The sequence below is a fragment of the Mesoplodon mirus genome (assembly GCF_964341445.2).
Source record: "Mesoplodon mirus genome assembly, contig: HAP1_SCAFFOLD_709, whole genome shotgun sequence".
In the NCBI taxonomy this organism is placed as follows: domain Eukaryota; kingdom Metazoa; phylum Chordata; class Mammalia; order Artiodactyla; family Ziphiidae; genus Mesoplodon; species Mesoplodon mirus.
Window position 1 is genome coordinate 19656 of NW_028295324.1, and position 144179 is coordinate 163834.

A 144179-nucleotide genomic window follows, 5' to 3' on the forward strand; every position below is an offset into this window, starting at 1 on the left:
GAAGTATCACAAGAGTACAAAAGACCGCTTTGTCTCACTTTAATCGACTTGAAAAAGGCCTTTGACTCCTTTGAGACAGAAGCGGTGACAGAAGCTCTGGAAAAGCAGGGCGTCGCTACTCAGTACATCAAGATCCTTCGTGAGCTGTATAAGGATTTCACAACTATCATATCAACATTCTACAACGAAATTAAAATTAACGTAACGAGAGGGGTTCGACAAGGCGACACAATATCGCCAAGACTTTTTACAACAACCCTAGAAGACATTATGCGAAAATTGGAATGGGACAATGAAGGAGTAAAATTGATGGTCGGGAACTACACCATCTTCGCTCTGCTGATAATATCGTCTTTATAACATCAAGCATCAGTCAGGCGGAACGAATGCTTGCCGCCTTTGACAGAGTATGTGGAAGTATTGGTCTTCGGCTAAACCTGACGAAAACGATGTTCGTGAGGAACGGATTGGTGTCGAATGCCCCATTTACGCTCAACGGAACGAATATCTCCGAATGCTGTAGTTATGTGTATCTAGGTCGAGAAGTCAACGTGATGAATTACCTAGTCCCAGAGCTGAGCAGGAGGAAAAGAGCGGCATGGGGAGCTTTTAAGAGCATCGATGATGTAGTGAAGAGGATGAAGAACACGCGACTCCGTGCCCACCTTTCTGACTCGACGATTCTTCTTGCGTTAACGTACACATCAGAAACCTGGCCACTACGTAAGCAGGATGAAAGAACACTCAGCGTTACTGAACGCGCAGTCGAAAGGGCGATAGTAGGAGTGTCCCGTCTAACGCAAAGTGAGAGAGGGAATATGGAACTCGGACTACGTCAGCGATCGAAGATTAGAGACGCCGTTCTTTAAGCCAGAATGTCAAAAACAAGGTGGACCGGGCACATGATGCGACTCAATGACAACCGATGAACAAGAGCCATCACCGATTGGATTCCTCGGGATGTCAAGCGCACAACAGGAAAACCACCGACCCGATGGTGAGAGTTCTTCACAAAAACTCTTAAGGAATGGTATGATACTCAATGCGTCCCTAGAGCGAGCAGAACACATTGGGCCACTCTTGCATGCGACACTGACGGATGGAGACAATACTGGCGCCCGCTCGATACACGCGAAGATCAACGGGAATCGAGGTAATCTACGTAATGTGCACTGTTAACCTTATCTTTTCTGTTCTCCACATCGCAAAACGTTGACGTTGGTGCAACTAGGTAATTATATTGCTTCTCTCTGTTGAACATATTACTGAGTGTCTCATTCTATGTACATTCATGATCTCATTCTTTCGTGATTATTTTTTGTGTACCATGTATATAAAGGTTTAATTACCCATGTTTGAGGCAGGGCCGTAAAGACAACAAAATCAAAAAACTTCCATGGCGACTGACGAGCAAATCAGTAATTCAAGAGCTATCCTATCATCAAATGGAGCAGAAAGGCACCAAAAACTAAAAAAATAAACTAGTCGGTGTGTCACTTAACACTACCACTCAATCACCAATTCAATTTGCTGCAATTTGCTTCGGATGAAGAGACGGTTACGATACTGACCTCGCGTGGAATCCAACCATGTTGACAGCTGTTGTTAGGCTTAGAGGAGGATATGGGGTAAGGTCGACGTTGTCTATTGGCATTCCTTGCAGATATTAGTCGACTTGTCAACAAAATCGTTGTTAGCTTTACAGTAATATTGTGGATGTAGTGTGCGCGAAAAGTGCAACTTCCTATTCAACCAGCTGTCACAAAATTTTATCAAAATCATCAGCTGATTTAGGACATAAAAAGTATTTATCAAAGTTTGGCCTCACCCGCACGCTATGTAATATTTTTTGCTGCTTAACTCACAAGCATATTTGAAACTCGCTCTGCGCCAATACGAAAATTATATATTCATCACTGAGAACTGATAGGACACAACATTTCTTCGAATAGAATTATATTTTATCAAATGAGCAGATAGCAAAACATCTCGGCTCAGACTATACTTGAGGTAATTCTTTTGCCTCTGAAGGCTTGAAGATCATTTCATATAAATGTTTTTGAAGAAATATCCCTTATGACCACTGAGAGCTTTCCTTAGGAGCTTCGAAAGGAGACTCATTCATGAATTCGGAAACAAGCTACATAAATGTTTGGAACGAAAAGAAACACTAGTAAGAATTAGCAAAAACTAGACTACAACTACAATCATAATACCTTTAAAAAAGGACGAAACTAAGAATCCTTAAATTAATGTGAATAACAAATCCTGCCTTTTTGAAGACAAGCGTGACATGAATCAATGCAATAGATGCAAAAGTAAATGTGACCTTGATTTGTCCACTTTTGTGATTTTTGTGATGAGAATGATTTTATTATACAACACTAAAAAGTCAGTGCACAAAGCACTTCATTGCAAAGGCACATGAATCAATAAACTGGAGTTTCATCCTAATAAGATCAGTTAACATCGTTATTTTACGTTTACAGTTTCAATGTGCATCCCTTAAAAATCATATCGTCACTGGGAAACATATTTATATCGAATATAGCTACCCATAAGAAATAAGGAACTCGTAAGTAAAAATATCACCTCGTCAACTAAGCGAATAACTACCGTCCTTCTCTGTTAGCTTGAACGAATCTAACTTTCATAAAAGCAAAGCAGTCTTAAAACATTTTACATTTAGATTACATATTGCGTTACTCACAGATAAAAATAAAAGCGGATCTTCTTGTCAGCTGCCTGTACGACCTGATGACCGTAAACAAGAAAGGTCTTTTTCTTCTTCTCATTAGGACCTAAATTTTCACTTATGAAGAGCATTTGAAGACGTAATGTACTATACAATAACATAATTTTAAAATATAAATAAATAGATACATATATGTACATATATATTGTAGAAATAAAAGAAAAGCGCAAAATATGGTGGAAAATTAATTTTTGGGAAAAAATGGATACTAGGCAGACCATTCCTCTACCTAAAAAAATATGATCTTTAAAATTTTTGGCATTAACAGAAATACAATGTTCTTTTCATAAGAACATATATTAGGATCTTTTAAAATTGTGAAAACACAAATGCCAAGCTTCGTTTTCTCAACGGCAAACTTCATACAGCTTGATCATCCTTGTAGCAGGAAAAAAATGATAAAGCTATCAGCCTAAAATTATAAAAGACCATCTAAATTTAGAAAATCTAGAACATCTCTGCAAAAATCTCCAATCACAAACAAAATCGCTAAGAGATTGATGACGATATTTCTCCTTAGCTTACGCATGGTATCCTCGATGACGTGAGAGGCATTCTTTATTATACAAATTTCTTAAGGAATGATAAAAACAACTTTCAACCAGACTATTCAGTTAGATCTCGGTCTACATAAGGAAGGTTTGTGTACGATTCCATACAACTTTTTTACCCAACATTTAAAACAAAACAGTACATAATTCGAAATGTTAATAAAGTTGAACTTAAAGAGAGAATACATTATCAATTTTTACATACCTTCATGGCCCAAATAACTATTTCATACAATCGGTAAGGCAATACGGTTCGCTTGTGAGCCTTGGAATGCCTGCAGTACTTTTCTTTGAAAGTTGTTATAAGCTCATTCTGATGTTCATCAATCGCAGTAATAACATATTAGGTAAGTTAAGAGCAGAGAACGCTAAATTTAAAAGAAAGGCAAAAGTAATGAGACAACGAATGAATGAAAATTTCAAATCAATGAAAATTTCATAATGAAATGAAATATCCATTAGTTATTCTAAAGAACAAGAAAGAAGTGACTAAACATGCGGTTATTACATTGACGACGACACCTAATTCCAGGTCTATTAGCAATTTTCTATTTCTCAAAACAGAGCATTATTTTATTGTCAATGGAAAACTTTAGAAATAGCTAACATGAGTGGATTATAGAAAAACCCTTTCTCTACTGCAGGATTTTTAAAGAATAAACAAAAGAATAAACAAAAACAATGATGACTATAAATCTGACATGTTCACAGGAGGAAAGAATGCTCTATTTTACAATTCTGCAGTTAAAATGCTCTATTCAATAAAATATAAGCAATTATTAAAGGATTCTTGAATTGTTCACCTATTGCAGTTCACTATTAGCTGCCGACCATTGAAACAGGAGGGAGAGTTCTAGGGACTTCTTTGTCCCTGGAGGGATTCGACCGAAGCGCAGTGATGGTCAACCGTCATCACCCACCACTGCTGTTCTCTCTTGTGCCCAAGATCAAAGCGTAAGTTATTTTAAACAGTTATAAAAAATAAATCAAAATGAACCATAAAATATTTTGTAAGTGACAGCTATTTGGTTTAATTTCAGAACTCGCCCGAGACAAATGACCTGTGGGAGGACCGCCCAGATAGATGAACGAAGGTTTGTTTTAAACTTTTACAATTATTCTGCAAAGTTTCCAGGAAAAAATTAATTGAAATTAAATTAACTAATTAAAACCATCGTTTATCTCTCAACTAAAAACCGATCTGCCAACATGTCCCGTGCTATACTTGCTTATTAAAACTCATAAGCTGGTATCCACTGATGAATTGTGGTCAACAAATCCATTAACGTTTAAGGTTAGACCAATTATCAGTTGTGTAAACGGGCCAACGGACAGAATAACATGGTTTATAAACCTGATAGTCGTCCAGTTACTGAAACATTTGCTAACTCATCTCACGAACACCCGAATGTTTCTGGACCATCTACGTTACGAGCGTCCTAACAGCGCCTACGTCATAGAGTCATTCGATGTTCGATTATACGAACGTATCGAATGACTCCGCAATGCAAGCCGTTTTCGAACCTCTTTCTAAACACCAAAAAGAAATTAACATGTATGGCTTGTCGATTGAGCAGATCATGACCCTCTTAAAATAGTGTTTGAACTGGTCAATCTTTAGATGATCCGGTAAATATTGCCCACAAAAGAGAGGGTTGGCAATGGGACAGCGACTGGCACCTAGTCTCGCTATTGCGTCTATGTCTAAAATAGAAGCCCCGGTAATTAATCTTGGGCCGATACTCTACTGTAGATATATTGATGATTGTTTTGTCATCTTCTCCACACAAGAGGAGATGAACAAATCTTTTGAATTGTTAAATGAACAGTCAGAGTACATTAAGTTCACCCGAGAGACACCTAAAGAGGGCTGGCTTCCATTTTTAAACGTTCAGGTTAGCTTACATCATAACAGCTATGCTACGAAGTGGTACCGTAAGCCAAGTAATAAAAACATACTAGTTCATTATCTCTCATCTCATCCTTCACACACAAAAAGAGCACTTACAAGAGACATGTTTCGTACGGCCTCCGGTGTGTGTACGGGAGGAGAACAGAGAGAAGATTCACTCGACTTGGCACGGAAAATAGCCATTTCCAACGGTTACAATATCGTAGCTTCTCGGTATAAGTTTAGAGGAAAGGCGATGAGCTCTAACGATGGGTCTAGCGATAATAAAATTCCGTTGCAAATACCCTTCATTTCGAACGAATTAAGCATAGCTATAAAAAGATGCTTAAGAAGGGTGGGCTTAGAGAAATCAGTGGTAGTTATAGAAATAACACCGAATAATCTACGTCGCCAATTGATTCGAAACCGCTTGTACGACCGTCTATGTACAACGCATAAATGTACGATTTGCCCTCAGGTCAGAGACGGTGATTGCATGATCTCGGGTACAGTGTACCTGATTTCTTGCAAAATTTGCGGGGACGAATATATTGGCGAAACGGGAATACCTCTTTGTGTCCGCATAAAAGAACACCTAGATGGTTAATTTAAAAGCAAGGCGAACACTCCACTAGGCACGCATAGGACACAAGGACACAACGGACAGGATTTTGATGTTAAGGTTAATATTCTCGCGCAGAAAGCTAGCATGTCGGCGCGCAGGGTTCATGAGGCGTTTTGGATTAATTTCAAGAACCCAAACATGAACCGCAAGGAAGAGTGCCTCCTAATCACACGTGATCTCGCACAGTATATAAGACTGATCTTCTAGTCTGATAAAGGGGCACTCCGGAAGGAAGTATACCTCACTCCTCTTCCGCAGACACAACCAAACGGTTGGTCGGAGGCAGAGAAGTGGTGAGTATTTGACGTTGTTTATGTGGTTGGAACTTGGTTTTTGAGTTTCTCTGTTTAAGTTGTTGGCGTGTTTGGCTTGGTAGATCGTTGTCAATCGACCTTTCCAGGCTCTGAAGAAGGCGATACGGCCGAAACGTCAGCCCAATAATAAAATTGCTTACAAACCTCGTGTTTGTTCAAAGAAGAAAAATTAAGAAGTATTCTGCAAAGCTTCTTATATTCGTCTTTTTGTAACTAAGCACTATCGCATTTGAAATACCTTATGGTAACCGTTTTTCATGTATACATATGTTAACTTTTATTACATTCAATGCTGGTAAAAACGTTAGCAACTTCGCCGTCACTGAAGAGTTTTACGCAGCCTGAAAATTGAACCGGATTTCAGGCAGGAACGTTTTGCGAAATCGAGAAGGAAACAAAAACAAAAGAGGTTGCGTTTATAGTTTGGTTTTTATAGTTTTTTAGAAGAATGGTGCTGTGCAGGTCCACATGATGATGTTTTCTCTAAATTTATCTTTCTGATATTGTTTTTCCTTTATTTTGAATAAATTCTGGTTTACTATGTTCGTAAAGCATTATTGTAGATTATTGGGTGACAAAGAAAATAGAAGACAGCGATAATCATGGGCGCGGTATGGCCTCTGAAAGAGCAAATTGATCAAAATTATGATGCCGATCTATGTTCTCACTTATTTAACACAACAAGAGTTCTTCCACCTCTATGCTGTGCAGGTGAAACATGGGCTAGCACTTCAGCCGTATTGAAGAAACCACGCATAACAAAGACTGCACTCGTGCGACGTCTTCGGAAGCTGAGCTGGGACACAGATGAGTAAGCGGGTTACGTTCTCAGGTTACCACCCAATTCGATATTTATGTGATTGATTTTAGGTTTTTTTTAGTTTATTTCGCAATGAATCTCCTTTATAAATTCGTGTGAGTTTTATTCCTCAACTATTGGTTTTTATAGGTATAGGTGGTTCAGTGTTGGAATGATCAGCGAACGATTAGTCCACTTCTTCTACAAACGCACTCATGATTTTAGTCAACGAATTCACGACACACGTATTATTTTTCCGTTGATTTTTCTTTGTGTTGTTGTTTGTTTATGAAAATGCAATGTGCTGTCAAGGAGTTCTTGATTGTACGTAGGAATAAAACCGTGAACATTTCTGGTATAGGTTGCACATTTGACAGAGTAGGCTGGTGCGTTAAAAAAATTGTGCGTTGTGAAATAAATGTTTTCACAGCCCTCGGATGGTCTTGAACTTTGAATTGTTCGCTTTTCAAGTTCTGGCATATTACCAGCTTTTACCAACTTTCCTTTTCTTTTTGCACATGTCAACTAGAGCCCTCTCCAGTAGGGCCACCTATACTGATTATTTGTGGACAGCTGTTTCTCTCTGTCGAAAAAATCGCCTGTCAGTCGTATCACTATCGTTTCAGTGACACTATCTCTCTCCATGTCCCTACTAGGTCAAATTCAGGCGAACAAATGCAATTAGGTTAATTTGGTGCGGCAACATATCTTTATTCTCTAATTTTTTAGTACCGTAGTGTCATTTTTCACGTGATGGCTTTGTTTTCCACCACGCAAAATGGCAAATGTATAATATTCACGCCTTCACAGAATCGGATTTCTTGCTTCTTGTAATTATTTTATGTCCTTTATGTTTTTTCTCTAATTCTGGTGAAATAATTGATGTCTAGTTAGAGTGCATAATTTGAGAAACTATTAGGAGTTAAATTTCATTTTTAACTGCCTATTTTTCTTAGTCTGCAGTGCTATTATAAATCGAAATATAACCGCTAAGACGCTAATTTGCAAAACTTGGGGGCGATGCAAACTTCCAACCAGATGATTGCCCTTTCCAGGGGTTCACCAGTTGTCAATTACACCATCCGTGCCCCTCGCTTTGCCTTTCTCTCAGCGCGTTTTATTTTGCTTCTATCAACGCTATCAGCACTCATCCGTTATCGGGATGATCTTGGATGCCCAAATCGGCATTGAACCCAAGCTAAGCTGACGCTGGTCAATTTATAATGATGTTAAATTTCATTTTTAACTGTTCTCATCTTTAACTGCTTATTAGGAGTGGCGATAAGTCCGCAATAATTTTTTCCTTCGCTTGCATGGCCCGACATCACAGATGTATCACATTTGTGTGGTTTCCAGCAATTCTTGCATTTTCTTCCTTTTCTCGTATCCATCATCCACGAAGGTCTTTGGATTTTCGCATATGGGTTCGGCAGCTGTTTGAAGAGTTTCAGTCTCATATATGAACGTCGTTTAAGGCTAGTCGAGACGATTCATTCTCCATTCCTGAGACAAGCATGCTACGGAGTTTCGACTTCTCCACCAAAGACAGTTGCCAGTTTTTGTAGACTGGAGGGAACTAGCGGGTCTATGACAAGTCTAGTACCAATTTCCTGACTTCAGACGGATGGGAGGCTTGGTTAGCCCAGGATAGGATCGAACCATTGCCTTTTGTTTTTAACCGCTCTAATGAACGGCCCTACTGCCACTATGCTAGCTCTGAATCTGTTTTCTACTTTACATTCACATATGCCAACAATTGGGATCATCGATGCATCCGTGTTTATGTTGTATATTCTTTGTAAGGATAAAATAGCAAGCCCATTATTCTTAGCAAAGGGCGTTGAGAATCATATGGTTAATCGTACGAAAAAATTCAATTTTCTTTATAGTCAATAGTGTGAAAATAAATTTAGTATTACGTGAGATGCTGAAACAGAATATCCAAATTTGAACGAGAATTACGAATAGCGTATTCCTCTATGCGTCATGGATTATTTCATGTTCAAATGTTTCAGCTCTTTTCTGGCATTAATCGTCATGGAGTTAAATTCACCCTAGTACTTTTATCTCTTTCAAATGAATTCGAAAAAAAATTGTCTTCGAAATATTACGGCTGGCTCTGAAACGTTTATCGAGTATGTGATTTTATTGATTCCGTTTATGAAGAATGATATGTCCACAGTTTATTTACACAAAAAATTTCGAGTTACTTTTAATTTGGTTATATTTTGTGTTTCATCACTATGTTTTCATGCGTTTTCTAAGGCAATGAATAGTAATATTGCGGAAATTATTTGACTATCGCTTCGAATTGTAGCACACTCTATGTCTCAATATGATATTTCGATAGAAATATCTCGCAAAACATTTTTCATATATGAGTGAATGTTTGGTGGAACGGTCTGATATGATGAATAGTAATTTCATCCAGGGATGGAAAGCGATCGTCCATGTGCAGTGGTGTTCCGTTGAATATTTGTTCCAGCAAAAATACGTGTCACAATCAAACATGTTGAAAGATCGGACGTAAATTTAATAGAATGAAAAAAGTAGTCTGTATTTTGCTTTAAAATTTAAACACTTAAAAATCGTCGAAACTATTTTTTATGCCATCTAGTGCATATTTTTGTCAATCATAACTATCTATCTTTTATCTGAGAAATCAAATGAAACCTACGAGGGCATTACAAACTATTTTTAAACAGCGTTATTCCTTTAATCTCTGTTGATAACAGCGATCTTAGTTTATTGGTAAGATTACGCCAGATTCTTATGATTTTTCTTTGTGGCGAACATTTCGGCACTGTCGCCTGTTTTAGAATTTAATTGACCAGGTTGAACATGCATAGCACTTGTTTCCTACGATGTGATACGATACGATCATAACGATTTTTTGATAGAAATTCTACGTCTTCAAAGTGCTTAGAAGTGTCGTCTCATTCAGTTCTACGTGCTGAACGTCGTGTGTTATCGTATAGAGTCTGCTTTTCATCTACATCACAATATCATTAGAAATTAGATCGGTTTTGTTGCGTAAAACAAATGCTTAACAGACATCTTGACGATTATCTCACAGATATCCGTTGAATTCACGAGGCACTCACTTAGAATGCATTTTTACTTTTTACTGTCTCGAAAATAACGAATGATTATTCAATTATAACGTTAAGTCTCTGTACAACTCATCAAATAGTTTTTAGATGGCAGCACCAATTATTTTCGTTGTTATCAACTTCTGATACTCGACCTTCTTCGACGTGAAGACTCATATCTCCGGGACGAAAACCTTTACAACCAACTTCGTGCAGAGTGTAAGTAAAGTCTTCCTTGTCCATATCTTGTGGCCATTTCCAGTTCTAAGCGTTGCTTTATGTTTATGTTTTTACTCAAAAATAACGATGTGATTTAACACATTGACGACTATCGGCATTGTATCAATGCTCATTTTTTTCGTGGTTTTTTTTTCCGCATTCCGTTTTGATCCCCAGACATTTTGCAAGCAGTCATTAAATAGCTTTTTGAAAACAGATTTAAGAATGGTTTTGACCTTGAAAATCTCTGTTGTGTACTTAGAAATATTCAAAGGACAGGCCATATTTTAAAAAGCCGAATAGGCGTCCTTTGAAAATAAATTAACATAGTTGATTTTCAGAAGGTGTAATGGATCATATTTATCGCATGGAACGCTAGGATATGAGAAATACAGCTATGAACTGCATAAGCTGGAAAAAAGATTTTCAGAGGAAATACGACTTCTTTGATCTTAATTGCATAATATTTTTTCATTTTTAAAACCCATGAAATCCATCCAATAAAGAAATTTTTTTCTATACGCGGGACATGTTATCAAATTCTGAAGCCCTCTATTTATTCTCGCTAACGTCATGGAGTCGTTCGATGTTACCGACCTTTATACGAACGTAACAAATGACTCCGCAATGCAAGCCATTTTCGAATTCCTTTCTAAACACCAAGAAGAAATTAACATGTATGGCTTGTCGATTCCAAAAATCATGACCCTACTAAAGGAGTGCTTAAACTGCTCAATCTTTAGATGGTCTGACAAATATTACGCACAGAAGAGAGGGTTGGCAATGGGGCAGCGACTGGCACATAGTTTTGCTACTACTTTCATGTCTAAAACAGAAGCCACGGTAATTAATCTTAGGCCGATACCCTACTGTAGATATGTTGATAATTGTTTTGTCATCTTCTCCACACAAGAGGAGATGAACAAATCTTTTGAATTATTGAATGGACAAACAGAGTACATAAAGTTCACCCCAGAGAGACCAAAAGAGGATTGGCTTCCATTTTTAAACGTTCAGGTTAACCTATATCATAACAGCTATGCTACGAGGCGGTACCGTAAACCAAGTAACAAAAACATATTGGTTAATTATCTCGCTTCTCATCCTTCACACACCAAAAGAGCACTGATAAGAAACAGGTTTCGTACAGCCTCCGGTGTATGTACAGGGGGAGAACAGAGAGAGGAATCACACAACTTGGCACGGAAATAGCCATTTCCAACGGTTACCATATTGTAACTTCTCGAGATATGTTTAGAGGAAAGGCGATGAACCGTAATAAAAAGTCTAGCGAAAACAAAATCCCGTTCCTCCTACCCTTTAATAAGAACGAAATAAGCACAGCTATAAAACGATACTTGAAAGGGGCAGGCTTAAAAAATCGGTAGCAGTATAGAAATACCACCAAACCCTCTACGGCGCCAATTAATTGAAAGTCGCTTATATGACCGTCTATGTACAATGCAAAAATGTACGATTTACCCTCAGGGGCGAGACGGTGATTCCATGAGTTCGGGTATAGTGTACTTGATTTCTTGCAAAATATGCGGGGACGAATATATTGGCGAGAGGGAAGGCCTCTTTGTGTCCGCATAAAAGAACACCTAGATAGAAAATCCAAAAACAAACCAAATACTCCACTAGGTACGTACAAAGCAGAAAAACATAACAAAGAAGATTTTGATATAAAAGTTAAAATCCTCGCACAAGAATCTAACATATCAGCGCGAAAATTCTTGAGGCTTTTTGGATTAATTTCAAAAACCCAAACATGAACCGCAGGCGGAACCGCCGAAACGTCAGCCAACGTGTAATTAATAAATATTATTTTAACAACCTCGTGTTTTCTTAAAGAAGAAGTTTGCAATTATCGAACAATGCCGAGGTTAAGATATAGTCGGTTCTGGGAATTTTTTCTTATAATTCATCGAACAAAAAAGTTGGCATAAGGATACTGATATTAAGTCGTACATTATCGTAGCACCTTCATCTTGTATTTTTAGTAAAGTATTTTCATCTAAAAATTCTCAGTTAAATGTTCTCTTGCAACAGCCACAATTGACTGTTTAACTATTGTCAGTCGCTGTTGTCGTCCGGCAATTTTATTGTCATTCTCCTTCTTCTAATGTTTATATGGTTGAAATGGACGTTCTTCGCTTTCCAATAAAGTCGAGCATCATTCTGTCATCCCACTAGTTGCATTTCGCTAGGATTTATCGTCATAACATTTGTACACGTAAATGTTAATGTCTCTTTATTGTGATGTGCTGTTACCCAATCGTATATTAAAATGAGAAGATTATTCTCTACTTTCATAGATTGCAATCTGACAGATTTTTTTCCAATACCTATTATCTAGATATTTCGGAAACGTATTAATATCTTATCTTATAGCATAAATAGTTGCTGCAGTCTAGTCAGACTTGAAGTTACGACCTTCATTTTGATGTTGCTTATTTATCAAAATCCTGTTTTTATTTTTCGTATGATATAGTTCTAGACATATTCTTGTCTTGGTCTTGACACCAAACAAGGTTTTCTTTTTTGAAGAAACACTTCCAGAGTTGGTAACATAAGTAGAGGTTAGAGATTTTATCATTGCACAGCCGAAGTTCATGCAAGAGGAACTGTTGGAATGTAGACGGCAAATCCATAATTTATTTTTTTTAATTATAATTATTATATTAATATAAAAATTATAATTTTTTTTAATCCATTATTTTCGAAAGCTTTCCTTCTTTTTTGTTCTAGCAACATGTTGAAAAAGGTTATAATTGCGCGTTTTAACAATGTTAATTAACAATCTTGTTAGCCTCATCCTTGTTACGGTATTTTTGAGTGCCTCCTATTCCAATATTGTTGTCCATGGCAGACAAAAAGTTGTATCATGTTAACCAATTCTCTGTTAGTCAGTCGTCCAAACATCAACTGATTCAGTTTCATTTCTATTTTGACGTTTTAAATCATCTAACATTTTCTTTTCTATTGAATCTGCTGTGTGTTAGTTACGCACTTAGATATCTAAGTATACCGTCCTCCCTTATTCCTAGATCTGCTGAACACATGGCTTTAGAAACTGCTTTATTCTACCTTTATTAATACCGTTTGTCGTGTATCAAAGTATGCAACCTTACGTCTAGCATTTCCGCTTCACTTATGCTGTATAAAAGTCCGAAGAGCTATGCTCGTAGAAATATCAATTTCCTTGGCGGAGTCTTGCAAACGATCCAATGGTAGCTGTCGCCAAAAATAGCGAAAATAAATTGTCTTATTTTCATCACCTCAAAAGAACTTATAATAAGGCAACTTTGGGTGGGATGAGCCAAACAAGGTCACTAAATCTCAGCATCATTCTAGCCATCTAGGGTCTGGTGATGGTATAAAGGCGTAATGTACATACGTCGCTACAACGCATACACACTTGCGTCTGAATCTTTGACTAACGATGTGATATTAGCTAAGAAGGTTAAGAACGGTATCACTAGATAGGCCGAGATTGGAATACCTCAGTGATTTATGATGCCGAAGAAAAAAGGTTTCTCGAAACCTCAAGCAGTTGAAGAGACTCTTTAAATCAACGTCTCCATGTCAGTGCTAATAAAGCCGATAATTTAAAAGCACAAGGCCGTCGGCAGAAGCACTCCGGTAGATACCCAAACGCGGAGATGCGCGAGCAACATGCCGATCTTGCAAAGTCCTTCAGAGAAGGGATAAAAGGAAGGACGAGAGAAGAGCATCATTAGTGCGTTAAGATGCAAAAGTCAGAAAAACGTAACCAAATCCCGCCCAGTTATAACCGATTTAAAATGGAAATTGCGCTTAAGAAATTTACATATAAACATAGAACGTTAGTATAAATTGTCTTTTTCAAGTCTGTCATATTCGGAACTCTTCAGCTCTGATTATCGAAATCTTATCCGCAGCTATCGAACAGCCGTGACTTTGAGCATGTATGTGTTCGGACAGCATAGTATTTAAGCAGTTCAGCTTGCTATTTAGCAGTTCTCTTCCTTGCTGGGAAGATAGATGTGAATATAGCCCGTTCCTTAGATTTATTACGTTCCGAATTCTTATAATTTTGTCGGCGAGTGTAGCGCAGCGATTAGATGTGTCCTGAAATTCACACTGGATCGATCGATGGTTCGATTCAGCGCATCGTGCTCACCAATCCTTCCGTACCTCCGAGATCGGAAAATTGATAATGAGAGGGTAAAGGCATCGACTTGATACATAGGAAGACACCGCAGATCAGTGTATGGAGCAAATATGCATTCAATTACCTCTACGATGCTTGATGAAGTCGATTGTATGGCGCATTCTTCAGGGATTGATCGAGGCATACCACTTTATCTTCGCTTTAATAACTTATTATTGCAAGAAATTTTTTTATCAGGAATTATCGCGAGTACTATTGATCAGGAACTGTTCAATAGAAAACAATTCATAGTGGTTTTACATGATTTTGAAATGAATTCATCTGATATTATGATGCTACCGCTTGTAAGTTGCCGTTTAACCCAGCGGCTAGACTGACTTGGTGTGTTACATTATCATAAATCTTCAGCCTCTTATAATTATCGTATTTTTGGCGTCGACATCACTAATAATTCTTCTTACAATTTCCTCTTAATTTTGGATTAAAAAGTTTTTGTTAAACCTACCTAGTTAAGAAAAATGTAGTGTAAAGTATTTCCTGTTTACAAGCATCACTTTCTTTATCTGGAATGTGCTTCAAGCTTTCCTTTAGTGTGACGAAAGTTCTATTCCTCACTAGCTATGCTTGGAATCGATTTCGTCGATTTTATCCCTCATCTGAATCATCGTGGATAAGATTTGATGATGGAGTTCGTTGATCCGTTTTCATGTGAGGTTATCAATCTCGTTCTTTATGGGCGTCAGTTAGACACTCTTCGGCAAAACGACACCGTCCACTCTTTCTGGAGTCTCAGTAAGGGAGCTGCTTGAAAAAGACGTGCGGTTCTTATTTTTAGACGGAATTTCTCATTTCATGAATGGTTACATAATAAACAGACGAATGCACAAAAAACGTACATGGCTAAGTTTCATGATTAGATCTTCTCTGTAAAAATGAGGTAGAAACCACTTTTTATAACTCGGTCACTGAAGCCGTGCCCATGGTTTCTTAGATTGTCTGTATTCAAAATGGTAAACATTCTTGCACTTCTAGGATCTACACTTTATGCCCTTTTTCAAGAATAGGTTCAAGGTAAGTATTTGTGTTCTCTTACCTACAGCAGTTCTTCTGTTATGTTTTCAAAGCCAAAATCAATCTTTTTCTTGACTTGATGAATCTATGGCTTCTGTTCATAATCATTAATATCACTCTGGGGTTTCCACACGACACGCGTTTCATTCAAAAGTTTAATAATTACCACTAATTAACAACACAATAAGAAAATACAACAATGTTTGAAGTGTAGCTTTTAAAACAAGTTTTTGAAATGGAGAACATATATACAATTGAACTTATATGAGAGCTTGCAAAGTATTTTGAAGAAGGTTCAGGAAGCATTTAGTAAAATGAAAGAACAATATATAGAATTTAATGACTAACTATGGCAAGGCATACTGATTTTCATGCCACTTCAGGTGTTATCTTTTACTACTGCTTGAGAGGACGATTCCTATGGCAAAAAGCGTCTATCATGTGTAAGGAGTACTGGGAATGGGAGCAATGGTTGAAGCATAAAAATCCGACACTACCAAAACGATGGACGTTGTTTAGTGAAAAAGCATTTAAACTTATGAAAAGGTAAGTTTGACTAAAAATGTCGACTTCCGGACTTCTATTTTTCTTTACTTTTTATCCAACTCTTGCGAACGAGTAGCATGAGCTACATAGTAATCGTGAAATATTACTAAGATCTAATTTAAGCGGCTAAAATCTGAGATAGTTGTAATTGCTCGTGCATTTGGTTTCCTGAGGACAAGTTCGGCACTTCCATGCTGCAACACATTCAAGAGTAAGCCTATTGTCTCATATTGCCGTTACACATAAAGAGTATGTTGCTGGTTTAGTGAGATCTCTTTCTTTTCCCGTTATAACATTATTAGGAATTTCTCAAGGTTTACAACTTAACGACTATGCTTCACAGGAAAATAGCTATTATTCTCAATAATTTATAACAGCTTGGTTTTTGGATGGAAATCTCAAACTCGTTTTCAATTTGGGCGATCATCTGTCGGAAGAAACTCTGTTGTACATCACAGTTTGACAATCAGGAGCGCTTTCATCCCGGTCGACAAGTAAATCATTGAGGACAAAACAAAAATGTTACATTTCTAGTGCTTAAAACTTGTATAGGAGTCTATTTTTATTATTCAGTAATTGAGCAGAAAAATTACTTGTTTAAATAATTTTCGAAGTCTTAAGATAGTCGTGGAAGAAGAGCATATTTCTTTTAGAACGTTGACGGCACGAGGAAAAGACCGTTGGTCGGCTAAAGATATGAGGAAATTCATTTCAAAGGAGAAGCTTTTGAAGCCAGTCAAGGTAGAAGAATCTGCATGAAGACATTATCATTTCAATGGTTTAATTTTCACATTTCATAAACAGTTCTTAAATGCAATTTTTGATCACCCAACATTCATCGTGTTCTTTGTTTACTTCCTTTTTTTTCGTTAAGATTTCTGTAGCATTTCGTGCTATCACTATCACTTTCCTCCAACATTTCTTGTCTTGTGATGCTTATATGTACATAATTTGATTTTTTTTCGTAGACTTCTGAAGTTTTGACGAGCATTTTTTTAAAATCTTCCATCATAGCCTTTTCTATGTGAATAGATGAATTTTATTCAAATAAATCTCGTAATTACTCGTGTCAATGGTGGCAAATGATGTAACGACTTTCATACTCAATCACAAGGTCACAATCTTTCTTTTTATCTATGCAGCTAACAAAAATTTGCACATAGTCACTAATTCCATTAATCTCTAACTCAAGACAGCTATGCTTCAGTTTAACATGCACGTTTTATCAAATCACTCTGCTTTCAAATTATTCTAGTTCATTTTAGAATGAAGCGGACGATGTGTTCGCATATAGACCGAGTGAGATCGTTAAGGTGAGCTCTTAAATGCAGATGGCGACATAATCTTAGAAAGTCAGCAAGCATTACGGTATACTATCGATTTTTTATCTCTACCGTTCTTGACTAAGCAACTACAATCACTTTAGCAAAAAAAATACACCCTTACCTCTTGAGGGGTTAAGGATATAAGTGCAATACATCCATTTTCTAGTTCTTTGATTCAGTTTTACTTCCCTTGTTCAATATTTATCAATTTACAGAATCAAGATCAAAGAAAAGATAATGGGAAAAAGAAGAGAACACTGAACATTGGATCAGCGCCACATTGTCAGCAATAGCGGAAATTAGCGAGCAAGTGGTGTCAGCTGTGACGACTAATTCCGTCATATCGCTTGCATGTTTTTGCATGAAACCAACCAGAAATGTAATTAATAAAGTAATTTGAAACTGTGAGAAGTTATTCACTACAATCTTTGGCTTCATTATACTACAATAATATAAAGTATTGAAAAACAGCATATCGATAGAATGTTCCATCGATATAAAGTGTATTAATATTGAAACAAAACTCCTCAGGCTCTAAGTCTACGTGAATAGAAGCGTCTTCGACGGGGATAAATAGTAAATTATTAGTTTGTGTTTGTTTGTTGCTTTTGCGCAGTTGTTTCAATCAAATAAATTGTTCAATTATAGACTAAACAGTAGATGTAAAGCTTGCTTCGTTGGGTATCGTGCTATGATTTCGAACTCGTTTGAGGTAAATTCATGATTTAAAAAGTATTCACTCCAAGTTTTTGGAAGAACGTTTTCTCTTTCAAATTTTAGCATTATTATACATCATTATCTATATGATTAAATTTTAAAAATATTTTTGTTACATTTCTCCTCGTTATTTCACAGATGAGCTTCCACAAAACTGCAAGCCAGAGCTGAGTTATAAGAGGCGATACTGATCTCTTGGTGCCTGTAAAAATCAGATTTCACCCATTCTGTAAAAAAGGTGATATATACAAAACACTATGAAAAGAGTATAACATATGTAGTGTTTTCTCAACTGAGTTTCTCAAATATTTGTTAGCAATAACATTACTCATCTGCCGAAAGTTCGAAGACCACATACTCGTTAGCGAGGAAAATCCGTAAAAAGCTTATGCTCATTGCTTGTGAGCTTACTTCCGAAACACACCAAATGAACGTAATGCCTGCTTGGACGAATATCATGGTAGTATTCTTTATTAGAATTTTGTTCTATCATTCCTATAAGTTTCAGCCTGTGTCACACATTACATCATTATCAATGAGGAAGACTGAGTCAACTAATATGCATTTCTAAGAGCATCATCCTTATTGTTACTAGCCAAAAATTTGTGCAAGAAGCTTGATATCACTTAAAGTTATAAAGCTTAGGTAAGAAAGTTATAATTCCACAATTTCCAAGACCGACTGTCTTTTAACCTCGGCATTGTTTAATACTTCTTGATTCTTCTTCTTTGAACGAGCGCGAGGTTGTTAAGTTTATTATGAGGCTGACGTTTCGGCCGTGTCGCCTTCTTCAGAGCCTGGAAAGGTCGACTGACAGCGATCTACCAAGCCAAACACGTCAATAACTCAAACAGAGAAACTCAAAAACCAAGTCCTAACAGCGTGAATAACATCGAATACTCACCACTTCTCTGCCTTCGACCAACCGCTAGGTTGTGTCTGCGGAAGAGGAATGAGGTATACTTCCTTCTAGAGTGCCCCTTTATCAGACTAGAAGATCAATCTGATATATTGTGCGAAATCACGTGTGATTAGGAGGCACTCTTCCTTGCGGTTCATATTTGGGTTTTTGAAGTTAATCCAAAATGCCTCAAGAACCCTGCGCGTCGATATGCTAGTTTCTTGCGCAAGAATATTAACCTTAACATCAAAATCCTCTCCGTTGTGTCTTTGTGTCCTATGCGTGCCTAGTGGAGTACTCGTTTTGCTTTTAAATTTTCCATCTAGGTGTTCTTCTATGCGGACACAAAGAGGTCTTCCCGTTTCGCCAATATATTCGTCTCCGCAAGTTTTGCAAGAAATCAGGTACACTGTACCTGAGATCATGCAATCACCGTCTCTGCCCTGAGGGCAAATGCAAAATAATATAATAAATAAATATAAATAAATAAAATAATGTAATACAAATACAAAATATTATACATTACATGTTTTACACATACATTACATGGACGATGCAAAATTTTTAATAACACCAGTTATTTATCTGTAAAAAGTGATCTACCAAAGTAGGAAAGTACTAGTAAGTTTTCTAAGGTGTGTGTACTTTTCATTTTAAGCTTATTTAACTTTAAAACATTCATCATGCCATCTCATTGTGTCATTGGCCTTTTATGTCAAGAAAGTGATTTGGATGTCCGATGGCAAATCTCCATTTTGCTGACGTATGACAATGTGACAATTCATTGTGACAGCTTTCTACCAGTACATCTCACATAAGAGATCCAAGAACAAAACCAAGTTCTTCAGAATTCACAAGTTATTCAAGATGTACTGAATTTTAGTGCAGATGTAGTGCATTCCATAATGATGTACTTTATGTACGAATTTCTAAATAAGAGAAGGCATTTGTACACCGATAGTGTTGGTATACAAGTATTCCTTTGGCTGAGGACTTACTGCATAGAAGGACCTATCTTATGGGCTGTACTATAATATCGCATATATGTATGTTCTCGAACAGTAAGGGTCTAAACCAGCAATAAAAATTGGTGGTAATAAGAATTAATGATTGTTTCCAAACAGAAAATCTTCTCACCCCTAATGTCTGAACAGTCTGAAGAAGAATTCTCAAAGAACTGCAATGATGCTGTTATGTATCCAAATTATTTCCAATAATTTCACTGTCGTGAAAAGAAACACAGTAAGTTAGAACATTTATCATTACTGATTTATTATTACATCATAGTGAAAAGCTGTCCTAAGGTAATGAACCTCAATGTCTAAACAAGGGAATATCTGCGTTTTCTCATTGGCCATAATCTGTAGTGTATATTCTCTTAAAAAGCAATACACTCTTGTCCCAAATTGAGCTGCTCTAAATGGAGGTTTTTTATAAATTATTAGGAGAGAGAACAGTTTTCGAAGAGCTATTCCGGACATACGATTTACGTCGAATTTTCTTTTCTAGTGATTTCAAGAAGTGCGGTAAGAAAACCTCTGGGAATCTTTCAAGGGGTGTATACCGATTTTGGTACACATGGCGTTTTTGTGTTAAGGAAGCGAACCGAAAAGCTATATTCTAGGCAGCAGAATCCATTCAATTTATTCATTAAATTTCATAGAGTACTATTAAAATTAGGAATTGATAACACATTAGAAGTGATACTGTTCAGCAAAAGAAAGGTATTGGTTCGATCATACACGAGGACCATTAAGCCTATCATCCCTCCGGAGACGGGTCGGAGAATTGGTACCAGACTTGTTCAGGACCAATTGGCTTCTTCAAATCCGCATAACTGGCGACTACTTAAGGGTTGAACAACAATTGTTTAATTTTCAATTATGAAGTAGTATAAGTATCAATATCCTTCATATTTTTACCCAGATGTCTCTTTAGTAAATTCCAGAAGATTACACTTTCCTAACCATTTAACAACATAATAACCTTACTGGTTCAATGCGGCACCAGACCAACGAAGCCCTTAAACCTTGAATTTGGTTTGTAACATTGTTGTCGAGCAGTTCGTCTGTTAACAAATCGGAAGATTCAAATCGCTGCTCTCATGAAAACAATCTCAGGTGATAAAATAACGATGGATTGTAGACGATTTATTTATAAAGGTCATAATTTACTTTTAAAATGATATAATCCTGATCAAACACAACATGGCTACTCTGAAAAAAGGAACAGTTGGAATCTACTAATTCTACCAACGAGACACTTTTCTTTTGTTCGCATAGCATTTTGACGTCTGGAAATCGACGATTTTCCTGAAAACGTTTTCAGCAGCGGTCTAGTTGTTAAAGACTTCTTAGTAGTAGTAGCTTTCGAGATTCCTGCGAAAAAATGGTAATCGGTTAGCCAGAGATCCGATGTGAAATGATTCGTATGTGAGGGTTACGTAAATCTATTAGTCGAGAATCTACAGCGTTACAGGTACCAGATTTTGTCGAGGATTTTTGTACAAAATATTTGACTGTTTCTGGTTGCCCTTTTTAAAATGTGTGGCAAATTTGATCTAATTGTCCAAAGCCATATAACATGGATCTAAAAAGCGACAATGTTGCTAATTTCAAAACAATTTCCACGTAAATTAGTTCTTTTATTAAGGCTAGCAAACGGATAAAAAGAATCGCGAAGAAATACCTTTCTAATATGTATCCACCCTACACACATAAATTAGTTGGGCATTTTAGATTCTTTCGAGTTTTTTCTTCGTTTCATTAAACCACAATATTATTTGACATCGGTCTCATCCTATGCACACTTTGGTTTTTTTATGTTTTTTTTTTCATCGATATTTCCGTATTCTTGCCAAGTACGATAGATTGTTGTGGTTTTTGTTATTATTTGAAAAATAAAGGACAATCAATCAGTGCTGATCAGTCTCGCGCTATGCATTCGACTTCATCAAGCATTGTAGAGATTAATAAATGCATATATTTGCCAATAAAATGACTTTCGGTGGCCTACCGATCTATCACGTCAGTGTGCTTATCCTCTCAACCAAGTCTGGTACCAATATACCGATTCCAGCGGAATGGAAGGTTTAGTGTGCCTGGGTACGGGATCGAACCAAGGATTGTTGGAAAGCGTATTGCAGGCCACCTCTAACTACTACGCTACACGCGCACCATTAGTATTTAATTCAGGTGTATTGCAAATGCCATTTGAACTCTTTCAACTATAGCAACACTCCACGAAAGTAGTGTATTGTAACCATTCAGGATTCTTTTTAAGATCAATTGAGAATTGTAGAACTATTTTATAATTTTCTGCGTTATTCGTTTCCATCTACACATGAGACTCAACCTATCTTTATTCATTTATTCACAGATAGGTCAGTGACTCCGTCATTGATTGCCAAATAAAATCATTACAAAATTCTTTCTGTTGAAAGCCACAAGCCATATGACGTCTTACTTTCAAAGGAAAGGATCCTAGATAGTCGATCTCGCGCACGCTCCTCCTCCTTAGGTTACAAAAGAATTCTTCATCAGTACTGTCCGATACGCTTGTTGAGTGTTCTCTACAATTTTTACACGAAGATTACCCTCTTCTGCATATCGTGAACTTTGAGTCACAACAACAGCAATCAGGATTCCGTCATGAAACCTGTTGTATGGACCACATCCAGGCCGTATTCAGGACCATAAGAGTATGTCGCCAGCATCATTTGCCTCTTGAATTCACTTTTTTCAAATATGACATTACATTAAACGCATTTCCAGCGTTGGAACGAAATGTATCACAAAAACACAGCTTTTATATCACCCTCTAACCATACATCGTGAAAGAGATCCAGAGATCGAAATAAGAAATTAGAAAATCTCTAGTTAAATATAAGATTTGATCCCATCTATTGCAGCGTTTGGTCAGGAACAGCTACTTTGTAAGTAGATTCCTCGCGAAAAGTGTCTTCTGGTTGAAGGCTCCTCTCAAACGATGTTGAATAGCTCGAGGCCAATGATTGCCTTAGGCGAACTAGCTGGGAGCAAACCTACAAATAATACAGCTATGAAAACCAGACATTGCGAAAAATTACCGACTCACATATATAGTAGACATCCTCAGCTTCTGATCGAAAAGTCGCACGTCCTCTTTGGTAATGGGATGGTCTTCAGGAGGGCAGAATGATAACTCTTCACCAAGAAAAGCATCCGTAAAACGAATCCCTTCACACAGATGTGAAATGTCTTTCAATTTCTCGAAACTAAAACTTCGTGAGCTATAAAAAATACAAGTAAGAAATATGTACAAAACTATTCTGAAATGACAGAGATACCTTTAAGAAAGTAAAAAATAGTGAAACGTAAGGATATGAAAACACCATATTCATGTCTCAAAAAAGAAGAATGAGGAGAAAGTAAATCAACCATCTTAGTCGTTGACGAGTGCGTTCTTCTCCCCAATATACCATCACTTGAAGCTCACTAGCTGTTCGCTGTTGCTACAACAAAACTACTTTAAATGGATCTAATAAGTTTCGAAACCAAAAGGGAGTACAGAAATACAGGTATGCAAAAAAGCTTACTGCTGTTGACGCAGTAGAGACAATTGAGTTCATTGAAGATATGGGAGAATGGAGACGTATGGAAACCAGCTTAAAAAGGCTAAAATAACTGTAGGCGATATTAAGCGCGTCAAAATTTTTTGAAAAGTTAGATGAGCGTTACGATAAATTTTTCTTCAGGATAAAATCATAATTATAAGTTTTAAGTGAATTTTGTTTACGACCACATATCTAAATGTGTTACTACAGAGGACATTTAAATGAAAATAAAAACAAGACGTAAGCAAAATAAATAACAGTGAATATCCTTTCCTTAGAGTCACCACGATCTATCACAATTCCAGGAGCTGGACGAATATCAGCAGGAATGTGTTCCAGAGCGCCAGATTCTGTAGTGCATAAAACGACTACACGGGAAAACGCTCGTCTAAAAGTTCAAGTTTTATAATGAATCATATAAGATATAATCACATACAATGCTCTTCCAATAGCTTCTGAATCAACAACGGTTGTTAGTAACAAACCGGTTTCCTGAGTTTGTCAACGAAAATGAGAAAGTTGATTCATGACAAGACTGTAAGATATAAGTTCCATTTCGTAAAATACGTAGGTCATCTCTGGCCTTCACTCTAACAACTGCAGCTCCACCCAGTCCTCGAACCGGCATCTTAAAAGAAATAATACTTTATGTAGAAGTGTATTAAAAAAGTAGAAAGAAAAATTAAGAGTTTATTTCAGCTGAAAGTAACCATAAAAATGAAATTAACACCATTGAAGTTACACAACAAAGATTTAAGAAAAGAAAAGAAACAATGAAACATTATCTATAAATAAAAGCTTATAAGAAAAAAAAGAATACCCTATAGTTCACTTGAGGTCCATCTCCTCCCTCCACCGCAATCAGAAGATTTGTATAGAATCGAGCAATCTGAGACGGGGAAAATTCAATTCGAAGCGGAACAGTACGACGTGCATCCAGAAGTAAGATTTGGCTGTCCAAGAGCTGCAACCAATATAGTCATTCTTCATTAGAGCATTGAATAGTGATAGGAAAGATTTTAGAAAATAACTAGTGTACAGTAAAAGGTGGTCCAGAATGACTGAGCTTCGCCCTTATTCGAAGAGAGGTATCTGTACGATTGGTAACATCAACGTTCGAAACAGCTGTATCTCCAATAGCTACGAAACCGAACGCTACTTCGAGTTGAGGGATATAAAGCACAGACCTAAATCTCAATTTTCAGAAAATAAAGCTGTCATAAAATTCTTATTGGTAAGTGAAAAAAAAACCTCCGCGTCGGATTAGAAGTCAGTTGTGAAAAGCATGGAACCATAGCGTTTGTAGATAAAGAGCTAGATGATCTTGCAGAGGAATGCGGTCGAGAGCTCAACTAAAGATATATTCGTCAACTTCATTCACTCGCACGTCATTAGGTTGTATGGGGCATACGAAAGAAGTGAATAACGACCAAAAACAGCTACGAGCCGCTCTCTGGGGAACTTAGCAAACCTATTAGTTGCCTTAACGACCTTTGAAGAGTATACGTGGACTTACTTCTTCAAGCTCTGAAGTGTCTCACCACTTCTTCCCAATCATAGAATCAACCAGTATACACAGAATCAAGAATGATTATGACTAATGTATGTTGTGTGCAAACCATCCCAGCACAACAGATATAGGAATTATATCTTTGATCATAAAAAATACATAGTTGGTTTTGGCTTACATTTACTCACAAACAGCAATAGGACGCAACATATAGTACTATGCAGCTAACGGAGTGAAGTGTCATCATAGAGATATGCGTACAATTACCAAAATATGTATGAAAAACAGCTTGAATAGCTAATAAACAAGCAAACAACAGCACGGAAGTTGATGAGAGCGAACACAAAAATTTATACACAAATACTAATTGTTTACTTATTATACATAGAGTGCTTGCTAATTAGATCCTACTTGCCTAGCTTTCCCTTTATTGCTTTCGTTGCCTTATAACCCTAATCCAAGGATGGAAAATGGATTGTATACGGGGCTTGAATGCAACTTTACAATCATTCTTCTATTCATTATAAATGGCCCAGAAAGATATCAGAGAGACAGAATAAGATGCAAGAGAGCTTTAAGGTGAACATTGGGATGGCTGACAATAATGATTGTGGCTTAAGCCACCCAGTTGTAGTTGCAACTTTAAAAGATTTGTACGTTTGTATTTTATAGAATACACACGCAAACGTCGCGATGCTCGAAAAGGATCACCACCAGGAACGAATATTGTAAGAGAAAGAGGAACTATTAAAATCATAAAAGCAAAAAAACCGCCTCACAACGCACCTCTCCCTCGCATGTAACCTTCCCTTGATTACAAGCAGCACCATGATCCATTTTCTAAAATGTATACATTAGGAAATAAAAAAAAAGAAAATCAAAAAGAAACCGAGAAGGAAATAATATTCAAATGAATGTTGGCGGTACCATTCGCTTCGGAGTAGAGTCTTCACCATGTAAAGCATTTTGAGAGGTGAATTTTTAGCCAGATATATTTCCAGTTCGTCTTGATCTAATCTCTTTTTTAACCCACCTAAGACAACGTGTACAACGTCTAAATTTTTGTGTCAAGCCCATGGAACAACGTATAATTTCTCATCTCTCACGCAACGAATAATATGTGACTCATGATTTTCACTGTAGTTTCGCAATAGCCCGCCCCTTATTTGTGTATTCGGCTCTACAATTTGGCTTATCTATTTAGTTTTCCATGTTTCTATTGAAATACGTTGCTGTCGCCTTTGGAGGTCGATTTTGCAACACATGTAGTATATTTCTCCAATTTTATACAACATTTACAACTATCCACTTTAAAGAAAAGTATTTATCGCCTAGGAACCCTATAATAAACGAGGCATGGCTCGATCTCGCGCTCCAAACAAACCGAACTCTCCATCCTTTGAGATCAGGAAAGTGGTTCCAAAAAAAAGCATTACCTGGAAACATCGGTAGGCCACGCAAGATCGTATAGGGCAAATATTTTACCTGTTCGAGGCTCAGCTTAATAGATTGTAAATCCCAAAGTTATTGACCAACGCCAAAAACTCTACCCTCTTATAAATTCAGTACTACAACTATGATTCTTAAAAGAGATTTCAAATGAAAAACAACCAATTGCTGGTAATAACTGGATGTTCCACGGATTTCCACTCACTGAGGTTTTTCCTCACTGATGGATCTCGAGCCGGTTAGTCGTGAGGCTACGTGGCGCGTCCCCAGGTGGCGGATAGGGGGTCAAACGCGAACCAAAAGCGACCTTGTGCTTCCCAGAGCAGCAGGTGGATCAAAGGGATGAACACTCTTTTTCTGCTGCGCATATCTGGCAGTGCAAATTGTATTCTACAAGTCAATTCGGCCAAAAGCCTGCAAGCAAGTGACTAGGAAGTACATGGGAGGCGGTTAGGAGTCCTGTCCACTCAACTGCAATGAACTCTGGGAAAGACTGGCAAGCTACTTATTAGTATATTCAGCCCCCATGGTTAGAGCCCGGCAAGCTACCCCATGGGTACAAAAGATGCCAAACAGAGTAAAATAAATGAGAGTCATTCCCCTGACCACGAAAGAGCCCCCGATAAGGCAGCGTTGGGTAGGACGAGTACGGAGAGGCTGCTACAATCTCAGGGCTATCTGGGCTACCTAAATGTGATAGGACTAAGGTGACGATCTGTACCTACAACGCAAGATCGCTTGCATCTGAGTCCGCTGTTGAGGACTTGCTGATGCAGGCCAGAAAGATCAGATACGACGACATCGGACTGGCTGAGACGAGGAGACATCATTCCTTTAACGCCGTTTATGATTCTGGAAAAGAACTCTTCCTTGGAACATGCGACAATAGAGGAGTTGGAGGCGTTGGTGTCCTCGTCAACACGAGTTTGGCCATGAACATCGAATCGTTTAAACAACTAACAACCCGAATCGGACGGTTAAGGTTGAAGAGATGTGGGCCTATGCCGGCTCTAATTATCTACGTCGTCTACGCAGCTACCTCAAGCTACGACGAAGATGAGGTCGAAGCGTTTTATATGGACTTGGAGAAGTTCTACAGAGAAGATCATACCTCCTTCAAAGTCATAATTGGCGACTTCAACGCTAAGATTGGACCGAACAGGGAGAGAGGCTATCCGAGTTTATCATGACGACCAAGACAATCCATGGTAACTCAGAGTTCCAAAAGCCCCTCTCTCAACGCTGGACGTGGGAATCCCCCAATGGAGAGTACCATAGTGAAATAGACCACATCATAGTAAACCGAAGATTTTGCATAACCGATTTGGGTGTGCAAATGCACTGGCTCGTCTCTTCACAGGCTACCTGTTAGAATGCAAGGTTCCAAACAATGGAAGACCAGCAAAACCGTGTTGTTGTACAAAAAGGGAGACCTCCACGACATTGGCAACTATCGCCCAATCTGCCTGCTGTCCGTCGTAAATAAACTCTTTACTAGAGTCATTCTCAACAGGATGGACAGAACATTGGACGAGGTACAGCCATGCGAGGAAGCAGGGTTCCGAAAAGGATTCAGTACGATAGACCACATACACACAATAACGAGGCTCATCGAACTATCACGAGAGTATAAAAGACCGCTCTGTCTCACTTTCATCGACTTGAGGAAAGCCTTTGACTCCGTTGAGACAGAAGCGGTTATAGAAGCTCTGGGAAACCAGGGCGTCGCTACCCAAACACCACTCCTTCGTGAGCTATAGAAGAATTTCACGAATAGAATACCGTATCGCCATTTTACAACGCAATTAAAATGAACGTAAAGAGGGGTGTTCGACAAGGCGACACAATGTCGCCAAAACTTTTCACATCGAGCCTCGAAGACGTTATGCGAAAATTGGAATGGGACAATGAAAGAGTGAAAAATGATGGTCGGCAACTACACCATCTTCGCTTTGCTGATGATATCGTCCTTATAACATCAAACATCAGTCAGGCGGAACGAATGCTTGCGACATTGACCGAGTATGTGGAAGTATTGGTCTTCGACTATACATGACGAAAACGGTATTCATGAAAACGGATCGGTCTCAAAGGCCCCATTTAAGCTCAACGGAACAAATATCTCCGAATGCAACAGTTATGTGTACCTAGAAGAACTCGAGAACTCAAATGATGAATGACGTAGCTCCATAGCTGAGCAGGAGGAAGAGAGCAGCTTAGGGAGCTTTTAAGAGCATCGAGGATGTAGTGAAGAGGATGAAGAACACTCGACTCCGTGCCCACATTTTTGAATCAACGATGCTTCCTGCATTAACATACGCATCAGAGACCTGATCGCTACGTAGGCAGGATGAAAGAACACTCAGCGAAAGGGCGATGCTAGGAGTGTCGCGTGTCACGCAAGTGAGAGAGGGAATACGAAGCTCGGACCTACGTCAACGATCGAAAATTAGAGACGCCGTCCTTTACGCCAAAATGTCAAAAATAAGGTGGGCCGGGCACGTGATGCGACGAAATGGCAACCGATGGACAAGAGCCGCCACGGATTGGATTCCTCGGGATGTCAAGCGCACAACAGGAAGACCACCGACCCGATTCTTCAGAGTTCTTTACAAACACGCTGAAAGAATGGTATGATGCTCAACGTGTCCCTAGAGCGAGCAGAACCCTTTGGACCACTCTTGCACGCGACAGGGACAGATGGAGGAATTACTGGCGCCCGCTTGATTCAATGGAAGATCAAAGGGAATACAGGTGATACAGTTGAACTGGATGTTAAATTGTATGTTCAAATAAACGCTTGTGTTATGTCGGCCGAAGAGAACTGAACTTTTTCGAATTGTTCAACGAGTGTAAAAAATACAATTCATAAGCCACAGAAACATCCAGTGTTTCTCATATGCGAAGAAAGTAAAGAGAGGTACATAGAAGGACAAAGATGACTTCAGTGGTGGAGCAATATGATGCATCACGACACTTGGATTATCGAGAACAGATTTTGCAATGGACTGCAGCTTCTGGGAGAATGAACAGAACTTTAAGAATTTTTGAAGTACTTCTAATATCTCGTTGTGAAAGTAAAGTGGCTTGGGCAGGCGACGAATCAGAATCGAGGGTACCAACATCTTTTGAAGAGATGAACATATTTATTAGACTGTGCCTTCACATAACAACTGTTAACACTATTAAGAGGAATTCCAAACTTCGCTTATGTATTCCATCCTCTTGAATCCCAAATCCCATCAAGAGATAAATTTGAAAATCTGTCTTACTTAGCTTACAATGAAAGTAGAACTGGAGACTTTTAAAATGTCTTCTAAACAATATGCGAATTGCTAACTTTGCTTCAGTAGAGAAAATTTCCTGTTTGAAAACCTCTCTAGGACGCTGGAAAGATTGCACAAGCTCAAAGAGTTTTCAAATTGGTGAGTAGAAGCTCCTTAGGTAAAGGATTAACTATTCGGCTTTGATTAGACCATGAAGGAAGTGGCATGTGGTCGATTCCATCAACCATCATAGGAATGATTGAATGCGTATTTGGCCTATACACTAGCCAAAGGTGGCCCAATGATGTTTCAAGTTAGTGCTTTTATCCTTCCAAACAAGTTTTAACCAACTCGTCATCCACGGAGAGATGAAGGCATGGTGACCTTAGATGAAGGGATCGAACCTTTGTTCGATACAGTGCATATTGCAAATTCACCTCTAATCACTGCTCTACACCAGCCCCTCCTGAGGTTATATATATGTATATATATTATAAATATATAAATGTTATATGTATATATGTTTGTATATATGTTTGTTTGTATATATATACATATATACAAACTCCACAAGTATATATATAAATGGTATACCAAAAGGTTCAAAAGTTGATGGCAAAACGTTTAGGTTGTACGAGTTATTACGATAGAGTCGAGTATCTCTAATGTCTTCAATGATAAAACATATGGAATCATAATAATAAGCTGGTACTCTTAGTTTCCTTCTTCTTAGAACAGTTCCGTCGCGAAAAGAACTAACCCGTTTGCAAAAAAATTTTGCAAACTTTAATTTGTACAAAATAAGCTTCTCAGGCGACGCGTGATATAACGTCTGCATCGGGAAGCTGTATAGATTAAATATATGGAGAAGAGCAATAAAAAAGTAGTGGGTGGGCGAGCAAAATAAAGAGCTGAAAGGAAAATGAATCATGCTAAATAGAACGATAGCAAAATAAAGTCAAAGAACAACCGTCAATGTGGCAGAAACCTCTGAAACCATTTCATTGTCAGGAACAATTGTCTTATTCATATCTGTAGTTTTATCCTGAACAGAATATGTTAGCCTTGAAAATAAATCAGGAAGACAGCCTTTACAGAAACACTTGAAACTTAACCTACCAAAGCATTTTCTGCCACAGCGAATCCAGCCTAAACTACAAATATATTGCGCAATGTTATTGCGGCAACTATAAAAGACAGCTCCTACCATGATTCCACCACTGCTACATGATTTAGTGGAAGAGAGATTACGCGAGGTACACGGCAATGATGGTTTACTTAAATAGAGCAGTGTGAATGCACCTTTTTTTACTAATTAAGATATATGCACTGACATATATGAAACCGGAGGCGCAAAAAGGTGATTATGAGCTTTTCGTGCCTTCACTCGACTTTTTCTATGCTCTTCCAACACCTTCATTAACGATTCTGTGGAAGCACCAGAGGGTTGTTTCTGAAAAATTTTTCGTTTTAATTCTGGAAAGGTGTCCGACTAATAAGAAACATTTTCATAAACGGGTTAAAAGATTCGACATTAGAGATAATTCCACCGTTCTTACAAGAACTCAAACACCGCGATCTCTTTTTTAACGAATAAATAACTGAGAAAAACTATGCTGTTTTTCATGCCAGGGTTATCTGTGTTTCGCAAGAATTTACTAACCTAACTTATGTGTAATAGTCACTTTTAAATATACTTCTTGCTTAAGTTAAGACAATAAATACTCGTTTCAGAATTTTTGATTATCGAAGATACACTCTTCGTTAGGATCAAAGGTATTCCTTTAAAACCTCTTGAATTGTCCTTATACTTAAATGAAGCGATCCCGTGGTTTCCGCAACAGAGTGCTCATCAAGTGTAGATGAAGCTAAAAAGAAAAAACAACTCTATACACATAAAAGGAACCCGAACTAAAGCCAATTTTTCCATGTAAATTACCTTCAGGCAGGATCAGAGATATACCATGGAATTCTTTAGCAAGATCATGATGTCGAGATGTAGCTTTGGCTATTAAGGCTAAAAAACATATATGTATATATACACATATATGTATATATATGCATATATATATGTATATACACATGTATGTACGTGTGCATACGTATATATATATATATATGTAAAAGAGTGAATATGCAGTGGATGGCTATAGAATTAATATGAAAATGCAGTAACACACAAATAGGAGTGCTCGTTTGTACGACTCCTGAAGATGAAACAGAAGGGTTTGTCGGTTCGTTGGTAACATACGATGAATCCAGAATCCGCTTGGGAGTACTCCAACTATGACTCAAATTAAGCTGAAATTTGAACGCCTCAGGAAGCTTAAAACATACAGTAACAGTTCCAAGAAAGTTCTTAATCACTTTTTGCATGTCTAATAGCATGTGATCGTAGTCTTTATTGGTAACATCACTCGTTATGTTTTCCTTGTTTACGATGTTCTGACAAAACATTTTAGTACTAACGGAAACCTGGAACAAGATATTCAATCGTTTAATAATGATAGAACGAAATACTTGTGATTATACCAACCGCGCCGTTGTTGCTTTCTGAAGGTGCTTCATTAGCAGCATTCAAGCATGTTCCGTCAGATTTCAGGCAACAATCACCATTATCCTGCAGTAATATAGTTGATGAAACGAATAACTGAGAAAGTTTTAAAAGACATACCGGCACTGGAAGGCCTTGGGAAAATCTAGCCTTATTTGTTTTTTCGCACGAAGAATGATTAATAATGGACTGGTGACTGCCTATGTTTAAGACATGAGAACGCTCCTCAGAGCTGTCCCAGGATAACGAAGAGATATTTGATCCGTATTTTACCACTTTCATAAAGAATACTAAAACCCTCAAGGATCAGCTGAATCTACCCCCAAATTCAAAGACTAGTGGTTGGAGGCGATTCCGATGGAGCAAGTATTGGTATTAGCAAATATGAGATATCGGGTGATGTAACATGTATAATAAAAAGTATAGTTCGATTAACATGTCTAAGCCTAAGAAAGAGTCGCTATAGTTACTAGTCTTTAGCAAATTTTATTTATCGAAAGCACAAATTTAAGTACTAATAATAAAACCACTACTTTATTCTTCTATTATAAATACACCTGTTCTTCGTCATATTTCACTTGCAGTGTTCAAATGTGTAGTTCGTTTGCGAATTTCTCTTATTTTGAATGAATTCTTTTCTCAACGATGTTATATTCTAAAATTTTACATTGTTCTTAAACGTGTTCCTTTCTTTTTGTTATGTAGATTTTTACAGGCTGTCTTCCATGGCGGTTCATAGTAGAATAATAATATAAAAAAGACAAACCACGTGCATCAAGAGGTTTTGAGCCCAAATAGAGCGATTATCTGTTGATAGCGAAATTGAGAGCCTCTCTGTCGATCGTTTCAATGATTTTGCTTGCGGCTCATCATCGACATTCTGCATTCTGCATAGACTTTTCGCTTTCGGTACATCGTAGAAGGACTTATCGTTCCGTGTTTTTAACATCGATGCATTCTCGTTGTTGCTAACTTCACTACGCCTTTGTGCTCTATCGGCACTGCGAGACTTTCGTTCTTGTTTCAGTTTTTTTCTTCTCTCTTTTTCAACCACGATTCCTCTACGTTCCTGAGATTTGTCAATGTCAACTGCTACTTCACCACATTCCTTTCTGTTTTCGCCCTAAAAATTGCTTCCATCATTATTCACACATGTGAGCAGCAATAAGCCTACAATTTTATTTGGACGGTTCATTTTCGGGCATTGGAAGGGTAGTGGTTGAAGATGTTGTAAAACACATGCATAATAAGTGTAGTTTTCCACGCCTAGGGCCAGCCAACCCTCACAACCATCCGAAATCGGCAGATTGGTGCCAGATTTATTGGGACAAGCCTCCTTCGATCTACAAAGAATAGCGACTCCATTTGAATGAATATGTGAGAGAACTCTAGCACAGCTATCAAAATTTTCCAGCAATATGTGTAGATCTGTAAATGGATACAAGGTAAAAGCAGTGCACATGGCCAATTCAATTACCCATTTCTATTCCAGAAGAAAACAAACGCACACGTTCCATAAGCTTGAAACGTTTGTCGTTGAACAATCCTTAGAGATACGCCACGCATTCGAAATTCATTAATTTTTTACTTTTTTTTTCATTTACTAAAATTGACCCAATACATATTTGGTCCAGAAAATAATTCGTTATGACCTTTTAATATACGAGGTATAGTATTGATTGCCTAACAAATAAATCTTGTACGAATTCGCCTCCACTGAATGAATGGCGGCTTGGTCACGTCGAATTGCTGGGTCGACTCGTGACCACATGTATTGCATGGCACTTTTATCCACTGCGCTTTTCCGCGCACTCTAACTTACCTCAACTTTCCTTCCCACCGTTTCTCCACACGATTTGGTAAGTTTTTCCACTTTGTACGGTTTGTTATCTGAATTTTTGGCGTTGATATGCACACATCGCTGCTCAAGAAAACGAAAAATCTCACACTCTGCTAACCTTCATATTACGACGATCTGTTATTCCAACGTATTTAGTATATTTTAAGCTTTGTTAAAATTAAAAAAGAGCTAATGAAGAAGTTTGCGATTATTCGGCACACATAGAAGAAAAAACATAACTAGCCTCGAAGAACAATTCTACTACCCTCTCTTGAACTTTTTTTCGCTTTTTCTTTTTCGTAGTCTTCCTTAAAATATCATCGTTATTTGATTTATTTTTTCTAGTTATTCGTCGTAAAGTCGAAAAGAAAAGATGTGATTTACAAATATGATGAGATAAACTCCATAATCGTTGTTTTGTCTCCGACACGAAGAATTAATGTGTGACAAAGCAGAGAAGCTGTTATACCACTAAGGTTAAGTATTGTTAACCATTTATTTTTTGCATAGGTAGGTTATATGTTATTGCCTTCGCATTCGTATTCTCGTCCGATCGATACCTATCGTTTGTGCGCGCATCCGCAATGCTGTTACGGCTCGCTCAACCTATCACAGGTGTATTTTTGCTCTGCCTACTTTCAGTCTATGTTAATTTTGTAGCCTTTTTTCTAACTCACAAAACTTTATGCACTTTTTGGCATAGCAAAATGTTTGAAATACAGACTTGGTAAGTTAGAGAATAGTTCTACGTAGTGGTTTTCTATTGTGGTTGTTAAAAATTGTAATTATGCATCAGAAAGAGAGACTTGTAAATTATGTAGTTAGGTACATAGAAAAGTACACATGCGATGTACACATGCGCACACACATTACATTTATGCACAATTGAAAAAAGCTTCAAAAATTTTTACTCACTCACCGACATCATATGATTCTACCTTCTACACCGCAACACCGCAAATAAACTAAACCTCACTCAGTGCTGTTGTATTATCATCGTCGTACTGAACAAACACCAACCAATTCATTCAAAAGTATGACATTATCAGGGCATTATCAAAGAATGTTTTGTAACAATTTTTTCCTCATTGGTATTACCAGCCCTTAATCAAAAGTATTTCCTAAGCAGAAGTGCTCGCATCTTACCTCTGGTGGTACGTTCTTCAACGAAAATGCGAATGCTGACAGAACCTAAATCTTTAAACTGTGGTCCGATATATATACATATAAACGTTTGTTCATGTGTACGTATTAAGGTATACCTACGTATTTTCATGTGAATATTTGGGCGTGTATATTTGCTTGTGTGTGTTTGTATTCTTCGTTCGTGTAAAGATACTCTAAAAATTTGAATTCATTTTTTAAATTAGCGACTCTTCAAAACATTCTCATCGAGAATGGCGTGTCATTGGTTTACTTGATATGATTTCAGTATATCGTTAATAGCGAATTAAATAAAGATTCAACACCAGCTGTTGAGGAGACTGGTCCGGCAGCATCGGATGAGCCAAGTGGATCAATCACCGAGGTTCGTTCATATTTTAATCGTATGGTTTCGTAATGCTAGCGGAATAGCTGTGTAATATAAAATGATTCTATATACTGTACATCTAACTAGGTAAGCATTTACAAGTATTATACTGTATACATGTGTACCACTGCTGCTAGTATAAGTCGCAGCTCGTTATTTCCGTGCGTCGAACACAGAATTCAGATTGCGTCTACTTCGAACGTCGACAATAAAGAAAATAAGACAAAAGAGTCGGATGATAAAAGGAGCGAAGCTGTCGAAGATGCTGACGGTGAAATTAATTCACAATCAAAATCCTAATATTTCATATGCTCTTATTTAGAGACTATTAGCAAGCTCCAATCACTCCAGGTTAATATTGATCACATCACGCATCATTTGTTCTGGTTTTACTCTTGTCTTCAGTACTTTGATGACAATTTTAATCTGTCGTTTTGTCTTGTCGAAGATCTTATTCTTGTCTAAGTTGGATTCTGTAGTCCGTGAATGCACTGGAAATGTTGAAGTAGGTACTTTTTCTGACACTACCAATTCAGGGCGACAGATTGCTGATGGTGAAGTGAGAATCATCTTAGAAGAAATCATTGAAGCTACGACTATAAATACTGTATTTTCTAAGCTCTGAAGCTCAACATTTGCAATAATATCTTGTTTAATTGTTTGTTAAAAAAAAAGAATAAATCATTGAGAAGACTTGTACGAATGAAATTGTAATGTAGTTGAACACTCGGCTTCGTCAAAACGATTGTCTGAAAAAATGCTAGGTGTTCACATAACTTGCACCCTTTAAACGATTTTTCTTCACAAAATATTCAATAAAATGTTTCTCTAAAATGTGACGTTTACATTTTACATCATTTAAACATGATTGAAATCCGTATCGTTTACAATATACACTATATATATATATATATATATACATATTACAATTATTGCAGTGTACAACCTCTACATTGACTACATCTAGTATTGACCTGTTTGGTACACATTAAAGTAGATTTTTTCGAACCTGTTATAACAGGCAACACAGCGTCTCTGTCATTCCGTTGTCTCGAAATTCTATCAGCCTTTTCAAGTACATGGCTAAGTGATAGCGTTAGGACACTAATAATTTCATAAATATTCAAGTACACTCGTATCTTGTGATGTCTGAGAAGTCCCTGGTAAATTCTGTTGGGAAGTTCGAAATGTAATCTAATCCTATGAAACCTGTCTTCCATATCGTTGAATGAATTATAGGAAACATGGAGGTGAGCCATAACCTTGAACGTTTATTTGTTAACAAAACTTGACAGCAAACGACGATGGATTGTTTAGACCTGATGATAATTCTAGTCTATAGTAAGCACATAATGAGTTATGATGGTATATCCAAAACTCCCAATAATTTTCCGACAACTAAAGTACTTGAGCACCGCGAAGAGCTTGGAGACTTAAGAAAGTGACTTAGCTTTGTCGCTTTGAGGTTATAGAACAAGATTCTTCTCGAATACTACTTTTGGTGTACATTTGCTTCAAAATCCACATTCAAGGAATATGCAAAGAATGCCCAAATTCCTAAATTTTTTGACATCATAAAGTATACGAATATATACATATATATTAGAAAAGAATGCCTTTTTTGAAGAAAACAGTGGAATTCTACGATTTTTACTTTGGTCATTAAATTTCAGAAAATATGCAAATGCAGTGTATGGCAATGCTGTGTTAGGACTTTTATAAATTCCAATTTTATGACATGTTATGCAGACAGAAATCATTGGAATTAAATCCATCAATTAAGTGTGTTTGTTCTTAATTCAATGTTATCCTCAGTGTTTATGATATTAATGCCTCAGGGATGCGCTATGCATTCGAGCTAATACATATTAGAGATGATTGAATGAGTATGACATTTAAACAATGACTTTCGTTGGGCAACTCACCTATCAAGTCAATGTTTTTATCCTCCCAAACATATCCACTACCAATTTTTGGAATCCGGAATGATGGAGGCCTCGGTTGCCGAGAACACGAGATCGAGCCAAAGGCAACGTGGCCAAGCACTGAAATGCACCCCTTTGGTAAAATTGCGAGGTCAAAATTTTTGCGTATTATTGAGTACCATTATTTAGCTCTATTCTTTTATTATACAATTAGAAAGTTTGTTTCTCCGCAATTAAAGTACAACTAGACGTCGTAATGATCTTATCGACATACGGGATGAGAATAACAGTGCTTGCAAACAGTTATGTCGATTGCCTAATTGTCATTTTACTTTCCACCGCTTTTAATTTTCATTTTCAATGTTATTGTGGTTGTTAATAGCAAATAAACGAGTTGATTGACATTAATACCGAATTTCATTATGGTTCCGCCGCTTATTCTCCTCTTTTCTGAGGAATTGCTGTAGCTGCTTCGTATTATCATTCATACAATTTCGAGCGAATGGAAAACCCTACATTTTCTGTCAACAATATTTTATATGGATATCAACAGGTAAATTTGAAAATTCACATGTATTTTGTAAGGATATTTGCGTTCTAACAGTAACACTTTAAGATGAATGATAAAAAAAACCGGTGTGCTCGAAATGACGAAGCTGAATTCGTGGACCAAAATTGCCAAGAAAAGAAAGTTAGAACTTCATTCACGAAAAATCAGGTTTATTATTTATTCACATAATTAGTTAGTAATGTATTAGGTTGTTCGGAGAATAATGTTGCTTTCGTAATGTCATTTTTCTTCTACAAAAGGATAGAGGATAAAGTGGTTGGCGTTGATCAATCCCTAATAGATGCACCATGCATTCGACTTCATCGGACATCGTAGAAGTGATTGAATGATGTCTGGCCTATACTATAACTTGGAGGTGCTGCGCGATGTGTCTACTCAGTGTTTTTTATATCCTCCCATACAATTCTGGTACCAGTTTGTTGAACCGGATGGATGGAAGGTTTGGTGAGCCCAGGGCGTGGGGATCGAATGAAGTGTGTATTGAAGGACACCTCTAACCACTGCTCTACACGTGCCCCTATCTTATCTCTCTCTATATCTTTTTCTTGTATATGTTTTAATTAATTTCATAATTAATTAATGCTGCCAATTATGTTTTTGACATATCTAAAACGTTAGAATTTCAGGTGTCAAAAGAAAAATTTCGACAAGTCTATTTCTACGATTTCAGACTGGGACATAGAGTAGCACAATTAACGCATGGGGTCAAGGAGCTGTTAACAAACGCACAGTGCAACGTTGGTTTCAAACTTTCACCGTGGAGAATCCCACTTCGAAGATGAGGAAGGGCACGTTAGACTGATAAACGTAACGATAATAACGGACACGTGTAGCGCAGTGGTTAGAGGCGCCCTGCAATGCAAAATGCATTCGATACCGCGCGGCGGGCTCACCAAGATTACTATCTCTTCGGAGTCGGTAAATTGGTACCAGAATTGTATGGGAGGATAAAAATACTGCCTTGACACATCGGCTGGCCCCCGCAAGGCATTGTATAGGCCACATATGCATTCAATCACCTCTATGATGTCTAATGAAGTCGAATGCATGGCGCATCCCAAGGATTGATCAACGTCAACCACTTCATCCTTTATCCTTTAACATTAATAACAGTATTATGCTTCTTGCTAAGCACATTTCTACCATATATCGTTCGATACTGTGGAGGGGAATTTGCTTTTTTTTTCTTTTTATAGGATTCAGAATAATTAAATTTATTCAAAAGTAGATTGTTGATTGTTTGTTATGGTTTTGGTAAATTCATTTGTTGATGACTGTTTGTATGTGTGGGCGAAAACCATTAGTGACAAGGAAAACACAAGCTGTTTGAATTGCAATAAATTGTTGTTGGCGCTCGTGTACAAGAAACACGTGACGACTTCTAAACGGGTGTATTCTTTTAGCATTTATCTGCGGCATTCTTAAGTGATTTTCCCTCTTTATTGTGATTATTTTCGAAAGCTTTCCTTCTTTTTTGTTCTAGCAACATGTTGAAAAAGGTTATATTTGCGCGTTTTAACAATGTTAATTAACAATCTTCTTAGCCTCATCCTTGTTACGGTATTTTTGAGTGCCTCCCATTCCAATGTTGTTGTCCATGGCAGACAAGAAGTTGTATCATGTTAACCAATTCTCTGTTAGTCAGTCGTCCAAACTTCAACTGATTCAGTTTCATTTCTATTTTGACGTTTTAAATCATCTAACATTTTCTTTTCTATTGAATCTGCTGTGTGTTAGTTACGCACTTAGATATCTAAGTATACCGTCCTCCCTTATTCCTAGATCTGCTGAACACATGGCTTTAGAAACTGCTTTATTCTACCTTTATTAATACCGTTTGTCGTGTATCAAAGTATGCAACCTTACGTCTAGCGTTTCCGCTTCACTTATGCTGTATAAAAGTCCGAAGAGCTATGCTCGTAGAAATATCAATTTCCTTGGCGGAGTCTTGCAAACGATCCAATGGTAGCTGTCGCCAAAAATAGCGAAAATAAATTGTCTTATTTTCATCACCTCAAAAGAACTTATAATAAGGCAACTTTGGGTGGGATGAGCCAAACAAGGTCACTAAATCTCAGCATCATTCTAGCCATCTAGGGTCTGGTGATAGTATAAAGGCGTATTGTACATACGTCGCTACAACGCATACACACTTGCGTCTGAATCTTTGACTAACGATGTGATATTAGCTAAGAAGGTTAAGAACGGTATCACTAGATAGGCCGAGATTGGAATACCTCAGTGATTTATGATGCCGAAGAAAAAAGGTTTCTCGAAACCTCAAGCAGTTGAAGAGACTCTTTAAATCAACGTCTCCATGTCAGTGCTAATAAAGCCGATAATTTAAAAGCACAAGTCCGTCGGCAGAAGCACTCCGGTAGATACCCAAACGCGGAGATGCGCGAGCAACATGCCGATCTTGCAAAGTTCTTCAGAGAAGGGATAAAAGGAAGGACGAGAGAAGAGCATCATTACTGCGTTAAGATGCAAAAGTCAGAGAAACATAACGAAATCCCGCCCAGTTATAACCGATGGAAATTGCGCTTAAGAAATTTACATATAAACATAGAACGTTAGTATAAATTGTCTTTTCAAGTCTGTCATATTCGGAACTCTTCAGCTCTGATTATCGAAATCTTATCCGCAGCTATCGAACAGCCGTGACTTTGAGCATGTATGTGTTTGGACAGCATAGTATTTAAGCAGTTCAGCTTGCTATTTAGCAGTTCTCTTCCTTGATGGGAAGATAGATGTGAATATAGCCCGTTCCTTAGATTTATTACGTTCCGAATTCTTATAATTTTGTCGGCGAGTGTAGCGCAGCGATTAGATGTGTCCTGAAATTCACACTGGATCGATCGATGGTTCGATTCAGCGCATCGTGCTCACCAATCCTTCCGTACCTCCGAGATCGGAAAATTGATAATGAGAGGGTAAAGGCATCGACTTGATACATAGGAAGACACCGCAGATCAGTGTATGGAGCAAATATGCATTCAATTACCTCTACGATGCTTGATGAAGTCGATTGTATGGCGCATTCTTCAGGGATTGATCGAGGCATACCACTTTATCTTCGCTTTATTAACTTATTATTGCAAGAAATTTTTTTATCAGGAATTATCGCGAGTACTATTGATCAGGAACTGTTCAATAGAAAACAATTCATAGTGGTTTTACATGATTTTGAAATGAATTCATCTGATATTATGATGCTACCGCTTGTAAGTTGCCGTTTAACCCAGCGGCTAGACTGACTTGGTGTGTTACATTATCATAAATCTTCAGCCTCTTATAATTATCGTATTTTTGGCGTCGACATCACTAATAATTCTTCTTACAATTTCCACTAAATTTTGGATTAAAAAGTTTTTGTTAAACCTACCTAGTTAGAAAAATGTAGTGTAAAGTATTTCCTGTTTACAAGCATCACTTTCTTTATCTGGAATGTGCTTCAAGCTTTCCTTTAGTGTGACGAAAGTTCTATTCCTCACTAGCTATGCTTGGAATCGATTTCGTCGATTTTATCCCTCATCTGAATCATCGTGGATAAGATTTGATGATGGAGTTCGTTGATCCGTTTTCATGTGAGGTTATCAATCTCGTTCTATATGGGCGTCAGTTAGACACTCTTCGGCAAAACGACACCGTCCACTCTTTCTGGAGTCTCAGTAAGGGAGCTGCTTGAAAAAGACGTGCGGTTCTTATTTTTAGACGGAATTTCTCATTTCATGAATGGTTACATAATAAACAGACGAATGCACAAAAAACGTACATGGCTAAGTTTCATGATTAGATCTTCTCTGTAAAAATGAGGTAGAAACCACTTTTTATAACTCGGTCACTGAAGCCGTGCCCATGGTTTCTTAGATTGTCTGTATTCAAAATGGTAAACATTCTTGCACTTCTAGGATCTACACTTTATGCCCTTTTTCAAGAATAGGTTCAAGGTAAGTATTTGTGTTCTCTTACCTACAGCAGTTCTTCTGTTATGTTTTCAAAGCCAAAATCAATCTTTTTCTTGACTTGATGAATCTATGGTTTCTGTTCATAATCATTAATATCACTCTGGGGTTTCCACACGACACGCGTTTCATTCAAAAGTTTAATAATTACCACTAATTAACAACACAATAAGAAAATACAACAATGTTTGAAGTGTAGCTTTTAAAACAAGTTTTTGAAATGGAGAACATATATACAATTGAAGTTATATGAGAGCTTGCAAAGTATTTTGAAGAAGGTTCAGGAAGCATTTAGTAAAATGAAAGAACAATATATAGAATTTAATGACTAACTATGGCAAGGCATACTGATTTTCATGCCACTTCAGGTGTTATCTTTTACTACTGCTTGAGAGGACGATTCCTATGGCAAAAAGCTTCTATCATGTGTAAGGAGTACTGGGAATGGGAGCAATGGTTGAAGCATAAAAATCCGACACTACCAAAACGATGGACGTTGTTTAGTGAAAAAGCATTTAAACTTATGAAAAGGTAAGTTTGACTAAAAATGTCGACTTCCGGACTTCTATTTTTCTTTACTTTTTATCCAACTCTTGCGAACGAGTAGCATGAGCTACATAGTAATCGTGAAATATTACTAAGATCTAATTTAAGCGGCTAAAATCTGAGATAGTTGTAATTGCTCGTGCATTTGGTTTCCTGAGGACAAGTTCGGCACTTCCATGCTGCAACACATTCAAGAGTAAGCCTATTGTCTCATATTGCCGTTACACATAAAGAGTATGTTGCTGGTTTAGTGAGATCTCTTTCTTTTCCCGTTATAACATTATTAGGAATTTCTCAAGGTTTACAAGGTTTACAACTTAACGACTATGCTTCACAGGAAAATAGCTATTATTCTCAATAATTTATAACAGCTTGGTTTTTGGATGGAAATCTCAAACTCCTTTTCAATTTGGGCGATCATCTGTCCGAAGAAACTCTGTTGTACATCACAGTTTGACAATCAGGAGCGCTTTCATCCCGGTCGACAAGTAAATCATTGAGGACAAAACAAAAATGTTACATTTCTAGTGCTTAAAACTTGTACAGGAGTCTATTTTTATTATTCAGTTATTGAGCAGAAAAATTACTTGTTTAAATAATTTTCGAAGTCTTAAGATAGTCGTGGAAGAAGAGCATATTTATTTTAGAACGTTGACGGCACGAGGAAAAGACCGTTGGTCGGCTAAAGATATGAGGAAATTCATTTCAAAGGAGAAGCTTTTGAAGCCAGTTAAGGTAGAAGAATCTGCATGAAGACATTATCATTTCAATGGTTTAATTTTCACATTTCATAAACAGTTCTTAAATGCAATTTTTGATCACCCAACATTCATCGTGTTCTTTGTTTACTTCCTTTTTTTTCGTTAAGATTTCTGTAGCATTTCGTGCTATCACTATCACTTTCCTCCAACATTTCTTGTCTTGTGATGCTTATATGTACATAATTTGATTTTTTTTCGTAGACTTCTGAAGTTTTGACGAGCATTTTTTTTAAATCTTCCATCATAGCCTTTTCTATGTGAATAGATGAATTTTATTCAAATAAATATCGTAATTACTCGTGTCAATGGTGGCAAATGATGTAACGACTTTCATACTCAATCACACCATTAATCTCTAACTCAAGACAGCTATGCTTCAGTTTAACATGCAAGTTTTATCAAATCACTCTGCTTTCAAATTATTCTAGTTCATTTTAGAATGAAGCGGACGATGTGTTCGCATATAGACCGAGTGAGATCGTTAAGGTGAGCTCTTAAATGCAGATGGCGACATAATCTTAGAAAGTCAGCAAGCATTACGGTATACTATCGATTTTTTATCTCTACCGTTCTTGACTAAGCAACTACAATCACTTTAGCAAAAAAAATACACCCTTACCTCTTGAGGGGTTAAGGATATAAGTGCGATACATCCATTTTCTAGTTCTTTGATTCAGTTTTACTTCCCTTGTTCAATATTTATCAATTTACAGAATCAAGATCAAAGAAAAGATAATGGGAAAAAGAAGAGAACACTGAACATTGGATCAGCGCCACATTGTCAGCAATAGCGGAAATTAGCGAGCAAGTGGTGTCAGCTGTGACGACTAATTCCGTCATATTGCTTGTATGTTTTTGCATGAAACCAACCAGAAATGTAATTAATAAAGTAATTTGAAACTGTGAGAAGTTATTCACTACAATCTTTGGCTTCATTATACTACAATAATATAAAGTATTGAAAAACAGCATATCGATAGAATGTTCCATCGATATAAAGTCTATTAATATTGAAACAAAACTCCTCAGGCTCTAAGTCTACGTGAATAGAAGCGTCTTCGACGGGGATAAATAGTAAATTATTAGTTTATGTTTGTTTGTCGCTTTTGCGCAGTTGTTTCAATCAAATAAATTGTTCAATTATAGACTAAACAGTAGATGTAAAGCTTGCTTCGTTGGGTATCGTGCTATGATTTCGAACTCGTTTGAGGTAAATTCATGATTTAAAAAGTATTCACTCCAAGTTTTTGGAAGAACGTTTTCTCTTTCAAATTTTAGCATTATTATACATCATTATCTATATGATTAAATTTTTAAAAATATTTTTGTTACATTTCTCCTCGTTATTTCACAGATGAGATTCCACAAAACTGCAAGCCAGAGCTGAGTTATAAGAGGCGATACTGATCTCTTGGTGCCTGTAAAAATCAGATTTCACCCATTCTGTAAAAAAGGTGATATATACAAAACACTATGAAAAGAGTATAACATATGTAGTGTTTTCTCAACTGAGTTTCTCAAATATTTGTTAGCAATAACATTACTCATCTGCCGAAAGTTCGAAGACCACATACTCGTTAGCGAGGAAAATCCATAAAAAGCTTATGCTCATTGCTTGTGAGCTTACTTCCGAAACACACCAAATGAACGTAATGCCTGCTTGGACGAATATCATGGTAGTATTCTTTATTAGAATTTTGTTCTATCATTCCTATAAGTTTCAGCCTGTGTCACACCTTACATCATTATCAATGAGGAAGACTGAGTCAACTAATATGCATTTCTAAGAGCATCATCCTTATTGTTACTAGCCAAAAATTTGTGCAAGAAGCTTGATATCACTTAAAGTTATAAAGCTTAGGTAAGAAAGTTATAATTCCACAATTTCCAAGACCGACTGTCTTTTAACCTCGGCATTGTTTAATACTTCTTGATTCTTCTTCTTTGAACGAGCGCGAGGTTGTTAAGTTTATTATGAGGCTGACGTTTCGGCCGTGTCGCCTTCTTCAGAGCCTGGAAAGGTCGACTGACAGCGATCTACCAAGCCAAACACGTCAATATCTCAAACAGAGAAACTCAAAAACCAAATCCTAACCGCGTGAATAACATCGAATACTCACCACTTCTCTGCCTTCGACCAACCGCTAGGTTGTGTCTGCGGAAGAGGAATGAGGTACACTTCCTTCTAGAGTGCCCCTTTATCAGACTAGAAGATCAATCTGATATATTGTGCGAAATCACGTGTGATTAGGAGGCACTCTTCCTTGCGGTTCATATTTGGGTTTTTGAAGTTAATGCAAAATGCGTCAAGAACCCTGCGCGTCGATATGCTAGTTTCTTGCGCAAGAATATTAACCTTAACATCAAAATCCTCTCCGTTGTGTCTTTGTGTCCTATGCGTGCCTAGTGGAGTACTCGTTTTGCTTTTAAATTTTCCATCTAGGTGTTCTTCTATGCGGACACAAAGAGGTCTTCCCGTTTCGCCAATATATTCGTCTCCGCAAGTTTTGCAAGAAATCAGGTACACTGTACCTGAGATCATGCAATCACCGTCTCTGCCCTGAGGGCAAATGCAAAATAATATAATAAATAAATATAAATAAATAAAATAATGTAATACAAATACAAAATATTATACATTACATGTTTTACACATACATTACATGGACGATGCAAAATTTTTAATAACACCAGTTATTTATCTGTAAAAAGTGATCTACCAAAGTAGGAAAGTACTAGTAAGTTTTCTAAGGTGTGTGTACTTTTCATTTTAAGCTTATTTCACTTTAAAACATTCATCATGCCATCTCATTGTGTCATTGGCCTTTTATGTCAAGAAAGTGATTTGGATGTCCGATGGCAAATCTCCATTTTGCTGACGTATGACAATGTGACAATTCATTGTGACAGCTTTCTACCAGTACATCTCACATAAGAGATCCAAGAACAAAACCAAGTTCTTCAGAATTCACAAGTTATTCAGGATGTACTGAATTTTAGTGCAGATGTAGTGCATTCCATAATGATGTACTTTATGTACGAATTTCTAAATAAGAGAAGGCATTTGTACACCGATAGTGTTGGTATACAAGTATTCCTTTGGCTGAGGACTTACTGCATAGAAGGACCTATCTTATGGGCTGTACTATAATATCGCATATATCTATGTTCTCGAACAGTAAGGGTCTAAACCAGCAATAAAAATTGGTGGTAATAAGAATTAATAATTGTTTCCAAACAGAAAATCTTCTCACCCCTAATGTCTGAACAGTCTGAAGAAGAATTCTCAAAGAACTGCAATGATGCTGTTATGTATCCAAATTATTTCCAATAATTTCACTGTCGTGAAAAGAAACACAGTAAGTTAGAACATTTATCATTACTGATTTATTATTACATCATAGTGAAAAGCTGTCCTAAGGTAATGAACCTCAATGTCTAAACAAGGGAATATCTGCGTTTTCTCATTGGCCATAATCTGTAGTGTATATTCTCTTAAAAAGCAATACACTCTTGTCCCAAATTGAGCTGCTCTAAATGGAGGTTTTTTATAAATTATTAGTTGAGAGAACAGTTTTCGAAGAGCTATTCCGGACATACGATTTACGTCGAATTTTCTTTTCTAGTGATTTCAAGAAGTGCGGTAAGAAAACCTCTGGGAATCTTTCAAGGGGTGTATACCGATTTTGGTACACATGGCGTTTTTGTGTTAAGGAAGCGAACCGAAAAGCTATATTCTAGGCAGCAGAATCCATTCAATTTATTCATTAAATTTCATAGAGTACTATTAAAATTAGGAATTGATAACACATTAGAAGTGATACTGTTCAGCAAAAGAAAGGTATTGGTTCGATCATACACGAGGACCATTAAGCCTATCATCCCTCCGGAGTCGGGTCGGAGAATTGGTACCAGACTTGTTCAGGACCAATTGGCTTCTTCAAATCCGCATAACTGGCGACTACTTAAGGGTTGAACAACAATTGTTTAATTTTCAATTATGAAGTAGTATAAGTATCAATATCCTTCATATTTTTACCCAGATGTCTCTTTAGTAAATTCCAGAAGATTACACTTTCCTAACCATTTAACAACATAATAACCTTACTGGTTCAATGCGGCACCAGACCAACGAAGCCCTTAAACCTTGAATTTGGTTTGTAACATTGTTGTCGAGCAGTTCGTCTGTTAACAAATCGGAAGATTCAAATCGCTGCTCTCATGAAAACAATCTCAGGTGATAAAATAACGATGGATTGTAGACGATTTATTTATAAAGGTCATAATTTACTTTTAAAATGATATAATCCTGATCAAACACAACATGGCTACTCTGAAAAAAGGAACAGTTGGAATCTACTAATTCTACCAACGAGACACTTTTCTTTTGTTCGCATAGCATTTTGACGTCTTGAAATCGACGATTTTCCTGAAAACGTTTTCAGCAGCGGTCTAGTTGTTAAAGACTTCTTAGTAGTAGTAGCTTTCGAGATTCCTGCGAAAAAATGGTAATCGGTTAGCCAGAGATCCGATGTGAAATGATTCGTATGTGAGGGTTACGTAAATCTATTAGTCGAGAATCTACAGCGTTACAGGTACCAGATTTTGTCGAGGATTTTTGTACAAAATAATTGACTGTTTCTGGTTGCCCTTTTTAAAATGTGTGGCAAATTTGATCTAATTGTCCAAAGCCATATAACATGGATCTAAAAAGCGACAATGTTGCTAATTTCAAAACAATTTCCACGTAAATTAGTTCTTTTATTAAGGCTAGCAAACGGATAAAAAGAATCGCGAAGAAATACCTTTCTAATATGTATCCACCCTACACACATAAATTAGTTGGGCATTTTAGATTCTTTCGAGTTTTTTCTTCGTTTCATTAAACCACAATATTATTTGACATCGGTCTCATCCTATGCACACTTTGGTTTTTTTATGTTTTTTTTTTCATCGATATTTCCGTTTTCTTGCCAAGTACGATATATTGTTGTGGTTTTTGTTATTATTTGAAAAATAAAGGACAATCAATCAGTGCTGATCAGTCTCGCGCTATGCATTCGACTTCATCAAGCATTGTAGAGATTAATAAATGCATATATTTGCCAATAAAATGACTTTCGGTGGCCTACCGATCTATCACGTCAGTGTGCTTATCCTCTCAACCAAGTCTGGTACCAATATACCGATTCCAGCGGAATGGAAGGTTTAGTGTGCCTGGGTACGGGATCGAACCAAGGATTGTTGGAAAGCGTATTGCAGGCCACCTCTAACTACTACGCTACACGCGCACCATTAGTATTTAAATCAGGTGTATTGCAAATGCCATTTGAACACTTTCAACTATAGCAACACTCCACGAAAGTAGTGTATTGTAACCATTCAGGATTCTTTTTGAGATCAATTGAGAATTGTAGAACTATTTTATAATTTTCTGCGTTATTCGTTTCCATCTACACATGAGACTCAACCTATCTTTATTCATTTATTCACAGATAGGTCAGTGACTCCGTCATTGATTGCCAAATAAAATCATTACAAAATTCTTTCTGTTGAAAGCCACAAGCCATATGACGTCTTACTTTCAAAGGAAAGGATCCTAGATAGTCGATCTCGCGCACGCTCCTCCTCCTTAGGTTGCAAAAGAATTCTTCATCAGTACTGTCCGATACGCTTGTTGAGTGTTCTCTACAATTTTTACACGAAGATTACCCTCTTCTGCATATCGTGAACTTTGAGTCACAACAACAGCAATCAGGATTCCGTCATGAAACCTGTTGTATGGACCACATCCAGGCCGTATTCAGGACCATAAGAGTATGTCGACAGCATCATTTGCCTCTTGAATTCACTTTTTTCAAATATGACATTACATTAAACGCATTTCCAGCGTTGGAACGAAATGTATCACAAAAACACAGCTTTTATATCACCCTCTAACCATACATCGTGAAAGAGATCCAGAGATCGAAATAAGAAATTAGAAAATCTCTAGTTAAATATAAGATTTGATCCCATCTATTGCAGCGTTTGGTCAGGAACAGCTACTTTGTAAGTATATTCCTCGCAAAAAGTGTCTTCTGGTTGAAGGCTCCTCTCAAACGATGTTGAATAGCTCGAGGCCAATGATTGCCTTAGGCGAACTAGCTGGGAGCAAACCTACAAATAATACAGCTATGAAAACCAGACATTGCGAAAAATTACCGACTCACATATATAGTAGACATCCTCAGCTTCTGATCGAAAAGTCGCACGTCCTCTTTGGTAATGGGATGGTCTTCAGGAGGGCAGAATGATAACTCTTCACCAAGAAAAGCATCCGTAAAACGAATCCCTTCACACAGATGTGAAATGTCTTTCAATTTCTCGAAACTAAAACTTCGTGAGCTATAAAAAATACAAGTAAGAAATATGTACAAAACTATTCTGAAATGACAGAGATACCTTTAAGAAAGTAAAAAATAGTGAAACGTAAGGATATGAAAACACCATATTCATGTCTCAAAAAAGAAGAATGAGGAGAAAGTAAATCAACCATCTTAGTCGTTGACGAGTGCGTTCTTCTCCCCAATATACCATCACTTGAAGCTCACTAGCTGTTCGCTGTTGCTACAACAAAACTACTTTAAATGGATCTAATAAGTTTCGAAACCAAAAGGGAGTACAGAAATACAGGTATGCAAAAATGCTTACTGCTGTTGACGCAGTAGAGACAATTGAGTTCATTGAAGATATGGGAGAATGGAGACGTATGGAAACCAGCTTAAAAAGGCAAAATAACTGTAGGCGATATTAAGCGCGTCAAAATTTTTCGAAAAGTTAGATGAGCGTTACGATAAATTTTTCTTCAGGATAAAATCATAATTATAAGTTTTAAGTGAATTTTGTTTACGACCACATATCTAAATGTGTTACTACAGAGGACATTTAAATGAAAATAAAAACAAGACGTAAGCAAAATAAATAACAGTGAATATCCTTTCCTTAGAGTCACCACGATCTATCACAATTCCAGGAGCTGGACGAATATCAGCAGGAATGTGTTCCAGAGCGCCAGATTCTGTAGTGCATAAAACGACTACACGGGAAAACGCTCGTCTAAAAGTTCAAGTTTTATAATGAATCATATAAGATATAATCACATACAATGCTCTTCCAATAGCTTCTGAATCAACAACGGTTGTTAGTAACAAACCGGTTTCCTGAGTTTGTCAACGAAAATGAGAAAGTTGATTCATGACAAGACTGTAAGATATAAGTTCCATTTCGTAAAATACGTAGGTCATCTCTGGCCTTCACTCTAACAACTGCAGCTCCACCCAGTCCTCGAACCGGCATCTTAAAAGAAATAATGCTTTATGTAGAAGTGTATTAAAAAAGTAGAAAGAAAAATTAAGAGTTTATTTCAGCTGAAAGTAACCATAAAAATGAAATTAACACCATTGAAGTTACACAACAAAGATTTAAGAAAAGAAAAGAAACAATGAAACATTATCTATAAATAAAAGCTTATAAGAAAAAAAAGAATACCCTATAGTTCACTTGAGGTCCATCTCCTCCCTCCACCGCAATCAGAACATTTGTATAGAATCGAGCAATCTGAGACGGGGAAAATTCAATTCGAAGCGGAACAGTACGACGTGGATCCAGAAGTAAGATTTGGCTGTCCAAGAGCTGCAACCAATATAGTCGTTCTTCATTAGAGCATTGAATAGTGATAGGAAAGATTTTAGAAAATAACTAGTGTACAGTAAAAGGTGGTCCAGAATGACTGAGCTTCGCCCTTATTCGAAGAGAGGTATCTGTACGATTGGTAACATCAACGTTCGAAACAGCTGTATCTCCAATAGCTACGAAACCGAACGCTACTTCGAGTTGAGGGATATAAAGCACAGACCTAAATCTCAATTTTCAGAAAATAAAGCTGTCATAAAATTCTTATTGGTAAGTGAAAAAAAAACCTCCGCGTCGGATTAGAAGTCAGTTGTGAAAAGCATGGAACCATAGCGTTTGTAGATAAAGAGCCAGATGATCTTGCAGAGGAATGCGGTCGAGAGCTCAACTAAAGATATATTCGTCAACTTCATTCACTCGCACGTCATTAGGTTGTATGGGGCATACGAAAGAAGTGAATAACGACCAAAAACAGCTACGAGCCGCTCTCTGGGGAACTTAGCAAACCTATTAGTTGCCTTACCGACCTTTGAAGAGTATACGTGGACTTACTTCTTCAAGCTCTGAAGTGTCTCACCACTTCTTCCCAATCATAGAATCAACCAGTATACACAGAATCAAGAATGATTATGACTAATGTATGTTGTGTGCAAACCATCCCAGCACAACAGATATAGGAATTATATTTTTGATCATAAAAAATACATAGTTGGTTTTGGCTTACATTTACTCACAAACAGCAATAGGACGCAACATATAGTACTATGCAGCTAACGGAGTGAAGTTTCATCATAGAGATATGCGTACAATTACCAAAATATGTATGAAAAACAGCTTGAATAGCTAATAAACAAGCAAACAACAGCACGGAAGTTGATGAGAGCGAACACAAAAATTTATACACAAATACTAATTGTTTACTTATTATACATAGAGTGCTTGCTAATTAGATCGTACTTGCCTAGCTTTCCCTTTATTGCTTTCGTTGCCTTATAACCCTAATCCAAGGATGGAAAATGGATTGTATACGGGGTTTGAATGCAACTTTACAATCATTCTTCTATTCATTATAAATGGCCCAGAAAGATATCAGAGAGACAGAATAAGATGCAAGAGAGCTTTAAGGTGAACATTGGGATGGCTGACAATAATGATTGTGGCTTAAGCCACCCAGTTGTAGTTGCAACTTCAAAAGATTTGTACGTTTGTATTTTATAGAATAACACACGCAAACGTCGCGATGCTCGAAAAGGATCACCACCAGGAACGAATATTGTAAGAGAAAGAGGAACTATTAAAATCATAAAAGCAAAAAAACCGCCTCACAACGCACCTCTCCCTCGCATGTAACCTTCCCTTGATTACAAGCAGCACCATGATCCATTTTCTAAAATGTATACATTAGGAAATAAAAAAAAGAAAATCAAAAAGAAACCGAGAAGGAAATAATATTCAAATGAATGTTGGCGGTACCATTCGCTTCGGAGTAGAGTCTTCACCATGTAAAGCATTTTGAGAGGTGAATTTTTAGCCAGATATATTTCCAGTTCGTCTTGATCTAATCTCTTTTTTAACCCACCTAAGACAACGTGTACAACGTCTAAATTTTTGTGTCAAGCCCATGGAACAACGTATAATTTCTCATCTCTCACGCAACGAATAATATGTGACTCATGATTTTCACTGTAGTTTCGCAATAGCCCGCCCCTTATTTGTGTATTCGGCTCTACAATTCGGCTTATCTATTTAGTTTTCCATGTTTCTATTGAAATACGTTGCTGTCGCCTTTGGCGGTCGATTTTGCAACACATGTAGTATATTTCTCCAATTTTATACAACATTTACAACTATCCACTTTAAAGAAAAGTATTTATCGCCTAGGAACCCTATAATAAACGAGGCTTGGCTCGATCTCGCGCTCCAAACAAACCGAACTCTCCATCCTTTGAGATCAGGAAAGTGGTTCCAAAAAAAAGCATTACCTGGAAACATCGGTAGGCCACGCAAGATCGTATAGGGCAAATATTTTACCTGTTCGAGGCTCAGCTTAATAGGTTGTAAATCCCAAAGTTATTGACCAACGCCAAAAACTCTACCCTCTTATAAATTCAGTACTACAACTATGATTCTTAAAAGAGATTTCAAATGAAAAACAACCAATTGCTGGTAATAACTGGATGTTCCACGGATTTCCACTCACTGAGGTTTTTCCTCACTGATGGATCTCGAGCCGGTTAGTCGTGAGGCTACGTGGCGCGTCCCCAGGTGGCGGATAGGGGGTCAAACGCGAACCAAAAGCGACCTTGTGCTTCCCAGAGCAGCAGGTGGATCAAAGGGATGAACACTCTTTTTCTGCTGCGCAGATCTGGCAGTGCAAATTGTATTCTACAAGTCAATTCGGCCAAAAGCCTGCAAGCAAGTGACTAGGAAGTACATGGGAGGCGGTTAGGAGTCCTGTCCACTCAACTGCAATGAACTCTGGGAAAGACTGGCAAGCTACTCATTAGTATATTCAGCCCCCATGGTTAGAGCCCGGCAAGCTACCCCATGGGTACAAAAGATGCCAAACAGAGTAAAATAAATGAGAGTCATTCCCCTGACCACGAAAGAGCCCCCGATAAGGCAGCGTTGGGTAGGACGAGTACGGAGAGGCTGCTACAATCTCAGGGCTATCTGGGCTACCTAAATGTGATAGGACTAAGGTGACGATCTGTACCTACAACGCAAGATCGCTTGCATCTGAGTCCGCTGTTGAGGACTTGCTGATGCAGGCCAGAAAGATCAGATACGACGACATCGGACTGGCTGAGACGAGGAGACATCATTCCTTTAACGCCGTTTATGATTCTGGAAAAGAACTCTTCCTTGGAACATGCGACAATAGAGGAGTTGGAGGCGTTGGTGTCCTCGTCAACACGAGTTTGGCCATGAACATCGAATCGTTTTAAACAACTAACAACCCGAATCGGACGGTTAAGGTTGAAGAGATGTGGGCCTATGCCGGCTCTAATTATCTACGTCGTCTACGCAGCTACCTCAAGCTACGACGAAGATGAGGTCGAAGCGTTTTATATGGACTTGGAGAAGTTCTACAGAGAAGATCATACCTCCTTCAAAGTCATAATTGGCGACTTCAACGCTAAGATTGGACCGAACAGGGAGAGAGGCTATCCGAGTTTATCATGACGACCAAGACAATCCATGGTAACTCACAGTTCCAAAAGCCCCTCTCTCAACGCTGGACGTGGGAATCCCCCAATGGAGAGTACCATAGTGAAATAGACCACATCATAGTAAACCGAAGATTTTGCATAACCGATTTGGGTGTGCAAATGCACTGGCTCGTCTCTTCACAGGCTACCTGTTAGAATGCAAGGTTCCAAACAATGGAAGACCAGCAAAACCGTGTTGTTGTACAAAAAGGGAGACCTCCACGACATTGGCAACTATCGCCCAATCTGCCTGCTGTCCGTCGTAAATAAACTCTTTACTAGAGTCATTCTCAACAGGATGGACAGAACATTGGACGAGGTACAGCCATGCGAGGAAGCAGGGTTCCGAAAAGGATTCAGTACGATAGACCACATACACACAATAACGAGGCTCATCGAACTATCACGAGAGTATAAAAGACCGCTCTGTCTCACTTTCATCGACTTGAGGAAAGCTTTTGACTCCGTTGAGACAGAAGCGGTTATAGAAGCTCTGGGAAACCAGGGCGTCGCTACCCAAACACCACTCCTTCGTGAGCTATAGAAGAATTTCACGAATAGAATACCGTATCGCCATTTTACAACGCAATTAAAATGAACGTAAAGAGGGGTGTTCGACAAGGCGACACAATGTCGCCAAAACTTTTCACATCGAGCCTCGAAGACGTTATGCGAAAATTGGAATGGGACAATGAAAGAGTGAAAAATGATGGTCGGCAACTACACCATCTTCGCTTTGCTGATGATATCGTCCTTATAACATCAAACATCAGTCAGGCGGAACGAATGCTTGCCGACATTGACCGAGTATGTGGAAGTATTGGTCTTCGACTATACATGACGAAAACGGTATTCATGAAAACGGATCGGTCTCAAAGGCCCCATTTAAGCTCAACGGAACAAATATCTCCGAATGCAACAGTTATGTGTACCTAGAAGAACTCGAGAACTCAAATGATGAATGACGTAGCTCCATAGCTGAGCAGGAGGAAGAGAGCAGCTTAGGGAGCTTTTAAGAGCATCGAGGATGTAGTGAAGAGGATGAAGAACACTCGACTCCGTGCCCACATTTTTGAATCAACGATGCTTCCTGCATTAACATACGCATCAGAGACCTGATCGCTACGTAGGCAGGATGAAAGAACACTCAGCGAAAGGGCGATGCTAGGAGTGTCGCGTGTCACGCAAGTGAGAGAGGGAATACGAAGCTCGGACCTACGTCAACGATCGAAAATTAGAGACGCCGTCCTTTACGCCAAAATGTCAAAAATAAGGTGGGCCGGGCACGTGATGCGACGAAATGGCAACCGATGGACAAGAGCCGCCACGGATTGGATTCCTCGGGATGTCAAGCGCACAACAGGAAGACCACCGACCCGATTCTTCAGAGTTCTTTACAAACACGCTGAACGAATGGTATGATGCTCAACGTGTCCCTAGAGCGAGCAGAACCCTTTGGACCACTCTTGCACGCGACAGGGACAGATGGAGGAATTACTGGCGCCCGCTTGATTCAATCGAAGATCAACGGGAATACAGGTGATACAGTTGAACTGGATGTTAAATTGTATGTTCAAATAAACGCTTGTGTTATGTCGGCCGAAGAGAACTGAACTTTTTCGAATTGTTCAACGAGTGTAAAAAATACAATTCATAAGCCACCGAAACATCCAGTGTTTCTCATATGCGAAGAAAGTAAAGAGAAGTACATAGAAGGACAAAGATGACTTCAGTGGTGGAGCAATATGATGCATCACGACACTTGGATTATCGAGAACAGATTTTGCAATGGACTGCAGCTTCTGGGAGAATGAACAGAACTTTAAGAATTTTTGGAGTACTTCTAATATCTCGTTGTGAAAGTAAAGTGGCTTGGGCAGGCGACGAATCAGAATCGAGGGTACCAACATCTTTTGAAGAGATGAACATATTTATTAGACTGTGCCTTCACATAACAACTGTTAACACTATTAAGAGGAATTCCAAACTTCGCTTATGTATTCCATCCTCTTGAATCCCAAATCCCATCAAGAGATAAATTTGAAAATCTGTCTTACTTAGCTTACAATGAAAGTAGAACTGGAGACTTTTAAAATGTCTTCTAAACAATATGCGAATTGCTAACTTTGCTTCAGTAGAGAAAATTTCCTGTTTGAAAACCTCTCTAGGACGCTGGAAAGATTGCACAAGCTCAAAGAGTTTTCAAATTGGTGAGTAGAAGCTCCTTAGGTAAAGGATTAACTATTCGGCTTTGATTAGACCATGAAGGAAGTGGCATGTGGTCGATTCCATCAACCATCATAGGAATGATTGAATGCGTATTTGGCCTATACACTAGCCAAAGGTGGCCCAATGATGTTTCAAGTTAGTGCTTTTATCCTTCCAAACAAGTTTTAACCAACTCGTCATCCACGGAGAGATGAAGGCATGGTGACCTTAGATGAAGGGATCGAACCTTTGTTCGATACAGTGCATATTGCAAATTCACCTCTAATCACTGCTCTACACCAGCCCCTCCTGAGGTTATATATATGTATATATACTATAAATATATAAATGTTATATGTATATATGTTTGTATATATGTTTGTTTGTATGTATATATACATATATACAAACTCCACAAGTATATATATAAATGGTATACCAAAAGGTTCAAAAGTTGATGGCAAAACGTTTAGGTTATACGAGTTGTTACGATAGAGTCGAGTATCTCTAATGTCTTCAATGATAAAACATATGGAATCATAATAATAAGCTGGTACTCTTAGTTTCCTTCTTCTTAGAACAGTTCCGTCGCGAAAAGAACTAACCCGTTTGCAAAAAAATTTTGCAAACTTTAATTTGTACAAAATAAGCTTCTCAGGCGACGCGTGATATAACGTCTGCATCGGGAAGCTGTATAGATTAAATATATGGAGAAGAGCAATAAAAAAGTAGTGGGTGGGCGAGCAAAATAAAGAGCTGAAAGGAAAATGAATCATGCTAAATAGAACGATAGCAAAATAAAGTCAAAGAACAACCGTCAATGTGGCAGAAACCTTTGAAACCATTTCATTGTCAGGAACAATTGTCTTATTCATATCTGTAGTTTTATCCTGAACAGAATATGTTAGCCTTGAAAATAAATCAGGAAGACAGCCTTTACAGAAACACTTGAAACTTAACCTACCAAAGCATTTTCTGCCACAGCGAATCCAGCCTAAACTACAAATATATTGCGCAATGTTATTGCGGCAACTATAAAAGACAGCTCCTACCATGATTCCACCACTGCTACATGATTTAGTGGAAGAGAGATTACGCGAGGTACACGGCAATGATGGTTTACTTAAATAGAGCAGTGTGAATGCACCTTTTTTTACTAATTAAGATATATGCACTGACATATATGAAACCGGAGGCGCAAAAAGGTGATTATGAGCTTTTCGTGCCTTCACTCGACTTTTTCTATGCTCTTCCAACACCTTCATTAACGATTCTGTGGAAGCACCAGAGGGTTGTTTCTGAAAAATTTTTCGTTTTAATTCTGGAAAGGTGTCCGACTAATAAGAAACATTTTCATAAACGGGTTAAAAGATTCGACATTAGAGATAATTCCACCGTTCTTCCAAGAACTCAAACACCGCGATCTCTTTTTTAACGAATAAATAACTGAGAAAAACTATGCTGTTTTTCATGCCAGGGTTATCAATGTTTCGCAAGAATTTACTAACCGAACTTATGTGTAATAGTCACTTTTAAATATACTTCTTGCTTAAGTTAAGACAATAAATACTCGTTTCAGAATTTTTGATTATCGAAGATACACTCTTCGTTAGGATCAAAGGTTTAAAACCTCTTGAATTGTCCTTATACTTAAATGAAGCGATCCCGTGGTTTCCGCAACAGAGTGCTCATCAAGTGTAGATGAAGCTAAAAAGAAAAAACAACTCTATACACATAAAAGGAACCCGAACTAAAGCCAATTTTTCCATGTAAATTACCTTCAGGCAGGATCAGAGATATACCATGGAATTCTTTAGCAAGATCATGATGTCGAGATGTAGCTTTGGCTATTAAGGCTAAAAAACATATGTATATATACACATATATGTATATATATGCATATATATATATGTATATACACATGTATGTACGTGTGCATACGTATATATATATATATATATATATATATATATGTAAAAGAGTGAATATGCAGTGGATGGCTATAGAATTAATATGAAAATGCAGTAACACACAAATAGGAGTGCTCGTTTGTACGACTCCTGAAGATGAAACAGAAGGGTTTGTCGGTTCGTTGGTAACATACGATGAATCCAGAATCCGCTTGGGAGTACTCCAACTATGACTCAAATTAAGCTGAAATTTGAACGCCTCAGGAAGCTTAAAACATACAGTAACAGTTCCAAGAAAGTTCTTAATCACTTTTTGCATGTCTAATAGCATGTGATCGTAGTCTTTATTGGTAACATCACTCGTTATGTTTTCCTTGTTTACGATGTTCTGACAAAACATTTTAGTACTAACGGAAACCTGGAACAAGATATTCAATCGTTTAATAATGATAGAACGAAATACTTGTGATTATACCAACCGCGCCGTTGTTGCTTTCTGAAGGTGCTTCATTAGCAGCATTCAAGCATGTTCCGTCAGATTTCAGGCAACAATCACCATTATCCTGCAGTAATATAGTTGATGAAACGAATAACTGAGAAAGTTTTAAAAGACATACCGGCACTGGAAGGCCTTGGGAAAATCTAGCCTTATTTGTTTTTTCGCACGAAGAATGATTAATAATGCTTGGCTCCCAACTATTCTCCTTCTCGAAATTGCTCTGATTGAACCTTCAATACAGAGAAATAAAATGGTAAATAGATATAGACTTGTTGGAACAGTTTGCAAACCTTGGATCGTTTAAAATGAAGCGGCCATGATCGCGAAGAAATGATTCCTGCTCTCTTTGAATGATGTCAATTGGTTTTTCTAAAGTGAGACTTATCAGTTCTTTATATTGGATGACTAATAACACAAAACTAACGGTCTGAAATAAATTCGCTGCTTTTGACAGAAACCGCCCGAAAGGATGAACAATCATCGTTATTGAAGGTATTGCTATTCGACGGATGTCGACTTATTGATGACAGAATGGTTAATTGTAAAAGTATAGGAACCTATTTCATCTGCGTAAAGACATGAGTGTGGTTGAAAATAAAAAGTGGAGCTTAAGATTAGAAGTCTCATATACCAAAACAACAAATACTGATTAAGATTAAGAACTAAAGCGCAAACCACTATTTGGCATGTCTCCAATCTTCGATTCCTCCGGAATTGTGGAAAGGAAAGAATGAATCCTGTTAAATAGGTTATACATTCGAAGTTGTTTTAGCTAAAAACAATCTGTTGCGCAAAACACATACCTTTCGTCAACGGATTGTTGAACATTGTCATATTCATGCAATTCCTTTTCATCAACTAAATTAAAAAAAAAGTATTACACAATGACATCACGACATGGTAGATTGCAGAGGAAATTCTACGAGTACCTCGTTAATTAGTATACAACAATTCTAGTGCAAACTCACAGTTTGATTCACGATCTGAAAGCGGGGCATCGTCGAAACTCTGATCATCGAATCTGTCTTCCACTATCTCTTCATCATCCGCAATGCTAGACATTTTGGAAGTGTCTGAAGGTATTAAAGAGAACAACAAATAAAAAAATATATTTGGAATGCATACTGACTCTAGCAACGGTCATCCAGATTAAACGTTAAAAATCCACTAACATTAACGGAACAGTAAAACTCAAACACAATAGAGAAAGCATTAAGAAAATCGATATATTATTTCTGAGTAATCGATATGGAAATTTCAAAATGATAAATATGAATTTTTGAATTCCAAAAAACCTACGAGGAGCACCAAGTTGAGCGCGAGTATATTTACGAGGTAGAGAACTCATTTGAGACCACTGAGATGACGGTTTACTTTTATATCAGCGAAATCAAGAAAACAACACGTACATATCTTTTACACATCTATTCGTGAAATGAAAAACATGATAACCAGCTAGAAATGGATAGAAATCAACACGTCACTATAAAATCCCTATGACCGCCAGCAGGCAGTTTCCACCGCTTCTTAATTGTTGATTTGTGCTTAGGAAAGCATTCATTATGATTATGAATGTCAATAATAGTGTCTCCTACAGTTTATTTATTCGATATTGCGCGACGATTTAAAAAAAATATTGTAGATCTCGTCGAACTGTGCGAGAGAACTATAAAATGTTAAGAGTTCCGGCTTATTGCAACTGTCAAGCACTATATTCTATTGGAAAATGAAAATAAATAAGTTGCGAACTTCAATGTTATTCCACTATTTGAAAAATTAAGTATATTATGCAATTTGTTCAGTAATCATTATTAACACTTCCGTAACGAAACTGTATTTTCGATAACAGACTATAATTTCTTCATTAATAGTAAGGGAATTGGGAAATCTACATACCAATAAAAACAACTTTACTCTACCATTCCAAGTGTAATGTAAATCTATTACAAATGAAGCAAAACATTCCAAAAAAATGAAACCAAATCTAAATTTTTTCAAACTTTTCAAATAAGCGCGGTAGCCGCAAATACAAACGGAGCTACGAAAAATACGTCTATGCATTCTAGGGCGAAATATTGTGTTGTTGAATTGAACAGCTTTTGTATTGGAGATAAAGGCTTTCTCTCTGAAATGTGAAAAGAATATCATTGCCTTTAGAAAATAAGAATTTTAATTTGATGGGATATCTGTAGGCAAAAATCTATAGATTTCAATGGTTTTATTCCAAGTATTAAGGTTCAATACGAACCGACAATATATTAATTTAAAGTTAAAAGCGTTCATTATTTTCTCATTGAATGCACTGGATCAAATAAATCTCGAATGTAATGTGTTGAAAGTTAAAAGCAACCATTCAATCATCGTATGACTCCACATGACGACAGTATGACGCAGTGGTTAGAGGCGCCCTAAAATTCACGATTGATCCTTGGTTCGATTCCGGGCTTACTAAGTCGTCCATATCACTCTGGGATCGGAAAATTATTTAGACTCTTACATTTGTCAGATATCGTAAGTTTGTATAAATTGAATATGTATTCAACCATCTCAATGATGTCTGCTGAAGTCGAATGCATGGCGCATCGCCTCACGGATTGATCAACGACGATCCCTTTGATCCGTTATTTTATGTTTTATGACGTCACATAAGGACTTAAGTCATTGCATATTAACGCATGCCGAAAATCTGTACAACCCTCATTCGAGTGGTTTATAGAGGTTTTTTTCTTTGCACTCCTTAAAACTACTGGGAACTGGGGTTCGCATATTATTTGAAGAAGAACGACTATAAAAATACCCAGGGAAACATGCGTTTAAAGTAAACATCAATAAAATGCTCATTTTCTGTTAATATCTTTAGTACTTTAGTGCTTCGTAAATAACACTACCGAATAGTTTTTGCGCTTGATTAATTAATCTGCAGCTGTTAATAAGTAGGCAGCTAGGCTTTGAAATGACAGCCACCTGAGTCTTCTCCATAAGCAGCACAATCACGCGTGTTGTTTTTTTCAAATAATTGTCCTCGAATGAAGATTAGATCTGTGCTTGGAAATACACCTGCAAACATCTTGTAGAAATTCACAATTGCTTAGAAGTTAGGTAAATCTTAAAGGTTTAGAACATTAGGATTATGTCGAGTATTAAGTTGACATCACTGCAGTTTACAAGTTTCCCTACAGCCTCAATTCACCGCCATCTTCGTGGAATGATTCAAATCATCTGCAATCTGTAAATGAGCTTCTTTCATCAAAAATAACATGACAATAAATAAAAATATATAAATATTATATGACGAGAGAACCGGCTGATCAAGGAGATTTAGAGTAAAGACTGTTAGTAGACTGAACCGGAAAGAGGCTATTTCGATTATATCTCAGTTCTTCATTAGTAATCTGTTGCCTTTCATCATCTTTAGTAATAAAGTTTTTGTATTATCTCTAGCAAAGCAAAGGTGTTACGAAATATTGCTAAGAAATGATGAAAACTGAAGCAAGATATTAGTTCACCTAACACGGTTGGTGATTATTAAATATTAGCTATACACTATTTTTGCAGGAAAATATAACAGGTTAAAAAAACACTGGAAGTAGTCCAAAACAGGAAACAATGCTTCTGTTCAATTGTGAACATAAAGATCTGAATCCAATTCTACTTGAGAAACACAGTGGTTCTACCACTTCTTTCTATTATATGAAGTTGATGTAGAGAAAGTTGTACTCTAATATTCTTAGTTCTACAATACCCATACCATGTCCTAAAATCTCCTCTAAAATTCTGCTTTTGCATCCCGACGTCAAAAATGTGGGCTATTTCTTAGAAAGCCACATCTTAGCTCAGAGTAAGCTTTCTTAACCGTAATAAAAACCTTTAAAATTTACATATTTTTGCGAACGAGGCACATATCGGTTGCATAAAATTCTGCATTTTTGGAAGCGATGAAGTCATTGAATGCAGTTTAAGCCTTCGTTTGTTTCTGAAATTTTTACCGAACAGGAAGCTGTCGAGATGCTTGAAAAAGTCGTAGACGATAGATAAGAGATGCGGCAACTATGGTGAGTGAGGCAGGGTTTCGTGGCCCAGCTCCTTCGACCGTAGCAGGGGAATGACAGCGACTTTTATATTTTCCAAGGTAGAACTCGCCGTTACGATTTTTTTGAAACAAATGTCGCCCTGTGCATTCCTTGGCCTAATCCTCATTGCTGTTTTAAATACTCTATTCTGCAACAACGCCCGAGTTTGATCTCGTTTTCTCCTATTTTTTTCAAGCCGAATCCACACACAAATCCGTGGACCTTCGTAGATGGTGAATACGAGGAAACCAATAAGAGATGTGCTGGGACCCGCAGAACATCTGACGTCGGATAATGGAAGAACAACTTTGCTCCTGTTTTTCGCCCTAATCTTCGTCCATAATTCAAAATACTCCACGGAGATATGTGAAAAAATTCAACTCAGTTAATCCCAGACACATAGTTAGTGGCTAACTTATTAGAACTATGCCAAAAACGACTACGTTAGTAGATAGTGAAACGCTGAAGAGATGGATTTTTGGCTTCTGAATTGTCGGAATGATTTATATTTTTCAAATACAGGTAACCATACTCATGAATAAATCTATGAGTTTTTCTCAATGTGCATGGATTGTATTTTGCATGTCAACTGACCAGAAGGCTGAAATGAAGTGAGGTGGTAGAAATGGGACACCGTGTGAGGTAGATTCCAATAAATAAACCCGACTTGTAATAGGAGGAACTTGACAAGCTACACCTTTGTTAGGTCCTGCATTGCAATGACAAAGCTTGGCAAGCCTGCCGTGGATATCTTTTATCACAGATATTGAAAACAGAAAGCCTCATACAAAAAAATCATTGTGCTCCTGGTGCTCATGGGGTGTGGAGAACAGATTAGTCGACTGTGTCAGAGATGAGCATAAACGGTTTCAATCAATTGATAAACCACAAAACTGATTGTAAAGGTAATGCAGCAAAAAATTATAAAAGATTGAGGAAATATTTGGATTATTTAGAGTAGATTGCCCAATTTCGTAACGCGAAAAGTTCACGTTTTTTTTCACCATTTTTCTTAGTGATCTTGTTCTAATACTAACTTGTACTGATTCTGGGTGGGTACCTGTAGCGTAGTAGTTAGAGGTGCAATGGAATAAGCACTATCTGAGTGTTTGATCTGAGAGCCGATCTAATCAAGTCCTTCCTTCCTCTGGTAACGAGAAATTGGTGCCAGACTAGTCTGGGAGGATAAGGCCAGTGATTTCATACATTGCCAGGTAACCGGAACTCATTGCGTTCAATCACTTTTACAATGCCTGAAGTCGAATCCATGATGCATTGCTCAGAAAATCAACGAAAGTGACCAATGCCGAATGGTTTGTCCATTGTCCTTCATTGATTTGGACTACTGAGATAATGTCGTTTCAAAATTTGACTTTTTTAACTTTCAATTGAACAGTGACGCAAAATCGTTGAAACTGGTTGCATTGAACTGCATTTGGTCAGAGAATTGCTAATGATCAATGGTTACAACGTTCGTTTCGGAATGTTTATTGATGGAGAAAAGCAGCTTGAGGATTACAAGGATCGCAGCTACCCTTATGATGACCAAGAGAAAAGACACATGAAGAAAACCCTGAAACACATTTGTGCGAAATTACGCTCGAAGAATTTTGCGGCCACTGGTCATGGATGTTATTGAGCACATGAAATCATAACGCATAAAATCCTGGGAAAATTACTACGGCAAGAATTAGTGTGCAGAAGTCGCTATAATGTACTAAAAATTGGAATATAGGATGTTGATGAAAGATCGGTAAAGACGGTTTCTACTATGTAATTATAAGCAGCGCGAATTGCAAGTGGTAGTGTAGAAGGACATGTTGGAGTTGGACATGTTTACTAATTTAAAGTGGGAATTACGGATTACTGCCACTTCAAAATCCTGGACAACTTCATTCGCACTAAACATCAATTCAGAAGCGACCAAACAGGCCTTTGACGACTTCAGACTAAAAAATCTTATCTTCTGCATGGATGGAATGTCTAAACTTGTACAGTTAAAAAAAAAATTCAGTACTTATTAAGGCTTTCACTTTGGCCGATAAAGTTATTTTTTTTAACGATGTTGTAGTGGTGTTCAATTTTCTGCTCAAAATCGGATATTTATTGCTAAAATACGAACATGATCGGCGAAGTATCCGTTATTGAGGATAGGTTGAAAGAAAGCTAACGTTAAAAGTGCGAATAGTTCAGACCTTTGTGAGTAGATTTATTCTATTGGCTATCATTCTTTGACGAAAAAGTATACAGCGGAAAGAAGTGCTGGTAAGCAATATTTGTGTTAAATCTAGCTTCACATATACGGAATGCTGCTTTGGAACAGTTATAGGTGTATAGTAAAATAAAGCACGCTGAGAGAAAGGCAAAGGGAGGGGCACGGATGGTGTAATGGATAACTGGTGACCCCCCGGAAAGGGCAATCATCTGGTTGGAAGTTCGCACCGCCCCGAAGTTTTGCAAATATCTCAGTGTCTTAGCCGTTATTTCGATTGATAATAACACTACCGATTAACAGAAATAGGTAGTTAAAAATGAAATTCAAAATTATAGGTGTGTTTAAATCTAGGCAAATTATCATCTTTAAATTTTGACCCCAAATTAAGTAAAACACTAATCCAGCACAGTATCAAAATGGTGTCTTAATGGCATCTCTTAATGGGGTATATTTAAGGAAATATCAGCTTGAAAACTAAACTATATTTGGCACTCGACATGATTACTACATTAAATCCGAAGGCACTCGAAAAAGTCTCTTGCACGCTTTCTCGACGCTTTTCACCCGCTCGATGCTGATTTGTTCAAGTGTTGGATGGTCCAATTGTAGGTGAGGAAATCGAATGCTGTTTTCGGATGTTGACTGGTCATAGTGAATAGACATGTGTAGATAAAATGGTAAACCCTGAAATTTTCGATTTTCACAGTTTGAATCCATTGATACCAATGAATATGAACTGTATACTCCGTGTCGTCACTTTACTCTTTATATTCGTTTATGTAAAAATCACTCTTTTATATTCGATCACTTATTTTTAATTTCAAAAAGGAATATTACATTTTGGACAAATAAGCAATACTTAGAAAACTAAGTATAAAAAATAAGGTATATCCATTTACCACGTCGCATTTTAAAAAAAAAAAGAAGAGCAAGAGTAGAAAACGTGAAATATGTTAGTTTTTGTGACACTCTCCCTAGCTAAGATAAGTGCACGTTAAATGTAAGATGGCTTTAAAAAACAACCTTTTGAAGGATGCGAGTAATCCTAAATGCTTTATGCCAAGGATTAAAAGTCCGAATGACGACTGCAGAAATTTTCATGTGACACAAAGATTTTGATTTAAAAAATTAGTACATAAAGGAGACAACCAGATGATATTTTATTGATTCTGGTATAATAAAAAGTAGTTTCGCCTTTTATGGTCATTGTTTTTCCATGAGATAGCGATTTTTTACTATGGAATTATAGCTTTCTTACCTAAGCTTTATAACTTTAAGTGATATCAAGCTTCTTGCACAAATTTTTGGCTAGTAACAATAAGGATGATGATCTTAGAAATGCATATTAGTTGACTCAGTCTTCCTCATTGATAATGATGTAAGGTGTGACACAGGCTGAAACTTATAGGAATGATAGAACAAAATTCTAATAAAGAATACTACCATGATATTCGTCCAAGCAGGCATTACGTTCATTTCGTGTGTTTCGGAAGTAAGCTCACAAGCAACGAGCATAAGCTTTTTACGGATTTTCCTCGCTAACGAGTATGTGGTCTTCGAACTTTCGGCAGATGAGTAATGTTATTGCTAACAAATATTTGAGAAACTCAGTTGAGAAAACACTACATATGTTATACTCTTTTCATAGTGTTTTGTATATATCACCTTTTTTACAGAATGGGTGAAATCTGATTTTTACAGGCACCAAGAGATCAGTATCGCCTCTTATAACTCAGCTCTGGCTTGCAGTTTTGTGGAAGCTCATCTGTGAAATAACGAGGAGAAATGTAACAAAAATATTTTTAAAAATTTAATCATATAGATAATGATGTATAATAATGCTAAAATTTGAAAGAGAAAACGTTCTTCCAAAAACTTGGAGTGAATACTTTTTAAATCATGAATTTACCTCAAACGAGTTCGAAATCATAGCACGATACCCAACGAAGCAAGCTTTACATCTACTGTTTAGTCTATAATTGAACAATTTATTTGATTGAAACAACTGCGCAAAAGCAACAAACAAACATAAACTAATAATTTACTATTTATCCCCGTCGAAAACGCTTCTATTCACGTAGAATACTTTTTAAATCATGAATTTACCTCAAACGAGTTCGAAATCATAGCACGATACCCAACGAAGCAAGCTTTACATCTACTGTTTAGTCTATAATTGAACAATTTATTTGATTGAAACAACTGCGCAAAAGCAACAAACAAACATAAACTAATAATTTACTATTTATCCCCGTCGAAGACGCTTCTATTCACGTAGACTTAGAGCCTGAGGAGTTTTGTTTCAATATTAATACACTTTATATCGATGGAACATTCTATCGATATGCTGTTTTTCAATACTTTATATTATTGTAGTATAATGAAGCCAAAGATTGTAGTGAATAACTTCTCACAGTTTCAAATTACTTTATTAATTACATTTCTGGTTGGTTTCATGCAAAAACATACAAGCGATATGACGGAATTAGTCGTCACAGCTGACACCACTTGCTCGCTAATTTCCGCTATTGCTGACAATGTGGCGCTGATCCAATGTTCAGTGTTCTCTTCTTTTTCCCATTATCTTTTCTTTGATCTTGATTCTGTAAATTGGTAAATATTGAACAAGGGAAGTAAAACTGAATCAAAGAACTAGAAAATGGATGTATTGCACTTATATCCTCAACCCCTCAAGAGGTAGGGGTGTATTTTTTTTTGCTAAAGTGATTGTAGTTGCTTAGTCAAGAACGGTAGAGATAAAAAATCGATAGTATACCGTAATGCTTGCTGACTTTCTAAGATTATGTCGCCATCTGCATTTAAGAGCTCACCTTAACGATCTCACTCGGTCTACATGCGAACACATCGTCCGCTTCATTGTAAAATGAACTAGAATAATTTGAAAGCAGAGTGATTTGATAAAACTTGCATGTTAAACTGAAGCATAGCTGTCCTGAGTTAGAGATTAATGGAATTAGCGACTATGTGCAAATTTTTGTTAGCTGCATAGATAAAAAGAAAGATTGTGACCTTGTGATTGAGTATGAAAGTCGTTACATCATTTGCCACCATTGACACGAGTAATTACGAGATTTATTTGAATAAAATTCATCTATTCACATAGAAAAGGCTATGATGGAAGATTTAAAAAAAATGCTCGTCAAAACTTCAGAAGTCTACGAAAAAAAATCAAATTATGTACATGTAAGCATCACAAGACAAGAAATGTTGGAGGAAAGTGATAGTGATAGCACGAAATGCTATAGAAATCTTAACGAAAAGAAAGGAAGTAAACAAAGAACACGATGAATGTTGGGTGATCAAAAATTGCATTTAAGAACTGTTTATGAAATGTGAAAATTAAACCATTGAAATGATAATGTCTTCATGCAGATTCTTCTACCTTGACTGGCTTCAAAAGCTTCTCCTTTGAAATGAATTTCCTCATATCTTTAGCCGACCAACGGTCTTTTCCTCGTGCCGTCAACGTTCTAAAAGAAATATGCTCTTCTTCCACGACTATCTTAAGACTTCGAAAATTATTTAAACAAGTAATTTTTCTGCTCAATTACTGAATAATAAAAATAGACTCCTATACAAGTTTTAAGCACTAGAAATGTAACATTTTTGTTTTGTCCTCAATGATTTACTTGTCGACCGGGATGAAAGCGCTCCTGATTGTCAAACTGTGATGTACAACAGAGTTTCTTCCGACAGATGATCGCCCAAATTGAAAACGAGTTTGAGATTTACATCCAAAAACCAAGCTGTTATAAATTATTGAGAATAATAGCTATTTTCCTGTGAAGCATAGTCGTTAAGTTGTAAACCTTGAGAAATTCCTAGTAATGTTATAACGGGAAAAGAAAGAGATCTCACTAAACCACTAACTAATTTTACCGTGCGGATTGGCAGTGATAACGTTGATAAAGGTATGGTCATCTCTGTAGAGCTTTTTCCATGTCTATATAGTACTCTTCGACGTCGTCATAGTCGTGACTATATGTGAGTGCGTAGACGATGAAGAATGTCAACGCCGGTATAGGCGCCTCTTCAACCGTATTCGCCCAATTCGAGTTGCTAGTTGATCGAAAGAATCAATGTTTATGGTCATATTTGTGTCGACGGGGGCACCGACGCTGCCGACTTTCCTGTTTTCGCATGTTCTCGAAAGCGTTTCTCCAGTACAATAGACGGTGTCAAGTGGGCGGTATCATCTCATTTGGACCAGTCCGAAAACAACGACCTTGATCTTCTTAGCCTGCATCAACAGTTTCTCAGTGGAGAACCTAGATGCAACAGATCTTGTGTTACAACTATAAATTAACTATAACTGCTAAAAAAATTGGTAGGTCGTCTGTCCTTGTTAATGTTAGGCAGTAGTAACACATAACAGACCACAGTTAATTTCACGGATGCCGCAACTTGCTGGTTTTTCAACAATACACGATGGTTTTAGGGTTCAGAAAATGATATTATTGTGGAAAATACTTTCCTCTATTGCTCTAAGAGTATGAATTGTATGCATGCTACTATTTACACTATGTTATCAAGTATACAGCACAAAAATAGCACCTTTACAATTTTGGAGTGTTTACCAGTTTATGTTGAGCGCATTTTTGTATTTTCTATATCCCTCATTCCATATGACAACTATGGTTCATTATAGCGACTATTATTAAAATCACAATAGATTACCAGTCGAATTAAAGGTCGATGCACTTGCCCAAATATTTTTGGAAATAGTTAAGTATACAGAAAACATTTCAAGATCCATGCAGGCCATAAACGATAGGCGAGATTGATTATCGAATGATTATAAAAATTCCCGTAAAAAACTTCTGTGAACTGCTGAAGAGGCCTGCATCCGATTGGATTCAGATGGTCGATTAAGTGTTAATAATAAGGTGTTGACACATAACCAACCACTGTACTGAAATTATAACACACCACATCCATCCAGCGCTTCGCAGAGATTTTTTACCGCACTTCTTGTTGGGAGTCGATAACAAATCTGACCGAACCGCTATGTCTGCACGGATTATGAGAAGATGTTCTCTATCCTTAATAATTTACAAACAAAATCCTGTTGGAGATGGTCATTTTATGACGAGACAGTGTTGCTTTTAAAGAGGACGCCATAGAGAATGTGGGTCATAAAGAGACGCACTCAAGTGAATTACGAGACTCTGAAACACCTTTGAGCTATGTGGTCCATACCTTATCGGAACCGAACAACTTTTCGTAGAAAACTTCAAGACTTTTCTGCTCTCCATAAAATCAACTGCGATCATTTATGTGTTAAATATGCAATTTTCTCTATATTTCCACATAACCGCATTTTTACCAGCATTTACAAGCATTTTTCAGCTGTGTTGAGTCCACTTCTATATTTTTTATAGCCGCCCTTTACATATGATAACCATGTTCTATCATAGCGATACGAATTAAAATGTCAGTCAATTACCATTCAAATTACTAGTGGATGAAATCTTTCCAAAAAAAAAAAAACGGTTTTAATAAATGTGCAGAGTTATTAGGCGTTGAAAATAGCTCTTTACAAGTAATGATCGCTACCACAAATGTTTTGGACAAGGTATCGATTGAGCCCAAAAAGTACGATAAAAAAACTCTATGTAGCAAAATAAACGGTGAGAACAAGATTCAATGGATACAATGCAATTCCTCCACTTCGCCCTCTACGAATGTACAGCATACAAGTTATCTCGAGCATTACGTGTCACGTCATTTAATCTTATGAGAAATAACTAGCTTAAACTCTTCGCGATCCACCCCTCCTTAAGACCTCAAAGCTACAATTATTTGGGATAGCTAATTATATGAAAGCGTGGGGAATCATTCATGCTTTTTGAGCGTTCTTAATTTCTTATGTTATTTTAAAGCCTTAAATTTTTTTAAATTTCATATGACAGTCTTTCTTATTAGCTCTCCAGAAACCACGCTTAATGCTTTTCTTTTGCTTTTTTCTTGTTGCGTATGATTGGTGGTTTTTTTCTTCTAATCAAAGACAAACGGGTTTTTATATTAAAGAATTTGTTTATCGTATAATATGTGGTTTATTGCAGATTATTTCTCAAGTATTTCACCAACGAAATTGTGTTATTCAAGCATGCAGGTGGCTATTTTAGTGTTTTCAAAATGGCGGATTTATTCAGTGTATTCAAATCGTTGTAGATAACTAGCTGAGCCTATACGAGACCTTTATGACACCGTTTCAACTTAGAGGCGGTTATTCCTCAAGGAAAGTCTACGCAATATTAAGGAACATTGAAGATATTGTGATGGACATACACTTCGTTGACATAAATAGGTGCGCTATGTTTCATATGCATTTCATGTAGTTACAGTTTTTCCAGTTTTCGGAAACAGAGGATATTTTTCTTATAACTAGAGAATGGAGATCTATTTTTCTTATAACTGGAGAATAGGGGTTGAGAACATAAAAGAAGAGACTTTTACTGGCAACACTTGAAAGTGTTTTACTGGTATCCACTTCTATCTTTTCATACCCACTAATTCCATACTATAAACATGATTCGTGATTGCGATTGAAATTGGAATACCTCTCAATTACCAGTCAAGTAGTTGGTCAATTATCTCGTTAATTGAGTTTTTTTTTTAAAAAATGGTTTATTTATTGCGAACTGTGTATGTTTTTTTAGAAAATGATCGCTTGTTGTTCAAGAAATCAAAAAAAATTCTTCACATTACTTACTTAACCACTCTGATCTCATATTACTTCATAAAGCACAAAAACTCAGTTTCAAATGGCAACTCCAAGAAGCCTGATGGCATCTACATCTATTTTTATGCTGAATTCGTCACTCTGGATAGATTTAGCGGCACCTCTCGAATGAAAATAGTTTTGATATCGATGTATCCCCTCATCAAGGAAACTCAAGCTATTCTTCAATACTACGTAAATGAAATAATTTTGCTCATGTTTATGACTACTGAAGAGTGAGGTTGATGGTTTCTCATTCTACAAGTTTCCTCAAACAACTGATATTGGGACCAAATTCATTGCCTCTGCTTGTCCATATCTTCACGCATTTGGTTAATATTTAGCACTTAAAGCTAATTTCACTTCCGCTATTTATTTATTCTGCTGCATAGCTTTTGCTATCGAAAAATCATTTTTCGATCGAAGTTAACCACCTTATGGTAACATAACCAAATATCTTAACTATATGTACGTTTGTTAATAATACTATTGTATAGCTGTAATATTTTAAAGTTAATTCTACATAGTTGTGGTTGAATAACAATGTTTCTTCTTTTTTCCAGTAACAGACAAGTACGTGCTTACCAAACATTTAGTTGATTATCAAATGAACAGAAACGTCGCGTATCTTCGTCCTGGGAATGCGAACAACTAAATAAGTAATACTTTTTTTATTTTACATGACTCACATTACACATAATGGAGATTCCAAAACTTCTTGCATTCGACTCTTGCATTCATTGTTTGTTACGAAAATTCTTATGAATAGCAAAATTTCATTTTCTCACGTTTTAATTGCATATATCTTGCCACCTAGAGACCAATGCCAAAATCCATGTAGCGGTAGCATCCTTTTGACGCCTGCAGTAATATCTAACTCAAATACTGAAATCATTAGGATGGGACCGAATTTTGTTGGTTTCAGTAATACACCACCTATCATTGTAGTGTGTGACCCAATCTCTATCCATTGCGGTTCATCAACCAATGTCAATTATTAGGGTGTTGGAATCATGTGATGCAGAACATTTGTTCTATGCTAAAGCTTTTCCCATAAAAGTAATCCTTTCTGTTCACATAAAAGACAAGGGACTTCTAGAAAAGTTTCCATGATGCTTTTCCCGCCCTCCTTCTATCCACAATGATTCTGTAAACCGTTATGAAACTCTCACAACTAATCTATCAGTGCAGATATATTTCATTACATTTTTTTTCAGCAATGAAGGTGTAACTTGTGCAAATAGTTCACACCAATGGAGTCTCGCTGGTAAGATAAATGAAGGCAGTGTTATTGATGCCGAAATTTATGATGACTGCCAGAGGCACAAGCTTTGGTTCAATGCCGCACTGAAAAGAAGCTTTTTCTTTCAAACTAAATGGAAAGTATACTGGTTCACCAAATTTTCAAAGAGTTGTTCGTGCAATTCGTAAATTTGAATTCTTATTTTTCTTTGTCTTCATCCTCTTAATGTTAAACGAAAATTCAATGATGTAGTAGTTAATGTAGGAAACATCCAACATACTAGTATTTGTCTATATGTGGTGGTAAAAATTCTTTATAAAATTCCAGGCATAGCTCGAATTTCCATTTTATGTATATATTTGTGAGTGAATGCGTGCACTTAACAAAGTTCTATGTTCTTGACAGCTGATTAACACATTCGTAAAGACCTCTGTAGGGGTCATACGGGAGTCAATGGGAACCACATCTTTACATTAGGTCATTTCAGACGATACAAATGACTCCATACATCGAATGCAATTTCTTTTATCAGTCTATGTGTATTTATATTTTATTGCTTTATATTCGCCGATATACTGCAAAGCGCTACTTAAAAGTGAACAGTTGACTTATTCCGTTTCTCTTAATTGCTTGTTTATGTCGTTGGAATGCCACAAACACATCTATCTATGAAATATTAGTTCTACTTTGTGCTGTAATGAAGCTTTTCGTTTATCTGAACGATTTTAAACTGGATAGGAGCTGAACTTTTATGGGGCGAACAGGGATTCTAATAACGATTTCCAGTAGGTTTTAAGTCAGCTCTTCAACGACAGTGATGCTAAAGTTTTTGAAGCTTATGAGCATTGAGTTCTCTGTGTAGGGGTCCACGATGAATTTACGTCAGAGAATGAGTATAGAGATGAGGAGTTTCTCGGCATCTTATTATGAGTTTTGAAGCTAGTTATCAAATGTACATAGACCCTGAGGACATTGCTCTTCGTATCTTATATTAGGGCTTTAACTGTTAATTCTTCTTTTATTGAAATATGAACCTTTCTTCTTTCTTTTTTTAAAGAAATCCTAACTGGAGCAATGTGGTATTGTTGCTGTTGTTTTTCTTTTTGACACAAGATACAGCCTATGATCCCCCCATTAACTGTAGTCTCCATAAAATGTTGTGCTTTAAAATCTGAATTTATTAGTGATACTGTGCCAACAATGAAGAAATGTAAGTCTCCCAGCGTTGCTTCTTTAAAGTAAATAAGGCACAAAGATAAATGTAACAGTCGCCAATTAAGTAAAATGTTATCTCCTTTCCCCTATAACTATAACCCTAGCATAACCTGTCCCTTTCCTGTTCCAGGATAATGAAAGTACATCAGGCTTGGTAACCAATTCTGATTCGCTCAGTGATTGAAATTCAACAGCCCATAGAGATCCCCCTGCAACGTTCGAACACTAACACATTATTTTTTAACCAGTTATTTTAGCGGATTAAATTTTTATGATTTATTAAAATAATTCCTTTTCTGCTAAAATTCCTCCATTTCAACGCGAAAATTTCAGTTGTTTTCTTTTTAATTGCTTCTATTCCTATTACTTCACATATCAATAATAACATTGGTAAAGCGCATAAAGGCGTTCAAGCTTTCTAGGTACATATCAATAGTATTTCTTTGTCGTTATGAAATTCTTAATTCCTGGTTAAGTTGGTTACAACCTCTTATTTCTAAAGTGAAAGTTAAATCTACAAGTCGACATCGGAAATCATTTTTACTTTTTACCCGAACCTTTTCATAACAATTTTTCTTGCACTCCTCTGTGCAATTTGTCAATGGAAATTGTTAAAAAATGTTGGCATGTCTATCCTGATTTATCTCTGATATTCCAAGTTGCACAGTCAGTCGTAGAAAAAACTTTCGTCGATGATTCTGATGAGTTAGATGTATTCGAAAAGCCTTCACAAGCAAAACTAAATGTTTTACCAAATTTTCCCAGCTGCTACTATGTTTTGTGTATTCTTTTCTCAAAAGTAGTTGAAATTATGGATTTTACTTTCTCTCCATTTTAGGCACTCTTCTATTACTCTAGTTAAAAATTTCTTCAAATTGATTTGAAGTAATGTTGAATTTTAAATTCAACATTATAAATTAACCGCAGCTTCAGCTTAGCTTGGGTTTAAGGCCGATTTGGGCACCCAAGATCATCCCGATAACGGGTGAGTGCTGATAGCGTTGATAAAAGTAAAATAAAAAAAAAAAAAAGCACGCTGAGAGAAAGGCAAAGCGAGGGGCACGGATGGTGTAATGGATAACTTGGTGACCCCCCGGAAAGGGCAATCATCGGGTTGGAAGTTCGCACCGCCCCCAAGTTTTGCAAATATCTCAGTGTCTTCTTAGCGGTTATTTTGATTTGAAGTAGTTTTTGACTTCGCTTCCCATAACGATGAGGATAAGTGCTAATAATGGAAAAGCTGACCTACTATCTCGAACCTCAAATTGACATTGATTTTACATCTAGAGTGCTAGTTATGAGGGCTTTATCTTATAACGATTTAAAACTCTTATGAAAGTTGGAGGATGGAAAGAATCCAGATGGTATATAAGAAGTGCTAATTGTAGGAGTTTTGCAAAAAAAAAGTTTAGTTACTTACGTGTTTACGACATAAAACACTGGTGAACAGTTAGCCATTTTACAGACAAATAGTTTTGATTACACCCAGTAAACAACTGCACTCTACAATTCGTCAAAGGGATTTTTAACATCTTCTCGTCCGTTGAAAGGTAGCTCTATTTTTTCAAGAAGCAGAGATCTCTCTACTGGCCGGTCTCCTCATTAACAACATAGAAAAGTTAGGAAAACATAAAAAATTGGACAAAAAAACTGCATAATTAACACAAATACAAGATCAAGACTGCATCCAAGTTGATCTATTTAAAGGCAGAAAAACTTAAAAATTTTTTTTTTGTATTTTGGTAGAGACATTGAGAAACAGCAGATGTAGCTGAATTACAGCGTATCGGACAGTTACACTATTTTAAATGTAAAATCGTATTGACCCACTAGGGTTAGTCTACCCATGAAGTGTCAACTTGAAAGAGGATTGTTCGAAAATCGGATCTCGAAATATTTGCAAATCCTGCAAAAACAACGAGTACATGCGTCATCGGTACAAAACTGAAATATATCATAAAATACGAAGTATACTTTAACATATACCTGTTCAACCACAACATATTTGAGCAAAATGTCAAGTGCGGCATCATTAACATTCACAACTACCACGTGTTTCAATTGGTCTAATTTTCTAGAACGTCAGTCACTATCTATTATAAAATAGATGGCGGAGCAAAGGTCGAAATTTCAAATATGTACTAAACGGGGCGCGTGTAGCGCAGTGGTTAGAGGTGTCCTGCAATACACAGTGGATTCGATCCCGCGTTCTGCGCACACCAAGCCCTCCATCCCTACTGTGTCGGCAAATTGGTGGCAGACATGTCTGGGAGGATAAAAACACTGAATTGACTTACCCCCGCAAATCATTGTATATGACACATATGCATTCAATCACCTCTAAGATTTATAATGAAGTCGAATACATGGCGTATCCCTCGGGGACTGATCAACGCCAACTATCCTTTTTATCCTTTATCTTTTTTTTTATACCTAAACGAGGACATAGCAAAAAATTTCTGCGGTAGACTCACAAGCTCTCTTCGCGGTGAGCCTTTTCTCATTACAGTGCTCACTTAGAACCAAGAGTTGATTGTATCACAGTGTCTACTACACATCATCTACACTCCTTAACTATAAATTAACATCAACATACATCATGAGTGTAGTGGAAGACACATATCTCAGCATGTGCTACATTCATATGCTTCCTTAGATTCTTTTTCCTACATCAAAGCATCCACGGATCTCCATTCACTGAGGTTTTTCCTCACGGAAGGATCTCGAGCCGGCGGTCGCGAGGCTACGTGGCGCGTCCCCAGGTGGCGGATAGGGGGTGAAACGCGGACCAAAAGCGACCTTGTACTGTCCAGAGCCGCAGGTGGATTAAGGGGATGGACTCCCTTTTTCTGCTGCGCCGATTTCGCACATACCTTCTGTTGCTGTGTAGACATGTTCGTGCACGCGTGTGTGGATATGCTCTTGCAGTGCAGATTGTATTCTACAAGTAAATTCGGCTAAAAGCCTGCAAGCAAGTGACTGGGAAGTACATGTGAGGCGGTTAGTAGTCGCCTCCAACAAATAAGCTCAATGTCCACTCTACTAAACTCTGGGAAAGACTGGCAAGCTACTCATGAGTATATTTAGCCCCATGGTCAGAGCCCGGCAAGCTACTCCGTCGGTACAAAAAACGCCAAAAACAGTATAACAAATGGGCCTCATTCACCTGACCCCGAAAGAGCCCCCGATACTGCAGCGTTGGGTAGGACGAGTACGGAGAGGCTGCTAAAATCTCAGGGCCATTCTAGGCTGCCTAAATGTGATAGGACTAAGGTGACGATCTGTACCTACAACGCAAGATCGCTTGCATCAGAGTCCGCTGTTGAGGACTTGCTGATGCAAGCCAGAAAAATCAGGTACGACGTCATCGGACTGGCTGAGACGAGGAGACATCGTTCCTTTAACGCCGTGCATGATTCCGGAGAAGAACTCTTCCTTGGAACATGCGACAATAGAGGAGATGGAGGCGTTGGTGTCCACGTCAACCCGAATTTGGCCATGAACATCGAATCGTTTGAGCAACTAACAACCCGAATCGGACGGTTAAGGTTGAAGAGATGTGGGCCTATGCCAGCTTTGACTATCTTCGTCGTCTACGCACCAACTTCAAGCTACGACGAAGATGAGGTCGAAGCGTTTTATATGGACTTGGAAAAGTTCTACAGAGAAGATCATACTTTCTTCAAAGTCATAATTGGCGACTTCAACGCTAAGATTGGACCGAGAAGAATGTCTGAAGAACATCACATTGGGACCCACGGATTAGAATGGAACGAACAGGGAGAGAGGCTATCCGAGTTTATCATGACGACCAAGACAATCCATGGTAGCTCACAGTTCCAAAAGCCCCTCTCTCAACGCTGGACGTGGGAATCCCCCAATGGAGAGTACCATAATGAAATAGACCACATCATAGTAAACCGAAGGTTTTGCCTAACCGATGTCGCTGTTGTCCCCAAGTTCTACACCGGATCAGACCATCGCCTTCTTCGTGCAAAATTCTTTTTTTCGCGGAAAGGAGAGAAAGCCGCTATGTTCAAAAAACGAAATCCCAAAACTGCCGTTAATTGGGATTTATTCAAATCAATAGTCGGCCTATGGAAAGATTCTGTTACTGACAACATTGACGAAGAATACAATCGGCTTATTCAACATCTTCACGTTAGTGCTATAAGCGCCGAGTGTCCCAAAGTCACTAAGAGACGTCTCTCTCCAGAAACACTCGAGTTGATACGCCAACGTGGTATTGCGCGAGCCACAGGCAACCGACAACTCACGTCCGAACTCGCAAAACTGTGCAGAAAGGCAATAAAATAAGATCTCAAAGAGAGAAGAACTGCAGTGATGGTTGAAGCTGCTGAAGTTGGGAAGAACATTCGCAACGTTCGCCGGAGCTTTGCCAATTATAAAACTAAGATGATTGCACTCCGACGCCCAGACGGAACACTTACAGCTTCAAGAAGGGCAATGGAGAAAATCATCCACGACTACTACTCTGATCTTTTCGACAGCCACGTCCTCCTCCCTACATATGAAATCAAAGAGGACGAATATGTTGTTCCACCGGTTCTCCCTTCAGAAATCCAACATGCTATCTCATTTCTGAGAAGCCGCACAACACCCGGTCTAGACAGGATAAGACCTGAACATCTGAAGAACCTTCCGCCAGTTCTAATCAACACACTGGCTCGTCTCTTCACGCGCTACCTGTCGGAATGCAAGGTTCCAAATCAATGGAAGATCAGCAAGACCGTGTTGTTGTACAAAAAGGGAGACCTCCACGACATTGGTAATTATCGCCCAATCTGCCTGCTGTCCGTCGTCTATAAACTTTTCACTCGAGTCATCCTCAACAGGATTGATAGAACACTGGACGAGGTACAGCCATGCGAGCAAGCAGGGTTCCGAAAAGGATTCAGCACGATAGACCACATCCACACAATAACGAGGCTCATTGAAGTGTCACGAGAGTATAAAAGACCGCTCTGTCTAACTTTCATCGACTTGAAGAAAGCCTTTGACTCCGTTGAGACAGAAGCGGTGATTGAAGCTCTGGGAAACCAGGGCGTCGCTGCTCAGTACATCAAGATCTTTCGTGAGCTATATAAGGATTTCACAACTATCATATCACCATTCTACAACGAAATTAAAATTAACGTAAAGAGAGGTGTTCGACAAGGCGACACAATCTCGCCAAAACTGTTTACAACGACCCTCGAAGACGTTATGCGAAAATTGGAATGGGAGAATGAAGGAGTGAAAATCGACGGTCGGCAACTACACCATCTTCGCTTTGCTGATGACATCGTTCTTATAACATCAAACATCAGTCGGGCGGAACGAATGCTTGCCGAGTTCGACAAAGTGTGTGGAAATATTGGCCTTCGGCTAAATCTAACAAAAACGATGTTCATGAGGAACGGATGGGTATCTAATGCCCCATTTACGCTCAACGGAACAAATATCTCCGAATGCTCTAGTTATGTGTATCTAGGTCGAGAAATCAACATGATGAACGACTTAGCTCCAGAGCTGAGCAGGAGGAAGAGAGCGGCATGGGGAGCTTTTAAGAGCATCGAGGATGTAGTGAAGAGAATGAAGAACACTCGACTCCGTGCCCACCTTTTTGACTCAACGATTCTTCCTACCTTAACGTACGCATCAGAGACCTGGTGTCTACGTAAGCAGGATGAAAGAACACTCAGCGTTACTGAACGCGCAGTCGAAAGGGCGATGCTAGGACTGTCCCGTATCACACAAGTGAGAGAGGGAATACGAAGCTCCGACCTACGTCAACGATCGAAAATTAGAGACGCCGTTCTTCACGCCAAAAAGTCAAAAATAAGGTGGGCCGGGCACGTGATGCGATTCAATGACAACCGATGGACAAGAGCCGTAACGGATTGGATTCCTCGGGATGTCAAGCGCACAACAGGAAGACCACCGACCCGATGGTCAGAGTTCTTCACAAAAACGCTGAAGGAATGGTATGATGCTCAACGTGTCCCTGGAGCGAGCAGAACCCATTGGGCTACTCTTGCACGCGACAGGGACGGATGGAGACAGTACTGGCGCCCGCTCGATACACTCGAAGATCAACGGGAATCCAGGTGATCCAGGTGACATCAAAGCATGCGTGACGATGCTACTTTTTCGATAATCGCAAACAATTTTCGTTAATTGGAGTGCTTGTGGATAGAGATAAAAGACAAAACGCTCAACGTTGATGAATGCGCCATGCATTCGTCTTCATCACGCAGATGTGAATGAATGCATATGTGACCCATCCCATAACTTTCGGTGGCCTACCGAACAATCAAGCCAATGTTCAACTCATCAAGTCCTCTTCAAAGTGTTCTATCGATTCTTTATAAGCATTATTAAAAGTTCGATTTTTCAAAGCTCGTAATGGACGTATTGTAGCCGCAAACACAAACGATACACTTCGGTAAGCAATCGAGCTCGCTCACTAAATCGTCCCAGTTTTCGAAACAGGAGCCTCAGTACCAAAAGCAAAAACCAACCCAGTCGCAAGAACTCGCCACTGTACAAGTCCAGGATCTATTTAATAAGAGGACAATAGAACATGATATTTTTTTACTACATGAAAATGATGCAAAGCGAAAACACATGGAATAGCATCAAATGAAATTCTACGCGGTCGGAAGTATAACAATCTTTGATTTACTAAACACATCACTCTCATAACACGACGTTGACTGCGAGAAACGAAAGCCTTCAAACGTTGGATTTATGTAGAACTTTTTATGATGCTCAATATTATAGGCGACTTAACTCTTATCATGAGATAGCTGTGATTTTCGCCATGCTCTTACGCTTTTGTTTTCGGCTACGCGGTGGAAATATATAAATCGTTTTTACAGTTTCGCTAAGCAAGACAAGAGATGGACCCCTACACTGCAACGAAATTTGTCGTAGGCGAATTTCCAACCCGTGACTGCCCTATCTGCGGGGGTCACCAGTTATTCACCACACCCATCTGTGCGCTTTGCTTTGCCTTTCAGTATGTTTTACTTCTATCATTGCTATCACCATTCGCCGTCAACTTGATTACCTCTGATTGTGTTAATTGCCCAAATCGGTTTTAAACCCCAATTGAGCTGAAGCTGCAGTTAGCTTACAATGTTATTAACTTTGTCAATTCTTCTTCTCTCCTCTTCCGCAGACACAACCAAGCGGTTGGTCGGAGATCGAGAAGTGGCTCTGAAGAAGGCGATACGGCCGAAAGTCAGCCCAATAAGTAAAATTGTTTACCAACGTTGTGTTTGTTCAAGTATTAAACAATGCCGAGATTAAAGGATAGTCGGTCTTGGAAACTGTTATTAACTTTCTTTATTAACTGCGTAATTCTTTTTTTTAGAATTAGGGAATTAATAATGAAAGTTATTAATATTTTTTACTGTTTTTTTTTGTGTCACGATAGCGTCTATGCGCTCCAAACGCTTTACAAATATCGTTATTTATTTCTGACGCTTTTACGCTCTCTTACTTCTTGTCACACTATTTGAAATCTTTACTAATAGTAGTAAAATCCAGTTGTTGAGGTCTCTGAAAAACCACCCCCTAATTTTGCTATGCCTTCCCAATAGTCGGTCCTGGTATTAAGATAATCAAAAATTCGATTGAACTCCCACATGTTATCTATTCCCTCTCATAAAACCAGGATCATTGAAGGTATGCTTCAACACAATGTATGCTTTCTACTTCTATCGATCTCTCTTTATATTGACGTCTTATTTGTGTAAGTGCCTAACTAATTATGTTTAAGATTTACATTAATATAAGTCCCGTGTAGTAGCACACGAGAGAAGTATAACACCCCACTGGCCGCCTAAATAATCTCAAATCCGAGAACACGAAATAAATAGAATGGAACGAACAGAGCGGGAAACTATCAGAGTTTATCACTAAAGCCATTCATAGAAACTCGTAAACCCGGTGACGTACATTTCAACACTGGACGACTTATATCCTTCGTAATTCTCCCAATGGAGATTACTCTTTAAAAAAAGCGACATTTAAGCAGAAGATTTTACCAAATGGAAGCGACTGTTGTTCCCCAATTTCATACATGATGGGACAATGTCGCATCATTCACACAGACTCCTTTTTAGGACAGAAGGAGAAAAAGCTGAAAATATCAGGAAATGAAATCTTAAGATTATAAAAATCGGTGATGAATACGATCGGGTCATCGCAACGCGTTCAACAACCCGCAGAAATGTTTTAGCTTAAACATAAATCTAAAGATATATGAACTATCGGCAATTGGCTACCATTTCCTATGCTAGGGAAGATCTGCAGATTAGCGATAGAAGAAGATTTAACAGTATTGGAAAATTCAGCAATGCCAGTGGAACACTTTCCGATACTTCAGATCAAGCTAAACACTTCCGAAATTCTGACGGAAAACTTAACACATTCCAACAACTACCAGAAAAGGCCATCCGTAGATTTCTTTATATATATCTTTGACAGCCCTGTTCACTTGTGCACACATCAGCTCAGCAGGTATGGGCAGTGCTTTGCCCAGAAGTCCCACTTCATTCGTTGATGAAGAATCGCATTGCACTCGGTTCTAACAAGGTTGGACCCGAACAACTGCATCTGAGCGTTAAACAATTATTTCCCATTAAGATTGTTCAAGATTTTCGCACATTGTGTTCAACACGAGTGTTCACATAAATTCCACTCATATTGATTAGAATTGACGGAACGCTGGATGAATGGCAGTGATGAAGACCAGGCATGGTTTGGAAAAGAATTCGGTACAATAAATTACACCCATACGACAACAAACCTCGTTGAATTATAGCAAAAGCACAACATAACATTTGTGTAGGTTTCATTAAACACTCTTGATTCAATTGAGACAAAAGTGGTCATGAAAACTAGCCATTGCCAACGTATACGGGTTGTTTACTCAAACGCCCTCAATGCGATATATCACAAATGGCTACTAAAAATACAATTCCTAGAACCGAGTTTCTCTTAACCTCTGCATTGATTGATATCTATATACCTTTTCTTGAGCACACACGAGGTTGATAAAACAATATTTATTATATGATCGATAACGTTTTGGCGGTTCGCCTTCTTCATAGGCTGAAAAGGTCCAGGTCACAGCTCTCAGCCCAGCACCTACGCTAACAGGGAAAAGACTAACACTTACAGAGAAAAGACTCAAATCTAAATTTCAATCGCATACGGAACAGCTTTCTTAAATCCTCACCGTTCTTCGTGTGTTTTCTTCGTATTTTCCTTACTAATAAATAAGGGATTTTTTCGACTGGGTCGGTGAGGTTAGCGGAACGTCGGATACATAGTGAAAAATGCAGAGAACAGGCAGTTTCGAGCCCTTCTTTTTGATTCCATGATTCTTTTTGGCTTAACATGGCTTCGAAAACTTCGGCGTAACCAGGGTGAAATCTTGTGAGCGCGCTTTATAAGGGATGATGCAAGGAGTAACAAGGATTACGATAGCGTGATAGGTATTCTGAAGAATACACCTATTTCAGTTGGTAAAAAATCAGAAAAGCAGTTGTGTAAGATCTGCTCGTCGAAATTAAGGTAGGCCAGATATGTAACGGCACCGGCTAAACGGGAGCCGTTATTGGCTGTGTTCCTCGTGATATCAGTTGCACAAGAGAAAGACCACTAACCCGAGGGTTAGAAATCTCACGTAGAGAAGCCAAGAAGAGAAATTACGATGTTCTTCGAGTCTCTAGAGCGAGCAGCTTCCACCAGTATTCTCTTTTTACAGGTAGAAGTAACAACTCCACCGTAATCTGTTCGGATCACATAACAATGATCAACGGAGGGTGATACAGGTGAATCGATGTAAAAATAAATGTAAACTTACAAACAAAATTTAAGAGTGCATTATCTAACAATGTGAGTTGACGGGCAGTAAAACGACGATGTCAGGAAGATTAGAAGAACACAAATGAGAAGCAGAGACATTTTAAAGACCACTGTTGATAGCCATCGCGAGAAGGTTTAGCTGCGATTTCGCAGAAGTGCAACGATGTGTTGTACGCTGTATTGAAGAGTTGGCTTCATTTTCAATTCAGCTAGGAGCCATGGGTAGAGTAACATAGTTTTTAAACTTTATACTCAATCATGCTTAAGTTCTTACCAAATCATCAACTAAGAACAAAATCCTATAATAGTCTTATGTAGAATAATTGCATGTTTCCAGTAGTTATTCGCTCAACGGTTACAGGAAAGCCTTCCTTTCGACACCAACAACTTTTCAACAACGCCTAGGAAAAGTAATATAAGGTCGTCTAAACAATTTTTTGCTAGCTCAAACGCAAGAATTAAATTGCAAAGTACTGCAAAGGTGCTTTTTTTCTACAACCTTTCAATTTTCTTTTTTTCAATCTTAATGGCGTATTACCGTAGAAGCGACGGTTTCTAAAATCATGTCAAAATTTTTAGAAATCACCTTACAGTTCATGGGGAGCATGTAGCGCAGTGGTTAGGGATACTCTGCAATTTATACTCGGACGGATCGGAGGTTCGGTCCTTCGTCTTGGGCTTACTAAGCTATTAGTACCTTAGGAGTCGGCGAATTAGTAGATCAGACTTGTCTGGGAGGACAGAAATACTGACTTGATACAACGATAGGCCACTGCAAGTCAATCACTTCTATAATACTTGATGAAGTCGAAAAGTATGGCGCGTCCCTCAAGGATTGATCAACTCGAACAACTTTATCCTTTATGCTTTATTACAGTTCTTTACCTGCAACACAACCAATCTGCCTCATTTAACGGTAGTTCACGAGAGAAGGGAATATGATCAATATACCTATGGATCGCAGATCCCTATACTACTATAATAGTAATCTCGTTAATCCTGAGATAACTCAAGGAAGTACCAATAAATTCTTATGTTCCTCTTCGCGTATCGCAGCTATTTAATAATGAAGGATATGCGAAGACACGAATAATATCAGAATCCTAGTGTCGTGCCCTCTTCATTTCTTTCCTATATTTTTGGCCACCATGCAGCCATGGGTACTTCATAAAGCTAAATTAACCACAAAATATTAGAGGGATGAATAGTAATTGAATGCCACAAATTCAACGCACTTTATTCAACCATACTGAAAAGATATCGCCATGTGAAACAACAAAGGAATAACTTCTACTTCAATAGTTTGAATATGCAGGAGTCTTTTTGATGGATCAATTATGAGTAATGAATTGTCGGCAAGTCGGCTAATATCTGCTGGGAATGCCAATAGACAACATGGACCTTACCCCAAATCCTCCATGCCTAACAATAGCTGTCGGCATGGTTGGATTCCATACGAGACTGGTGTCGTGACCGTCTCCACCCATCCAAAGCTCAAGGTCAATAACTAGCCCAGAAGTAGCAAATGTATGGCTAATGAGTGGTCAACGGATCTCGTCTGTTTTGCTTCGCTTTTCCAATTCTTCCTAAACTCTCATTGTTAGTCAATGTTTGTAGGACTCTTCTGTTCTTCATAATGGCTAGTGAATCCATTTCAAGACGTTAATGTAGTCGCCAGTACAACTAACTAGTTACAATGGTTCTCTCTGTTGAACACATTACTGAATTATTTCATGTATGCACATTGTTGATGAGAATCCAGTTCTAAGCCAGTTCTCATCAACACACTGGCTCGTCTTTTCACACGCTACCTTTCAGAATGCAAGGTTCCAAATCAATGGAAGACCAGCAAAACCATGTTGTTGTACAAAAAAGGAGACCTCAACGACATTGGAAATTATCGCCCAATTTGCCTGCTGTCCGTCGTCTATAAACTATCTACTCGAGTCATCCTTAATAGGATTGACAGAACATTGGACGAGGTACAGCCATGCGAGCAAGCAGGGTATCGAAAAAGATTCAGCACGATAGGCTACATCCACACAATAACGAGGCTCACTGAAGTATCACAAGAGTACAAAAGACCGCTTTGTCTCACTTTAATCGACTTGAAAAAGGCCTTTGACTCCTTTGAGACAGAAGCGGTGACAGAAGCTCTGGAAAAGCAGGGCGTCGCTACTCAGTACATCAAGATCCTTCGTGAGCTGTATAAGGATTTCACAACTATCATATCAACATTCTACAACGAAATTAAAATTAACGTAACGAGAGGGGTTCGACAAGGCGACACAATATCGCCAAGACTTTTTACAACAACCCTAGAAGACATTATGCGAAAATTGGAATGGGACAATGAAGGAGTAAAATTGATGGTCGGGAACTACACCATCTTCGCTCTGCTGATAATATCGTCTTTATAACATCAAGCATCAGTCAGGCGGAACGAATGCTTGCCGCCTTTGACAGAGTATGTGGAAGTATTGGTCTTCGGCTAAACCTGACGAAAACGATGTTCGTGAGGAACGGATTGGTGTCGAATGCCCCATTTACGCTCAACGGAACGAATATCTCCGAATGCTGTAGTTATGTGTATATAGGTCGAGAAGTCAACGTGATGAATTACCTAGTCCCAGAGCTGAGCAGGAGGAAAAGAGCGGCATGGGGAGCTTTTAAGAGCATCGATGATGTAGTGAAGAGGATGAAGAACACGCGACTCCGTGCCCACCTTTCTGACTCGACGATTCTTCTTGCGTTAACGTACACATCAGAAACCTGGCCACTACGTAAGCAGGATGAAAGAACACTCAGCGTTACTGAACGCGCAGTCGAAAGGGCGATAGTAGGAGTGTCCCGTCTAACGCAAAGTGAGAGAGGGAATATGGAACTCGGACTACGTCAGCGATCGAAGATTAGAGACGCCGTTCTTTAAGCCAGAATGTCAAAAACAAGGTGGACCGGGCACGTGATGCGACTCAATGACAACCGATGAACAAGAGCCATCACCGATTGGATTCCTCGGGATGTCAAGCGCACAACAGGAAAACCACCGACCCGATGGTGAGAGTTCTTCACAAAAACTCTTAAGGAATGGTATGATACTCAATGCGTCCCTAGAGCGAGCAGAACACATTGGGCCACTCTTGCATGCGACACTGACGGATGGAGACAATACTGGCGCCCGCTCGATACACGCGAAGATCAACGGGAATCGAGGTAATCTACGTAATGTGCACTGTTAACCTTATCTTTTCTGTTCTCCACATCGCAAAACGTTGACGTTGGTGCAACTAGGTAATTATATTGCTTCTCTCTGTTGAACATATTACTGAGTGTCTCATTCTATGTACATTCATGATCTCATTCTTTCGTGATTATTTTTTGTGTACCATGTATATAAAGGTTTAATTACCCATGTTTGAGGCAGGGCCGTAAAGACAACAAAATCAAAAAAGCTTCCATGGCGACTGACGAGCAAATCAGTAATTCAAGAGCTATCCTATCATCAAATGGAGCAGAAAGGCACCAAAAACTAAAACAATAAACTAGTCGGTGTGTCACTTAACACTACCACTCAATCACCAATTCAATTTGCTGCAATTTGCTTCGGATGAAAAGAGACGGTTACGATACTGACCTCGCGTGGAATCCAACCATGTTGACAGCTGTTGTTAGGCTTAGAGGAGGATATGGGGTAAGGTCGACGTTGTCTATTGGCATTCCTTGCAGATATTAGTCGACTTGCCAACAAAATCGTTGTTAGCTTTACAGTAATATTGTGGATGTAGTGTGCGCGAAAAGTGCAACTTCCTATTCAACCAGCTGTCACAAAATTTTATCAAAATCATCAGCTGATTTAGGACATAAAAAGTATTTATCAAAGTTTGGCCTCACCCGCACGCTATGTAATATTTTTTGCTGCTTAACTCACAAGCATATTTGAAACTCGCTCTGCGCCAATACGAAAATTATATATTCATCACTGAGAACTGATAGGACACAACATTTCTTCGAATAGAATTATATTTTATCAAATGAGCAGATAGCAAAACATCTCGGCTCAGACTATACTTGAGGTAATTCTTTTGCCTCTGAAGGCTTGAAGATCATTTCATATAAATGTTTTTGAAGAAATATCCCTTATGACCACTGAGAGCTTTCCTTAGGAGCTTCGAAAGGAGACTCATTCATGAATTCGGAAACAAGCTACATAAATGTTTGGAACGAAAAGAAACACTAGTAAGAATTAGCAAAAACTAGACTACAACTACAATCATAATACCTTTAAAAAAGGACGAAACTAAGAATCCTTAAATTAATGTGAATAACAAATCCTGCCTTTTTGAAGACAAGCGTGACATGAATCAATGCAATAGATGCAAAAGTAAATGTGACCTTGATTTGTCCACTTCAATGAGAATGATTTTATTATACAACACTAAAAAGTCAGTGCACAAAGCACTTCATTGCAAAGGCACATGAATCAATAAACTGGAGTTTCATCCTAATAAGATCAGTTAACATCGTTATTTTACGTTTACAGTTTCAATGTGCATCCCTTAAAAATCATATCGTCACTGGGAAACATATTTATATCGAATATAGCTACCCATAAGAAATAAGGAACTCGTAAGTAAAAATATCACCTCGTCAACTAAGCGAATAACTACCGTCCTTCTCTGTTAGCTTGAACGAATCTAACTTTCATAAAAGCAAAGCAGTCTTAAAACATTTTACATTTAGATTACATATTGCGTTACTCACAGATAAAAATAAAAGCCGATCTTCTTGTCAGCTGCCTGTACGACCTGATGACCGTAAACAAGAAAGGTCTTTTTCTTCTTCTCATTAGGACCTAAATTTTCACTTATGAAGAGCATTTGAAGACGTAATGTACTATACAATAACATAATTTTAAAATATAAATAAATAGATACATATATGTACATATATATTGCAGAAATAAAAGAAAAGCGCAAAATATGGTGGAAAATTAATTTTTGGGAAAAAATGGATACTAGGCAGACCATTCCTCTACCTAAAAAAATATGATCTTTAAAATTTTTGGCATTAACAGAAATACAATGTTCTTTTCATAAGAACATATATTAGGATCTTTTAAAATTGTGAAAACACAAATGTCAAGCTTCGTTTTCTCAACGGCAAACTTCATACAGCTTGATCATCCTTGTAGCAGGAAAAAAATGATAAAGCTCTCAGCCTAAAATTATAAAAGACCATCTAAATTTAGAGAATCTAGAACATCTCTGCAAAAATCTCCAATCACAAACAAAATCGCTAAGAGATTGATGACGATATTTCTCCTTAGCTTACGCATGGTATCCTCGATGACGTGAGAGGCATTCTTTATTATACAAATTTCTTAAGGAATGATAAAAACAACTTTCAACCAGACTATTCAGTTAGATCTCGGTCTACATAAGGAAGGTTTGTGTACGATTCCATACAACTTTTTTACCCAACATTTAAAACAAAACAGTACATAATTCGAAATGTTAATAAAGTTGAACTTAAAGAGAGAATACATTATCAATTTTTACATACCTTCATGGCCCAAATAACTATTTCATACAATCGGTAAGGCAATACGGTTCGCTTGTGAGCCTTGGAATGCCTGCAGTACTTTTCTTTGAAAGTTGTTATAAGCTCATTCTGATGTTCATCAATCGCAGTAATAACATATTAGGTAAGTTAAGAGCAGAGAACGCTAAATTTAAAAGAAAGGCAAAAGTAATGAGACAACGAATGAATGAAAATTTCAAATCAATGAAAATTTCATAATGAAATGAAATATCCATTAGTTATTCTAAAGAACAAGAAAGAAGTGACTAAACATGCGGTTAGTACATTGACGACGACACCTAATTCCAGGTCTATTAGCAATTTTCTATTTCTCAAAACAGAGCATTATTTTATTGTCAATGGAAAACTTTAGAAATAGCTAACATGAGTGGATTATAGAAAAACCCTTTCTCTACTGCAGGATTTTTAAAGAATAAACAAAAGAATAAACAAAAACAACGATGACTATAAATCTGACATGTTCACAGGAGGAAAGAATGCTCTATTTTACAATTCTGCAGTTAAAATGCTCTATTCAATAAAATATAAGCAATTATTAAAGGATTCTTGAATTGTTCACCTATTGTAGTTCACTATTAGCTGCCGACCATTGAAACAGGAGGGAGAGTTCTAGGGACTTCTTTGTCCCTGGAGGATTCGACCGAAGCGCAGTGATGGTCAACCGTCATCACCCACCACTGCTGTTCTCTCTTGTGCCCAAGATCAAAGCGTAAGTTATTTTAAACAGTTATAAAAAATAAATCAAAATGAACCATAAAATATTTTGTAAGTGACAGCTATTTGGTTTAATTTCAGAACTCGCCCGAGACAAATGACCTGTGGGAGGACCGCCCAGATAGATGAACGAAGGTTTGTTTTAAACTTTTACAATTATTCTGCAAAGTTTCCAGGAAAAAATTAATTGAAATTAAATTAACTAATTAAAACCATCGTTTATCTCTCAACTAAAAACCGATCTGCCAACATGTCCCGTGCTATACTTGCTTATTAAAACTCATAAGCTGGTATCCACTGATGAATTGTGGTCAACAAATCCATTAACGTTTAAGGTTAGACCAATTATCAGTTGTGTAAACGGGCCAACGGACAGAATAACATGGTTTATAAACCTGATAGTCGTCCAGTTACTGAAACATTTGCTAACTCATCTCACGAACACCCGAATGTTTCTGGACCATCTACGTTACGAGCGTCCTAACAGCGCCTACGTCATGGAGTCATTCGATGTTCGATTATACGAACGTATCGAATGACTCCGCAATGCAAGCCGTTTTCGAACCTCTTTCTAAACACCAAAAAGAAATTAACATGTATGGCTTGTCGATTGAGCAGATCATGACCCTCTTAAAATAGTGTTTGAACTGGTCAATCTTTAGATGATCCGGTAAATATTGCCCACAAAAGAGAGGGTTGGCAATGGGACAGCGACTGGCACCTAGTCTCGCTATTGCGTCTATGTCTAAAATAGAAGCCCCGGTAATTAATCTTGGGCCGATACTCTACTGTAGATATATTGATGATTGTTTTGTCATCTTCTCCACACAAGAGGAGATGAACAAATATTTTGAATTGTTAAATGAACAGTCAGAGTACATTAAGTTCACCCGAGAGACACCTAAAGAGGGCTGGCTTCCATTTTTAAACTTTCAGGTTAGCTTACATCATAACAGCTATGCTACGAAGTGGTACCGTAAGCCAAGTAATAAAAACATACTAGTTCATTATCTCTCATCTCATCCTTCACACACAAAAAGAGCACTACAAGAGACATGTTTCGTACGGCCTCCGGTGTGTGTACGGGAGGAGAACAGAGAGAAGATTCACTCGACTTGGCACGGAAAATAGCCATTTCCAACGGTTACAATATCGTAGCTTCTCGGTATAAGTTTAGAGGAAAGGCGATGAGCTCTAACGATGGGTCTAGCGATAATAAAATTCCGTTGCAAATACCCTTCATTTCGAACGAATTAAGCATAGCTATAAAAAGATGCTTAAGAAGGGTGGGCTTAGAGAAATCAGTGGTAGTTATAGAAATAACACCGAATAATCTACGTCGCCAATTGATTCGAAACCGCTTGTACGACCGTCTATGTACAACGCATAAATGTACGATTTGCCCTCAGGTCAGAGACGGTGATTGCATGATCTCGGGTACAGTGTACCTGATTTCTTGCAAAATTTGCGGGGACGAATATATTGGCGAAACGGGAATACCTCTTTGTGTCCGCATAAAAGAACACCTAGATGGTTAATTTAAAAGCAAGGCGAACACTCCACTAGGCACGCATAGGACACAAGGACACAACGGACAGGATTTTGATGTTAAGGTTAATATTCTCGCGCAGAAAGCTAGCATGTCGGCGCGCAGGGTTCATGAGGCGTTTTGGACTAATTTCAAGAACCCAAACATGAACCGCAAGGAAGAGTGCCTCCTAATCACACGTGATCTCGCACAGTATATAAGACTGATCTTCTAGTCTGATAAAGGGGCACTCCGGAAGGAAGTATACCTCACTCCTCTTCCGCAGACACAACCAAACGGTTGGTCGGAGGCAGAGAAGTGGTGAGTATTTGACGTTGTTTATGTGGTTGGAACTTGGTTTTGAGTTTCTCTGTTTAAGTTGTTGGCGTGTTTGGCTTGGTAGATCGTTGTCAATCGACCTTTCCAGGCTCTGAAGAAGGCGATACGGCCGAAACGTCAGCCCAATAATAAAATTGCTTACAAACCTCGTGTTTGTTCAAAGAAGAAAAATTAAGAAGTATTCTGCAAAGCTTCTTATATTCGTCTTTTTGTAACTAAGCACTATCGCATTTGAAATACCTTATGGTAACCGTTTTTCATGTATACATACGTTAACTTTTATTACATTCAATGCTGGTAAAAACGTTAGCAACTTCGCCGTCACTGAAGAGTTTTACGCAGCCTGAAAATTGAACCGGATTTCAGGCAGGAACGTTTTGCGAAATCGAGAAGGAAACAAAAACAAAAGAGGTTGCGTTTATAGTTTGGTTTTTATAGTTTTTTAGAAGAATGGTGCTGTGCAGGTCCACACGATGATGTTTTCTCTAAATTTATCTTTCTGATACTGTTTTTCCTTTATTTTGAATAAATTCTGGTTTACTATGTTCGTAAAGCATTATTGTAGATTATTGGGTGACAAAGAAAATAGAAGACAGCGATAATCATGGGCGCGGTATGGCCTCTGAAAGAGCAAATTGATCAAAATTATGATGCCGATCTATGTTCTCACTTATTTAACACAACAAGAGTTCTTCCACCTCTATGCTGTGCAGGTGAAACATGGGCTAGCACTTCAGCCGTATTGAAGAAACCACGCATAACAAAGACTGCACTCGTGCGACGTCTTCGGAAGCTGAGCTGGGACACAGATGAGTAAGCGGGTTACGTTCTCAGGTTACTACCCAATTCGATATTTATGTGATTGATTTTAGGTTTTTTTTAGTTTATTTCGCAATGAATCTCCTTTATAAATTCGTGTGAGTTTTATTCCTCAACTATTGGTTTTTATAGGTATAGGTGGTTCAGTGTTGGAATGATCAGCGAACGATTAGTCCACTTCTTCTACAAACGCACTCATGATTTTAGTCAACGAATTCACGACACACGTATTATTTTTCCGTTGATTTTTCTTTGTGTTGTTGTTTGTTTATGAAAATGCAATGTGCTGTCAAGGAGTTCTTGATTGTACGTAGGAATAAAACCGTGAACATTTCTGGTATAGGTTGCACATTTGACAGAGTAGGCTGGTGCGTTAAAAAAATTGTGCGTTGTGAAATAAATGTTTTCACAGCCCTCGGATGGTCTTGAACTTTGAATTGTTCGCTTTTCAAGTTCTGGCATATTACCAGCTTTTACCAACTTTCCTTTTCTTTTTGCACATGTCAACTAGAGCCCTCTCCAGTAGGGCCACCTATACTGATTATTTGTGGACAGCTGTTTCTCTCTGTCGAAAAAATCGCCTGTCAGTCGTATCACTATCGTTTCAGTGACACTATCTCTCTCCATGTCCCTACTAGGTCAAATTCAGGCGAACAAATGCAATTAGGTTAATTTGGTGCGGCAACATATCTTTATTCTCTAATTTTTTAGTACCGTAGTGTCATTTTTCACGTGATGGCTTTGTTTTCCACCACGCAAAATGGCAAATGTATAATATTCACGCCTTCACAGAATCGGATTTCTTGCTTCTTGTAATTATTTTATGTCCTTTATGTTTTTTCTCTAATTCTGGTGAAATAATTGATGTCTAGTTAGAGTGCATAATTTGAGAAACTATTAGGAGTTAAATTTCATTTTTAACTGCCTATTTTTCTTAGTCTGCAGTGCTATTATAAATCGAAATATAACCGCTAAGACGCTAATTTGCAAAACTTGGGGGCGATGCAAACTTCCAACCAGATGATTGCCCTTTCCAGGGGTTCACCAGTTGTCAATTACACCATCCGTGCCCCTCGCTTTGCCTTTCTCTCAGCGCGTTTTATTTTGCTTCTATCAACGCTATCAGCACTCATCCGTTATCGGGATGATCTTGGATGCCCAAATCGGCATTGAACCCAAGCTAAGCTGACGCTGGTCAATTTATAATGATGTTAAATTTCATTTTTAACTGTTCTCATCTTTAACTGCTTATTAGGAGTGGCGATAAGTCCGCAATAATTTTTTCCTTCGCTTGCATGGCCCGACATCACAGATGTATCACATTTGTGTGGTTTCCAGCAATTCTTGCATTTTCTTCCTTTTCTCGTATCCATCATCCACGAAGGTCTTTGGATTTTCGCATATGGGTTCGGCAGCTGTTTGAAGAGTTTCAGTCTCATATATGAACGTCGTTTAAGGCTAGTCGAGACGATTCATTCTCCATTCCTGAGACAAGCATGCTACGGAGTTTCGACTTCTCCACCAAAGACAGTTGCCAGTTTTTGTAGACTGGAGGGAACTAGCGGGTCTATGACAAGTCTAGTACCAATTTCCTGACTTCAGACGGATGGGAGGCTTGGTTAGCCCAGGATAGGATCGAACCATTGCCTTTTGTTTTTAACCGCTCTAATGAACGGCCCTACTGCCACTATGCTAGCTCTGAATCTGTTTTCTACTTTACATTCACATATGCCAACAATTGGGATCATCGATGCATCCGTGTTTATGTTGTATATTCTTTGTAAGGATAAAATAGCAAGCCCATTATTCTTAGCAAAGGGCGTTGAGAATCATATGGTTAATCGCACGAAAAAATTCAATTTTCTTTATAGTCAATAGTGTGAAAATAAATTTAGTATTACGTGAGATGCTGAAACAGAATATCCAAATTTGAACGAGAATTACGAATAGCGTATTCCTCTATGCGTCATGGATTATTTCATGTTCAAATGTTTCAGCTCTTTTCTGGCATTAATCGTCATGGAGTTGAATTCACCCTAGTACTTTTATCTCTTTCAAATGAATTCGAAAAAAAATTGTCTTCGAAATATTACGGCTGGCTCTGAAACGTTTATCGAGTATGTGATTTTATTGATTCCGTTTATGAAGAATGATATGTCCACAGTTTATTTACACAAAAAATTTCGAGTTACTTTTAATTTGGTTATATTTTGTGTTTCATCACTATGTTTTCATGCGTTTTCTAAGGCAATGAATAGTAATATTGCGGAAATTATTTGACTATCGCTTCGAATTGTAGCACACTCTATGTCTCAATATGATATTTCGATAGAAATATCTCGCAAAACATTTTTCATGTATGAGTGAATGTTTGGTGGAACGGTCTGATATGATGAATAGTAATTTCATCCAGGGATGGAAAGCGATCGTCCATGTGCAGTGGTGTTCCGTTGAATATTTGTTCCAGCAAAAATACGTGTCACAATCAAACATGTTGAAAGATCGGACGTAAATTTAATAGAATGAAAAAAGTAGTCTGTATTTTGCTTTAAAATTTAAACACTTAAAAATCGTCGAAACTATTTTTTATGCCATCTAGTGCATATTTTTGTCAATCATAACTATCTATCTTTTATCTGAGAAATCAAATGAAACCTACGAGGGCATTACAAACTATTTTTAAACAGCGTTATTCCTTTAATCTCTGTTGATAACAGCGATCTTAGTTTATTGGTAAGATTACGCCAGATTCTTATGATTTTTCTTTGTGGCGAACATTTCGGCACTGTCGCCTGTTTTAGAATTTAATTGACCAGGTTGAACATGCATAGCACTTGTTTCCTACGATGTGATACGATACGATCATAACGATTTTTTGATAGAAATTCTACGTCTTCAAAGTGCTTAGAAGTGTCGTCTCATTCAGTTCTACGTGCTGAACGTCGTGTGTTATCGTATAGAGTCTGCTTTTCATCTACATCACAATATCATTAGAAATTAGATCGGTTTTGTTGCGTAAAACAAATGCTTAACAGACATCTTGACGATTATCTCACAGATATCCGTTGAATTCACGAGGCACTCACTTAGAATGCATTTTTACTTTTTACTGTCTCGAAAATAACGAATGATTATTCAATTATAACGTTAAGTCTCTGTACAACTCATCAAATAGTTTTTAGATGGCAGCACCAATTATTTTCGTTGTTATCAACTTCTGATACTCGACCTTCTTCGACGTGAAGACTCATATCTCCGGGACGAAAACCTTTACAACCAACTTCGTGCAGAGTGTAAGTAAAGTCTTCCTTGTCCATATCTTGTGGCCATTTCCAGTTCTAAGCGTTGCTTTATGTTTATGTTTTTACTCAAAAATAACGATGTGATTTAACACATTGACGACTATCGGCATTGTATCAATGCTCATTTTTTTCGTGGTTTTTTTTTCCGCATTCCGTTTTGATCCCCAGACATTTTGCAAGCAGTCATTAAATAGCTTTTTGAAAACAGATTTAAGAATGGTTTTGACATTGAAAATCTCTGTTGTGTACTTAGAAATATTCAAAGGACAGGCCATATTTTAAAAAGCCGAATAGGCGTCCTTTGAAAATAAATTAACATAGTTGATTTTCAGAAGGTGTAATGGATCATATTTATCGCATGGAACGCTAGGATATGAGAAATACAGCTATGAACTGCATAAGCTGGAAAAAAGATTTTCAGAGGAAATACGACTTCTTTGATCTTAATTGCATAATATTTTTTCATTTTTAAAACCCATGAAATCCATCCAATAAAGAAATTTTTTTCTATACGCGGGACATGTTATCAAATTCTGAAGCCCTCTATTTATTCTCGCTAACGTCATGGAGTCGTTCGATGTTACCGACCCTTATACGAACGTAACAAATGACTCCGCAATGCAAGCCATTTTCGAATTCCTTTCTAAACACCAAGAAGAAATTAACATGTATGGCTTGTCGATTCCAAAAATCATGACCCTACTAAAGGAGTGCTTAAACTGCTCAATCTTTAGATGGTCTGACAAATATTACGCACAGAAGAGAGGGTTGGCAATGGGGCAGCGACTGGCACATAGTTTTGCTACTACTTTCATGTCTAAAACAGAAGCCACGGTAATTAATCTTAGGCCGATACCCTACTGTAGATATGTTGATAATTGTTTTGTCATCTTCTCCACACAAGAGGAGATGAACAAATCTTTTGAATTATTGAATGGACAAACAGAGTACATAAAGTTCACCCCAGAGAGACCAAAAGAGGATTGGCTTCCATTTTTAAACGTTCAGGTTAACCTATATCATAACAGCTATGCTACGAAGCGGTACCGTAAACCAAGTAACAAAAACATATTGGTTAATTATCTCGCTTCTCATCCTTCACACACCAAAAGAGCACTGATAAGAAACAGGTTTCGTACAGCCTCCGGTGTATGTACAGGGGGAGAACAGAGAGAGGAATCACACAACTTGGCACGGAAATAGCCATTTCCAACGGTTACCATATTGTAACTTCTCGAGATATGTTTAGAGGAAAGGCGATGAACCGTAATAAAAAGTCTAGCGAAAACAAAATCCCGTTCCTCCTACCCTTTAATAAGAACGAAATAAGCACAGCTATAAAACGATACTTGAAAGGGGCAGGCTTAAAAAAATCGGTAGCAGTATAGAAATACCACCAAACCCTCTACGGCGCCAATTAATTGAAAGTCGCTTATATGACCGTCTATGTACAATGCAAAAATGTACGATTTACCCTCAGGGGAGAGACGGTGATTCCATGAGTTCGGGTATAGTGTACTTGATTTCTTGCAAAATATGCGGGGACGAATATATTGGCGAGAGGGAAGGCCTCTTTGTGTCCGCATAAAAGAACACCTAGATAGAAAATCCAAAAACAAACCAAATACTCCACTAGGTACGTACAAAGCAGAAAAACATAACAAAGAAGATTTTGATATAAAAGTTAAAATCCTCGCACAAGAATCTAACATATCAGCGCGAAAATTCTTGAGGCTTTTTGGATTAATTTCAAAAACCCAAACATGAACCGCAGGCGGAACCGCCGAAACGTCAGCCAACGTGTAATTAATAAATATTATTTTAACAACCTCGTGTTTTCTTAAAGAAGAAGTTTGCAATTATCGAACAATGCCGAGGTTAAGATATAGTCGGTTCTGGGAATTTTTTCTTATAATTCATCGAACAAAAAAGTTGGCATAAGGATACTGATATTAAGTCGTACATTATCGTAGCACCTTCATCTTGTATTTTTAGTAAAGTATTTTCGTCTAAAAATTCTCAGTTAAATGTTCTCTTGCAACAGCCACAATTGACTGTTTAACTATTGTCAGTCGCTATTGTCGTCCGGCAATTTTATTGTCATTCTCCTTCTTCTAATGTTTATATGGTTGAAATGGACGTTCTTCGCTTTCCAATAAAGTCGAGCATCATTCTGTCATCCCACTAGTTGCATTTCGCTAGGATTTATCGTCATAACATTTGTACACGTAAATGTTAATGTCTCTTTATTGTGATGTGCTGTTACTCAATCGTATATTAAAATGAGAAGATTATTCTCTACTTTCATAGATTGCAATCTGACAGATTTTTTTCCAATACCTATTATCTAGATATTTCGGAAACGTATTAATATCTTATCTTATAGCATAAATAGTTGCTGCAGTCTAGTCAGACTTGAAGTTACGACCTTCATTTTGATGTTGCTTATTTATCAAAATCCTGTTTTTATTTTTCATATGATATAGTTCTAGACATATTCTTGTCTTGGTCTTGACACCAAACAAGGTTTTCTTTTTTGAAGAAACACTTCCAGAGTTGGTAACATAAGTAGAGGTTAGAGATTTTATCATTGCACAGCCGAAGTTCATGCAAGAGGAACTGTTGGAATGTAGACGGCAAATCCATAATTTATTTTTTTTAATTATAATTATTATATTAATATAAAAATTATAATTTTTTTTAATCCATTATTTTCGAAAGCTTTCCTTCTTTTTTGTTCTAGCAACATGTTGAAAAAGGTTATAATTGCGCGTTTTAACAATGTTAATTAACAATCTTCTCAGCCTCATCCTTGTTACGGTATTTTTGAGTGCCTCCTATTCCAATATTGTTGTCCATGGCAGACAAGAAGTTGTATCATGTTAACCAATTCTCTGTTAGTCAGTCGTCCAAACATCAACTGATTCAGTTTCATTTCTATTTTGACGTTTTAAATCATCTAACATTTTCTTTTCTATTGAATCTGCTGTGTGTTAGTTACGCACTTAGATATCTAAGTATACCGTCCTCCCTTATTCCTAGATCTGCTGAACACATGGCTTTAGAAACTGCTTTATTCTACCTTTATTAATACCGTTTGTCGTGTATCAAAGTATGCAACCTTACGTCTAGCATTTCCGCTTCACTTATGCTGTATAAAAGTCCGAAGAGCTATGCTCGTAGAAATATCAATTTCCTTGGCGGAGTCTTGCAAACGATCCAATGGTAGCTGTCGCCAAAAATAGCGAAAATAAATTGTCTTATTTTCATCACCTCAAAAGAACTTATAATAAGGCAACTTTGGGTGGGATGAGCCAAACAAGGTCACTAAATCTCAGCATCATTCTAGCCATCTAGGGTCTGGTGATAGTATAAAGGCGTATTGTACATACGTCGCTACAACGCATACACACTTGCGTCTGAATCTTTGACTAACGATGTGATATTAGCTAAGAAGGTTAAGAACGGTATCACTAGATAGGCCGAGATTGGAATACCTCAGTGATTTATGATGCCGAAGAAAAAAGTTTTCTCGAAACCTCAAGCAGTTGAAGAGACTCTTTAAATCAACGTCTCCATGTCAGTGCTAATAAAGCCGATAATTTAAAAGCACAAGTCCGTCGGCAGAAGCACTCCGGTAGATACCCAAACGCGGAGATGCGCGAGCAACATGCCGATCTTGCAAAGTCCTTCAGAGAAGGGATAAAAGGAAGGACGAGAGAAGAGCATCATTAGTGCGTTAAGATGCACAAGTCAGAAAAACGTAACCAAATCCCGCCCAGTTATAACCGATTTAAAATGGAAATTGCGCTTAAGAAATTTACATATAAACATAGAACGTTAGTATAAATTGTCTTTTTCAAGTCTGTCATATTCGGAACTCTTCAGCTCTGATTATCGAAATCTTATCCGCAGCTATCGAACAGCCGTGACTTTGAGCATGTATGTGTTTGGACAGCATAGTATTTAAGCAGTTCAGCTTGCTATTTAGCAGTTCTCTTCCTTGCTGGGAAGATAGATGTGAATATAGCCCGTTCCTTAGATTTATTACGTTCCGAATTCTTATAATTTTGTCGGCGAGTGTAGCGCAGCGATTAGATGTGTCCTGAAATTCACACTGGATCGATCGATGGTTCGATTCAGCGCATCGTGCTCACCAATCCTTCCGTACCTCCGAGATCGGAAAATTGATAATGAGAGGGTAAAGGCATCGACTTGATACATAGGAAGACACCGCAGATCAGTGTATGGAGCAAATATGCATTCAATTACCTCTACGATGCTTGATGAAGTCGATTGTATGGCGCATTCTTCAGGGATTGATCGAGGCATACCACTTTATCTTCGCTTTATTAACTTATTATTGCAAGAAATTTTTTTATCAGGAATTATCGCGAGTACTATTGATCAGGAACTGTTCAATAGAAAACAATTCATAGTGGTTTTACATGATTTTGAAATGAATTCATCTGATATTATGATGCTACCGCTTGTAAGTTGCCGTTTAACCCAGCGGCTAGACTGACTTGGTGTGTTACATTATCATAAATCTTCAGCCTCTTATAATTATCCTATTTTTGGCGTCGACATCACTAATAATTCTTCTTACAATTTCCACTAAATTTTGGATTAAAAAGTTTTTGTTAAACCTACCTAGTTAAGAAAAATGTAGTGTAAAGTATTTCCTGTTTACAAGCATCACTTTCTTTATCTGGAATGTGCTTCAAGCTTTCCTTTAGTGTGACGAAAGTTCTATTCCTCCCTAGCTATGCTTGGAATCGATTTCGTCGATTTTATCCCTCATCTGAATCATCGTGGATAAGATTTGATGATGGAGTTCGTTGATCCGTTTTCATGTGAGGTTATCAATCTCGTTCTTTATGGGCGTCAGTTAGACACTCTTCGGCAAAACGACACCGTCCACTCTTTCTGGAGTCGCAGTAAGGGAGCTGCTTGAAAAAGACGTGCGGTTCTTATTTTTAGACGGAATTTCTCATTTCATGAATGGTTATATAATAAACAGACGAATGCACAAAAAACGTACATGGCTAAGTTTCATGATTAGATCTTCTCTGTAAAAATGAGGTAGAAACCACTTTTTATAACTCGGTCACTGAAGCCGTGCCCATGGTTTCTTAGATTGTCTGTATTCAAAATGGTAAACATTCTTGCACTTCTAGGATCTACACTTTATGCCCTTTTTCAAGAATAGGTTCAAGGTAAGTATTTGTGTTCTCTTACCTACAGCAGTTCTTCTGTTATGTTTTCAAAGCCAAAATCAATCTTTTTCTTGACTTGATGAATCTATGGCTTCTGTTCATAATCATTAATATCACTCTGGGGTTTCCACACGACACGCGTTTCATTCAAAAGTTTAATAATTACCACTAATTAACAACACAATAAGAAAATACAACAATGTTTGAAGTGTAGCTTTTAAAACAAGTTTTTGAAATGGAGAACATATATACAATTGAAGTTGTATGAGAGCTTGCAAAGTATTTTGAAGAAGGTTCAGGAAGCATTTAGTAAAATGAAAGAACAATATATAGAATTTAATGACTAACTATGGCAAGGCATACTGATTTTCATGCCACTTCAGGTGTTATCTTTTACTACTGCTTGAGAGGACGATTCCTATGGCAAGAAGCGTCTATCATGTGTAAGGAGTACTGGGAATGGGAGCAATGGTTGAAGCATAAAAATCCGACACTACCAAAACGATGGACGTTGTTTAGTGAAAAAGCATTTAAACTTATGAAAAGGTAAGTTTGACTAAAAATGTCGACTTCCGGACTTCTATTTTTCTTTACTTTTTATCCAACTCTTGCGAACGAGTAGCATGAGCTACATAGTAATCGTGAAATATTACTAAGATCTAATTTAAGCGGCTAAAATCTGAGATAGTTGTAATTGCTCGTGCATTTGGTTTCCTGAGGACAAGTTCGGCACTTCCATGCTGCAACACATTCAAGAGTAAGCCTATTGTCTCATATTGCCGTTACACATAAAGAGTATGTTGCTGGTTTAGTGAGATCTCTTTCTTTTCCCGTTATAACATTATTAGGAATTTCTCAAGGTTTACAACTTAACGACTATGCTTCACAGGAAAATAGCTATTATTCTCAATAATTTATAACAGCTTGGTTTTTGGATGGAAATCTCAAACTCGTTTTCAATTTGGGCGATCATCTGTCGGAAGAAACTCTGTTGTACATCACAGTTTGACAATCAGGAGCGCTTTCATCCCGGTCGACAAGTAAATCATTGAGGACAAAACAAAAATGTTACATTTCTAGTGCTTAAAACTTGTATAGGAGTCTATTTTTATTATTCAGTAATTGAGCAGAAAAATTACTTGTTTAAATAATTTTCGAAGTCTTAAGATAGTCGTGGAAGAAGAGCATATTTCTTTTAGAACGTTGACGGCACGAGGAAAAGACCGTTGGTCGGCTAAAGATATGAGGAAATTCATTTCAAAGGAGAAGCTTTTGAAGCCAGTCAAGGTAGAAGAATCTGCATGAAGACATTATCATTTCAATGGTTTAATTTTCACATTTCATAAACAGTTCTTAAATGCAATTTTTGATCACCCAACATTCATCGTGTTCTTTGTTTACTTCCTTTTTTTTCGTTAAGATTTCTGTAGCATTTCGTGCTATCACTATCACTTTCCTCCAACATTTCTTGTCTTGTGATGCTTACATGTACATAATTTGATTTTTTTCGTAGACTTCTGAAGTTTTGACGAGCATTTTTTTAAATCTTCCATCATAGCCTTTTCTATGTGAATAGATGAATTTTATTCAAATAAATCTCGTAATTACTCGTGTCAATGGTGGCAAATGATGTAACGACTTTCATACTCAATCACAAGGTCACAATCTTTCTTTTTATCTATGCAGCTAACAAAAATTTGCACATAGTCACTAATTCCATTAATCTCTAACTCAAGACAGCTATGCTTCAGTTTAACATGCAAGTTTTATCAAATCACTCTGCTTTCAAATTATTCTAGTTCATTTTAGAATGAAGCGGACGATGTGTTCGCATATAGACCGAGTGAGATCGTTAAGGTGAGCTCTTAAATGCAGATGGCGACATAATCTTAGAAAGTCAGAAAGCATTACGGTATACTATCGATTTTTTATCTCTACCGTTCTTGACTAAGCAACTGCAATCACTTTAGCAAAAAAAATACACCCTTACCTCTTGAGGGATTAAGGATATAAGTGCAATACATCCATTTTCTAGTTCTTTGATTCAGTTTTACTTCCCTTGTTCAATATTTATCAATTTACAGAATCAAGATCAAAGAAAAGATAATGGGAAAAAGAAGAGAACACTGAACATTGGATCAGCGCCACATTGTCAGCAATAGCGGAAATTAGCGAGCAAGTGGTGTCAGCTGTGACGACTAATTCCGTCATATCGCTTTTATGTTTTTGCATGAAACCAACCAGAAATGTAATTAATAAAGTAATTTGAAACTGTGAGAAGTTATTCACTACAATCTTTGGCTTCATTATACTACAATAATATAAAGTATTGAAAAACAGCATATCGATAGAATGTTCCATCGATATAAAGTGTATTAATATTGAAACAAATCTCCTCAGGCTCTAAGTCTACGTGAATAGAAGCGTCTTCGACGGGGATAAATAGTAAATTATTAGTTTATGTTTGTTTGTTGCTTTTGCGCAGTTGTTTCAATCAAATAAATTGTTCAGTTATAGACTAAACAGTAGATGTAAAGCTTGCTTCGTTGGGTATCGTGCTATGATTTCGAACTCGTTTGAGGTAAATTCATGATTTAAAAAGTATTCACTCCAAGTTTTTGGAAGAACGTTTTCTCTTTCAAATTTTAGCATTATTATACATCATTATCTATATGATTAAATTTTTAAAAATATTTTTGTTACATTTCTCCTCGTTATTTCACAGATGAGCTTCCACAAAACTGCAAGCCAGAGCTGAGTTATAAGAGGCGATACTGATCTCTTGGTGCCTGTAAAAATCAGATTTCACCCATTCTGTAAAAAAGGTGATATATACAAAACACTATGAAAAGAGTATAACATATGTAGTGTTTTCTCAACTGAGTTTCTCAAATATTTGTTAGCAATAACATTACTCATCTGCCGAAAGTTCGAAGACCACATACTCGTTAGCGAGGAAAATCCATAAAAAGCTTATGCTCATTGCTTGTGAGCTTACTTCCGAAACACACCAAATGAACGTAATGCCTGCTTGGACGAATATCATGGTAGTATTCTTTATTAGAATTTTGTTCTATCATTCCTATAAGTTTCAGCCTGTGTCACACCTTACATCATTATCAATGAGGAAGACTGAGTCAACTAATATGCATTTCTAAGAGCATCATCCTTATTGTTACTAGCCAAAAATTTGTGCAAGAAGCTTGATATCACTTAAAGTTATAAAGCTTAGGTAAGAAAGTTATAATTCCACAATTTCCAAGACCGACTGTCTTTTAACCTCGGCATTGTTTAATACTTCTTGATTCTTCTTCTTTGAACGAGCGCGAGGTTGTTAAGTTTATTATGAGGCTGACGTTTCGGCCGTGTCGCCTTCTTCAGAACCTGGAAAGGTCGACTGACAGCGATCTACCAAGCCAAACACGTCAATAACTCAAACAGAGAAACTCAAAAACCAAGTCCTAACAGCGTGAATAACATCGAATACTCACCACTTCTCTGCCTTCGACCAACCGCTAGGTTGTGTCTGCGGAAGAGGAATGAGGTATACTTCCTTCTAGAGTGCCCCTTTATCAGACTAGAAGATCAATCTGATATATTGTGCGAAATCACGTGTGATTAGGAGGCACTCTTCCTTGCGGTTCATATTTGGGTTTTTGAAGTTAATCCAAAATGCCTCAAGAACCCTGCGCGTCGATATGCTAGTTTCTTGCGCAAGAATATTAACCTTAACATCAAAATCCTCTCCGTTGTGTCTTTGTGTCCTATGCGTGCCTAGTGGAGTACTCGTTTTGCTTTTAAATTTTCCATCTAGGTGTTCTTCTATGCGGACACAAAGAGGTCTTCCCGTTTCGCCAATATATTCGTCTCCGCAAGTTTTGCAAGAAATCAGGTACACTGTACCTGAGATCATGCAATCACCGTCTCTGCCCTGAGGGCAAATGCAAAATAATATAATAAATAAATATAAATAAATAAAATAATGTAATACAAATACAAAATATTATACATTACATGTTTTACACATACATTACATGGACGATGCAAAATTTTTAATAACACCAGTTATTTATCTGTAAAAAGTGATCTACCAAAGTAGGAAAGTACTAGTAAGTTTTCTAAGGTGTGTGTACTTTTCATTTTAAGCTTATTTCACTTTAAAACATTCATCATGCCATCTCATTGTGTCATTGGCCTTTTATGTCAAGAAAGTGATTTGGATGTCCGATGGCAAATCTCCATTTTGCTGACGTATGACAATGTGACAATTCATTGTGACAGCTTTCTACCAGTACATCTCACATAAGAGATCCAAGAACAAAACCAAGTTCTTCAGAATTCACAAGTTATTCAGGATGTACTGAATTTTAGTGCAGATGTAGTGCATTCCATAATGATGTACTTTATGTACGAATTTCTAAATAAGAGAAGGCATTTGTACACCGATAGTGTTGGTATACAAGTATTCCTTTGGCTGAGGACTTACTCCATAGAAGGACCTATCTTATGGGCTGTACTATAATATCGCATATATGTATGTTCTCGAACAGTAAGGGTCTAAACCAGCAATAAAAATTGGTGGTAATAAGAATTAATAATTGTTTCCAAACAGAAAATCTTCTCACCCCTAATGTCTGAACAGTCTGAAGAAGAATTCTCAAAGAACTGCAATGATGCTGTTATATATCCAAATTATTTCCAATAATTTCACTGTCGTGAAAAGAAACACAGTAAGTTAGAACATTTATCATTACTGATTTATTATTACATCATAGTGAAAAGCTGTCCTAAGGTAATGAACCTCAATGTCTAAACAAGGGAATATCTGCGTTTTCTCATTGGCCATAATCTGTAGTGTATATTCTCTTAAAAAGCAATACACTCTTGTCCCAAATTGAGCTGCTCTAAATGGAGGTTTTTTATAAATTATTAGGAGAGAGAACAGTTTTCGAAGAGCTATTCCGGACATACGATTTACGTCGAATTTTCTTTTCTAGTGATTTCAAGAAGTGCGGTAAGAAAACCTCTGGGAATCTTTCAAGGGGTGTATACCGATTTTGGTACACATGGCGTTTTTGTGTTAAGGAAACGAACCGAAAAGCTATATTCTAGGCAGCAGAATCCATTCAATTTATTCATTAAATTTCATAGAGTACTATTAAAATTAGGAATTGATAACACATTAGAAGTGATACTGTTCAGCAAAAGAAAGGTATTGGTTCAATCATACACGAGGACCATTAAGCCTATCATCCCTCCGGAGTCGGGTCGGAGAATTGGTACCAGACTTGTTCAGGACCAATTGGCTTCTTCAAATCCGCATAACTGGCGACTACTTAAGGGTTGAACAACAATTGTTTAATTTTCAATTATGAAGTAGTATAAGTATCAATATCCTTCATATTTTTACCCAGATGTCTCTTTAGTAAATTCCAGAAGATTACACTTTCCTAACCATTTAACAACATAATAACCTTACTGGTTCAATGCGGCACCAGACCAACGAAGCCCTTAAACCTTGAATTTGGTTTGTAACATTGTTGTCGAGCAGTTCGTCTGTTAACAAATCGGAAGATTCAAATCGCTGCTCTCATGAAAACAATCTCAGGTGATAAAATAACGATGGATTGTAGACGATTTATTTATAAAGGTCATAATTTACTTTTAAAATGATATAATCCTGATCAAACACAACATGGCTACTCTGAAAAAAGGAACAGTTGGAATCTACTAATTCTACCAACGAGACACTTTTCTTTTGTTCGCATAGCATTTTGACGTCTTGAAATCGACGATTTGCCTGAAAACGTTTTCAGCAGCGGTCTAGTTGTTAAAGACTTCTTAGTAGTAGTAGCTTTCGAGATTCCTGCGAAAAAATGGTAATCGGTTAGCCAGAGATCCGATGTGAAATGATTCGTATGTGAGGGTTACGTAAATCTATTAGTCGAGAATCTACAGCGTTACAGGTACCAGATTTTGTCGAGGATTTTTGTACAAAATAATTGACTGTTTCTGGTTGCCCTTTTTAAAATGTGTGGCAAATTTGATCTAATTGTCCAAAGCCATATAACATGGATCTAAAAAGCGACAATGTTGCTAATTTCAAAACAATTTCCACGTAAATTAGTTCTTTTATTAAGGCTAGCAAACGGATAAAAAGAATCGCGAAGAAATACCTTTCTAATATGTATCCACCCTACACACATAAATTAGTTGGGCATTTTAGATTCTTTCGAGTTTTTTCTTCGTTTCATTAAACCACAATATTATTTGACATCGGTCTCATCCTATGCACACTTTGGTTTTTTTATGTTTTTTTTTCATCGATATTTCCGTTTTCTTGCCAAGTACGATATATTGTTGTGGTTTTTGTTATTATTTGAAAAATAAAGGACAATCAATCAGTGCTGATCAGTCTCGCGCTATGCATTCGACTTCATCAAGCATTGTAGAGATTAATAAATGCATATATTTGCCAATAAAATGACTTTCGGTGGCCTACCGATCTATCACGTCAGTGTGCTTATCCTCTCAACCAAGTCTGGTACCAATATACCGATTCCAGCGGAATGGAAGGTTTAGTGTGCCTGGGTACGGGATCGAACCAAGGATTGTTGGAAAGCGTATTGCAGGCCACCTCTAACTACTACGCTACACGCGCACCATTAGTATTTAAATCAGGTGTATTGCAAATGCCATTTGAACTCTTTCAACTATAGCAACACTCCACGAAAGTAGTGTATTGTAACCATTCAGGATTCTTTTTGAGATCAATTGAGAATTGTAGAACTATTTTATAATTTTCTGCGTTATTCGTTTCCATCTACACATGAGACTCAACCTATCTTTATTCATTTATTCACAGATAGGTCAGTGACTCCGTCATTGATTGCCAAATAAAATCATTACAAAATTATTTCTGTTGAAAGCCACAAGCCATATGACGTCTTACTTTCAAAGGAAAGGATCCTAGATAGTCGATCTCGCGCACGCTCCTCCTCCTTAGGTTACAAAAGAATTCTTCATCAGTACTGTCCGATACGCTTGTTGAGTGTTCTCTACAATTTTTACACGAAGATTACCCTCTTCTGCATATCGTGAACTTTGAGTCACAACAACAGCAATCAGGATTCCGTCATGAAACCTGTTGTATGGACCACATCCAGGCCGTATTCAGGACCATAAGAGTATGTCGCCAGCATCATTTGCCTCTTGAATTCACTTTTTTCAAATATGACATTACATTAAACGCATTTCCAGCGTTGGAACGAAATGTATCACAAAAACACAGCTTTTATATCACCCTCTAACCATACATCGTGAAAGAGATCCAGAGATCGAAATAAGAAATTAGAAAATCTCTAGTTAAATATAAGATTTGATCCCATCTATTGCAGCGTTTGGTCAGGAACAGCTACTTTGTAAGTAGATTCCTCGCGAAAAGTGTCTTCTGGTTGAAGGCTCCTCTCAAACGATGTTGAATAGCTCGAGGCCAATGATTGCCTTAGGCGAACTAGCTGGGAGCAAACCTACAAATAATACAGCTATGAAAACCAGACATTGCGAAAAATTACCGACTCACATATATAGTAGACATCCTCAGCTTCTGATCGAAAAGTCGCACGTCCTCTTTGGTAATGGGATGGTCTTCAGGAGGGCAGAATGATAACTCTTCACCAAGAAAAGCATCCGTAAAACGAATCCCTTCACACAGATGTGAAATGTCTTTCAATTTCTCGAAACTAAAACTTCGTGAGCTATAAAAAATACAAGTAAGAAATATGTACAAAACTATTCTGAAATGACAGAGATACCTTTAAGAAAGTAAAAAATAGTGAAACGTAAGGATATGAAAACACCATATTCATGTCTCAAAAAAGAAGAATGAGGAGAAAGTAAATCAACCATCTTAGTCGTTGACGAGTGCGTTCTTCTCCCCAATATACCATCACTTGAAGCTCACTAGCTGTTCGCTGTTGCTACAACAAAACTACTTTAAATGGATCTAATAAGTTTCGAAACCAAAAGGGAGTACAGAAATACAGGTATGCAAAAATGCTTACTGCTGTTGACGCAGTAGAGACAATTGAGTTCATTGAAGATATGGGAGAATGGAGACGTATGGAAACCAGCTTAAAAAGGCTAAAATAACTGTAGGCGATATTAAGCGCGTCAAAATTTTTTGAAAAGTTAGATGAGCGTTACGATAAATTTTTCTTCAGGATAAAATCATAATTATAAGTTTTAAGTGAATTTTGTTTACGACCACATATCTAAATGTGTTACTACAGAGGACATTTAAATGAAAATAAAAACAAGACGTAAGCAAAATAAATAACAGTGAATATCCTTTCCTTAGAGTCACCACGATCTATCACAATTCCAGGAGCTGGACGAATATCAGCAGGAATGTGTTCCAGAGCGCCAGATTCTGTAGTGCATAAAACGACTACACGGGAAAACGCTCGTCTAAAAGTTCAAGTTTTATAATGAATCATATAAGATATAATCACATACAATGCTCTTCCAATAGCTTCTGAATCAACAACGGTTGTTAGTAACAAACCGGTTTCCTGAGTTTGTCAACGAAAATGAGAAAGTTGATTCATGACAAGACTGTAAGATATAAGTTCCATTTCGTAAAATACGTAGGTCATCTCTGGCCTTCACTCTAACAACTGCAGCTCCACCCAGTCCTCGAACCGGCATCTTAAAAGAAATAATACTTTATGTAGAAGTGTATTAAAAAAGTAGAAAGAAAAATTAAGAGTTTATTTCAGCTGAAAGTAACCATAAAAATGAAATTAACACCATTGAAGTTACACAACAAAGATTTAAGAAAAGAAAAGAAACAATGAAACATTATCTATAAATAAAAGCTTATAAGAAAAAAAAGAATACCCTATAGTTCACTTGAGGTCCATCTCCTCCCTCCACCGCAATCAGAAGATTTGTATAGAATCGAGCAATCTGAGACGGGGAAAATTCAATTCGAAGCGGAACAGTACGACGTGCATCCAGAAGTAAGATTTGGCTGTCCAAGAGCTGCAACCAATATAGTCGTTCTTCATTAGAGCATTGAATAGTGATAGGAAAGATTTTAGAAAATAACTAGTGTACAGTAAAAGGTGGTCCAGAATGACTGAGCTTCGCCCTTATTCGAAGAGAGGTATCTGTACGATTGGTAACATCAACGTTCGAAACAGCTGTATCTCCAATAGCTACGAAACCGAACGCTACTTCGAGTTGAGGGATATAAAGCACAGACCTAAATCTCAATTTTCAGAAAATAAAGCTGTCATAAAATTCTTATTGGTAAGTGAAAAAAAAACCTCCGCGTCGGATTAGAAGTCAGTTGTGAAAAGCATGGAACCATAGCGTTTGTAGATAAAGAGCTAGATGATCTTGCAGAGGAATGCGGTCGAGAGCTCAACTAAAGATATATTCGTCAACTTCATTCACTCGCACGTCATTAGGTTGTATGGGGCATACGAAAGAAGTGAATAACGACCAAAAACAGCTACGAGCCGCTCTCTGGGGAACTTAGCAAACCTATTAGTTGCCTTAACGACCTTTGAAGAGTATACGTGGACTTACTTCTTCAAGCTCTGAAGTGTCTCACCACTTCTTCCCAATCATAGAATCAACCAGTATACACAGAATCAAGAATGATTATGACTAATGTATGTTGTGTGCAAACCATCCCAGCACAACAGATATAGGAATTATATTTTTGATCATAAAAAATACATAGTTGGTTTTGGCTTACATTTACTCACAAACAGCAATAGGACGCAACATATAGTACTATGCAGCTAACGGAGTGAAGTGTCATCATAGAGATATGCGTACAATTACCAAAATATGTATGAAAAACAGCTTGAATAGCTAATAAACAAGCAAACAACAGCACGGAAGTTGATGAGAGCGAACACAAAAATTTATACACAAATACTAATTGTTTACTTATTATACATAGAGTGCTTGCTAATTAGATCGTACTTGCCTAGCTTTCCCTTTATTGCTTTCGTTGCCTTATAACCCTAATCCAAGGATGGAAAATGGATTGTATACGGGGTTTGAATGCAACTTTACAATCATTCTTGTATTCATTATAAATGGCCCAGAAAGATATCAGAGAGACAGAATAAGATGCAAGAGAGCTTTAAGGTGAACATTGGGATGGCTGACAATAATGATTGTGGCTTAAGCCACCCAGTTGTAGTTGCAACTTCAAAAGATTTGTACGTTTGTATTTTATAGAATAACACACGCAAACGTCGCGATGCTCGAAAAGGATCACCACCAGGAACGAATATTGTAAGAGAAAGAGGAACTATTAAAATCATAAAAGCAAAAAAACCGCCTCACAACGCACCTCTCCCTCGCATGTAACCTTCCCTTGATTACAAGCAGCACCATGATCCATTTTCTAAAATGTATACATTAGGAAATAAAAAAAAGAAAATCAAAAAGAAACCGAGAAGGAAATAATATTCAAATGAATGTTGGCGGTACCATTCGCTTCGGAGTAGAGTCTTCACCATGTAAAGCATTTTGAGAGGTGAATTTTTAGCCAGATATATTTCCAGTTCGTCTTGATCTAATCTCTTTTTTAACCCACCTAAGACAACGTGTACAACGTCTAAATTTTTGTGTCAAGCCCATGGAACAACGTATAATTTCTCATCTCTCACGCAACGAATAATATGTGACTCATGATTTTCACTGTAGTTTCGCAATAGCCCGCCCCTTATTTGTGTATTCGGCTCTACAATTTGGCTTATCTATTTAGTTTTCCATGTTTCTATTGAAATACGTTGCTGTCGCCTTTGGCGGTCGATTTTGCAACACATATAGTATATTTCTCCAATTTTATACAACATTTACAACTATCCACTTTAAAGAAAAGTATTTATCGCCTAGGAACCCTATAATAAACGAGGCTTGGCTCGATCTCGCGCTCCAAACAAACCGAACTCTCCATCCTTTGAGATCAGGAAAGTAGTTCCAAAAAAAAACATTACCTGGAAACATCGGTAGGTCACGCAAGATCGTATAGGGCAAATATTTTACCTGTTCGAGGCTCAGCGTAATAGATTGTAATCCCAAAGTTATTGACCAACGCCAAAAACTCTACCCTCTTATAAATTCAGTACTACAACTATGATTCTTAAAAGAGATTTCAAATGAAAAACAACCAATTGCTGGTAATAACTGGATGTTCCACGGATTTCCACTCACTGAGGTTTTTCCTCACTGATGGATCTCGAGCCGGTTAGTCGTGAGGCTACGTGGCGCGTCCCCAGGTGGCGGATAGGGGGTCAAACGCGAACCAAAAGCGACCTTGTGCTTCCCAGAGCAGCAGGTGGATCAAAGGGATGAACACTCTTTTTCTGCTGCGCAGATCTGGCAGTGCAAATTGTATTCTACAAGTCAATTCGGCCAAAAGCCTGCAAGCAAGTGACTAGGAAGTACATGGGAGGCGGTTAGGAGTCCTGTCCACTCAACTCCAATGAACTCTGGGAAAGACTGGCAAGCTACTCATTAGTATATTCAGCCCCCATGGTTAGAGCCCGGCAAGCTATCCCATGGGTACAAAAGATGCCAAACAGAGTAAAATAAATGAGAGTCATTCTCCTGACCACGAAAGAGCCCCCGATAAGGCAGCGTTGGGTAGGACGAGTACGGAGAGGCTGCTACAATCTCAGGGCTATCTGCGCTACCTAAATGTGATAGGACTAAGGTGACGATCTGTACCTACAACGCAAGATCGCTTGCATCTGAGTCCGCTGTTGAGGACTTGCTGATGCAGGCCAGAAAGATCAGATACGACGACATCGGACTGGCTGAGACGAGGAGACATCATTCCTTTAACGCCGTTTATGATTCTGGAAAAGAACTCTTCCTTGGAACATGCGACAATAGAGGAGTTGGAGGCGTTGGTGTCCTCGTCAACACGAGTTTGGCCATGAACATCGAATCGTTTAAACAACTAACAACCCGAATCGGACGGTTAAGGTTGAAGAGATGTGGGCCTATGCCGGCTCTAATTATCTACGTCGTCTACGCAGCTACCTCAAGCTACGACGAAGATGAGGTCGAAGCGTTTTATATGGACTTGGAGAAGTTCTACAGAGAAGATCATACCTCCTTCAAAGTCATAATTGGCGACTTCAACGCTAAGATTGGACCGAACAGGGAGAGAGGCTATCCGAGTTTATCATGACGACCAAGAAAATCCATGGTAACTCACAGTTCCAAAAGCCCCTCTCTCAACGCTGGACGTGGGAATCCCCCAATGGAGAGTACCATAGTGAAATAGACCACATCATAGTAAACCGAAGATTTTGCATAACCGATTTGGGTGTGCAAATGCACTGGCTCGTCTCTTCACAGGCTACCTGTTAGAATGCAAGGTTCCAAACAATGGAAGACCAGCAAAACCGTGTTGTTGTACAAAAAGGGAGACCTCCACGACATTGGCAACTATCGCCCAATCTGCCTGCTGTCCGTCGTAAATAAACTCTTTACTAGAGTCATTCTCAACAGGATGGACAGAACATTGGACGAGGTACAGCCATGCGAGGAAGCAGGGTTCCGAAAAGGATTCAGTACGATAGACCACATACACACAATAACGAGGCTCATCGAACTATCACGAGAGTATAAAAGACCGCTCTGTCTCACTTTCATCGACTTGAGGAAAGCCTTTGACTCCGTTGAGACAGAAGCGGTTATAGAAGCTCTGGGAAACCAGGGCGTCGCTACCCAAACACCACTCCTTCGTGAGCTATAGAAGAATTCACGAATAGAATACCGTATCGCCATTTTACAACGCAATTAAAATGAACGTAAAGAGGGGTGTTCGACAAGGCGACACAATGTCGCCAAAACTTTTCACGTCGAGCCTCGAAGACGTTATGCGAAAATTGGAATGGGACAATGAAAGAGTGAAAAATCATGGTCGGCAACTACACCATCTTAGCTTTGCTGATGATATCGTCCTTATAACATCAAACATCAGTCAGGCGGAACGAATGCTTGCCGACATTGACCGAGTATGTGGAAGTATTGGTCTTCGACTATACATGACGAAAACGGTATTCATGAAAACGGATCGGTCTCAAAGGCCCCATTTAAGCTCAACGGAACAAATATCTCCGAATGCAACAGTTATGTGTACCTAGAAGAACTCGAGAACTCAAATGATGAATGACGTAGCTCCATAGCTGAGCAGGAGGAAGAGAGCAGCTTAGGGAGCTTTTAAGAGCATCGAGGATGTAGTGAAGAGGATGAAGAACACTCGACTCCGTGCCCACATTTTTGAATCAACGATGCTTCCTGCATTAACATACGCATCAGAGACCTGATCGCTACGTAGGCAGGATGAAAGAACACTCAGCGAAAGGGCGATGCTAGGAGTGTCGCGTGTCACGCAAGTGAGAGAGGGAATACGAAGCTCGGACCTACGTCAACGATCGAAAATTAGAGACGCCGTCCTTTACGCCAAAATGTCAAAAATAAGGTGGGCCGGGCACGTGATGCGACGAAATGGCAACCGATGGACAAGAGCCGCCACGGATTGGATTCCTCGGGATGTCAAGCACACAACAGGAAGACCACCGACCCGATTCTTCAGAGTTCTTTACAAACACGCTGAACGAATGGTATGATGCTCAACGTGTCCCTAGAGCGAGCAGAACCCTTTGGACCACTCTTGCACGCGACAGGGACAGATGGAGGAATTACTGGCGCCCGCTTGATTCAATCGAAGATCAACGGGAATACAGGTGATACAGTTGAACTGGATGTTAAATTGTATGTTCAAATAAACGCTTGTGTTATGTCGGCCGAAGAGAACTGAACTTTTTCGAATTGTTCAACGAGTGTAAAAAATACAATTCATAAGCCACAGAAACATCCAGTGTTTCTCATATGCGAAGAAAGTAAAGAGAGGTACATAGAAGGACAAAGATGACTTCAGTGGTGGAGCAATATGATGCATCACGACACTTGGATTATCGAGAACAGATTTTGCAATGGACTGCAGCTTCTGGGAGAATGAACAGAACTTTAAGAATTTTTGGAGTACTTCTAATATCTCGTTGTGAAAGTAAAGTGGCTTGGGCAGGCGACGAATCAGAATCGAGGGTACCAACATCTTTTGAAGAGATGAACATATTTATTAGACTGTGCCTTCACATAACAACTGTTAACACTATTAAGAGGAATTCCAAACTTCGCTTATGTATTTCATCCTCTTGAATCCCAAATCCCATCAAGAGATAAATTTGAAAATCTGTCTTACTTAGCTTACAATGAAAGTAGAACTGGAGACTTTTAAAATGTCTTCTAAACAATATGCGAATTGCTAACTTTGCTTCAGTAGAGAAAATTTCCTGTTTGAAAACCTCTCTAGGACGCTGGAAAGATTGCACAAGCTCAAAAAGTTTTCAAATTGGTGAATAGAAGCTCCTTAGGTAAAGGATTAACTATTCGGCTTTGATTAGACCATGAAGGAAGTGGCATGTGGTCGATTCCATCAACCATCATAGGAATGATTGAATGCGTATTTGGCCTATACACTAGCCAAAGGTGGCCCAATGATGTTTCAAGTTAGTGCTTTTATCCTTCCAAACAAGTTTTAACCAACTCGTCATCCACGGAGAGATGAAGGCATGGTGAGCTTAGATGAAGGGATCGAACCTTTGTTCGATACAGTGCATATTGCAAATTCACCTCTAATCACTGCTCTACACCAGCCCCTCCTGAGGTTATATATATGTATATATATTATAAATATATAAATGTTATATGTATATATGTTTGTATATATGTTTGTTTGTATGTATATATACATATATACAAACTCCACAAGTATATATATAAATGGTATACCAAAAGGTTCAAAAGTTGATGGCAAAACGTTTAGGTTATACGAGTTGTTACGATAGAGTCGAGTATCTCTAATGTCTTCAATGATAAAACATATGGAATCATAATATAAGCTGGTACTCTTAGTTTCCTTCTTCTTAGAACAGTTCCGTCGCGAAAAGAACTAACCCGTTTGCAAAAAAATTTTGCAAACTTTAATTTGTACAAAATAAGCTTCTCAGGCGACGCGTGATATAACGTCTGCATCGGGAAGCTGTATAGATTAAATATATGGAGAAGAGCAATAAAAAAGTAGTGGGTGGGCGAGCAAAATAAAGAGCTGAAAGGAAAATGAATCATGCTAAATAGAACGATAGCAAAATAAAGTCAAAGAACAACCGTCAATGTGGCAGAAACCTTTGAAACCATTTCATTGTCAGGAACAATTGTCTTATTCATATCTGTAGTTTTATCCTGAACAGAATATGTTAGCCTTGAAAATAAATCAGGAAGACAGCCTTTACAGAAACACTTGAAACTTAACCTACCAAAGCATTTTCTGCCACAGCGAATCCAGCCTAAAACTACAAATATATTGCGCAATGTTATTGCGGCAACTATAAAAGACAGCTCCTACCATGATTCCACCACTGCTACATGATTTAGTGGAAGAGAGATTACGCGAGGTACACGGCAATGATGGTTTACTTAAATAGAGCAGTGTGAATGCACCTTTTTTTACTAATTAAGATATATGCAATGACATATATGAAACCGGAGGCGCAAAAAGGTGATTATGAGCTTTTCGTGCCTTCACTCGACTTTTTCTATGCTCTTCCAACACCTTCATTAACGATTCTGTGGAAGCACCAGAGGGTTGTTTCTGAAAAATTTTTCGTTTTAATTCTGGAAAGGTGTCCGACTAATAAGAAACATTTTCATAAACGGGTTAAAAGATTCGACATTAGAGATAATTCCACCGTTCTTACAAGAACTCAAACACCGCGATCTCTTTTTTAACGAATAAATAACTGAGAAAAACTATGCTGTTTTTAATGCCAGGGTTATCAATGTTTCGCAAGAATTTACTAACCTAACTTATGTGTAATAGTCACTTTTAAATATACTTCTTGCTTAAGTTAAGACAATAAATACTCGTTTCCAGAATTTTTGATTATCGAAGATACACTCTTCGTTAGGATCAAAGGTATTCCTTTAAAACCTCTTGAATTGTCCTTATACTTAAATGAAGCGATCCCGTGGTTTCCGCAACAGAGTGCTCATCAAGTGTAGATGAAGCTGAAAAGAAAAAACAACTCTATACACATAAAAGGAACCCGAACTAAAGCCAATTTTTCCATGTAAATTACCTTCAGGCAGGATCAGAGATATACCATGGAATTCTTTAGCAAGATCATGATGTCGAGATGTAGCTTTGGCTATTAAGGCTAAAAAACATATATGTATATATACACATATATGTATATATATGCATATATATATGTATATACACATGTATGTACGTGTGCATACGTATATATATATATATATATATATATATATATATATATATATATATATATATATGTAAAAGAGTGAATATGCAGTGGATGGCTATAGAATTAATATGAAAATGCAGTAACACACAAATAGGAGTGCTCGTTTGTACGACTCCTGAAGATGAAACAGAAGGGTTTGTCGGTTCGTTGGTAACATACGATGAATCCAGAATCCGCTTGGGAGTACTCCAACTATGACTCAAATTAAGCTGAAATTTGAACGCCTCAGGAAGCTTAAAACATACAGTAACAGTTCCAAGAAAGTTCTTAATCACTTTTTGCATGTCTAATAGCATGTGATCGTAGTCTTTATTGGTAACATCAACTCGTTATGTTTTCCTTGTTTACGATTTTAGTACTAACGGAAACCTGGAACAAGATATTCAATCGTTTAATAATGATAGAACGAAATACTTGTGATTATACCAACCGCGCCGTTGGTTGCTTTCTGAAGGTGCTTCATTAGCAGCATTCAAGCATGTTCCGTCAGATTTCAGGCAACAATCACCATTATCCTGCAGTAATATAGTTGATGAAACGAATAACTGAGAAAGTTTTAAAAGACATACCGGCACTGGAAGGCCTTGGGAAAATCTAGCCTTATTTGTTTTTTCGCACGAAGAATGATTAATAATGGACTGGTGACTGCCTATGTTTAAGACATGAGAACGCTCCTCAGAGCTGTCCCAGGATAACGAAGAGATATTCGATCCGTATTTTACCACTTTCATAAAGAATACTAAAACCCTCAAGGATCAGCTGAATCTACCCCCAAATTCAAAGACTAGTGGTTGGAGGCGATTCCGATGGAGCAAGTATTGGTATTAGCAAATATGAGATATCGGGTGATGTAACATGTATAATAAAAAGTATAGTTCGATTAACTTGTCTAAGCCTAAGAAAGAGTCGCTATAGTTACTAGTCTTTAGCAAATTTTATTTATCGAAAGCACAAATTTAAGTACTAATAATAAAACCACTACTTTATTCTTCTATTATAAATACACCTGTTCTTCGTCATATTTCACTTGCAGTGTTCAAATGTGTAGTTCGTTTGCGAATTTCTCTTATTTTGAATGAATTCTTTTCTTAACGATGTTATATTCTAAAATTTTACATTGTTCTTAAACGTGTTCCTTTCTTTTTGTTATGTAGATTTTTACAGGCTGTCTTCCATGGCGGTTCATAGTAGAATAATAATATAAAAAAGACAAACCACGTGCATCAAGAGGTTTTGAGCCCAAATAGAGCGATTATCTGTTGATAGCGAAATTGAGAGCCTCTCTGTCGATCGTTTCAATGATTTTGCTTGCGGCTCATCATCGACATTCTGCATTCTGCATAGACTTTTCGCTTTCGGTACATCGTAGAAGGACTTATCGTTCCGTGTTTTTAACATCGATGCATTCTCGTTGTTGCTAACTTCACTACGCCTTTGTGCTCTATCGGCACTGCGAGACTTTCGTTCTTGTTTCAGTTTTTTTCTTCTCTCTTTTTCAACCACGATTCCTCTACGTTCCTGAGATTTGTCAATGTCAACTGCTACTTCACCACATTCCTTTCTGTTTTCGCCCTAAAAATTGCTTCCATCATTATTCACACATGTGAGCAGCAATAAGCCTACAATTTTATTTGGACGGTTCATTTTCGGGCATTGGAAGGGTAGTGGTTGAAGATGTTGTAAAACACATGCATAATAAGTGTAGTTTTCCACGCCTAGGGCCAGCCAACCCTCCCAACCATCCGAAATCGGCAGATTGGTGCCAGATTTATTGGGACAAGCCTCCTTCGATCTACAAAGAATAGCGACTCCATTTGAATGAATATGTGAGAAAACTCTAGCACAGCTATCAAAATTTTCCAGCAATATGTGTAGATCTGTAAATGGATACAAGGTAAAAGCAGTGCACATGGCCAATTCAATTACCCATTTCTATTCCAGAAGAAAACAAACGCACACGTTCCATAAGCTTGAAACGTTTGGCGTTGAACAATCCTTAGAGATACGCCACGCATTCGAAATTCATTAATTTTTTACTTTTTTTTTTCATTTACTAAAATTGACCCAATACATATTTGGTCCAGAAAATAATTCGTTATGACCTTTTAATATACGAGGTATAGTATTGATTGCCTAACAAATAAATCTTGTACGAATTCGCCTCCACTGAATGAATGGCGGCTTGGTCACGTCGAATTGCTGGGTCGACTCGTGACCACATGTATTGCATGGCACTTTTATCCACTGCGCTTTTCCGCGCACTCTAACTTACCTCAACTTTCCTTCCCACCGTTTCTCCACACGATTTGGTAAGTTTTTCCACTTTGTACGGTTTGTTATCTGAATTTTTGGCGTTGATATGCACACATCGCTGCTCAAGAAAACGAAAAATCTCACACTCTGCTAACCTTCATATTACGACGATCTGTTATTCCAACGTATTTAGTATATTTTAAGCTTTGTTAAAATTAAAAAAGAGCTAATGAAGAAGTTTGCGATTATTCGGCACACATAGAAGAAAAAACATAACTAGCCTCGAAGAACAATTCTACTACCCTCTCTTGAACTTTTTTTCGCTTTTTCTTTTTCGTAGTCTTCCTTAAAATATCATCGTTATTTGATTTATTTTTTCTAGTTATTCGTCGTAAAGTCGAAAAGAAAAGATGTGATTTACAAATATGATGAGATAAACTCCATAATCGTTGTTTTGTCTCCGACACGAAGAATTAATGTGTGACAAAGCAGAGAAGCTGTTATACCACTAAGGTTAAGTATTGTTAACCATTTATTTTTTGCATAGGTAGGTTATATGTTATTGCCTTCGCATTCGTATTCTCGTCCGATCGATACCTATCGTTTGTGCGCGCATCCGCAATGCTGTTACGGCTCGCTCAACCTATCAGAGGTGTATTTTTGCTCTGCCTACTTTCAGTCTATGTTAATTTTTGTAGCCTTTTTTCTAACTCACAAAACTTTATGCACTTTTTGGCATAGCAAAATGTTTGAAATACAGACTTGGTAAGTTAGAGAATAGTTCTACGTAGTGGTTTTCTATTGTGGTTGTTAAAAATTGTAATTATGCATCAGAAAGAGAGACTTGTAAATTATGTAGTTAGGTACATAGAAAAGTACACATGCGATGTACACATGCGCACACACATTACATTTATGCACAATTGAAAAAAGCTTCAAAAATTTTTACTAACTCACCGACATCATATGATTCTACCTTCTACACCGCAACACCGCAAATAAACTAAACTTCACTCAGTGCTGTTGTATTATCATCGTCGTACTGAACAAACACCAACCAATTCATTCAAAAGTATGACATTATCAGGGCATTATCAAAGAATGTTTTGTAACAATTTTTTCCTCATTGGTATTACCAGCCCTTAATCAAAAGTATTTCCTAAGCAGAAGTGCTCGCATCTTACCTCTGGTGGTACGTTCTTCAACGAAAATGCGAATGCTGACAGAACCTAAATCTTTAAACTGTGGTCCGATATATATACATATAAACGTTTGTTCATGTGTACGTATTAAGGTATACCTACGTATTTTCATGTGAATATTTGGGCGTGTATATTTGCTTGTGTGTGTTTGTATTCTTCGTTCGTGTAAAGATACTCTAAAAATTTGAATTCATTTTTTAAATTAGCGACTCTTCAAAACATTCTCATCGAGAATGGCGTGTCATTGGTTTACTTGATATGATTTCAGTATATCGTTAATAGCGAATTAAATAAAGATTCAACACCAGCTGTTGAGGAGACTGGTCCGGCAGCATCGGATGAGCCAACTGGATCAATCACCGAGGTTCGTTCATATTTTAATCGTATGGTTTCGTAATGCTAGCGGAATAGCTGTGTAATATAAAATGATTCTATATACTGTACATCTAACTAGGTAAGCATTTACAAGTATTATACTGTATACATGTGTACCACTGCTGCTAGTATAAGTCGCAGCTCGTTATTTCCGTGCGTCGAACACAGAATTCAGATTGCGTCTACTTCGAACGTCGACAATAAAGAAAATAAGACAAAAGAGTCGGATGATAAAAGGAGCGAAGCTGTCGAAGATGCTGACGGTGAAATTAATTCACAATCAAAATCCTAATATTTCATATGCTCTTATTTAGAGACTATTAGCAAGCTCCAATCACTCCAGGTTAATATTGATCACATCACGCATCATTTGTTCTGGTTTTACTCTTGTCTTCAGTACTTTGATGACAATTTTAATCTGTCGTTTTGTCTTGTCGAAGATCTTATTCTTGTCTAAGTTGGATTCTGTAGTCCGTGACTGCACTGGAAATGTTGAAGTAGGTACTTTTTCTGACACTTCCAATTCAGGGCGACAGATTGCTGATGGTGAAGTGAGAATCATCTTAGAAGAAATCATTGAAGCTACGACTATAAATACTGTATTTTCTAAGCTCTGAAGCTCAACATTTGCAATAATATCTTGTTTAATTGTTTGTTAAAAAAAAGAATAAATCATTGAGTAGACTTGTACGAATGAAATTGTAATGTAGTTGAACACTCGGCTTCGTCAAAACGATTGTCTGAAAAAATGCTAGGTGTTCACATAACTTGCACCCTTTAAACGATTTTTCTTCACAAAATATTCAATAAAATGTTTCTCTAAAATGTGACGTTTACATTTTACATCATTTAAACATGATTGAAATCCGTATCGTTTACAATATACACTATATATATATATATATATATATATATATATATATATATATACATATTACAATTATTGCAGTGTACAACCTCTACATTGACTACATCTAGTATTGACCTGTTTGGTACACATTAAAGTAGATTTTTTCGAACCTGTTATAACAGGCAACACAGCGTCTCTGTCATTCCGTTGTCTCGAAATTCTATCAGCCTTTTCAAGTACATGGCTAAGTGATAGCGTTAGGACACTAATAATTTCATAAATATTCAAGTACACTCGTATCTTGTGATGTCTGAGAAGTCCCTGGTAAATTCTGTTGGGAAGTTCGAAATGTAATCTAATCCTATGAAACCTGTCTTCCATATCGTTGAATGAATTATAGGAAACATGGAGGTGAGCCATAACCTTGAACGTTTATTTGTTAACAAAACTTGACAGCAAACGACGATGGATTGTTTAGACCTGATGATAATTCTAGTCTATAGTAAGCACATAATGAGTTATGATGGTTTATCCAAAACTCCCAATAATTTTCCGACAACTAAAGTACTTGAGCACCGCGAAGAGCTTGGAGACTTAAGAAAGTGACTTAGCTTTGTCGCTTTGAGGTTATAGAACAAGATTCTTCTCGAATACTACTTTTGGTGTACATTTGCTTCAAAATCCACATTCAAGGAATATGCAAAGAATGCCCAAATTCCTAAATTTTTTGACATCATAAAGTATACGAATATATACATATATATTAGAAAAGAATGCCTTTTTTGAAGAAAACAGTGGAATTCTACGATTTTTACTTTGGTCATTAAATTTCAGAAAATATGCAAATGCAGTGTATGGCAATGCTGTGATAGGACTTTTATAAATTCCAATTTTATGACATGTTATGCAGACAGAAATCATTGGAATTAAATCCATCAATTAAGTGTGTTTGTTCTTAATTCAATGTTATCCTCAGTGTTGGTCATATTAATGCCTCAGGGATGCGCTATGCATTCGAGCTAATACATATTAGAGATGATTGAATGATTATGACATTTAAACAATGACTTTCGTTGGGCAACTCACCTATCAAGTCAATGTTTTTATCCTCCCAAACATATCCACTACCAATTTTTGGAATCCGGAATGATGGAGGCCTCGGTTGCCGAGAACACGAGATCGAGCCAAAGGCAACGTGGCCAAGCACTGAAATGCACCCCTTTGGTAAAATTGCGAGGTCAAAATTTTTGCGTATTATTGAGTACCATTATTTAGCTCTATTCTTTTATTATACAATTAGAAAGTTTGTTTCTCCGCAATTAAAGTACAACTAGACGTCGTAATGATCTTATCGACATACGGGATGAGAATAACAGTGCTTGCAAACAGTTATGTCGATTGCCTAATTGTCATTTTACTTTCCACCGCTTTTAATTTTCATTTTCAATGTCATTGTGGTTGTTAATAGCAAATAAACGAGTTGATTGACATTAACACCGAATTTCATTATGGTTCCGCCGCTTATTCTCCTCTTTTCTGAGGAATTGCTGTAGCTGCTTCGTATTATCATTCATACAATTTCGAGCGAATGGAAAACCCTACATTTTCTGTCAACAATATTTTATATGGATATCAACAGGTAAATTTGAAAATTCACATGTATTTTGTAAGGATATTTGCGTTCTAACAGTAACACTTTAAGATGAATGATAAAAAAAACCGGTGTGCTCGAAATGACGAAGCTGAATTCGTGGACCAAAATTGCCAAGAAAAGAAAGTTAGAACTTCATTCACGAAAAATCAGGTTTATTATTTATTCACATAATTAGTTAGTAATGTATTAGGTTGTTCGGAGAATAATGTTGCTTTCGTAATGTCATTTTTCTTCTACAAAAGGATAGAGGATAAAGTGGTTGGCGTTGATCAATCCCTAATAGATGCACCATGCATTCGACTTCATCGGACATCGTAGAAGTGATTGAATGATGTCTGGCCTATACTATAACTTGCAGGTGCTGCGCGATGTGTCAACTCAGTGTTTTTTATATCCTCCCATACAATTCTGGTACCAGTTTGCTGAACCGGATGGATGGAAGGTTTGGTGAGCCCAGGGCGTGGGGATCGAATGAAGTGTGTATTGAAGGACACCTCTAACCACTGCTCTACACGTGCCCCTATCTTATCTCTCTCTATATCTTTTTCTTGTATATGTTTTAATTAATTTCATAATTAATTAATGCTGCCAATTATGTTTTTGACATATCTAAAACGTTAGAAATTCAGGTGTCAAAAGAAAAATTTCGACAAGTCTATTTCTACGATTTCAGACTGGGACATAGAGTAGCACAATTAACGCATGGGGTCAAGGAGCTGTTAACAAACGCACAGTGCAACGTTGGTTTCAAACTTTCACCGTGGAGAATCCCACTTCGAAGATGAGGAAGGGCACGTTAGACTGATAAACGTAACGATAATAACGGACACGTGTAGCGCAGTGGTTAGAGGCGCCCTGCAATGCACAATGCATTCGATACCGCGCGGCGGGCTCACCAAGATTACTATCTCTTCGGAGTCGGTAAATTGGTACCAGAATTGTATGGGAGGATAAAAATACTGCCTTGACACATCGGCTGGCCCCCGCAAGGCATTGTATAGGCCACATACGCATTCAATCACCTCTATGATGTCTAATGAAGTCGAATGCATGGCGCATCCCAAGGATTGATCAACGTCAACCACTTCATCCTTTATCCTTTAACATTAATAACAGTATTATGTTTCTTGCTAAGCACATTTCTACCATATATCGTTCGATACTGTGGAGAGGAATTTGCTTTTTTTTCTTTTTATAGGATTCAGAATAATTAAATTTATTCAAAAGTAGATTGTTGATTGTTTGTTATGGTTTTGGTAAATTCATTTGTTGATGACTGTTTGTATGTGTGGGCGAAAACCATTAGTGACAAGGAAAACACAAGCTGTTTGAATTGCAATAAATTGTTGTTGGCGCTCGTGTACAAGAAACACGTGACGACTTCTAAACGGGTGTATTCTTTTAGCATTTATCTGCGGCATTCTTAAGTGATTTTCCCTCTTTATTGTGATTATTTTCGAAAGCTTTCCTTCTTTTTTGTTCTAGCAACATGTTGAAAAAGGTTATATTTGCGCGTTTTAACAATGTTAATTAACAATCTTCTTAGCCTCATCCTTGTTACGGTATTTTTGAGTGCCTCCCATTCCAATGTTGTTGTCCATGGCAGACAAGAAGTTGTATCATGTTAACCAATTCTCTGTTAGTCAGTCGTCCAAACTTCAACTGATTCAGTTTCATTTCTATTTTGACGTTTTAAATCATCTAACATTTTCTTTTCTATTGAATCTGCTGTGTGTTAGTTACGCACTTAGATATCTAAGTATACCGTCCTCCCTTATTCCTAGATCTGCTGAACACATGGCTTTAGAAACTGCTTTATTCTACCTTTATTAATACCGTTTGTCGTGTATCAAAGTATGCAACCTTACGTCTAGCATTTCCGCTTCACTTATGCTCTATAAAAGTCCGAAGAGCTATGCTCGTAGAAATATCAATTTCCTTGGCGGAGTCTTGCAAACGATCCAATGGTAGCTGTCGCCAAAAATAGCGAAAACAAATTGTCTTATTTTCATCACCTCAAAAGAACTTATAACAAGGCAACTTTGGGTGGGATGAGCCAAACAAGGTCACTAAATCTCAGCATCATTCTAGCCATCTAGGGTCTGGTGATAGTATAAAGGCGTATTGTACATACGTCGCTACAACGCATACACACTTGCGTCTGAATCTTTGACTAACGATGTGATATTAGCTAAGAAGGTTAAGAACGGTATCACTAGATAGGCCGAGATTGGAATACCTCAGTGATTTATGATGCCGAAGAAAAAAGGTTTCTCGAAACCTCAAGCAGTTGAAGAGACTCTTTAAATCAACGTCTCCATGTCAGTGCTAATAAAGCCGATAATTTAAAAGCACAAGTCCGTCGGCAGAAGCACTCCGGTAGATACCCAAACGCGGAGATGCGCGAGCAACATGCCGATCTTGCAAAGTTCTTCAGAGAAGGGATAAAAGGAAGGACGAGAGAAGAGCATCATTACTGCGTTAAGATGCAAAAGTCAGAGAAACATAACGAAATCCCGCCCAGTTATAACCGATGGAAATTGCGCTTAAGAAATTTACACATAAACATAGAACGTTAGTATAAATTGTCTTTTTCAAGTCTGTCATATTCGGAACTCTTCAGCTCTGATTATCGAAATCTTATCCGCAGCTATCGAACAGCCGTGACTTTGAGCATGTATGTGTTTGGACAGCATAGTATTTAAGCAGTTCAGCTTGCTATTTAGCAGTTCTCTTCCTTGATGGGAAGATAGATGTGAATATAGCCCGTTCCTTAGATTTATTACGTTCCGAATTCTTATAATTTTGTCGGCGAGTGTAGCGCAGCGATTAGATGTGTCCTGAAATTCACACTGGATCGATCGATGGTTCGATTCAGCGCATCGTGCTCACCAATCCTTCCGTACCTCCGAGATCGGAAAATTGATAATGAGAGGGTAAAGGCATCGACTTGATACATAGGAAGACACCGCAGATCAGTGTATGGAGCAAATATGCATTCAATTACCTCTACGATGCTTGATGAAGTCGATTGTATGGCGCATTCTTCAGGGATTGATCGAGGCATACCACTTTATCTTCGCTTTATTAACTTATTATTGCAAGAAATTTTTTTATCAGGAATTATCGCGAGTACTATTGATCAGGAACTGTTCAATAGAAAACAATTCATAGTGGTTTTACATGATTTTGAAATGAATTCATCTGATATTATGATGCTACCGCTTGTAAGTTGCCGTTAACCCAGCGGCTAGACTGACTTGGTGTGTTACATTATCATAAATCTTCAGCCTCTTATAATTATCGTATTTTTGGCGTCGACATCACTAATAATTCTTCTTACAATTTCCACTAAATTTTGGATTAAAAAGTTTTTGTTAAACCTACCTAGTTAAGAAAAATGTAGTGTAAAGTATTTCCTGTTTACAAGCATCACTTTCTTTATCTGGAATGTGCTTCAAGCTTTCCTTTAGTGTGACGAAAGTTCTATTCCTCACTAGCTATGCTTGGAATCGATTTCGTCGATTTTATCCCTCATCTGAATCATCGTGGATAAGATTTGATGATGGAGTTCGTTGATCCGTTTTCATGTGAGGTTATCAATCTCGTTCTATATGGGCGTCAGTTAGACACTCTTCGGCAAAACGACACCGTCCACTCTTTCTGGAGTCGCAGTAAGGGAGCTGCTTGAAAAAGACGTGCGGTTCTTATTTTTAGACGGAATTTCTCATTTCATGAATGGTTACATAATAAACAGACGAATGCACAAAAAACGTACATGGCTAAGTTTCATGATTAGATCTTCTCTGTAAAAATGAGGTAGAAACCACTTTTTATAACTCGGTCACTGAAGCCGTGCCCATGGTTTCTTAGATTGTCTGTATTCAAAATGGTAAACATTCTTGCACTTCTAGGATCTACACTTTATGCCCTTTTTCAAGAATAGGTTCAAGGTAAGTATTTGTGTTCTCTTACCTACAGCAGTTCTTCTGTTATGTTTTCAAAGCCAAAATCAATCTTTTTCTTGACTTGATGAATCTATGGCTTCTGTTCATAATCATTAATATCACTCTGGGGTTTCCACACGACACGCGTTTCATTCAAAAGTTTAATAATTACCACTAATTAACAACACAATAAGAAAATACAACAATGTTTGAAGTGTAGCTTTTAAAACAAGTTTTTGAAATGGAGAACATATATACAATTGAAGTTATATGAGAGCTTGCAAAGTGTTTTGAAGAAGGTTCAGGAAGCATTTAGTAAAATGAAAGAACAATATATAGAATTTAATGACTAACTATGGCAAGGCATACTGATTTTCATGCCACTTCAGGTGTTATCTTTTACTACTGCTTGAGAGGACGATTCCTATGGCAAAAAGCGTCTATCATGTGTAAGGAGTACTGGTAAAGTAGAAGTAATGGGAGCAATGGTTGAAGCATAAAAATCCGACACTACCAAAACGATGGACGTTGTTTAGTGAAAAAGCATTTAAACTTATGAAAAGGTAAGTTTGACTAAAAATGTCGACTTCCGGACTTCTATTTTTCTTTACTTTTTATCCAACTCTTGCGAACAAGTAGCATGAGCTACATAGTAATCGTGAAATATTACTAAGATCTAATTTAAGCGGCTAAAATCTGAGATAGTTGTAATTGCTCGTGCATTTGGTTTCCTGAGGACAAGTTCGGCACTTCCATGCTGCAACACATTAAAGAGTAAGCCTATTGTCTCATATTGCCGTTACACATAAAGAGTATGTTGCTGGTTTAGTGAGATCTCTTTCTTTTCCCGTTATAACATTACTAGGAATTTCTCAAGGTTTACAACTTAACGACTATGCTTCACAGGAAAATAGCTATTATTCTCAATAATTTATAACAGCTTGGTTTTTGGATGGAAATCTCAAACTCGTTTTCAATTTGGGCGATCATCTGTCGGAAGAAACTCTGTTGTATATCACAGTTTGACAATCAGGAGCGCTGTCATCCCGGTCGACAAGTAAATCATTGAGGACAAAACAAAAATGTTACATTTCTAGTGCTTAAAACTTGTATAGGAGTCTATTTTTATTATTCAGTAATTGAGCAGAAAAATTACTTGTTTAAATAATTTTCGAAGTCTTAAGATAGTCGTGGAAGAAGAGCATATTTCTTTTAGAACGTTGACGGCACGAGGAAAAGACCGTTGGTCGGCTAAAGATATGAGGAAATTCATTTCAAAGGAGTAGCTTTTGAAGCCAGTCAAGGTAGAAGAATCTGCATGAAGACATTATCATTTCAATGGTTTAATTTTCACATTTCATAAACAGTTCTTAAATGCAATTTTTGATCACCCAACATTCATCGTGTTCTTTGTTTACTCCCTTTTTTTTCGTTAAGATTTCTGTAGCATTTCGTGCTATCACTATCACTTTCCTCCAACATTTCTTGTCTTGTGATGCTTATATGTACATAATTTGATTTTTTTTCGTAGACTTCTGAAGTTTTGACGAGCATTTTTTTAAAATCTTCCATCATAGCCTTTTCTATGTGAATAGATGAATTTTATTCAAATAAATCTCGTAATTACTCGTGTCAATGGTGGCAAATGATGTAACGACTTTCATACTCAATCACAAGGTCACAATCTTTCTTTTTATCTATGCAGCTAACAAAAATTTGCACATAGTCACTAATTCCATTAATCTCTAACTCAAGACAGCTATGCTTCAGTTTAACATGCAAGTTTTATCAAATCACTCTGCTTTCAAATTATTCTAGTTCATTTTAGAATGAAGCGGACGATGTGTTCGCATATAGACCGAGTGAGATCGTTAAGGTGAGCTCTTAAATGCAGATGGCGACATAATCTTAGAAAGTCAGCAAGCATTACGGTATACTATCGATTTTTTATCTCTACCGTTCTTGACTAAGCAACTACAATCACTTTAGCAAAAAAAAATACACCCTTACCTCTTGAGGGGTTAAGGATATAAGTGCAATACATCCATTTTCTAGTTCTTTGATTCAGTTTTACTTCCCTTGTTCAATATTTATCAATTTACAGAATCAAGATCAAAGAAAAGATAATGGGAAAAAGAAGAGAACACTGAACATTGGATCAGCGCCACATTGTCAGCAATAGCGGAAATTAGCGAGCAAGTGGTGTCAGCTGTGACGACTAATTCCGTCATATCGCTTGTATGTTTTTGCATGAAACCAACCAGAAATGTAATTAATAAAGTAATTTGAAACTGTGAGAAGTTATTCACTACAATCTTTGGCTTCATTATACTACAATAATATAAAGTATTGAAAAACAGCATATCGATAGAATGTTCCATCGATATAAAGTGTATTAATATTGAAACAAAACTCCTCAGGCTCTAAGTCTACGTGAATAGAAGCGTCTTCGACGGGGATAAATAGTAAATTATTAGTTTATGTTTGTTTGTTGCTTTTGCGCAGTTGTTTCAATCAAATAAATTGTTCAATTATAGACTAAACAGTAGATGTAAAGCTTGCTTCGTTGGGTATCGTGCTATGATTTCGAACTCGTTTGAGGTAAATTCATGATTTAAAAAGTATTCACTCCAAGTTTTTGGAAGAACGTTTTCTCTTTCAAATTTTAGCATTATTATACATCATTATCTATATGATTAAATTTTTAAAAATATTTTTGTTACATTTCTCCTCGTTATTTCACAGATGAGCTTCCACAAAACTGCAAGCCAGAGCTGAGTTATAAGAGGCGATACTGATCTCTTGGTGCCTGTAAAAATCAGATTTCACCCATTCTGTAAAAAAGGTGATATATACAAAACACTATGAAAAGAGTATAACATATGTAGTGTTTTCTCAACTGAGTTTCTCAAATATTTGTTAGCAATAACATTACTCATCTGCCGAAAGTTCGAAGACCACATACTCGTTAGCGAGGAAAATCCGTAAAAAGCTTATGCTCATTGCTTGTGAGCTTACTTCCGAAACACACCAAATGAACGTAATGCCTGCTTGGACGAATATCATGGTAGTATTCTTTATTAGAATTTTGTTCTATCATTCCTATAAGTTTCAGCCTGTGTCACACCTTACATCATTATCAATGAGGAAGACTGAGTCAACTAATATGCATTTCTAAGAGCATCATCCTTATTGTTACTGGCCAAAAATTTGTGCAAGAAGCTTGATATCACTTAAAGTTATAAAGCTTAGGTAAGAAAGTTATAATTCCACAATTTCCAAGACCGACTGTCTTTTAACCTCGGCATTGTTTAATACTTCTTGATTCTTCTTCTTTGAACGAGCGCGAGGTTGTTAAGTTTATTATGAGGCTGACGTTTCGGCCGTGTCGCCTTCTTCAGAGCCTGGAAAGGTCGACTGACAGCGATCTACCAAGCCAAACACGTCAATAACTCAAACAGAGAAACTCAAAAACCAAGTCCTAACCGCGTGAATAACATCGAATACTCACCACTTCTCTGCCTTCGACCAACCGCTAGGTTGTGTCTGCGGAAGAGGAATGAGGTACACTTCCTTCTAGAGTGCCCCTTTATCAGACTAGAAGATCAATCTGATATATTGTGCGAAATCACGTGTGATTAGGAGGCACTCTTCCTTGCGGTTCATATTTGGGTTTTTGAAGTTAATCCAAAATGCCTCAAGAACCCTGCGCGTCGATATGCTAGTTTCTTGCGCAAGAATATTAACCTTAACATCAAAATCCTCTCCGTTGTGTCTTTGTGTCCTATGCGTGCCTAGTGGAGTACTCGTTTTGCTTTTAAATTTTCCATCTAGGTGTTCTTCAATGCGGACACAAAGAGGTCTTCCCGTTTCGCCAATATATTCGTCTCCGCAAGTTTTGCAAGAAATCAGGTACACTGTACCTGAGATCATGCAATCGCCGTCTCTGCCCTGAGGGCAAATGCAAAATAATATAATAAATAAATATAAATAAATAAAATAATGTAATACAAATACAAAATATTATACATTACATGTTTTACACATACATTACATGGACGATGCAAAATTTTTAATAACACCAGTTATTTATCTGTAAAAAGTGATCTACCAAAGTAGGAAAGTACTAGTAAGTTTTCTAAGGTGTGTGTACTTTTCATTTTAAGCTTATTTCACTTTAAAACATTCATCATGCCATCTCATTGTGTCATTGGCCTTTTATGTCAAGAAAGTGATTTGGATGTCCGATGGCAAATCTCCATTTTGCTGACGTATGACAATGTGACAATTCATTGTGACAGCTTTCTACCAGTACATCTCACATAAGAGATCCAAGAACAAAACCAAGTTCTTCAGAATTCACAAGTTATTCAGGATGTACTGAATTTTAGTGCAGATGTAGTGCATTCCATAATGATGTACTTTATGCACGAATTTCTAAATAAGAGAAGGCATTTGTACACCGATAGTGTTGGTATACAAGTATTCCTTTGGCTGAGGACTTACTGCATAGAAGGACCTATCTTATGGGCTGTACTATAATATCGCATATATCTATGTTCTCGAACAGTAAGGGTCTAAACCAGCAATAAAAATTGGTGGTAATAAGAATTAATAATTGTTTCCAAACAGAAAATCTTCTCACCCCTAATGTCTGAACAGTCTGAAGAAGAATTCTCAAAGAACTGCAATGATGCTGTTATGTATCCAAATTATTTCCAATAATTTCACTGTCGTGAAAAGAAACACAGTAAGTTAGAACATTTATCACTACTGATTTATTATTACATCATAGTGAAAAGCTGTCCTAAGGTAATGAACCTCAATGTCTAAACAAGGGAATATCTGCGTTTTCTCATTGGCCATAATCTGTAGTGTATATTCTCTTAAAAAGCAATACACTCTTGTCCCAAATTGAGCTGCTCTAAATGGAGGTTTTTTATAAATTATTAGGAGAGAGAACAGTTTTCGAAGAGCTATTCCGGACATACGATTTACGTCGAATTTTCTTTTCTAGTGATTTCAAGAAGTGCGGTAAGAAAACCTCTGGGAATCTTTCAAGGGGTTTATGTACCAAAATCGGTTGTATACCGATTTTGGTACACATGGCGTTTTTGTGTTAAGGAAGCGAACCGAAAAGCTATATTCTAGGCAGCAGAATCCATTCAATTTATTCATTAAATTTCATAGAGTACTATTAAAATTAGGAATTGATAACACATTAGAAGTGATACTGTTCAGCAAAAGAAAGGTATTGGTTCGATCATACACGAGGACCATTAAGCCTATCATCCCTCCGGAGTCGGGTCGGAGAATTGGTACCAGACTTGTTCAGGACCAATTGGCTTCTTCAAATCCGCATAACTGGCGACTACTTAAGGGTTGAACAACAATTGTTTAATTTTCAATTATGAAGTAGTATAAGTATCAATATCCTTCATATTTTTACCCAGACGTCTCTTTAGTAAATTCCAGAAGATTACACTTTCCTAACCATTTAACAACATAATAACCTTACTGGTTCAATGCGCCACCAGACCAACGAAGCCCTTAAACCTTGAATTTGGTTTGTAACATTGTTGTCGAGCAGTTCGTCTGTTAACAAATCGGAAGATTCAAATCGCTGCTCCCATGAAAACAATCTCAGGTGATAAAATAACGATGGATTGTAGACGATTTATTTATAAAGGTCATAATTTACTTTTAAAATGATATAATCCTGATCAAACACAACATGGCTACTCTGAAAAAAGGAACAGTTGGAATCTACTAATTCTACCAACGAGACACTTTTCTTTTGTTCGCATAGCATTTTGACGTCTTTAAATCGACGATTTTCCTGAAAACGTTTTCAGCAGCGGTCTAGTTGTTAAAGACTTCTTAGTAGTAGTAGCTTTCGAGATTCCTGCGAAAAAATGGTAATCGGTTAGCCAGAGATCCAATGTGAAATGATTCGTATGTGAGGGTTGCGTAAATCTATTAGTCGAGAATCTACAGCGTTACAGGTACCAGATTTTGTCGAGGATTTTTGTACAAAATAATTGACTGTTTCTGGTTGCCCTTTTTAAAATGTGTGGCAAATTTGATCTAATTGTCCAAAGCCATATAACATGGATCTAAAAAGCGACAATGTTGCTAATTTCAAAACAATTTCCACGTAAATTAGTTCTTTTATTAAGGCTAGCAAACGGATAAAAAGAATCGCGAAGAAATACCTTTCTAATATGTATCCACCCTACACACATAAATTAGTTGGGCATTTTAGATTCTTTCGAGTTTTTTCTTCGTTTCATTAAACCACAATATTATTTGACATCGGTCTCATCCTATGCACACTTTGGTTTTTTTATGTTTTTTTTTTCATCGATATTTCCGTTTTCTTGCCAAGTACGATATATTGTTGTGGTTTTTGTTATTATTTGAAAAATAAAAGGACAATCAATCAGTGCTGATCAGTCTCGCGCTATGCATTCGACTTCATCAAGCATTGTAGAGATTAATAAATGCATATATTTGCCAATAAAATGACTTTCGGTGGCCTACCGATCTATCACGTCAGTGTGCTTATCCTCTCAACCAAGTCTGGTACCAATATACCGATTCCAGCGGAATGGAAGGTTTAGTGTGCCTGGGTACGGGATCGAACCAAGGATTGTTGGAAAGCGTATTGCAGGCCACCTCTAACTACTACGCTACACGCGCACCATTAGTATTTAAATCAGGTGTATTGCAAATGCCATTTGAACACTTTCAACTATTGCAACACTCCACGAAAGTAGTGTATTGTAACCATTCAGGATTCTTTTTGAGATCAATTGAGAATTGTAGAACTATTTTATAATTTTCTGCGTTATTCGTTTCCATCTACACATGAGACTCAACCTATCTTTATTCATTTATTCACAGATAGGTCAGTGACTCCGTCATTGATTGCCAAATAAAATCATTACAAAATTCTTTCTGTTGAAAGCCACAAGCCATATGACGTCTTACTTTCAAAGGAAAGGATCCTAGATAGTCGATCTCGCGCACGCTCCTCCTCCTTAGGTTGCAAAAGAATTCTTCATCAGTACTGTCCGATACGCTTGTTGAGTGTTCTCTACAATTTTTACACGAAGATTACCCTCTTCTGCATATCGTGAACTTTGAGTCACAACAACAGCAATCAGGATTCCGTCATGAAACCTGTTGTATGGACCACATCCAGGCCGTATTCAGGACCATAAGAGTATGTCGACAGCATCATTTGCCTCTTGAATTCACTTTTTTCAAATATGACATTACATTAAACGCATTTCCAGCGTTGGAACGAAATGTATCACAAAAACACAGCTTTTATATCACCCTCTAACCATACATCGTGAAAGAGATCCAGAGATCGAAATAAGAAATTAGAAAATCTCTAGTTAAATATAAGATTTGATCCCATCTATTGCAGCGTTTGGTCAGGAACAGCTACTTTGTAAGTAGATTCCTCGCAAAAAGTGTCTTCTGGTTGAAGGCTCCTCTCAAACGATGTTGAATAGCTCGAGGCCAATGATTGCCTTAGGCGAACTAGCTGGGAGCAAACCTACAAATAATACAGCTATGAAAACCAGACATTGCGAAAAATTACCGACTCACATATATAGTAGACATCCTCAGCTTCTGATCGAAAAGTCGCACGTCCTCTTTGGTAATGGGATGGTCTTCAGGAGGGCAGAATGATAACTCTTCACCAAGAAAAGCATCCGTAAAACGAATCCCTTCACACAGATGTGAAATGTCTTTCAATTTCTCGAAACTAAAACTTCGTGAGCTATAAAAAATACAAGTAAGAAATATGTACAAAACTATTCTGAAATGACAGAGATACCTTTAAGAAAGTAAAAAATAGTGAAACGTAAGGATATGAAAACACCATATTCATGTCTCAAAAAAGAAGAATGAGGAGAAAGTAAATCAACCATCTTAGTCGTTGACGAGTGCGTTCTTCTCCCCAATATACCATCACTTGAAGCTCACTAGCTGTTCGCTGTTGCTACAACAAAACTACTTTAAATGGATCTAATAAGTTTCGAAACCAAAAGGGAGTACAGAAATACAGGTATGCAAAAATGCTTACTGCTGTTGACGCAGTAGAGACAATTGAGTTCATTGAAGATATGGGAGAATGGAGACGTATGGAAACCAGCTTAAAAAGGCTAAAATAACTGTAGGCGATATTAAGCGCGTCAAAATTTTTTGAAAAGTTAGATGAGCGTTACGATAAATTTTTCTTCAGGATAAAATCATAATTATAAGTTTTAAGTGAATTTTGTTTACGACCACATATCTAAATGTGTTACTACAGAGGACATTTAAATGAAAATAAAAACAAGACGTAAGCAAAATAAATAACAGTGAATATCCTTTCCTTAGAGTCACCACGATCTATCACAATTCCAGGAGCTGGACGAATATCAGCAGGAATGTGTTCCAGAGCGCCAGATTCTGTAGTGCATAAAACGACTACACGGGAAAACGCTCGTCTAAAAGTTCAAGTTTTATAATGAATCATATAAGATATAATCACGTACAATGCTCTTCCAATAGCTTCTGAATCAACAACGGTTGTTAGTAACAAACCGGTTTCCTGAGTTTGTCAACGAAAATGAGAAAGTTGATTCATGACAAGACTGTAAGATATAAGTTCCATTTCGTGAAATACGTAGATCATCTCTGGCCTTCACTGTAACAACTGCAGCTCCACCCAGTCCTCGAACCGGCATCTTAGAAGAAATAATACTTTATGTAGAAGTGTATTAAAAAAGTAGAAAGAAAAATTAAGAGTTTATTTCAGCTGAAAGTAACCATAAAAATGAAATTAACACCATTGAAGTTACACAACAAAGATTTAAGAAAAGAAAAGAAACAATGAAACATTATCTATAAATAAAAGCTTATAAGAAAAAAAAGAATACCCTATAATTCACTTGAGGTCCATCTCCTCCCTCCACCGCAATCAGAAGATTTGTATAGAATCGAGCAATCTGAGACGGGGAAAATTCAATTCGAAGCGGAACAGCACGACGTGCATCCAGAAGTAAGATTTGGCTGTCCAAGAGCTGCAACCAATATAGTCGTTCTTCATTAGAGCATTGAATAGTGATAGGAAAGATTTTAGAAAATAACTAGTGTACAGTAAAAGGTGGTCCAGAATGACTGAGCTTCGCCCTTATTCGAAGAGAGGTATCTGTACGATTGGTAACATCAACGTTCGAAACAGCTGTATCTCCAATAGCTACGAAACCGAACGCTACTTCGAGTTGAGGGATATAAAGCACAGACCTAAATCTCAATTTTCAGAAAATAAAGCTGTCATAAAATTCTTATTGGTAAGTGAAAAAAAAACCTCCGCGTCGGATTAGAAGTCAGTTGTGAAAAGCATGGAACCATAGCGTTTGTAGATAAAGAGCTAGATGATCTTGCAGAGGAATGCGGTCGAGAGCTCAACTAAAGATATATTCGTCAACTTCATTCACTCGCACGTCATTAGGTTGTATGGGGCATACGAAAGAAGTGAATAACGACCAAAAACAGCTACGAGCCGCTCTCTGGGGAACTTAGCAAACCTATTAGTTGCCTTACGACCTTTGAAGAGTATACGTGGACTTACTTCTTCAAGCTCTGAAGTGTCTCACCACTTCTTCCCAATCATAGAATCAACCAGTATACACAGAATCAAGAATGATTATGACTAATGTATGTTGTGTGCAAACCATCCCAGCACAACAGATATAGGAATTATATCTTTGATCATAAAAAATACATAGTTGGTTTTGGCTTACATTTACTCACAAACAGCAATAGGACGCAACATATAGTACTATGCAGCTAACGGAGTGAAGTGTCATCATAGAGATATGCGTACAATTACCAAAATATGTATGAAAAACAGCTTGAATAGCTAATAAACAAGCAAACAACAGCACGGAAGTTGATGAGAGCGAACACAAAAATTTATACACAAATACTAATTGTTTACTTATTATACATAGAGTGCTTGCTAATTAGATCCTACTTGCCTAGCTTTCCCTTTATTGCTTTCGTTGCCTTATAACCCTAATCCAAGGATGGAAAATGGATTGTATACGGGGTTTGAATGCAACTTTACAATCATTCTTCTATTCATTATAAATGGCCCAGAAAGATATCAGAGAGACAGAATAAGATGCAAGAGAGCTTTAAGGTGAACATTGGGATGGCTGACAATAATGATTGTGGCTTAAGCCACCCAGTTGTAGTTGCAACTTCAAAAGATTTGTACGTTTGTATTTTATAGAATAACACACGCAAACGTCGCGATGCTCGAAAAGGATCACCACCAGGAACGAATATTGTAAGAGAAAGAGGAACTATTAAAATCATAAAAGCAAAAAAACCGCCTCACAACGCACCTCTCCCTCGCATGTAACCCTCCCTTGATTACAAGCAGCACCATGATCCATTTTCTAAAATGTATACATTAGGAAATAAAAAAAAGAAAATCAAAAAGAAACCGAGAAGGAAATAATATTCAAATGAATGTTGGCGGTACCATTCGCTTCGGAGTAGAGTCTTCACCATGTAAAGCATTTTGAGAGGTGAATTTTTAGCCAGATATATTTCCAGTTCGTCTTGATCTAATCTCTTTTTTAACCCACCTAAGACAACGTGTACAACGTCTAAATTTTTGTGTCAAGCCCATGGAACAACGTATAATTTCTCATCTCTCACGCAACGAATAATATGTGACTCATGATTTTCACTGTAGTTTCGCAATAGCCCGCCCCTTATTTGTGTATTCGGCTCTACAATTCGGCTTATCTATTTAGTTTTCCATGTTTCTATTGAAATACGTTGCTGTCGCCTTTGGCGGTCGATTTTGCAACACATGTAGTATATTTCTCCAATTTTATACAACATTTACAACTATCCACTTTAAAGAAAAGTATTTATCGCCTAGGAACCCTATAATAAACGAGGCTTGGCTCGATCTCGCGCTCCAAACAAACCGAACTCTCCATCCTTTGAGATCAGGAAAGTGGTTCCAAAAAAAAACATTACCTGGAAACATCGGTAGGCCACGCAAGATCGTATAGGGCAAATATTTTACCTGTTCGAGGCTCAGCGTAATAGATTGTAAATCCCAAAGTTATTGACCAACGCCAAAAACTCTACCCTCTTATAAATTCAGTACTACAACTATGATTCTTAAAAGAGATTTCAAATGAAAAACAACCAATTGCTGGTAATAACTGGATGTTCCACGGATTTCCACTCACTGAGGTTATTCCTCACTGATGGATCTCGAGCCGGTTAGTCGTGAGGCTACGTGGCGCGTCCCCAGGTGGCGGATAGGGGGTCAAACGCGAACCAAAAGCGACCTTGTGCTTCCCAGAGCAGCAGGTGGATCAAAGGGATGAATACTCTTTTTCTGCTGCGCAGATCTGGCAGTGCAAATTGTATTCTACAAGTCAATTCGGCCAAAAGCTTGCAAGCAAGTGACTAGGAAGTACATGGGAGGCGGTTAGGAGTCCTGTCCACTCAACTCCAATGAACTCTGGGAAAGACTGGCAAGCTACTCATTAGTATATTCAGCCCCCATGGTTAGAGCCCGGCAAGCTACCCCATGGGTACAAGAGATGCCAAACAGAGTAAAATAAATGAGAGTCATTCCCCTGACCACGAAAGAGCCCCCGATAAGGCAGCGTTGGGTAGGAAGAGTACGGAGAAGCTGCTACAATCTCAGGGCTATCTGGGCTACCTAAATGTGATAGGACTAAGGTGACGATCTGTACCTACAACGCAAGATCGCTTGCATCTGAGTCCGCTGTTGAGGACTTGCTGATGCAGGCCAGAAAGATCAGATACGACGACATCGGACTGGCTGAGACGAGGAGACATCATTCCTTTAACGCCGTTTATGATTCTGGAAAAGAACTCTTCCTTGGAACATGCGACAATAGAGGAGTTGGAGGCGTTGGTGTCCTCGTCAACACGAGTTTGGCCATGAACATCGAATCGTTTAAACAACTAACAACCCGAATCGGACGGTTAAGGTTGAAGAGATGTGGGCCTATGCCGGCTCTAATTATCTACGTCGTCTACGCAGCTACCTCAAGCTACGACGAAGATGAGGTCGAAGCGTTTTATATGGACTTGGAGAAGTTCTACAGAGAAGATCATACCTCCTTCAAAGTCATAATTGGCGACTTCAACGCTAAGATTGGACCGAACAGGGAGAGAGGCTATCCGAGTTTATCATGACGACCAAGACAATCCATGGTAACTCACAGTTCCAAAAGCCCCTCTCTCAACGCTGGACGTGGGAATCCCCCAATGGAGAGTACCATAGTGAAATAGACCACATCATAGTAAACCGAAGATTTTGCATAACCGATTTGGGTGTGCAAATGCACTGGCTCGTCTCTTCACAGGCTACCTGTCAGAATGCAAGGTTCCAAACAATGGAAGACCAGCAAAACCGTGTTGTTGTACAAAAAGGGAGACCTCCACGACATTGGCAACTATCGCCCAATCTGCCTGCTGTCCGTCGTAAATAAACTCTTTACTAGAGTCATTCTCAACAGGATGGACAGAACATTGGACGAGGTACAGCCATGCGAGGAAGCAGGGTTCCGAAAAGGATTCAGTACGATAGACCACATACACACAATAACGAGGCTCATCGAACTACCACGAGAGTATAAAAGACCGCTCTGTCTCACTTTCATCGACTTGAGGAAAGCCTTTGACTCCGTTGAGACAGAAGCGGTTATAGAAGCTCTGGGAAACCAGGGCGTCCCTACCCAAACACCACTCCTTCGTGAGCTATAGAAGAATTTCACGAATAGAATACCGTATCGCCATTTTACAACGCAATTAAAATGAACGTAAAGAGGGGTGTTCGACAAGGCGACACAATGTCGCCAAAACTTTTCACATCGAGCCTCGAAGACGTTATGCGAAAATTGGAATGGGACAATGAAAGAGTGAAAAATGATGGTCGGCAACTACACCATCTTCGCTTTGCTGATGATATCGTCCTTATAACATCAAACATCAGTCAGGCGGAACGAATGCTTGCCGACATTGACCGAGTATGTGGAAGTATTGGTCTTCGACTATACATGACGAAAACGGTATTCATGAAAACGGATCGGTCTCAAAGGCCCCATTTAAGCTCAACGGAACAAATATCTCCGAATGCAACAGTTATGTGTACCTAGAAGAACTCGAGAACTCAAATGATGAATGACGTAGCTCCATAGCTGAGCAGGAGGAAGAGAGCAGCTTAGGGAGCTTTTAAGAGCATCGAGGATGTAGTGAAGAGGATGAAGAACACTCGACTCCGTGCCCACATTTTTGAATCAACGATGCTTCCTGCATTAACATACGCATCAGAGACCTGATCGCTACGTAGGCAGGATGAAAGAACACTCAGCGAAAGGGCGATGCTAGGAGTGTCGCGTGTCACGCAAGTGAGAGAGGGAATACGAAGCTCGGACCTACGTCAACGATCGAAAATTAGAGACGCCGTCCTTTACGCCAAAATGTCAAAAATAAGGTGGGCCGGGCACGTGATGCGACGAAATGGCAACCGATGGACAAGAGCCGCCACGGATTGGATTCCTCGGGATGTCAAGCGCACAACAGGAAGACCACCGACCCGATTCTTCAGAGTTCTTTACAAACACGCTGAACGAATGGTATGATGCTCAACGTGTCCCTAGAGCGAGCAGAACCCTTTGGACCACTCTTGCACGCGACAGGGACAGATGGAGGAATTACTGGCGCCCGCTTGATTCAATCGAAGATCAACGGGAATACAGGTGATACAGTTGAACTGGATGTTAAATTGTATGTTCAAATAAACGCTTGTGTTATGTCGGCCGAAGAGAACTGAACTTTTTCGAATTGTTCAACGAGTGTAAAAAATACAATTCATAAGCCACAGAAACATCCAGTGTTTCTCATATGCGAAGAAAGTAAAGAGAGGTACATAGAAGGACAAAGATGACTTCAGTGGTGGAGCAATATGATGCATCACGACACTTGGATTATCGAGAACAGATTTTGCAATGGACTGCAGCTTCTGGGAGAATGAACAGAACTTTAAGAATTTTTGGAGTACTTCTAATATCTCGTTGTGAAAGTAAAGTGGCTTGTGCAGGCGACGAATCAGAATCGAGGGTACCAACATCTTTTGAAGAGATGAACATATTTATTAGACTGTGCCTTCACATAACAACTGTTAACACTATTAAGAGGAATTCCAAACTTCGCTTATGTATTCCATCCTCTTGAATCCCAAATCCCATCAAGAGATAAATTTGAAAATCTGTCTTACTTAGCTTACAATGAAAGTAGAACTGGAGACTTTTAAAATGTCTTCTAAACAATATGCGAATTGCTAACTTTGCTTCAGTAGAGAAAATTTCCTGTTTGAAAACCTCTCTAGGACGCTGGAAAGATTGCACAAGCTCAAAGAGTTTTCAAATTGGTGAGCAGAAGCTCCTTAGGTAAAGGATTAACTATTCGGCTTTGATTAGACCATGAAGGAAGTGGCATGTGGTCGATTCCATCAACCATCATAGGAATGATTGAATGCGTATTTGGCCTATACACTAGCCAAAGGTGGCCCAATGATGTTTCAAGTTAGTGCTTTTATCCTTCCAAACAAGTTTTAACCAACTCGTCATCCACGGAGAGATGAAGGCATGGTGACCTTAGATGAAGGGATCGAACCTTTGTTCGATACAGTGCATATTGCAAATTCACCTCTAATCACTGCTCTACACCAGCCCCTCCTGAGGTTATATATATGTATATATATTATAAATATATAAATGTTATATGTATATATGTTTCTATATATGTTTGTTTGTATGTATATATACATATATACAAACTCCACAAGTATATATATAAATGGTATACCAAAAGGTTCAAAAGTTGATGGCAAAACGTTTAGGTTATACGAGTTGTTACGATAGAGTCGAGTATCTCTAATGTCTTCAATGATAAAACATATGGAATCATAATAATAAGCTGGTACTCTTAGTTTCCTTCTTCTTAGAACAGTTCCGTCGCGAAAAGAACTAACCCGTTTGCAAAAAAATTTTGCAAACTTTAATTTGTACAAAATAAGCTTCTCAGGCGACGCGTGATATAACGTCTGCATCGGGAAGCTGTATAGATTAAATATATGGAGAAGAGCAATAAAAAAGTAGTGGGTGGGCGAGCAAAATAAAGAGCTGAAAGGAAAATGAATCATGCTAAATAGAACGATAGCAAAATAAAGTCAAAGAACAACCGTCAATGTGGCAGAAACCTTTGAAACCATTTCATTGTCAGGAACAATTGTCTTATTCATATCTGTAGTTTTATCCTGAACAGAATATGTTAGCCTTGAAAATAAATCAGGAAGACAGCCTTTACAGAAACACTTGAAACTTAACCTACCAAAGCATTTTCTGCCACAGCGAATCCAGCCTAAACTACAAATATATTGCGCAATGTTATTGCGGCAACTATAAAAGACAGCTCCTACCATGATTCCACCACTGCTACATGATTTAGTGGAA

General features: G+C 37.7%; 1 protein-coding gene and 2 long non-coding RNA genes across 3 annotated transcripts; 2 read left to right on the forward strand and 1 right to left on the reverse strand.

Moving 5' to 3' along the window:
- The first annotated feature begins 6251 nt into the window (after positions 1–6251).
- LOC309797551 lies at positions 6252–7209 on the forward strand. The gene is made up of 4 exons (XR_014292700.1): positions 6252–6380; positions 6501–6545; positions 6700–6947; positions 7086–7209. It is a non-coding gene; the product is annotated as an uncharacterized lncRNA (long non-coding RNA).
- Positions 7210–11471: 4262 nt separating this feature from the next.
- On the reverse strand, positions 11472–60129 carry LOC309797548 (uncharacterized protein; the record flags this gene model as incomplete). Its single annotated transcript, XM_082646043.1, has 7 exons — positions 59946–60129; positions 59781–59835; positions 59653–59714; positions 59268–59346; positions 58958–59207; positions 33102–33458; positions 11472–11564 (listed from the first exon to the last, which is right to left on the reverse strand). The coding sequence occupies exons 1-7, from the start codon at positions 60037–60039 to the stop codon at positions 11472–11474; spliced, it is 990 nt and encodes a 329-aa protein (XP_082502169.1). The 5' UTR covers positions 60040–60129.
- Positions 60130–92649: 32520 nt separating this feature from the next.
- On the forward strand, positions 92650–93607 carry LOC309797550. Its single transcript, XR_014292699.1, has 4 exons — positions 92650–92778; positions 92899–92943; positions 93098–93345; positions 93484–93607. It is a non-coding gene; the product is annotated as an uncharacterized lncRNA (long non-coding RNA).
- Positions 93608–144179: the final 50572 nt, after the last annotated feature.